The sequence below is a fragment of the Vigna radiata genome, chromosome 3 (assembly GCF_000741045.1).
Source record: "Vigna radiata var. radiata cultivar VC1973A chromosome 3, Vradiata_ver6, whole genome shotgun sequence".
Taxonomy (NCBI): domain Eukaryota; kingdom Viridiplantae; phylum Streptophyta; class Magnoliopsida; order Fabales; family Fabaceae; genus Vigna; species Vigna radiata.
In genome coordinates, this window is record NC_028353.1 from 1,538,118 (window position 1) to 1,662,616 (window position 124,499).

The window sequence follows — 124,499 nt, forward strand, 5'->3', positions numbered from 1 at the left end:
AAAAAACAATGCAGAAAGGAAGAATCCAAAACGAAACATCAAGAACACAAGAAATTCCCATAACTCAAACTCAAATTTCAATTTGAAACCCCCACAATCATAGAACAGATAAAACCCTAAATCGCAGGATCAAAAACCCCAAATTCACAATTTCAGAAACCCTAACCCCAATGTTGCAAAAGAAGAACTTCAATTCACGTTCCAATCTACAGAAAAGAAAGCAAAAGCAACCCCAGATCGCGAGCCCAAACACGTTCTCCCTTCATTGCGAAGACGTTGGAAAGCGAGATCCTCGCATCACGAAACGTTGTGGTTGAGCCCCCTTGAAACTCGTCTCTCCTTCCCTGTGAGAAAACCCCATACATAACCCAGGAAGGGGAAAGGAGAAAGAAAGGAACAAATAACGTGCCATCACGATCTACCCGGAGAATACAAAGACGCTGTCGAGTCGCGCTCTCTCCACGTTGTCATCGTCACCGCCATTTGTCCCAACACGAAAGGCAGAAGCCTTCTTCTCCTTGTAGGATGAACCAAAGTAGAGGAGAGAAAGGAAAACAGAAAAAAGAAAAAAAAAAGGTTGCATTTTGATTTCATTCAAGTAAATAAAAGAAAGTCAACTCCATGTCATTAAAACTTGATAATGTCACCTTATCATGTATAACATTTTTTAAAGTCATCCATTCAAATTAACAGCAAATCTTACATTAATCCAATTCTTTTACGTTCAGATATCTAATTAAAAGATTTTAAAATAAGAGAATCTAATTAAATACCTATATAAATAGAAATTTTCTAAATGATTAAACCTAATATCAACCATTATTTTTGAAAACCCGAAAGTTCAAATAATTCATCACGCGGAGAGTGGTTGTAGTTTGTCTATTTTGGTTGTCATAGAACTGTGGTTCATTGGTAATTAATTAGAAATAGTATATAACATATTTAATAATAAAATAATAATTATATTATTTATTTCATAACGTAAAAGATTATTTCAACTAAATAAATCAAAACAGGTAGTAAATACAATTCAAACCTAAAAGGTAACAGTTTACCTTAATTTTGACAGAAGAAAATGAAAAATCGGTGATAAATGCATGTCTTGAAATAAATATAGAATATTATAATCTGGTAATTGATGAGATAGACCGATTTCTTCCAATTTATAAAATAGTTAAATTTATAAAAGTTGTGGGTATTATTTGTTTATATATCAACACACTGTGATGTGATATTTTCCTCAAAAGGATGACGTAATAATATGACATTACCTGGTGGAGTAAAAAATTGCTAAACAATGAATCTACCTATTTTATTTATTATAAATTTAATTAAAAATTATTCTGGTGACTTTATATTAACTTTTAATTCCATGATATAAGCAACTTGTCTCCATTAGGTTGGGAACATGTTGGGAAAGTGAAAATAAATAAAAAAAACAAAAGAAAAAAGAAAAAAGAAAAAACAGAAACCATCCTTTCAAAGGAGCAGAAAGAAAGACCATTAATAATGTACCAAACATAAAAGAACCACTAATTAAAAATAATAAGTCTAGTGATCGAAAGTCTAGTAGTTTCGAGAAGTTTCATCATATTTTATTTCCATAATATTGAATAGATTTTTCTTGCCAGATGTCGTGAGAATATTTTGCCCACATCATCTTCACATTATAATAATTCTGGCACAGTTCAAGAAGAAGAACTGAGAACCACGACTTCTTATTTTTTAATTGTAAGAAAAGTAAAATGTATCCAAGAAGGTGTGGTTGCATAATATAATAATGTGTTAAAAGGGATTAAAGAAAACATGCAAGTTGGAGGTATGATTATAGGAACTGGATTTTCTGCATGGCTCACTCACTCTCTCACATTCCAAGGATATAGATAGGAGTAGACTGTTGATGTGTCACACAACAGACACATCTCACTTTTATGTTTTTCCTACCTTATTTTTTCTTAATTATATTATATTTATTATAAAATATTATATGTTAAATAAAGTATTACCTTATAATGTCTTATTGTTTTAAAGATATAAATTTAAAAAAATAAAATAATTACATTATGTAAATGATGTAAAATAAGAAAAAGTTTATTAAAAGGTTGGCATTTATGGATGGATGATAAGCAGATATTTTGCCGACAAAAGACTGATTTTTTTAGGGTGAAATTGAAAACCTAGGATTGGTTTCAAACACAAAATATCCTTGTAGGAATTTGAGTGTAACCATATTGGTTGAGAACTCTTCATTCAAAGAAAGATAAAGGAAAGAACAGAAGCTATCGTTTCAAGGTGGGAGAAAAGACACCAATAATTGATCTGCCAAAAACTAAAAATAATTAACAAGGGTTTATATGATAGAAAAATAGTAGATTCGAGAACATTGTAGAAGGTTCATTGGGTTGATTTCTGTCCACACAGAAGACCTAAAGAATATTAAAATATAACGTAAGAAGCGAGAAGCAATGCGCTCTAAACGATACAAGTTCATTTTTTTAACGGGTGACATAATAATATTATAATGAAGAAGATGATGGTGTACAATTATATATGTATATAAAATTACAGGTTGGAAATTTTAGTGGTGAAGAAGCTTCTGGAATTGTGGTCTGCAAGTATGTCTGGATCTGCATGGCTGAGTCACTCACTCACTCACCCACTCAGATCGAGGAAATTGATATGGAGTATGTGTGTGTGATTTTGGAGCCTTTATCACCCACTACTTTGCTTCTTAATAACTTCATTAATTAACTAATTCAATATTTTATTCTGTTTTCCAACTTTTAACTCTGCGAATATTTTGCTTTTACAATTTTATATATATTATCTAAACATTGTGTAACTTTCCTCTCAAACTTTCTGTTTTCTTTCTATCTGTCACACCACTTGCTTTGATCCTTGTGGAGATAATAGAAACTAATATATACAAAAGATGGCTGTATTTACATGAATTAAAAACTAAACCCTCTGAAAAATAATTTCTTTTTGTTTCTCAGCATTTAATAATATTCTTTCTATATATTTGTGTAAAATATATGCATTTTCTTGATTACATACATTGAATATTTAACGATCTAGTTTTAGCTTGATACTAAGAAAAATAGTTGGTGGGATTGTATATTTCAGAAGTTGTAAGTACATCTATACTAAAATTTTAAGTGAATTTTGTCGACATTTATAAGTTTACTTATAATTCATGTTAGATGTTAGTCTTTTGGTTCTTTTTTATTTATTTTAATTATAGAAAAAAAGTCCTTTTCATATATTATCATGGCATTTCAAGAACATATTATTTTTTTTTCCTATTATGTGTTTTTATACTTTTTATAATTTTCATTAAGTTATGCATATATTTATTGTGTTAGATGTAGAGAGAAAGGGATGAAATAGAATCCACAAATCTCTTTAATTAAAATCAAGAAAATTTATTTTATTTCTTCAAAAAACTACCTTAAAAGACATATAAAAAGGAATAAACGAAGTAATCAACTAATTGCCTATATATAATTTATATTAAAGTGAAATTAAACTTGAATTTACGGATATAACAAATTTCATTTATTAATTGTTCCATATGGATTGTTTTATAGTTTAATTTAATGTGTTAGTATTTTTAGAAGAAGTCGGAATAAATATGTTAAAGGTTTTTTGAGCATGGATAAGAGTTTTCAAAGATTTTAGTTTGAGAGTGGTTCTAGCTTGTCTGTTTTTTTGAATCGGCTAGTGGTTTCTTGGAATTTAAATGTTTACAATTTTGTAAACATATGTAGTTCCAATTTCCTTATCTTTTTTTTATGAGAAAAATCATTATGTTAATAAGTTAACAAATTTAGATTTGATTTATAAAAAATAATATAAATGATTTAATGTTTTACTTTCATGTATTCATTTAATTTTTTTATTTATAATAGCTATAGTTTGTCTATATTGATGAAGTGTAGTTTTTATTATGGATTTTGTGTGATCCACATATTACTAATGCATAAAACACATTTGACTTTGTCTAATATGTCTCAGTTTCAACAAAACCAAAACTTATAAAAAACACAGTGACATTTTTGAAATTATTAAGAGCGTTTTTGAATTATAATAAAAACTAAAGCATATACACATTTTTGTATGAGAATTGATGCCTAGAAGTTCCTATTAATTTAAAAAAAGCCATTGATATTTTTTTATTTAGTTTTTGGGTAGAGGTTTAGGCTTCAATTATTTTGGTTTCATGAATAATTGAAGCCTAAACATTTGCTTAGGGTTATTTTTCCTTAATTTTACACTCACAACAAGCATTTTATCTCTATAGAAGTTGTTTTTCTCTCTCCTCTTTTTTTTTTGCTCTTAAGCATCTTCACCAAACATTATTGATATCAAATCGCTGCCATTGCTCAATAACAAGTGAACAATAAATGAGTTTTCTTTCTTTCTCATCGAGTTTGTTTTCTTACGTTTTTCGTTGAGTTTGTGTTTTTCGTTGCGACTCCACAATGATGAAGGTGATCCATGTGGACCTTAATTTTTTACAGATTGAGACTTTTGGTTGTCCTAATTTTTGTAGATTAGAATATTTTGTTGATTTGGTATTTTCGCAAATACGAATTTTTACCGCATGAGATGAGTTTGCAAATAATGAATCTAGTGTATTTGTTTTTTGTGTAAGGAGGTGAGAATATGATAAAGAAAACAAATACCGATGAAGACGATGAAGAAAAAAAAAAGTGAATGAGGGAGAAGACTCAAAATAATAAAAACAAGGGATTAGGCTTCATAATTGAAGCAAAAAACTCATCTTTGTTTACTTGGTTTGGATATTCTCTAGGTTGTTAAAATGAATTATAATTCCAAAATAGTTATTACTAAATCTCTTCCTGACCCAATGATTAATAAACTTTTGGATATCAACATAATTGAGATGTTAAAGTTATTGATGATATCTAAGTTAACCTTATTTGGAAATTAAACCTGAATTTCTTAAACAAATATATTCCAATCTTATATTTGAAGAAAAATTAATTAGAAAGATCTCATTAAAAATAATTAATTATCTTTTACAATAAATATAAATCATTAACATCTTGAATTAACTAAAACTCATTTTATAGTTAATGTGAAATATAAATATTAATCTTTCCAAGACATTTTTTTAAAAGTTAAATATGTTTGTTATTCTTAAACTTGGATGTGAAATCATAATTCGCCCATATTTCAAATTTTAATACATATAATCTCAAACTTTATAAATAAATAAATATAATATTTTCAAGCTATTGATGTGGATTTTTTTATGTATTAAATGATGTTTGCATTTGAGTTAGAAAGTCTCACATGTAAATAAAATAATTAATGATTATATTGAATAGTAAAAATATAAATGGTGAATATTATTTTGAAATTTGGAAATGACTATAACAAAATATTGTAAAAATGCTAAAAACAATTAAAAGAGTAAAAAATTGTAATTGGTTATGTGAAGTTTAGTTATAAATAATGATTAGATTAGCACGTTTTGGTCTCATGTATGTGTTGATCAAAACGTCAACTTTTAATTATGATGACCAAACAAACCAGTGTCCTTATTTCTTAATCCAAACCTGCTAACTCCATCATAAACCAGACACCACCATCCTTCATACTAAATAACACTCTAAACCCTAAATCATCACATCTAGTCATCAACTTTCCATTAGTGTGATAGAAAAAAAAATCAAAAATAAAATAAATGCATTAAAAAAACGCATGAAAGTCACTCGCAAAAATAACGTGTGTTGATTAAATTAATCAAACCTTAATCACGCTTATAAAATAGAAAAACTATAAAAACTTGAAGAGAAAAAGAGAAAAAGAGAAAAAGAAAAACACTAAAAAGAATGAAAAAAAAGTATAAATAATGAAAATAATTATATTCAAAATACAATTTCTCAATGCAAATTATAAATATATTTCTCAAAAGATAATTTTATTTATGTTATTATAAGCACTATTGTTATCACTAGAATTTGGACAGTCTTGAGACAAATTGTTATATATATATATATATATATATATATATATATATATATATATATATATATAAATAAGAAAAATCTTCTTGCTAAGTTGTGGATATTTTTAGGAATGAACTTTGTTAATGACATCTAAATATTATATATATTCGAGAAGTCTCTATAATACAAACAAAAATCTAAAAAGAAAATATAAAATCATAATAATATAAGAGTTAAAAATAAAAGAAATTTCCTTTAGTAAAATATATATATTTATAAATCTTTGAACTTTACATGTAAGATTGAGTGACAAAAAAAACTTCCTATTCTTTATTAAAGTCCTTAAACTTCATTGTTAACATTTGTATGTTAATTAATATGCATGTTCCATAGTTTATTTTTACAATCACATCATACTATTTATTTTTAAATTGCGTGAATAAATATAAAAGAATTTACTTATTACACTAATAGGGATAAATAATAGTCAAGGGATTTTATTAAAAAAAAATTAGATATTTTTAAAGTGATATTTTTTAGAAGTAAAAATCGACATTATACAGAATCATTTATTTTGTATTTTATACCTACAAGTAAACAAATTTTTATTGTTGAGAAAATAATTTTGCCACAGAAAAGTAAGCAGTGAGGTGACATTAGATTTTTGTGTACGGACATCCTAAAGAGAGGTTTTTTGTCGGATTAAGTGGCAGAGTTAAGCTTTCCTCCCTCCACCAATCCTAAATTTATTTCTGACAACAAACAAATAGGGTTTTTGTTCATCCATCTGCTTCCGATAAATTGTTTGTGGTTTTGATGAACCACCCAAGTGGCTTCTCACATCTGTTACTATGGGATTTGTCAATGTTTGGGATCATATTTTATACAAATATCAATTTATCAAAACCGCTCTTCCAAGTCCAACATGTGAATCCCGCAGCATTAAAAAACCAGACATCCCCACTTTCTCTCTCTCTCTCTATGTAACTTCCAGAACTTTCCCACCCACTTTCTCTCTCTCTCTCTCTCATCCACTTGCTATTTCCGGAAAATGGTTAAATAAAACAAACCATATTGCTTCCAAGAAGTCTAGAATCTTCTAATTTACTTTTTATTTTTTATTTTACACTTAATCATTTCTTTTTCTCTCTCTCTCCCTACATAAACCCTCAAAACACTGCATCACCTTTCTTCCTAGATAGGTATGTGTGTGTTATGACAAACAAACATCCTATCCTGTTTTTAACTGCTCAAACGACTTTCCAAACAAGGAAACAGAGTCCTCTGCATTCTCGCTTCACAAACCAAACTCCAAACCTTCACTTTTTCTCTACTTTTCTCTCTTTTCTAATTCAAACCCCTTTCCCTGTCCTCAATTTCTGCTCCATTCGGATTACGCTGCACTATATCCACTTTATCTTTTCTTCTCCTCTGTTTCCATGTTTTCTTTTTCACTATTATTTTTCTTCTCTGTTTCATGTCAAATTCATCCATACTTTCTACATATCAACACACCTCACAAACATTAACCTGAAGCCAAGAGGGAATTGAATTAACATATCGGAACCGTACATATCGAATTTTTTTATTTTTCAAAAATGAACTATTTGTACCCTGTGAAAGAAGAGTACTTTGAATCGTCACCACCATCCTCCTCATCGTCGCCAAAGTCTCAAACGGGAGGTGATGAGTCAGCAATGGTTTTTCTTCCAAGGCCAATGGAGGGGCTTCACGAAATAGGGCCACCTCCATTTCTGACCAAGACCTATGATGCCGTGGAGGACCCTACCACTAGCCACATAGTTTCATGGAGCAGAGGTGGTGCCAGCTTTGTGGTTTGGGATCCTCACGCTTTCTCCAGAGACCTTCTCCCTCGATACTTCAAGCATAACAATTTCTCCAGCTTTGTAAGGCAACTAAACACTTACGTAAGTCTTCTGTGTACCACCATCATCTTCACTGTTTCCTTCTGGTTTTATGGGAAAGTGCAGTTTCACAAGTATTTTCATGGTGTTCTCTTTCTTATTAGAATTGTATTTCTATATTTAATGAAAACGTCTTCTAAGCCAATTAATTGACCAAATTTTTCAATCCCATTGGAAAACTGTACAAGAAATATCTATGAAACTGTATATTGAATGGATAAGTAATAGTCCAATTAAGAAACAATCTTTTTCTTTGAATGAAAGATAAGTCTATCTCTTTTTTATTTTTTATTTTGCTAGCTCTTTTGTAGTGGAGTATAATTTCACTGTTTTATCATTTTAAATTTTATTTCTTCCTTGTCACAGTGGTAAGTTTTCATAATTTTTTATTATCAAAACGGGCTACAAAATTTATTATATGTTACTGTAGTATTTAAATATTCAAAGTCACATGTTGTCTATTGGGTTTTTTCAAGATTTCTAGATCTCTCTATTCTCCTGTCTCTCTCTCATTCATTCTGCTGTGGCCTGCCGTAGTGGTACAGTTTGGCATCAAGCTCTATCAATTTGTTCATTTTCTATCATAATAATTATAGCAGTTATGGTTTCAATGTATTCAGCGTGTGTTGTACTAAATATGGGGTTAAATTTCATAGGGTTTTAGAAAGATTGATCCCGATAGGTGGGAGTTTGCAAACGAAGGATTCCTGAGAGGACACAGGCACCTTTTGGCAAACATAAGGAGAAGAAAGCAACATTCTCAGCCTTCCACTTCTCAACAAGGACAAGGGCACTGTGTTGAAGTTGGTCGTTTTGGACTTGATGAAGAGGTTGATCGTTTAAAGCGTGACAAGCAGGTGCTGATGATGGAGCTTGTGAAGCTGAGACAGCAGCAGCAGAATACGAGGTCGTACCTTGAGGAAATGGAGGAGAGGCTACGAGGGACAGAAATTAAGCAGCAGCAGATGATGTCTTTCTTGGCTAGAGCTTTGAAGAACCCCACCTTCATCCAGCAGCTACTCCAGCAGAAAGAGAAGAGGAAGGAGCTTGAAGAGGCAATGTCGAAGAAGAGGAGAAGACCAATCGAGCAAGGAGCAAGTGGGGTTGGAGAATCAAGCATTGGAAGGGAAGGAAGAAACAGCGTTAAAGTGGAGTGCCAAGTGTTTGGGGAATATGGATTTGGAGTCTCAGAGTTGGAAGTGTTGGCTTTGGAGATGCAAGGTTATGGTAGGGGAAAGAGGGAACAAGAGGAAGAGCCTGAGGCACTAGAATCACAGGAGAGGTTGGAGAAAGAACTTGATGAAGGTTTCTGGGAAGAACTGTTCAGTGAGGGTTTTGAGGGTGAATTAGATATTCCAACTTCACAAGACCCAGATGAAGAAGAAGATGTCAATGTGTTAGCCAATCGCTTTGGTTACTTAGGGTCAAGTCCTAAATGAACCACATAGGATCATGATCAGTAAACCTTGAATTTGTTCACTAGGTTCAAGTAGTGTGGGTTTTTTTATTAAGAGGAAGCACTCCTGTGAAGGGCATCATCTCATTTGGCAGGATATATGTGGAAATTGATTTACTTTTTGGTGTTTCTAACCCTCGTTATATGATCATGTGCTTTTCTAGCACTTGGTAGAACCTCAAGTTTTCTCACATTTCGATCTCTATGTTTGATTAGGTAGGTTGCAGCTGTTGCTTGGACAAGAATCTATGGTAGTGATAGCGAACGTTATTTACTCAAAGGTTCAGTTTAATGTTTTGTTTCCATTTTAAGCACTGAAACCCCCCACTTTGTAATGCACGTATAGCAACCAAGCTATGGTTTTTGCCTCTTTGTTTTGATTATATTACCTTAACGAATGTAGATTATTCAGAAGCTGTAGAATGGATACGAAGTAGCTGATCTCCAAGAATCATAACTGATTGTTGCTTTTGAACCAAGATCCAGTTGGTGGTTAACCTTGTCGGTTTGATTTTTTCCCCTTCCTATACTTTTTCATTGCGTGAGCTTCGTGGTGTGGTTAGAAAAGACCGAGGCCACCCGACAAATTTCATAATGTTACAATTAGGTCTTTCAAGATTCCATTCACGTTTAAACCTTAAAAACAAAGTAATAAACACAGATGTGGAGCTCTCACTCGTGCCACAACACGAAACGTGTCAAGAGTCTAGGGCATAATCAAATAATGGAAAGTGATAATGTTTAGCTTTATTTGATGCATTGACAAACCTTTGGATTCTTTTCATAGTGCCCTCTCTTTACTACTGCTAGGTATTCAATCACATGCCTCCAAATGTCAATTAACAGCCTTCTGATGCAACTTTTTTTAACCCTTTTTATTTTTTAGTATTGTCATTGAGAGTTATGAAAAATGCTAACATTATACTTTTTCTATATATATGTTTTTGCTATTTGTTGAGTCATCTTTCATTTCAACTACTTACAGTAAACTGACTCGGATTGTTTATTATGAATAATTGCTTATTGTAAACTTAGGATAAACCAGAAATTTAATACTTAATAACAAAATTAATGAGTTTGGAGTTTACTCGGTTTACTAGTTAAACCACAAATTTAGTTGCATCCTTAAAGAAAATATAGGAGATTATAGTTAACAATGAGTGTTATAAAGAAAATACATTATAACGATTACAAAATTAGCATACAAAAAGTTGAAATGTGAATAGAGTAGGCTTGTTAATTAACCTCCACTATTTGACTTTTAGATATAATACTTAAAAATTGTAATCTAAGCCATTCTCTCATTCATAAATATTGATGGTTAGCCATTAATTTCTAAAACGTGGGATTGTCTTCCATTAACTATACAAAAAGAATTTTGATGATGGTTATATCTGGTGAGAGTAATGGAAATATACAGTGTTAAGTAGGTTACTAAGCATAAATCTTCACATTCGTCGGACCTCCTTCAATAATTACTTACTATATATATATATATATATATATATATATATATATATATATATACACACACTAAGTGTACTTTTCATTGGCAAACAATGATCTCATGCATGTGAATCAAATTTCATTCCTTTTAAATTCCTTTCATGTATTGAAAATAAAATTAAAGGTCATACTGCGTGCACATGTTAGTAGAAGATGTATTTATGAAAGTTGATTATGTGTAAAATTATAATTGTATCCAAGATATTATATTCTTTTAAACCAGTCTCCTTTTTAGAGTTTACATTTCTCTGTTATAATATACAAATAAATGTTGACCGTGATTGCTAAGAAAATTGAATAAACATTAATTCCAAATAAATTATAGTTTTTAAAACTTTTAGTTTATTCATAGTGAAACTCTATTTTATATATAGTTTTCATGGATTTGACAGATTGGTTGGGGTGACATGTAATATGGATAAAACTGACCCGTTTGATAGGTATGAAAGTGTCTCTTAACCACTTGATTATGACAATTGTTGAACAAAAGTTAAGACGTAATTAATGTCATAATGACTACATACAACTTGTTAATGATTTGTATTAATGATCATTAAGTAAATTAATAGGTGAGATTCTTATAAACTCTAAAATTAGGGATTTATTATCTAGGTAAACTACTTTTAACTTACTCTATTGAGTTATTAAAGACCTAAAAAAAAATTCTTACTTAAACTTTGGAATGTATTATGCAGGTTACACTATTTTAAAATCGATTGACTCTTTGGAGTACGAAATAAGGAAGACATCCAACACAGACTTAATCAAACGGTAATCCTCATTCCAATTCGACATAAAAATATATAAAATTAGATCATTATATTAAAAATAAGTGTATTTATACTTACGGTTACTTTTAAAGTTTGAGACGCTTATGTAATGCGAGGTTAGGATATGTTTCATTCTTAAACTATTATGTGGTAGAGAAATTGACAAGCATTCATTTTAATGGTTACAACTGTCTTCCATTTTTTATGAAGAACATTGAGGATTTTGTGAAAAGGATTTATTTCTTTAGAATAAAGTAAACTTTAACGGATAAAATTGCAAAATTACAATCACTGAGTAAAAAAAAAAATTATTGAAATTATGATAATTGTTAAGATAATTTCATTATTTTCTTATTGATGCTATTGTGCAGCATTATCTATACTACTCATATAACTTATTTTTGAGAACTAAAATCCAGATTAATAGGCATGTTTATATTTGAAAGTTCCTGTGGCAACCTAGATTGCAAATATTGTTAGTGATAGATTTTTACCTGCGCTTTGGTTTATCAAATTTATTACATGACATATAATATTGTATATATCTCTTCACTTATTTCTCCTATAATTTCTTAAAAAATTATCAAGACTTCTCTATCTATGAGATTAGATTAGTCTTGTATATCCTTTCCATATGTAGTAGTCATATTCATGTGTATGTCATCAAGACACTTAATATCCATATATTACCCTTAATAATTAATGTAGTAACTTAATTCATAATATCAACAACTTCTTGACAAGTTTAATAAAGAATCTATACAATATTTTGGTTTATACATTAGCTAGAATGTCATTATCTTGTACTATAGCTCCGATATTCCTCCCTAACACATGCATGAGTATCCTTCCTTAAAAAAATACATGTTTTAGCACAATGAATTATATATATTATTTTAAATTTTACAGAGACTATCTTCCACGGAAGCCTATTAAATTGTCCAATCAATATTGACCTGTCGAAATACCTGTTGCTGTTAGTAGAAAGGTGCCAGTCACATATGATAGATCCTTATTTAGAGTATGTTTTAGTAGTTTTTTTTTTTTTTTTGTTTTAAATAAAATAAAATAAACTACATATCAATTAAAATTATTTTATATATAAGTTAATTCATAATTTTTTTCCATATTAATTTTAAAAATATGATTTTTAACTTAGGTTATAAATTAATTTTAGTTTATATTACTTGATTCTTTCTTTAACAAATGAGCATGAAAAAAATTATTAAAGTAAACTTTAATTACATATCTTCTCATAGTATTCTCTAATAAGGTGTCCAATAACACAATATACGTTAAACAAATTCCCATGCATTGCTATTATTAAAAATTTACATTATTAACCCGCAAAAAAATTATCACAGATGTAATGTTTAAAATATTTATTAGAAAACCAAGAAATTACTGTGTATTAAGACTTATGAGATGTCAGAGGTTTTACATTGGTTAAAAATAATGTAAGTTTACAGACTAATGGATGTGAATATTATTTTATAAACTATTTTTTTTAAAGTTGAATTAGGTTTAATATTTATTTCTTAAGATGATATTAGAGATTTGTTGTTTATTTCATTTTTATCAAATTATTTATTATGTCTAGTTTCACGGTGAAAATTAATATATATGTGAAATAGTATGACGTATATAATTGTTACAAACTAATTTTATAAAATTAAATTAGACTTAATTTTTTTTAAGGATAATAATAATTAAGATAAGTTAGTAATATAAAAAGTCACACTCTCCATGCAGTATTTATTTTATACTTTAGGTTATAAGCCTTGTTAATTTGGCAACCTCTTTTCTTTGTGATCAGCATTCTTGTTTGTTTTGTGTGGTGAAACTTGAATGCCTGGATGTTGATATTATGATCTCTCTCCATCTAAATGTTGCGCAGTAGAATTGGATCCTTTAAGAGAATAAAACTAAAAGTGTAAAGTATTGGTGATGTTCTACACTTGTGGGTGCAGAAGAGTGGATCAGAGTGATATATGTGACAGAATAATTAAAAAAATTGAGAATAAAATATGGACCATATTATAAGAACATCTGTGAATATCTGGCCATGTACTACTATGAATACCACACAATTTTATGTAGTGGTGGATTCGTTAGTACGTAGTAATGATACCGAATGGACTGGTTCACACACTTGGATACAACAGGAGGAATCACATAAAGATGCAAACATTTACCTAAGTTAGATGATATTTCATATTCATGTTTAAGATCATATGAAAGCACGTGGCTTTTCTTTTTTGATGCTACAATCTTCTTGTATGTGTTGAAGATTGCTTTTCTTGTCATTTTCGTTCTGCATTTGGATCGAACAAGTACATGCATGCCACAGACAATAGAAAAGCACATAATTTGTAAAAAAAATATCAAAAGAAAAATTATTGCTTAGTTAATGTATTTCTTTCTATTTTGAGGTCATCTCATCACAAAACAACCAAGAGAAGAGATTGGACAATTCCTTAAAATTTGATATTATGTTCGTGGTTCTAGGATTGTGATGGGTTTTTTCCAAAGGGGTCATAGAGAGAAACTAGGATTGTGTCTGGTTTGTTACTTCTTAATTATTTGTTGTTACATGGTTAACTTTTGCATCAGGAAATTTTATTTATAACGGAAATCAACGAATTATAATCAGAATGTCACACAAAAACGAAATGTAATAGTATAAAATGCAATAGAAATAATTTGAAATTTTCTATTACGTATTCCACCAATCTAGATGATTCCACTTGAAGAGAAAGGATATGGGAATGAGAATTGATTTTCATAGAAAAGATAATTGGGGAGAAATCAGCTGAGAGACAGAAAGGATATTCATACTAAGTTCATATCGCTTTCACTGAACGAAATACCTTAATTATACATTCTCCCTATGTGATCTCAAGCTTCTCCATGTGTCTTTCTTGGAGGTTCTCCTTTCACGTGTCTCCTCCATGCAATTGATTTTCCCATGTCATTCAATTCACTTGTTACAATATCCTTTTCTTTAATAGCAATCTTGTCCTCAAGGTTGAATTGAGGATAAGCTTGTTAAAATTTATCAAGGTCTTACCAAGTACCTTCATTAGGTTCAGTAGATTGTCATTACATCAACACTTGTTGTATTTCAGTAGAATTACAATTTATGACTCTTTTATCTAGCACTTTCATTGGACTTATGACAATCATTACTAATCAAAGGTAAAGGTAAGTATTGTTTAGACTGATTTCTCACAAACATTTTGAGAAATGAAATGTGAAAAACAGGATGAATTCTAGTTGTATTAATTATAAAGCTTTAATTTATAAGCAATTGTATCAATCTTTTCCACTACTTCAAATGGTTCGAAGAACCTTATGCTCAGTTTTTTATTCTTTCTAAGAGCCACAGGATTTTGTCTATATGGCTACAGTTTCTCTAATGCCAGATCACCAATTTGCAGTTTTAGCTCTCTCTTTTATTTGTCTTCGTCATTTTCCCTTTCTTTTTACCTTTGTGTGGTTTGCCTATGTTATTTTTTCTTCAATATAATTTCATCTTAAAACTTTGTTTTAACTAAGATGTTTAACATATTAATTTTTTGTTGTTTTCCATTAAAACATTATCTTCCTTCTTCATCACCCTTTATTGCTTTGTTAATGTTTTACTTATAATTTGCAAGAATACATGCTCATCCTCCTCATCACATCAGTGATAAGGAATCTCAAGTTATACGAATTTGAAGACAAATCCTCTTCAAGAAGGAGGTTATGATAAAAGACTATCTTTTAAACATGTATGAGAAGAAACTTGAGGAAAAACATTTGCAATCCAAAGAATCAATGGCAAGATCAAAGATAAAAACACATTTATTTGAATCTTATAATCTTCTAGGAAGGAGAAACTTAAAGAACATGAAGATCATGAACACAATTGAAGAATAATTTAGAAAATTAAATAAATTATAGTTTTATTTTAATTTTACATAATGTTAAATTCATTGGGCGAGTCTCTTTGTGTTCGTTGGGCGAGTCACCTCGCTAGAGGAAAGTTTGCATTTGTAATTTTTGTTTTATGTGTTTTGGACTTTGAGCTTTACTTTAGGATTTCAATGTTTTCTTAAACTTATGTGCCTATATATGTATTGCATTCTTTGAGATAAGACTTTCTTGGTTCTTGGATTAGAACTCTGATTCTTATAAAAAGTTAACATCTTTATGATAAATTTTCACTTAACTTATCAATTTGCTAGATTGTGATATGGTCATCCCTGTCTTATTTCACATTTTTGTATAATTTATTTTTATTGTATTTCTTGAAGATTCAAATTCAGAAACGATTGTACTCTTTTCTGAGTAGAATCATATCATCATGAACAAAAAGTAAAAACATGTATTTCGAAATCCTATTGTGGTTTTTGCACTTTATTAGATGGATGTGGTAGGTGGATTGTGATAGTTTTGATTTCTAATTATTCTTTTGTTGATTATTAGTGATTATTGTTATATGAATCAAAAAGTGATTGAATGTTTTGGTAATTTTTTTATTATTTTAGTGTTCACACAATTGAAAAAGTTTAGTTGTATTGGACTGACTACTAGAATAGGAAATATGGACGTTTGAAGCTCTTGACCACTAGTATCATCCTCCTTGAAGGTTCCACTTATGCATAAGTTAAAGCTCAATAGCCATCCATGCTACTTGTTTCTACACATATAAAGTCATTTGAACCATACCATGGACTTAAGAGAAAACTTAGAAAGACTTTTTCAAAGATTTCCATTCATTAAAATATGGTACATGGTAACAATTTTGCAAATTTATATTATGACAAGTCATATAACACTAATAGTAGGAAGTGCGATATTACTAATCTGAGTAAACATTTGAATGATTGTTATATGAATTCCATTAGAAATGTTGATAAAAAAGACAGAGGATATTAAATATTGGTTGACTCTTGAAATTTATTGGTAGAACACGTTTAGATTACATATTTTTTTTATTAATAATCATTTTATGATTATAACTTGTTAATTTAGATAAATGTATTATGTTTTTCTTTTACGTTTAAATTAATTTAGACAAATTAGATATATATTTTTTTTACTTAATGGAAATCTTAAATTAATATTTATAAACATGTTTTAATTAAATAAAAACGTAAAAATTACAATTTCTAATTTATTTTTTTCAAAATAATGATTCAATTGATGAGTCCAGTGGTATCCGTCCAAAAATAAATTAAATTAAATTGAATTTAGCATTAAAAAACGAATGCAGAAACTTAACTTAATTTCACCCAAACAGACATTTTTTTTTACTAGTTGGGATAATGGGTTTATAAGTTATATCCAATCCAACCTTGAACACCTTTTTTTAAAAAAAGAAACATATGAATAATAAAAAGCAACTAAAACGTGACATATTTTTTATTTATTGACAGAGAATTTCTTTTTGCACTCCATATCTTTCAAAAAAAATTATTATACAATTTGTAATATACATTTATATTTTTTATTGTATAATTTAAAATGAAAAAAGTGCACAGTGTGAAAAGGGGGTAAAGGAGTGGCACAGGGGTGAAGGGTGTTAAAGACATTTCACTAATGCTATGGGAGTGTAGAAAGATCTTCGGTTCACCAAGGCCCATAACCAAATTAAGATAAGCTTGCAATCACAAAAATTAGAAGCCACGTCTTTATTACAATTTTTACTATATGACTCTTTTTAGTTGATTTATACCAAATACATTATTTTGTTTACAAAAATTGAAGATATGTTTGGAGCTTAATATTAACCAACACAAACAAAAAGACATGTAAGGATATGCGGTAACAGTTCCCTTGAATTAATGGGCCGACATTTGTAAAGCCCATTTGGTAGCCCATCTACTTCATTACTGAGGCCAATTGGTCGTTTAACTCAATTGACTATTCTCTCAAATTAGTATGATATTTATAAAATTGACTTTGTAAGTAAGTAATTCACTTTTACTCTAAAAGCAAGTTGACTATGAGATTTAGTGTGAAGGTTTGTACAACTTTTAATCAAACCAAAATTTTGAAAATTTCAACTTATAACACAAAAGTTGCATTTTATCCCTTCTAGTAGTTTTATAACAAAATCAAGTTTTTCTTAATAGTCACTATGCATCTTTATGTTAAAATAATTCTCGTGATTAAACCAAACACACTTTAATTGTTGGTTTATTTGGTAAATGAAAGCAAAAATTGAAGCAGAGGCTCTGTGGTATCACTCAAAATATATGTAGATTATATCATATCATACTAAATATATTTGAATTTTTAAAATCTAAAATTTATGAATTTGAATTTGAAAAATATATTTAAATAAGCTTAAAATAATATAATTTATATTAGTATGAATTGAATTTGAGAAATTTAGATATTTAACGAGAGGAAGGGTAGATTGGGAAAGGTAGTTAGAAAAATTGATGATAGGGGAATCTTGAAATAGAGGAACCCGTGAATAAGGTATGGCCCGCATGGAGATCAACTATTCCTTTCCACTCATAAATTCTCTCTCTTTCTCTGCACAATATTGCAGACAACTCCAACAACACTGCATCAAAATCTAACACTCTTATTTTCTACCTCTATAACTTCATTTAGTCACAGTTACTTTCAAGATAACAAAATCTAATCAAATATTCAAATTTATAATGTATCTTTCTTCTTGCGCAGGAGGTCTCCACTGTTTTCAGTAGTTTGGTAGATACGCATATATGTGTCCAATATTACCTATCTCAATTATTAATTAAGGTGTAGTTTATATATCTATTAGATATTTAATTAAGATGAAACTCAACACTAACATTCACATCTCAATTATTAAGGGCTAACATCTTTTGAGTGACTTGACTTGGATTTGTAATTCATTTTCCAAAAACATCACATTATTTGGAAGCTTTTGCAATAGTCATGATGGAGTAATTTTCACTTACACGTCACTATGTTTTTTTCCATGCGTGTGTTGTGTTTCACTCAGCATATGTGAACTAAACCTTCATCTGGAACATCTTCTATACACAGTTTTGTAGAATTGACTATATATGTATGCCAATGTTGATGGGCTGACTTGCCTCATCAATGTAATACTAGAATTTGGTTTTTTACTTTTACTTCAATCACTCTCTTTGTAACCTAATACACAACATTTTTATTGAAAAAACAAGAGAATATATCTATGGAGGAAAACTGTTCTGTTTTTATCTGGGTAGAAGGCCTAGTTATAGAGTGATCAAAACCAGAAAGTTTCTACACAAAACGATAAAAGTTAGGCGCCCATCTCAAATTAGGATCTAAGTTGAGTAGTCAAAATATATGACCATGCTTGCTCCAGCCATCATTATCTTGAAGCCAGTATTCAGAGTTCTCAACAAATTAAATTAACTAACTAGCATGTCAATTTCTCAATTCCCTGCAAGATTTTTGGGAGAAATTAATGTAACTCAGTATACCTACCTGAAAGAGCTCATATCTCTCATTAGTCAAAAAAACAAGATAAACTAATCAGTTAGGTACATTATTCTCTATTGTAATGTCTTCTCGTTCAACATGTTTAAATTGAGTTTTCATGCATGTCAGAACATTCCAAGAAAAAGCTGAATTATACCTATGAAATTAAGTTCGTCTCTATTTTTTTATTATCAACGGAATTGTTCACAGATTTTATTATTAATAATAAAAGAGAAAAAATAGCAATTGGACACATATATAATATTAAACTTACATACCAAAAAATAGGTAAAGGAAAAAGAAAATTCATGGATAAAACTAATTAATAAATTAGTACAATAAGAAACTAAGTGTGATTGTTTATTATATCAATTTTGGTTTACATAGTTAATTTATTTATTTGGTTATTTTGATTTCAGGGTGGTATGAGGCGTGTCATCAAGATGTTGCAGGGCATGTTAAGCTGTCAACACGTCGCAGAGAACGTTGTAGTCTATGAACAAACTAATCAGACATTACAGGTTGCTCGTAGATCTGTTGAGGAGTACGATGATGCTACTACTGGTAGAAGTGCTCGTCATGTGCGTGGACGAGCATCATTTTCTTGAAGGGACAGATTCATATATGTTTATTTTTTTATGTGATGTTTAGTTATGTATATTTTATGTTTTTTTATAATAATATTAAACTGATGATTTCATTTTGCTTATTTTCATCATATGCTATTTTTTATATTGAATTTTCGTTTTTTTATGTTTATTCAAATCCTCGCATTCTATCAACTTATTCCAAAGAATAATTATAGAATAAAATTGAATTTGTTATTTTTTACATTGAATTCACATTCTATCTGGTTCTCTTATTTTTTTTTTGAAGAAAATATGACGAAGATTCAAGTATGCAAAGTCCTTTATTTCGTCCGTAAATATCTTTTAAAATACAAATAAAACAAGTATATAATTTTAGAAGAAATTAAAATAGTTTTATTTTTATTAATCTTTAGATAATTTATAATTTCAAAAAGTTAACTGATTATATATTTTAAATGTTTATAATATATTTGAAAATGTTATTTACGATATCACAACATTATGTCCTCCAAAAAGACTTCTAAAATTTGCATTACCGTTGTAGTCGGTTGTACAAAAAAAAAAACTTTACAAATGAAATATATTAAATTGGTACATAACAAACTTCATTTCAATCTTCTCCAAGATCTACATAACTTTGATTAGTTCCCATTAAGGCCATAAATGATTGCATCCTATGTATATAAAATATTGACCATGCTCGCGCCTCTGGGTAACAATGGCTTGAGGAAATGATGTCCACCATGGGTAACGGACAATCATCTTGTAATTGAACCTGGAAACTTAATATTAGTAATTGAATCATAATGGGTAATGCTTATGGTATAAATAATTAATAATTAAATTTTATTAAAAATATATCGTAAAAATAATTTTTTTTTGGAAGTAATCCTAAATTACAATACATCTAAGTTATATCTAGAAAATATTATTTTCTTAATATATCACAATCAGAAAATACACTAATATATAATAATAATATAAAATTAATATGTTACAAGTTAATATAATTTAAAACTTACAGAACCTAACTATAGATGCTGAAGAACAAAATTGTTCTAAACAAAGTGTCATAAACCAAGCCATATTTCGTATTAACAGTAAAGGAAACAGAGAAATCTATCTCACGAAACAAGGCTTTTACTTCTTCACGGGGTGCATCAAATCCATTTTTAAACTAGAGAACACACTACAGGACATAAGATCTATCTCACGAACACTAATATCATAAGAGAATTCTAAAGAGAACACTACAGGACATAAGATTTCACTCCTGAAAGGCCATGGTTCGTGTCTTGATTCCCACAGCTTTCAAATTTATATCATGTTTTAATTTCAACTTCAAACTTAAATCATAATCCATAACTTCAAACTACTAATATAGATCAAATCATGATGCATAACACATCCCAGATATATATAAATCAAATCATAATCCATAACACAGAACAATCACATAACGAACAAAATGCTGAAAAAAATAATGCATGTACAGTAAAAACGCACTTCATAGTGCGACCAAACTTAACCACAACACGAAATGCGGTTGGGTGGCGCCGCAACTCCGACATGCGGCTGCAGGAAACGCCGCAACTCGGACATGCGGCTGCAAGAAAACGCTGTTCGAAATGCGGCATGCCTTAACCGCAACTCGAAGTGCGGTTAAGCGCGAACGCCGTTCAAAATGCGGCAGGACTGAACGCAACTCGTAAATGCGTTTTTACTAACCTGTTTTGACCTTTTCTTCTTCTTCCTCGCACCACTAACCGCTACCGTTCTTCTTCCTCACACCAGCAACCACCACTCCGATCAGTCAACTTAGTAGTATGAAACAGAGAACTCAATGTTTGTGAGTGCAACGACAATGAAAACTCAATGCTTGTCTGTAAGTACAACGAAAAACCAAGAACGAAGAAGAAGGAGATGCATGTGTTAGGGTTTTTAGGGTTTATAGCACGAGACAGAGACAGGATGGTTGTTGGTAGTTGGGAGGTATTAGGGGTTAACAAATCATTAATACAATAATTATTACATTTGACTTTTATTAAAGGAAGGATAAAATGGTAATTTGGGAGGTGCAGGGAGAAAGGGGTGAGGTGCAGGGAGAAACACTCTATCTAATATTATCTCCAAAAAGACACAGGCGTCTCCAATCTCTAGAATATCTCATTATGAGCACTCAGAAAAACTCATTTGTGATAGGTGAGGCCTAAATCCATGTTCTCAAAGCTCTAATGGATTGGTGAACCATAAATTAGCAAAAGCTGAAAAACCTTCAAAAAGTGAGCAGCGAAGGAAACTGAATAACGCTGGTCATTATGAATGTAGAAGGAAACTGCAAAATTTTGTCACAATACTAAGTGAAAAATCCCATTTTGTTTGTGTCTTTCCTTTGAGGTATTCTTTTATAGCTTCTATTATCCATTTATTTGTAGCATTTGAAGCTTATTTTTGTTACTTTAGTATGTTAATAAGTTAAATTACTTAGCATATAATTCTAAAGTGGAAATTTAAGAATCCTCGGATAACTCGTCTTGTGCTTCACAAACTCAAACCTACCCCTCCGTGAAAATATATTGTTTTCATTTATTCGGTAGTGTTTGTTTTTTTGTTACCCACGTACACCACCCTATTGTAAGGAAGGTGATGTTAAATAAACTTAAATTTAACTTAGAGTTAAAAGTGTAATTTTTGGTTTGGTTATTAATTTTGTTAGTTTCGGTGAGAGGATATTTTTTGTTAGGAGTTCACAGATTCAAACTACACATTTTAAGTTGATTTGTTTTTATATTGTAGCGTAACAGTCCAACCAATCAATGACTATTTTTATTCTGATTTGATTGAGTCTGTACATCTATTTTAATAGTCTTATTCAATTAATGAAATTTGTGCGTGAGAGATTTTTAACAAAGTGGTATCAGAAAGCTCTGAGTACCGAGAGAGAAAAATAAGAGAGAGGAAAGAGTTAAACACCGTGAAAAGTGAATGCTTGATCTTTTTGTGAAAGAGATGACAAAGGTTGTCAATGATATAAGTGTGTCACAATTGACAAGAAAAACCAATTATGATAATTGGTTCCTACATATGAAGGTGTTATTGAGATCCCAAGACATTTGGGATATGGTGGAAAATGAGTACATTGAACCTAATGAAGACGAACATCAAACGGTGGTACATACAACCCTGTTCAAGAAAACACGTGCAAGAGATGGATCAACATTGTATTTTCTTTACAATGCAGTAGATGAGTCAAGATTCGAAAAAATAGCAAATGCTGCATCAACAAAGGAAGCCTGTGAGATATTGGAGGTTGTGTGTAAAGGTGACAACCGTGTTAGATAAGTCCAAATACAAGCTCTCAGAAGATTTTTTTTTGTCTCAAAAGAGGTATGCTAAAGATATATTGAAAAGGTCAAAGATGATGAAGTGCAAATATATTGATGTTTGTTTTCATTTCATCCAGGAAAAGGTAAAGGAAGGGAGTGTGGAACTTCAACACGTAGAAAGCAAAAAGTTGATATATTCACGAAGTCATTACCTATAAAATCATTTCAGGAATTAAGAAAGTTGATTGGGATGAAGGAAGAAAAAAATTTAAGTTTATAGGAGAGTTTTGTTAAATAAACTTAAATTTAAAATAGGGTTAAAAGTGTAATTTTTGGTTTGGTTTATTGATTTTGTTAGTTTCAGCCATGAGATATTTTTTGTTAGGAGTTGATAGATTCGAACTGCACGTTTTAAGTTGATTTGTTTTTAAGGTGAACCATCCATTGATTTGCACTGCACCATGAATCATAGTTATCAAAGTTGATTTTGTTGGTCATCCCTCATGATAGAAGCTGTGAAAAGTTTCTTTAGCAATCAATGTTTTGATTTAGAGTCCTTTTGTTAGTGTGCTTCCAATGAAGCAAATATTGATTTTTATTATATGAATTATTTCGGTCATGGGTTTCAACTCTTGAACTTTGTTGGGCTACAAGTTTATTATTGAAATATGACGGTGTTAGTGGAGTAGAATTGTGTTTGTGTAGAAGTTGAGAAAGGAAGAACATGAGGGATGCTTGAAAAAGATTGATTTTACTTGTTTTTGTACGCATATTTTGGTGAATAAATCAACTTTTTCATAACTTTTATCTTTTTTGTTCTTAAGTCTAGTGTGCTTTTACGTTTTCTTGTGTATTAGTTATCGTGTGCTTGTTTTACCTTTAATATAAGTGTGTGAAATAAGTTAACAGGAAGGAATGCTAATGAAGTAAACAAGTTGGAAGTCAAGGAAGCATGCATGAACAATAAAACATGGATTTTAGATGAATACTCACACTAGGTGCCACAAGAGTTGCATTCAATACTGCAAACACAATGTGTTCATTATTCATTATTCATTGTTCATTATTAACTTGACATTATTTAGTCATGGATGACTATTTCTATTTGTCATATTAGAAGTAATAAACTGAATCACTATCAAAATATTTGTTGTTTGTTGGATGTATTATATTACCTTTTATTTAATCGCTATCGGATCAACTATTAATGTGTAGTTTCATGTTTGAAATATACATAAGATGTGTATTTGAGATTTTGGATCTACTAAAATTAAGATATTAACAATATAAATGCAAATCTCACCTTGTAATTTATGAATGAAGTAATGATAAAAGACATGAAAAAAAAAGTTGATGAAAATAGATTTTTTTATTAATAAATGTAGTTATTAATATTTATACGAATGCAAATCTCACCTCATAATTTTTTCACCGTCTTTTTGGACTTTACCGCTAGATCATGTGATTCCTTTAAGCATAAGCATATTACGATGTGTGGAAGAAAGAAATAAACTAATGAGAAATGAAATGTAATCGAAATTCCTGAAGATTCGAAAAGCTTGGATAAAAGGAAGTGACATAGGATTCGAAAGGATAAATAGAAGAAGAAATCTAAAACTGGATATGCATGGTCGCAGAGGTCTAATTGCTGATGGGTGTTATTTCCTACACGCCATGGAACAAATAGTTTTTGGCATGAAATAATCATTTTAGTCCATCCTTCCATAGCTTTAGACATGGGTTTCGAATAAAGAGAGATCCAAAAGAGGTATGTAGTGTAAAAGAAAAGGGACATTTTGCAAATTCCATTTCGTTAGTGGGGTTTCTTTCCTTCACCACTTTCTGTTAAATTCCACCACCAAAATCATAATGTTAATCCGTTTTTATGCTAGATTAATTTTCTTACAACTTCATGTAACGATCATAATGTCTAGATCATTTAAAGTTGTGGGAATCATTTTTCACAACCTTTTCTGGTTATTACTCATTCTACTTTTTTTATCCAAAATATAAGTATGTGTATGTTTTTTTGAATAATCATTCCCTTCGTCTCAAGGCACTTTTGGGATTTAGGTGTCTTACTACTTTATTTATTAAGGTAACAAAACAAAAAGCCAGAAAGTACCCACTTCACAACCTTACTCAAATCAACCTTAATCAGAATAATACTCTTTATTACTTTTCCCTACACCATTTTCATCCCTTATTTAACAAGGAAAAGGTGAATTTTTCTTCTCTATCTTATTCTTAAGAAAATACAAAATTAATAGAATGCAAAAAAGTATTACTAAAGATACATGTTAAATATGGTTTTAATATCTCAATATTAACAACCACTTAATGTAGTATATGAAATATTATAGAATGTAAAATAATATAATCTGTTAATGGTCTATAATTATTTTCGATTGGTATATTTCATATAATATACTTAAAATTTGTTTTAATTTATAATCAATTTTAGTTTCTCAACTTACAAGTGAACGAATATAATTCTTTAAAACTAATTATATCATAATTTTTAACGTGTCAAATATATCACATGATATAAAAATTTCAAATATTAATATAAAGAATTATTTAACATAATTAGGTTAAAAGTAATATATTTATTAATGTTTAAAAATCAAAATATATCATAATTTTAAATAAAACAAATTTTAATTTGACATAAATAATCATAAATAAAAAGATATTTAACCATTACTTTAAAAAGAGAGTAAATTTAAATAGTGTCATGATATAAAACTTTTGCAATTGTGATTCATTCAAAATTTATATATGGTCTTCCTCTCTTTTTTTTTTTATTGTACGATGAATACCATGTATTTAAAAATGGTTTATCAGTTAACTATAATTTCAGACGAATATTAAATTAGTTGCAATGTTAACAATTCAAATTTTATAATATATTTACATGTAGGAAGATTTTGCCTAACCACCATTCTGACATGAGAGTTAGTCTTCCAACTTTATTCATGGAAAATATTTTGTGGAAGGCACAGAAAAGTAAAAACGTAAAAATGGTATTTAGAAATATTATAATTTTAACATGAAAGAGAAAAATAATAAAGAAGAAAAGAAAAGAAAATAAAAAATGAGATGGGTGAAGATACTTTCCAGTATTTGCGCTGCTGCAGTGCCACTCTCTCTCTCTCTCTCTCTCTCTCTCTCTCTCTCTCTCTCTCTCTCTCTCTCCACACTTTCCACCCAAGCTTTTGGTCAATTTTATATAAATAAAAAGTAAAATAAAAATGATTTTGGAAGTGTTTTGCATTTTGTCACCTCCCTACATAGTCTGCCACTGTCATCATCACCCTTTCTTCTCGTCTCTATTATTTACAATATCCAGACACATAATGCAACTTATATTTCTCTCTTCATCTTCTTTCCCCAAAAGAAAAGAAGAAAGATGCCAAGTCCTAATTGGGAATTGAGATTGTATTAGGAAATTAAATATCTTCTGCTTTTGATTGCATGCTGGATTCTCTTGATCAATTCCACACTTACAAAAGAGAGAGAAAAGAGAGATGTGTCTGAAATAGTTGTGCAGAGTTGCTCAGACAAGCAATCCATGGCTTAGATAGATAGCGACTTGGAAAATAACCCACCACCCTCACACCACCACCACCATCATCATGTAACCTCTCTTCACGAGATTAATTTACCACAAAGAGAATCAATTTTATATTCCTTTCTCTTTCTACATCTCTCTGCCACCTCACTACCATGCTCCCTCCTCAATAAGTTTTAACAATTTTTACACTTGTACCTCAGCTACCTTACCATCTTCTTCGTCTGTTCCCAGGTGCAAAAGTCGCTCCTTCTCCAACCAATATAGCAAATAGCTAGGATTTCGAAAACAGACAAATAAACCAAGACAAGAGAATATAACATCGTATCTCGCTTTTCTTCTTTTTCACTCTCCCACCCCGTTGGAGGTTTTCTTCAAAGGCACTATGTTCCCCACGGCTATTTCCAATTCAACTTCTTTGTCCGAGGATGCCAGTGTTTCTTCTGGTACAAAACTTCAGGAACTGGGAGGACTCACTCACGCTCTTTCTAACATTTCTCCTCAACAACAACCTCAAAAGATCAAGAAAAAGAGAAGCCTCCCTGGAAATCCAGGTACACTTCGTCATCAATTCATAATTAATTTCGAGTTCTTTCAAGCCTCTAACATGCATATCTCTACCAACGAACGACCTTGGTGTGGTGAGCAAAGACAAAAAGACTCGTTTCATAAGAAGTTGAGTTTGAATTTTTTGTCAATTTTTAAAATTGTTTGGGTTAGTGATCTGTCAATACTTGGTAAATAATTAGCATAAATTTGTTTGGAGCATATGTTTCGCTTGATCAGTTTAAATTAATATTAATTGATGGTGCGTATGTTTCAGACCCAGATGCTGAAGTGATAGCCTTATCTCCGAAGACCCTTTTGGCTACTAATAGATTTGTTTGCGAGATCTGTCACAAGGGTTTCCAGAGAGATCAGAACCTGCAGCTTCACAGGAGAGGCCATAACCTCCCCTGGAAGCTGAAGCAAAGGAACAGTAAAGAGGTAAAAAAGAAAGCTTACGTTTGCCCTGAACCTTCATGCGTTCACCACAACCCCTCCAGGGCCCTTGGGGATCTTACAGGAATCAAGAAACACTACTGCAGAAAGCATGGCGAGAAGAAGTGGAAATGTGAAAAGTGCTCAAAGATATATGCGGTTCAGTCAGATTGGAAAGCTCACTCAAAAACCTGTGGTACTAGAGAATATAGATGTGACTGTGGAACCCTTTTTTCCAGGTAATAATTATCATGCTATTATTAATCACAATACTCTATTTCGCTGACAGTTTAACACGATCATGCTTTGGTATTCATGTTTTACTTAAATCGAAACCGATCCAGTCTACCCCTTCCTTCTTTGACTTCTTAAATTTTGATGGGTTTGATTTCCATTTCCATTGTAACTTATTAGTTCACAGATTTAAAAGAAAAACATGTTTAATAATATATCAGAAGGCACATATCTTTAATAATTTATTTCCTAGTGGTACTTTGGTTTTACACGCTAAGGGTAAGCACTCACCGTGGAATATAAGAACGGCATTCACAGGTAGCATGGAAGTGGGACAACATGCTTCTATTTCAAGAGAGATTAAACCTTACTTATCTCTGAATCCTAAAACTGCCAAATGAATATGCGGCAATGGCCAAAAAAAGCACAATTCACGTATCTTCTGTTTTATCTACTGTATAGTCTGTGACTCAACAGCAATCTTGAATCTTTAATTATTTTTCAAAAAAAAAAAAAACGTGATGCATGCCCATACATGAAGGGCAAGATAATGATGATATATTACTATTTCTGCATTATTATCTCCATGGAAAAGTTTAGGTCTTTAGACTATACAAAATTTTCAGTGTGTCAGATAGTGCTCAATTGCCTTCTAGAATATGTGTAATCTCTCTTTCTCTCTTTATGTACATTTGCGCGTGTGCAAGTGGCTGCATACTCAGAAAATGATGATGGAGATTTATTTTTGTCTACTAAAAAACCAATATGAAAGACACAATTGGTGATGATTTCTGACTTCCTCCTTCTCTTAATTTTGTTTTATTGAGAATGCTGTGCATTGTTTCTCTCAATTTTCATCATTGTGAAATCTGATAAAACTGCAAAAATTATCAGACATGCCAAGTTGCTTTCTTTATCCTTGCTTCATCAGTGAGTAATATACACCCGGGAATCGGGATCGACTTCAATTCCATATTTTTGTGTCTTGCATTGCATGAAAACTAGTCTCCAAAGGCTCTAAATTATCAAAACAATATAAGCACCCCGACAAGCAATAACCATCAATACTAGGAACCAATATATACTTATAAATTATACTTTATGTCTGTATTTTTTTTTTTCTTCATGCACCAAAGCATAAGCGTGTGTAAGTCAGTATATAGTCATTTCTCTCTCCTACTTTAATTTTGACCAAATGAGGACATAGTAACTGATTTGGTCCAAAGCCTTTGACACTTCAATCCCTGTGGACTCGCTCTTCCATGCATGATATCCCACAACTTTTTTCAAACGGGACACAGTATTCCATACTCCAAAGAGCTAGTAATAGATCTCCTAAAACAAAATGTTCCCAGCATTTTTTGACTTGTTAATGTATCTCTTTCAGAAAGCCTTGTTAATGCTAACTTAAAATAGAAACTACCATTCATATTCACATTCACATTCCTCACTTTCAAATAAAATCCAAAACAATGCAATAGTTCTTCACGCCTTCCACTCACCGGTTCCTGTATTTTTCTAATGCTCTATGTTAATGCAGATAGTAACTCTAGCTCACTCTAAATTAATAAAATACTCTGATCTTGTTATTGGGTTGTGAACATAATACACATTTTCATGTTTTATGATGTGAAACCGCAGGAAGGACAGCTTCATAACTCATAGGGCATTCTGTGATGCATTGGCGGAAGAAAGTGCAAGACTATCAGCAAATCAATTAGCCGTGGCAGCCACCACCACGACAAACCCATTCCAATCCCTCTTTCTTTTCCAAACCCAACAACAGAACTTCCAAAACCACCATATGACCAGCTTCAACCAATGGGACTCGTCTCAAGAAAACCCTAACCCTAGCAACATTGCCACTTCCCTCCAAATCAAGCCAGAATCTCAAACTTTCCACAACCCCACTCTCTCTTCACTTCTCCAACACCAAGAGCAGCCACATCCCAACAAGGGCATGATAACCTCACCCTTCGGGAACCTCCACGTGCCCTCACAAGCCTCCAGCGCTACCACGTCAGCATACATGTCAGCCACTGCGTTGCTTCAAAAGGCTGCATCCGTTGGAGCCGCTGCCATGACGGGCCCAGGCCCTGCTGCTGTTGGGCCTCAGACCGCAATGGGTCACGTGACTCAGCTCGGAACAGCGAGCCAACTCGACCCTCTGGTGGTGCCGGATAGCTACATAAGAGGATTCCCCGGTCGTAGCCTCAAGAATGACCGTCTCACTAGGGACTTCCTCGGACTCACGGCAGAAGTTAACGGCGGAGTTGACGGCGCCGCGGTTGACGTTAGCACGAACGTGAAGGATATGCTGACGTTCGCAGGGGGTGTAGAGTACCACCAACCGCTCCGTCAGCATCACCACCACGCGCTTCTCAAGCCCCAACAAGCTTTCGGTTTCCTTGAGACAACCACTGCCCCCGAGACGTGGGGGAATTGTTGACACAAACAATAAAATAATTCCATGTGACGAGGGTAAAATAGGCAACACACATTGCCATAATAACCCTCACCCTTGACTCTTCAATCGTCAATCTGTTCTTGTTTTAACACCTTACATTATTTTTTCAACCTCCTTTTAGACTTCGGGACTTTAGTTTTCAGTCTGTTCTCTCAATTCAAATCAACTCAACATGCTTTAGTTCCATTTTGTCATTTTCCTGAATATTAATATATTTGGCGTTTTCATAGTTAAATTTGGTTGCATACGTAATTAAATATAAAGCCTGTTTCTGACACTTGACGAAGAAGTAGAATGAATGACGGATTCTTTTGTTGAATGAAGATTTTAACGAGAATTATGTAGTTTGTTTGATGAAGTTTAGTGGCCTGGTAATGTTACGTGGATGATACATTGGAAAAATAGTGACAAAGTGTGTGGTCTGTGTGCGTGCATGAATGTGTTGGTGGCCTGGCCCTCTTTGTCAGTATTCAACAGCCAAGATGTCACATGCAATGCAAATGCAATAAAATTACTGTTTAAGTTTTTTTGTTGTTATGCTGCCTATGTCCTATCTTTATCTCCACACTTTCATCTCTGAGTAACTCCTCCCTCTCTCTCAACATTCCAATTTTCATTTTCTTCATAATTAGTTGCATCACCATGGAATTATAATTAACTGGGAGCTGCAACTTGAATATTATCCAATCTTAATTTCTGTATAATTAAATGGTACCTACCATAATCTTCTTTATAATATAGATATAACATGTAAGCTTTCTTCTGCTTTCACTTTTATTTTCTTATTAATTTTGTCATATTTATAAACTCTTCTCTCTTTATTGATTTTATAATAAATATTGTCATATGAATAATATTTCTTTCATCTTTTCAGTACTTGTTTTATTGGCAGACCGTTGAAAATGAAACAGTGATGATGGAGAGAAGATGAGGCAGATGTGCATGTCACTTATGTCGGGATAGTACTTACGTTAGAGACTTTATGTCATTTTCTCTTCTTTACACTATGATTATCGATATGTACTCCTATTTGACTAATTGTATGTATATATAAAAGAAGATTGAATATATAATCTCAAGAATTTCAGTGACTGAAAGTGGAAGATCAAGGAATGACCAACACAGAGCACAGATTAAGATTCGTTAGGGTTATTGGGAAGCAAATATGTTTGTCGAGGTTCAACAAGCAGACATGTTTTCTGTTATTGACTTTGAGATTAACAGTGAAAACCCTGCATTTGTTATGCGAATTAACACTCTATATGTGAAATCCTGTGCGCATGCTTTGTTGACTACGATGGTGGTAGCTATAGGCTGCTAAGTAGTCCTTCAAGCTCACGAGTTAGCTCTGAGTTCTGTACCTTTCTCTCTTTCCATCTTCTTCACAAATACAATACTACAACATCTTGGTTGGAAGATATTGATTTTTATCTGAATTGTATTTTTAGTTCATTTAGATTTTTCTTTTTGGTTTTCGCTTTAATGGATTGGATTAGATATATAGTTGAAATAATAAAAGAAAAATAACATAGGAATTGATGCTTAACTTCTGGTAGGCATATGTATAACTTACAACATTGTTCATGACCCACTGTATATATATTATTAGTAAGTAAAATAATTTTGGTAAAATTGTATGTGATTTTAAATATGAATTTAATTTTGAGTGACACGTAACTATTTGCAGTGCTGGCATGGTATCACGGGGCATTGAAATTGCAGAAGGGACGTTACATGTTATGTTTTGAAGTTGGAAGTTGGATATAGAATGAGTTTGTAGCAGTGGACCACTTTTGCCTTTTATTTACTTCATTAGACTTATTCAAGAATAATTTTCTACACTACAAATACTGTGCATGGCCCCCGGAGCTCAATTTGTTTTCCATATCTCATAATATCACAACAAGTAGAAATGTAGAGTAATCGATCTCAAGTTTAGTTTTCTCATGCAACTCATTTATAATTTATAATTTCTTTAAGTTGAATTCTTTTACTAACTAAAATTCCAATAAATAATTACAACATATAAAATCATGTGTATTTTATTATCATAACATAATTTGAGAGAACAATCCCAAAAAAATATAATCATTAGATAATATTCCAAGAGATAAGGGAATTTTTGCATGTGACAATAAAGACATATTATATGTCTATCAATCTTGCTAGTTAAAAAAAAAAAATTCTAGTTATTAATTAATTTTTCTGCTCAAACAAAAAATAATATAATCTTTTCAATTTTAATTATTTTTTAATTCTATACTTATTTTTTAGTTTTGTTTTTACATTCAAAATTTTATATACATTTCATTATTTTAATTGATTTAAAACTTAATTAATTAAGTTATTTAATTTTTTTTTTTGTAAATCTTATATACGTGGTACTCCATGTTTTAAAATCCATTCAAATTTGTTTCTACCTATTATAATAACAATTAAAATATATATTCGTTCCATTTTAAAAATTTCTATATTTTATATTTTTATAATTTTCCAAATAAAAATTTCTATTTATTTTTAAAACACGTATACCTTCTTAGAATTCCACTGTCAGGGTTGAATTGCAACATGTCAATCCACAAATTATCACCTAAACTATCATTAAAATTTAAATAATTAAATACAAATATATTAAATACTGAAAAACGTCTATTTATATTTAAATACACTAAAAATAGTAAAATTCCTTTCAAATATTTTATTTACAAAAATTACAATTAATCATGTTAGTACACAACAATATTTTTTCAAAATAACTCATTATTTTGATAATTAACTTAAATTATCTTATTTTTCATTCTTATTTTCCTATACGTTTCAAAAAAACTATTTCACAAAAAAAAAAAACAAACAATTTTTTTTTTAATATCCTAGTCACAGTTTCCATTATATATACCTAATTTATATTTTTTTTCCTAAATTTTTCCCACCACTGTTTTTAAAAGAAATAAAAAAAAAAATATGAAATCACCTCATCCATCATTTTCTTAAAAAAAAAACATGAAAATCTGCCTAGAAGTTAACTTTCGGAGACTGACATGAAAAGTTTAATCACAGCACAAAATCATACTCCATTTTCGTTTGCCTGTTTCTATATGTAACAATGTTTAAGTTTAGTTGGATAAATAAAATTTGAGAGAGGGAGATAAAAAACAAAAGCAGTCTTACACTAGAAAAAAATCTGATTTCTCTCCATGCACAGTATAATGAGGGAAATAATAATTCAATGATTCTAATGGGAGAAATAAAAGCCGAAAAGGTGGCCCACTGCTGCTGGTAAATTTCCGAGTTTGAATGTAATTATGTGAAGACAATTACAGGAGGATATGGCACCAGACGGATCCCTTTCCTTTCATTCGATTTTGTTGGAAAAAGCCATCTATCTTTTTTTTTTTTCTCAATCTTATTTATATTCATATTTCTATGGCATTTTTCATTTTCTTAGGCTGTCGGAGTGGAATTTCAACCCAGTAATGATTGTGATTTGGTAGGATTTTTTTCATCCAAATGTTTGGAGCAGAATTGGCAGCAGCAGGATACTCTCCTACAGGCGCTTGTGATTATGGTTTTGAAACATTATTTGTTAATAATTTGTGGGTAATCTCTGTCTGCTGGAATCAAATAATGAAGATTGTCCAGCTTATGTTAAAAAAGTGATGCTGTTTTGGATGCCAGAGGTTCGTATCCACATCTTTTGTCTCTGTCTTACCCATCTAAGAAAACATGCTGCCCATTACGAGGAGCAGAACAACTCATGTATGTTATGCTGTTCTATCAGCGCACAATTCAATTAACATAATTATTTGAGTTTAATTAGAGTTTTGAGTTGGAGTTTCGAATTTCATTGCAAATGAAAAAAGATAGTTGAAAATCTCTCGTTACAGTTTTGTATGATTAAATCTAATTTTAAGAAAGAAAAATTCAGAAAATTCTTTACGAACTACGATATAGCTAAATTGGAAAATAGTTGGCACATATTAATTATTGGCCAAAGCATTAGTCAACCTCCAAGAATTATTTTCCTCGTTGCTTTTTCTTTAGGGAAAAAATGGAGAGTTTCGAAGAATTGGAGCCTTTTGTAAAGAGTATCGAAATAAAACCTGAATTAATTTATAAGCGTGAATGTCTATGTATCTATGTGTATCTGTGCAGAGTGTGAAGGTGGTCCATGGCGCATAGGGTGGTAATCAATTAAAAGGAAAGAAAAAAAGGAAAATAAATAAATAAAGGGAAAGATAAATGTCAACGGTTGCTCAATGGAGCTTTTGAATTGAAAGTTCTGAATCACAATTCCCAGCTATCTTTCGTGTCATTTTCTGTGCACATCCCCACATCGCAGCCTTTGATCAGCAACTCTTTGCATATGCACTTCAACATAATGCAATAATTTGCTGTGTTTTCCATGAACAACTGAGTTATCAACTTAACCTAAAACTATCAAAATTTGCTTTTCATAATTTCCCAAAGGATAACCACCTTGTCGATGGCACTTAGTTGGATGTCTAGCTTTGCCTACCTCAAAAGATTATTGAAAAAAAAGGCTTTAAAGTAACGGTTCCACGCTAGATGAATTAACCTAGAGTAACAAAAAGAATGGAAAAAGTTTGTAGTGATTAGAATTCAGTATGTTCAGTGGAAGAGAGGTAGGGAAAAAGAGCCTGGGGATTAACGAAAGCAGAAGGTTTTATGTCCATCTATCTATCCAAGCTTTTAGAAAGGATAGTTATAAGTTGCAGGGTTAAGGTACAATACATCCCATTTGCCTACTAAAAAAACTGCCTCTTTTCATATCCCTCTGCGCCACAAAGAGACAGACCAAAAGCCTCCTCTTTTTCTTCTCTCTTCTTCTTCTTGCATGTCATCTTCCACTACCAAATCTCATTCAACTATCCCTTTTCTTTTCTTATCCTAATAATTACCAATGCCATACTTTATCTTCCTTCCGATGCATATCCCATCCACTCCACAGATATGACAGAAACACAAGTTTTCATGAAATGCCACTATAAGCTATTAGTATCTCCGATCGTGATATTTTTGTCTACACCTTTACAAACTAATCTTCAAATACATCCAATCCAAAACTTCTTTTCTATTCAATTCACTTAGTAGACCAGTCATTTCTTGAGGTAGTATCATATGTATCAGTTATAGAAAATAATTCTTATCAAACTTCATACAACTGTTGTAGATAACCAGAGGAATTTCTACTTCATTGTTTTGTGAAATCACCAATCTTGATGGGTCTCACCTCTCTTTTTGATTAATTTTTTTCTACATTAGTTGAGACTGTACCTTGGAAAAACTTCTAAAGACTCGTCAAACACTCTCAATTTTCAATATTTAGAGTACTTGTCCTTTTCTAGGATCAAATAATAAATGTATAATTAATGAAACTTAATTAATATAGTTGGTAAAATATTTTATTTATATTTACTTTAGGTTTTTATCTGAATGAGTCTCGACCAATTGACTCAAATACTTTTGAGTTTCTGAATCATAGTTGTTAACCATAGACTATGATGATTAAGTGTTGTGTCATGTTGAATTGACTGAATAAGGATAAAAATACACGTTAATATAATAGTTTAATCAACATGTATTCGTCTTATAATGAATGTTACTGGTATGACCGATGAGTAATTGGTTATATATACAGTACATATTTAGAACTAGAATCAACAAGAATGGATGATTTTCAACAAATTTCAGTGAATTATAAAAAGAGCTTTAGAAAAAGTGTCAGAATGAGTGTGGTTATCATTCTTCTTAGTGTGGTTAAAGTTTATTAAAAGTACTAATTATATAACTTGAAACTTCCCACTACAAAAGGTAGATAGCCAACAATGCAGATTCTTCATAATTAACCTATTTTACTACCAGTATTTTGTCCCTCACATGAAATCAGACAAACTTTCTACAACGCTTACTCATATTTGTCCATCAAATTTGTTATCCTTGGTCTACCTCGTTTGTGGTTAAACATCAAGAATTTCAACTAAAAAAGCTCCATTTGCATTGAGGGTCCATCAGTTTGGCACAATAAACTAGTTTAGCCAAGTCTGAACATACAATTTTGTGTCTTAGCAATGAATCTTGGTATAAGAAGCAACATAGTAAAATTTCAATTTGTTTTAGTTACATTCAACTCAATGCATTAATCGGATATCGTGTATACAATTGATTTACTTTTTACAACATTGTATGCGTTAGTGATATTATTGAACTGTTAACAGTGGGGCAGACAAAGAAAAGCTTCCAATTTGCTCTTCAGAGATACCTGGTGGGCCAATTCATCCATAAAGTTCACTCCACTAAGCATCATGTATTTTACCTGAACTTTCAGCTTTGCACATTTCTTAGCATACGAAATATGTTTGATTACTCTAATAATTTTATATCGCTTAAGACTTAAGGACGAGACTGATTTAAATACATCTTTTTCTTTAAAACATTGATAATTGCATATAGAATAGTTTAAGTACACATTTTCCCTTCAATTATCTCATGTAACTTCAGTTTGGAGCACAATACTTATTAAAATTATCTTATCATACATACAGGACAAAGAAAAAAGGGATATTTTCATCCCCAAACACTTCTAAAGTCGTGTGAATATCTAATGTAAATCAACTTTGATTGGCTTTCCTTCTTTTTCCAATTTGATTAGTTTGGTTTATGCAATTTATACGTAACGGTGTATTTGGCTGAAGACTACGAAAATGTTACGATGGAATACTGCATATTCTCTCTGGTGTACGAAAGAGCAACTAAAGTCTCAATACACATGCAGAGCAACCAATGCAAAGATTCATGCCCTGAAATGATGACATGATAGAGAAAACTGAAAAAGGAAATATGCCATTGTGAAAGTATGCATTGAGGTAATTTGTCCCTCTCAGGAGAAAAGAAAAGCAACAACACGGTTCAAAATTGTCTAAATTAGCTGATACAAGAAAGCATAAACAGCTTGCTTGGTCAGAAAAACAGGCAGAATTTGAATGCAAATTGAAAAGGACGTGTATACGGAGAATGTCATAAATGGTAGGTTAGGTGTTCAAAAGGAAACATGATGAAGGACAAAATGCCAGAAGAGAAACTAAAATTAACAGAATATAAGATGACTCACACTATTATCTATCCAAAATTTTAAGATAATCAGTTTACGAATCTTTTATCTTTATATATATAATATTTTACTTTTTTATTTTTATTTAATATGAAACTTAGACTTATACTTAAATTTTCAACAATAAAGTGTATATTAAGATTTAAATTACAAATTCTTTTTACGCAGATGTGGCACATATGAGAAGCATTCTATTAGCCTCTGCCCTTACTAATTCTGCTTTATGGTTAGATAAGTTGAAATAAGAACTAGAATGACATAGCTTATTTGAACTCGTAGTAGTAGTGTCTTTGATTTCACATGGTGAAGTATCTGAATTCATTTTGCGTCCTATGAAAAAACTGATTTCAGAAAAGATGAAGATATTTGGTTATTGCACTGTTGATTTGTCACGAAAGTTCAAACTTTGATCAGACTAAAAGTAATCACAAACATAGTTTTTGCACTTATTTAGATCATGTTTTATATTTATTACATCATACAACACAGACATTCATATTAAGCAATCTTTTGTGTCATTTTATGTTAAAAATTGAGAGTATTTACCTATCATTTTCTAAAGCTTTTCTTGTTTTGGTCAGCGTCATTTTGTAAGGTTTAATGTCAGTTTTTTCTCTTAAGTTTGGTTGTAGTTTGTCATTCAATTAGTAGTTTCATAATTTTAGCTAACTATATGCATGATATATTTAAAGTATTGTCTTGGTCGTTCCATCGTAATATTTTGGTTTTTAAAAAAAAGGATGTGTTGGTGATGGTGGGTAAGAAAGAGGAAAATATTTATAATTTGTTTTTTATCACTTTTAAATAGTATTAAATCCTTTTGTGTATAAAAGAAAAATCCCTTTAATTGAGAATAAGTGGACAAAAGTAACCTAAACCATTTTTTAAGTGTAAACATTTCGACCACAAATGTAATTATGTTGTCAGGGTCACTGTGTTCAAAACTTTATTCTCTGTATTTCATTATTGTCACACATAAATTCTGAAAAGATGAATAAGTGAATTAAGAAAGAAAATATTTATAAATTATTGTTGACATTATTGTTACGCTGTTATATATTTTTTTCTTTGTTTTTTTTTTATCTCCTTATTCATCCTTATTTAATTTATAATAAATATCTAGTGAAATTAAACAAGAAAATTGACAAATTTTAAAAATTTCAATTTAAATTTGACAGATTTGTGGTAAAGTTTCATATCCCTCACAAATATTAAAGTAGGATTTGGATAAGAATGTGACAGTTATATATTATGTAAATAATTACAAAAGATTGATCACAAAAAGTATTATTTTCAGACTGAAAAAACAAAAGGAGCAGCAGTGTTTTACCAAATAAGGACAAAAAAAAGAAAGGAATAGTAATGAAACTTTTTGTTTTCACATTATACGAACTATGTGGACAAAAGAACCACACAACTTCCTATTAGATCATCTCAAACATTACAAATATTTCACTTCCTTTTTAACCAATTTTCTAATAATGGAAATAAATATACTCATCTCCCAACCCAATAAATAGACAACATTTGTACGCATTAATGCACATCAGAGATTTTTTTTTTTTTTTTAGTGGCTTCATCTTCTTTTTTCAGGATTGAATTATTTGCAGAAGATTGATCTTCAACTGCAACCTCTAGAAAATCTAGCTAAGACTTATTCTATTTTAATTATTATTTTTACTATAATTTAAATTATATAATCATCATATTAATATTATTTTTTAGTTATTTATTTATCTTAAAGTCAATGTTTTTCTGTTGCTGATGTTTAAAGAAAATGACTTTTAAGAATAGATGACTAACTAAATTCATAATAGTTAGATACAAATTTTGCTGTTTATATGGTTCGAAGTATTTATCTTTTTATCTTTATTTAAAAATGTTATAAAATATATTATGTCTACCTAAACTTTTCTTCATTTTTCAAGTTGAAAATTACATCAAAACAGCTAGTATTTTAAATAAAAATATACATTTTGCGTCAATTATTGTAATAACTAACACAAAAAATACTCATTTTATATGGGTTATATTGTTACCATCCACATAAAAATTCTGTTATATATCTTATTATTTAGATACCAGAACATTAAATATCATATAAACTATTACTTAATTTGACATAGAATATTCTCACGGTTAATATCGATTAAGAATACGACCAATGTTTAGTCTAAAGTTTCTGGGTCGAAAACTATCTTCTTAACTTTTAATGTCACTGATATTTTATTAAGTCAACCGTAAAGGGGGTTAGTGATTTTTTGTAATATTATTTATTTATTTTTAACATCATTTTTATTGTATTAAAGTTTATGGATCATAATAACTTTTATTATCTTAGATAATGTGTTCATTAATAATATTTTTTTTGACATTTTTGTTTACAAATGTCATGACTCTTGATACATCTATGTTATGGTTTTTTTATGTTTATTTGCAGAAGGTTCATATAACCTACATTATATACACTATATATAGATGTTTATTGGAATGAGTTAATCCATTATGAATTTGACTTTGTCCAATTTAATTAGATTAATTTGAGTTTCATTATGACTATAGGTCAAACTTTACCCAACTTTTATACTAATGAATTTAATATTGATAATCTGAAATCCATGCATTTATTTGTATTACAAACAAAGTGTATCTTGACTTATTAGTTTACTTAAAATCTTAAATTAATTTTTATAAAGATTGTGTAATTTTTTAATTAGGTTCATATACGAAAATTACACCATGTAAGGAAATAAAAATTCAACATCTTGATACTAATTAAATTGACCAAATCCAGTCTAACTTGCTTTTTAGTGGATTGGGTTGTATTGAGTTTAATATAAAAACATAAACAGTTTATAATCATTGTTCTTCATGATGAATGGCAACGGTGAAGTTTTGATTGGGCCGCGATAACAACATAAGGAGTTCCTAAACGAAAGGTGCAGCTACTTTCTGCACCTCCATATTATCAACTTATAGACCCATTAACTTTTATATTTCAAAATATACATTTCGTAATTAGAAATTCGAAATTCAAAATGAAAAATACAATCTAATGTAAAATTTACATTTTTGGACAGTGAAGATTCACAAGTGCGGGTCAATTCTTTCTGCAACACCATACTTCCCATGTCCACCCAATGGCAGTGGTTAAAAGACCAAACTGCCTCCTACCATCACCTCCTTGTCATCCTCGTCAGTCGGTGTCTCCTTCCTTATCACTATCCTTATATCATAGATCATAAAAAAATAAATTTATGCAAACTAAAATTTTTTCAATAAAAAGAAATCCAATTGTCAATAAAGCTTGTAGATTAGATAATTTGGAAGTAAAAAGATACTTTTATATTATGTAGTTCAGAAATTCTTTTCGTAAAAAAAAAAAAAAAAACTGGAGAATTGTATAATCAGAAAATATTTTTTTATATCAAAACTGTGGTTTCCCGATTCCACAATCTGTGAATTATCTTTTACTGACAAAGTTGAGAAATTTAATATTTACAGGATGTAAAAGGAAAATATGGGACTGTATAAGGAAACCCTCATGAGTGGTATGAACCAAAAAAAAAAAAAACGCCCAAATTATAAGTTCTCATAGACATAAAAAAAAAAGGTAGCTATTTTGGGTTTGCTCCACCAAAGTAGTTAAAATAATTAAATAAATAAATAATAGAGGAAAACGTAGAAAGAAGAAACGAGAGATAATTAGAATTCAAATTAAATAAAAAATCTAAAAATAATAATAGGTTTATATTAAAACGGAACAAGAATTGGAAAAGTAATTTGATTCTCACGTAACAATTTAAATTTCATTATACTAAATTGTTGTACAAATAAATATATCACTATAGTAAAATAATTAAAAGTAAATCATATAAACTAAAAATTGAAAAATAAATAACATTACACAAAGTTTAAAAAATAAATTGAAGTATAAAGAAGATTAAAGTTTGAAATGAATGGATAATATCATTTTTTGTCAAGCAATAAGTATTATTATTTACATTTTTATGTGCAAATAAAAAACTTATATTATATATACTTCACAATACATAAGTTACAAAAACAAAATAAAATATTTTCAATTAAATAAATACAAATAGATGATTATTACTTACCACATTATTAGACTATGAGTTATTATAAAATCTTTTTATAGATGACATTTACTTATTATAATTTTATTGGATGACATTTATAATCGTTAGACAACTTATCTTATAAAAATCTTAATACATTAATATCTATAAAATTACATGTTAGATTATTATAAGAAAATTGTTAAGTACTTGACAAAATTTATCAATAATAATAAAAATTCGTTTGTAATTTAAATTTATTGATAAATTATAAACTGACATAAGTTTGTAAATAAAATTTATAGCAAAATTTTTCAAAGTTAATGGTAATTATTGATATACAAAAATCAATACATAATTACTGAAATCAAAATTTGTCAATACACCAATAGATTTTGGTTGTCAGTAAATATTGTGATTGAGTATTTTTTTTCATATCCTCCTCTTCTTTTTTCTTTTTTCTTCTTTCTCCTTTTCTTCTTTCCTTCTCCTTTTTTACAAACATATTTATCGACCAAAAAATTTTCAATAATAAAAATTATAAATTATTGACAAATTTTACCAATGAATTTTTAAGACATACAATTACTAATAGATTTGATACAAATTGGTTAAACCCAAAAGTTAGAAGTCTCACGCTATCTTTTAGTAAAAAAATTTTATGGACAAATTTGGAACTAATAAAAATTTTATATTACCAAAAAAATTTACAAAATTTATCAACAAATATGTTATCGATGAAAATATTTCTTGGTAATACAAATTCTAATTTATTGATAGATGCTATTTGTGAATTCATTATCGACTAATATTTTTGTCGATTATCGAAATTCTATATCCACCAATAAAATTTGTTAGTAAATTTGGTTTTACCAATGACTTTATTTTCATTAGTAAAATTTTCAATCATTATGAAAATATTTGCAGCAGACTTAGAAATATCTTCTTCTAAAATTACTTTCAATAATCAACATTCAATGAAGTTTGTATAGATGTTAAAATAGACACCTTTAAATGCAATACAATCCTTCTTTATGCTCAACGAACTTACCAAGTTTTTATATGATGGTGAGAGAGGGTAACAAAATCATCCTTACATCTTCATCAAAATTGAATTAAGTCCTCAATGTGAACCTTAATTAATGTATCCCCTTTCATACATAATACAAAGAGTTGTCTCTTGAACAACTTGTAATGAAGACTTGAAAAAGACTCATAAAAGGTTGCAAGGATTGTCCAAAACAAGCTAAGTACAAGAAATTTAAGACAAGCTAAACTTCAAAAATTAGGTTTTGTGATTTGTTCTTATCTTGGTTTTGTGTAATTTGTTTCTTAGAAGGATTTGGATAAGTCTTGTTGGGAAAATATTGGTTGCGTTGGATAAGTTTATTCAAGCTAGAATAGGTGTATGTTTTTGGTTATCTTTCTTTGTCTATTTAGATAACTAACTTGTGAGGTTTATTGGCTAATGATTGGAGAATGTATTTATATAGTTCTAACGAATTTTGAAAATTTTGGGTGAAAAAAGAGGTTAAAGTTCAAAGTTATATATAATGGCGGTCACTACAAGAAAAATCACTGTTACATACGGTCAAAATTCGTATATAATAAAAAAATAGTTCCCTGCATACACTAGAGAACAACCAAACTCGAGCCACAAGTTAGCCCTAAAAATATGAAAATAGTAATTATAAAAAAACAGAAAGTTATAAACAAAATAATAAAGTCTTAATCAGTTAAAAATCACACAAAAGTCTAGTTTGAACACCGAGTCCCCGACAACGATGCCAAAAACTTGTTAAGACTTTGGCAAGCGTACCAAATCGTTCAAGTAATAAAACTGGTACAACCGGATATCGTTTCCCAAGAGACTCGTTTCATTAGACAATCATATAATTTCTAACTAACCTAGACTAAAGAATGCTTCCATAAATTGAGTTTTGGTGCAATTAAAGTAAATATGAAACATAAATGATAAAGGTGATCTTAGGTACTCAAACACTTGGAAATGGNANGATTANAAATGANATGNAATNNTATTGTTGGGGGTATGATTTCACCTACTTCACTCTTATGTATAGAAAATTACTTCATCTTCATTAATATATCAATGTCAATCTACTAATTTACTCAAACTCCAATCCCTTGGTAGAAAGAGCNTAGACTTCCTCATTAGGCTCNAATCCCTTGGAAAACCTAACAATTAATTCCGCATTAAGAAATGAGATTTTAAGACAACCAAAGGTCCTAGTTCTATCCCCAGATACTATTTGCTTTAGGTGTTTAACCCATGTCAAGATTTACCCAACATTTCCCAATATCAAGTAAACCCTAAAATCATGTCATGGGTTGCAACTTCACAACAAGCATTAAGAGAAGGAATTAAACACTAACAATCAATGAAAGAGATATATATTCATTCAAAACAAAACGCTTTACATAAGAGTTTAGTGGTTACATCAATCCCCCAACAATAATGAAACTAGCTCTCCATGAATGGAAAGCTCAAGCTTACAACAATTGTGGAAATGGAAGAAGAAAGAAGACCCAAGGATGAAGAAGGACTGTTCCCACAGCTCCTAACTCGCCTCCAAGAGCTCCAAAATGAGAGAAATATGTCTGGGTAGCAAAAGATGCTAAGCTCTTCGCGCCCCTAAGTGAAATAGGGCAAATCTGCCATGTTAGCAAAGTTGGCGCTCAAGCCCCCCAAAAATTGGGCACTCAGGCACACGACAGTCAGACTCAGGAACTGGTGCACTGGCGCTCAAGCCCCATTAGGCCAAGGGAGCTCGAGCCTGATTTCAGCAGATTTCTTGTTCTTCACTTTTGTTACTCTTCTTGCTTTTCTTGGTTTCCAATGCTTTCATTTGATGCATAGACTTTTTCCAATTCCATTAAGCACATAAAAGCAAGGATTAGTGAGCAAAATATCTCATTAAAGCTTGGGTGCAACCACTTAACAAACTAAAAGAAAACTAGGATTTACAAGGTAAAAAGTTAAGAAAGGGTTGATATTTTCTCTTAATTCATCACTGAAATCATGGTAAAATATGTTATTATCAGTTATCATCATAAGTTTCATGCATGCTTATGCTATTAAAAGACAACTAACCAATTATGATTAGAGGGATCAGTGACATAAAATATTTGTCGTATCTGATATGTCATAACAAATTGTTCAGTAATGAAAGTAGAAAGGAAAAGAAAGAACAAAACAATTTTATACAAGATTATTAATTTAATACTGAAAAATTAAATTTACACTATTGGAAGGTATGAATTTATTGGTTGTTTGATTTTAAGATATTACATTTTTTCTCTCCACATTACTTTTGAACAAGTTAATAAGTTAAGTATCACAGTAAACATATGGTAAGAAATATAATTAACTTTATATATAGTTTTTAAATGTTATTTTAGAGTATATATGGCAGCCACATATCTTTATAGGAAACTACATAAACACACCAAAAAAATTAAGCAGAAAAATTCACAAAATACAAAGAGTAGTAAATCATAAATATATTTAATAAGATATCTAAAAATGGACTTCCCATATTGTAATTCGTGATTTAAATGTGTGGTTAACCTTACTTTCATAAAGCTCAATGTATAAATAGATATATATAAATGAGTAACGCGACTCTATAGATAGAAGTAATGACCCGTTAAACTACTTAACCAAAATTAAGGGCATCAAGAAACATAACGCGATGCATAATTCACTCAAAGAACAGTGAAAAATGGGTTGGTTTTCAAAGATTTACACTGTTGCGATCTCTTTCGTTGGTTTCATAATCTGTCACGGCTTGGCTCTCTCAGTCAGTTTATATGACAAGGAATGCGTATCTGAACAAGTTCTACACGATGGTGACACTGTTTCTGGGAATTTCGTAGTCATTGACTACGATATATTTTGGAGCTCAGACCATCCAGGAATCGATTTCAGTGTAAGCTACCCACACTCTGAATCCATTTCTTAAATCATGTCTCTTGAAGACGTGTATACGCTGATGCATATTTGTTGTGGTTTCTCTCAAAATGTATCATAATATGCAGGTTACATCTCCGACAGGGAGTTTGGTGTACTCTATGAAGGGAACATCAGGGGACAAATTTCAATTCAAAGCCGCAATACATGGAATATATAAGTTTTGCTTTCAAAACCCTGCTTCAACGCCAGAAACAGTGTCTTTCTACATTCACGTTGGTCACATCCCAAATGAACACGACTTAGCCAAAGATGGTCAGTAGTACCAGCAAGTTTCATGTCATGTTGTAATAAGAAGGTTCAAATGATTCAAATATGAACAAGCATTTTACTATTAGCATGCATGGATATTATGTATATTTGTGATTCAATTTGTTTACTGAGTTTTGGTTTTGGGTTCAGAACATTTGGATCCCATTAATGTGAAGATTGCTGAGTTGCGAGAAGCACTGGAGTCTATTATAATAGAGCAGAAGTACTTGAAAGCACGTGATACTAGACATCGACACAGTAAGTTAATCTCGATTATTATAATTTCATGGTGATTCTAATTTATTCGACTAATTTGCTGCATTAATTTTGTAATTGCAGCAAATGAAAGCACCAGAAAACGTGTGGTTTTCTACACAATCTTGGAGTATATTTTGTTCGCTGCAACCAGCTTATTACAAGTGATGTACATTCGACGTCTCTTCAGCAAATCATTTGCTTACAACCGAGTATAGGTTTATATATAATGACTCACCATAGAACTCTGAATATTTTTTTTTCATTCTTTTCAATTATCTTGTAACTCTTTTATAATGTACAATTGACATCGTAATGTTATTATCAAGTTATCTACATTTCCCATACTTTGTCAAATAGGATAGTTTATTTTTTAATAAATTTACATACACTTTTTCTATAATACTCTAATTAAGTTAACTTCATATAATTTAATTTTTTTGTATAAACTACACTTGCATTTCATAAAGTTTAGTAAATAAAACCTATCTAATTTCAATAATTAAGAAAACCACAGGGCACACAAATTAAGTTCTATTTTGTTTTAAGTGACAAGGTATTATTAAAATTTTGTGGCTCTTCTGAGAATTAGATTAGTCATTATTACTGAGACGATCGATGCAACGTGCTTCTGCTTTATTACTGGAAACGTGCTTGTGGGATTAAAGATGGTTGGAATCTTTCTGTAAGGAGAAATTAAAAAAAAAAAAAATTATTATATAGCCCGTGATGATGTGTGAGATATTATAAGTTAATAATTTATTGAAAGTTGATAAAATGAGTATTAAAAAGAAAAGATGTCCTAAAATTAATTGGATTGTCCATATGTTACAGGGCTAGGAGGCAGGCTACACTAACAACTTAGCCTGAATCAGACACTACAGAACTTAGCTGTCACAAAAAATCACTAACCTTTTACAACGCATGCAAAGCCTCACTCAGAATCATCAGAGGAATACACTCTAACCAATTACCGATAAATATTCAACCATCCATATCTTGTTACATCAATGCATCTTTTCTCCTCTTCAAATATTATATGTAATACAGACAATACTACTTTTTCATATCTGTTTTTTATATACCCCGTTTCTGTATAATTGTCATAACCATTTTGTTATGTGAAATATCCTTTTTAAGTTTGATGTATAATTTATTTACATTGATGATGGTAGTGTGTTATGAGATTTATAAAGAAAGGAAGAAAAAGGAAGGGTGGTTGACCCGTGGGAGGGTAGAAAAGGAAAAGAGAAAGGAAAAGAAAGTGCGTTTGTTGTGTGTGTTGGTGTTTTTTTCTCGATGGCTGGGAACTGGGAAGTAACATTGAATTGACAAGTGAGGATTGTGCAATGCAATGAACACACCACTCAGAGAAAGAGAGAGAAAAGAAATATAAACATACGCATGGAAATTGTAAAGAAGCCCTCCTTCTTTTTCTTTTGCTCCCAAACCCAATAATTGTAGGCCCTGTCACTTTTTGTCCCTCTTGCTCTTCCTCTTCTCTCTCTCTCTCTCTCACTCTCCTTCTCTCTTTCTCTTCTCTTCACCACACACTCTCTACATCTTCAACCCTTTTTTATTTATCAATGTTACATTTTCTCAAATCCATTTCTTATCAATAAATAATGATTATTTTAAGTATATAAGTAATATCTTATAATAGTTTTTTTTTTATGTTGGTGTTATGTGTTATATCACATGGATACATAAATTGAAAGGGTGAAAGTAGAGAAAGGATCCCCTGCCATTGGCCTAGGTAGCTACTCTCTCATCTCTGACCCTATATAGCTAGCTAAGACAACTCCTCATCAATCATCATGCGTCTGCTCCTTCTTCCTTTTTAGCCTTCTTAGCTGTGTGCCTTTGAATTCCCTCTTCCTTGACTCTACTGTGCATGTATGAAGCTTCCTTTAATTCACTGTTACACAAGGTGGGATATGTCTTTATGATATTTATTAACCCTCTTCTCTTTTCATTTTCTATCTCTCTCTCACTCACTCACTCACTCACTCACTCACTCACTCACTCACTCACTCACTCTATATATTCTACCCTTGTTTTCCTTTCTCTCTTCACCCTCAAGCCCCTACTTTCAATCCTCCTTCCTGCTTACAAGTGTTTAAATGGTATCCACATACCATGCACCTTCTTCCCTTTTCTTTCTATCTAAATCTAGGTTTCCCAACCCTTTTCTTCCTCTTCCCTCCTACCCTATATATTTTGTCATCGAGTTATAGGTTGTGCTTCAAGTTAACTTCTTCTCATTCATCTAAACACTTGTCCATTTTTGTTGTGTCCACTTGCTTTTCTATGTGCAAGTGTGTGATCGCTCCTTTTAGGTGCTTGTCTATATATCTTTTTGTGGTTCCAGAAGAGTGTTGTGATGTTTCTTTTCTTCTTTTAAGCCTTCCTTACATATGCACCCGCAGAGAGTGGAGTTGAGCCGTTACATACACAACAGTTGGGATTTGAAGTTCGCAAAGGAAAAAGTGAAGCTGCCAGCATGATCTAGCTTTGGTTAGAGAGCAGACGAGTGCTAACCCTGACTAGGTCATGCTGTGACAGCCTCACTCCTTCCTGTTTGGGGACCCAGTAGATTCTTCAACGTCTGAAAGACACACAAGGATTAAAAGCAAAAGGTGAGTTTGTAGATAGACAGACTCACCATGAGAAAATCACTGTTAGCATCGTATATTCCTTTTTCTGAGTTTCTGTTCTGGCAGGCGTGCGTTATTAAATTTTCCCTTTTTCTTGCTTTGTCTTTTTCTTTTTTTTCTCCTCTTGCTATTACTTCTTTCACGCAACTGTTTCACTGTGTCCTGTGGACCTAACTTTTAATTTCAAGGCCGCAGATTGCTCCTTATCTTTACTTAATTAGGGTTCCTAGAACCCAAGGATCGCTATTGCTTGTGTCATTTAAGTCTCCATTTTATTGATTGGGAATTTCTTTACAATGGCTTCAATTTCAAAACCCTAGTTACTGGTTACTTTGATCTTAAAGTTTGTCTCTATGAGTGCTATGTGGTGCCGTAGATTCATAGTTTATGCGCAGCATATATATATATAAGACGTGTATCTTGTTGTATCCGTAATGCTTTGTTGGTTTAAGTTCTTATTCATTTAACTGCATAAAATGTTGAAATATTCTCTCTAAGATGCGCTTCAGTCCCGAAGCAGTGATGTTGATCCAGATGAACACTCTTTTTCTCAGGTTTGATTCTGTATTTACATCCAAGCATTGTTTAGCTGCTTATTTGACTGATGTTAACTACAATTTTTTAAAGCAGGTTATGAGGATTCTGGTTACTACATTTGTTATGCTCAATTTGTTTTAATAAGGTGGGATTCTACATTTGTTATCTTAATCTGCTACCTATGTCTATGTAAAACCAAGTGTTTCAAATCTGGATTAAAGTTAATTCTTGCGTTGAGCCGTTAATTCAGACTCTAAAAGAAGCCGTATCTTGAAGACATTGCGAAAGAGATAAGTAGGGGACTAGAGTATACCCTACTGTTGGCGCAACGAAAAGTATGAATGTATGTTTTGTGTGTATGCTATTTTACCTCTTCTGTTTTTGTCTTTCACGGTTTTGTGCTGTGAAATTTGCATACACGATATAAACTATAGAAGTATCAAAGGAAGTACTTGAGTCTGTCATGTATTATTTTGGTCATTTTTGTGACATTGGTCTGAATCAGAGCAGTTTTGAATTAGAAATTTTTTTATTCATTTCTAATGTAGTACTTTTATATCATCCTCTTTTGATCGGAAATCGTCATTTTTTAATATCTCAAATTGGATAATACACATTCCAGAAGAACGTCTTAATAAGCAAATGATATATATATATATATATATATATATTTATATATATGAGAGTACTTATTGAATGGAAGCATTATATCATAAACATCGTCCCTTTTGAGACAAAAAAGAAGATTTTCCAAATGTTGTTAAAGTTTTAGCAAGACGAAAACAAAAGAATTTGGATCTATATTTACGAATGTTCTTGGGTGATGAGTTAAGCCTATAGGATAACTGGGGAAGCTGTTTTCAGTAAAATACGATGACTCGGGAAGATATTAGGGCGACGGTGGCGGTGGTGGGGTTTTACAACATGACGGCACGGTGGTGCTCACAAGGTATTTTTTTCTAGGGCATGATGGAATAATGTGAATTTTCCAGAGTTAAGGTGGTAAACTCGAGTCACGTGAAGATTTAGGATTGATGAGAATGGGTGGCCTATAACTTTTTGTCTTATTCTTGCATTTCTTGTCATATTTGTCCAGGCACACCTTGTTCAATCAGTCAGCATACTTTCTACAAACAAAATCTTTTGTTTATCCAAAAGCAAAAGAAAAAAAGGTTTGAAATGTATTGCAGTAATTTTGATGGTAGTAGGTAGAACGTGCAAGGAATTCATGAACACGATGATAGGTTTGAGATTAAAAAGCTTGATTCATGGCTGAAGCTAAGTAGTAAGCTCCGTCAAATTACACCCTCCATGCAACTTGACTTATGTAAAACTATTTTAGATTAATAAAAAAAAATTATACTTTGCTATTTTATTACATAAAATGGTGTGAAAGGAAATTTGAAAAAGAAGAAAAGGAAAACCCCGTTGAGAAAAAGTTGTGTTTTCCAGTCCCTCTGGACCTGACCTAGGAAAGAAATGGAACCAAAAATGAACAATACAGGATGTCCAAATCACAACAAACTTTATCAAAATCAATACATCTTAACATGTTTGGTTTCCCAATCAGGTTCATACCTTCTCCCTTTGTTAAAAGTTGTTCCACCCCGTTTGTTTGGGAGATTAGACATGACTCCCAATGCCTATTTTTAAATTTTGATCGCGACCAAGAAGTGATTATTTTCTCCCCAAACGCTGTTTTCTGGCAAAGAAAAGTTTTTCCCTTCTCCAATTAAAATGTCTTTTGAGTCAAAATAAAACTTGAACAAACAATGCCTTGTTATAACAATGAACACTTGTTTAACAATGTAAGTGAAAATGAATCTTAAGAATGGGTGTGAGAGAAAAAGTACTCACATGAATTTTTTTTTATTTGTTTGGTTTTTCTTTTTCCTCTTTCCAACATGGCTCTGTGTTATGTTGAGATACTACATTTCTTTTGTGTTTGATTTGTAGGAAGCCATTGACATGGTCCCCCTATAAACTGAGTGGTTGTCACTTTAACTTTGGTTGATGTAAACTCTAAGAGAAGATGACTTAGAACTACTCAAAGACTTTGATGGATGGGTGGAACATGATAATATTTCAAATTCTTCTACTTTGGACCACGGCCATCTGTCCTACTTATGATAACAACATTATATTATTTTATTTTCTTAAGGACAACCATTCATTCATTTATTATTAATATCATTGCCTTTTCGGGTTCCTCAACTATCAATTTTAAATCAATACAAAACCCTTACTATTATTCTCACTCTATTCATTCATATCCTCCTTCTCCTCTCACCTTATTGTCTCTGTTTATTACAATAATAATGATATTTTGACAACATTTTTTACAATATTTTATCATGTGTCATTCTATGATTGATCTATGTTAATGTTTATGATTTATTTATTGTGAAATAATTTTGGATCAATCACATAATAGCATGTAGATGAGGTTAAAATGTTATTAAAAAAATGTTGTAAAGTATCATTATCTTTATTACAATTCTTTCATGATTTTATTTTCAAAAAAATGTTTTAAAAGGTTAAGAAAAAATATATATTTAAATTCTTCTTAATCTCATTTTTTAAAGATGTAAATATGTTTCAAAACAAAAACAAAATAATATGAATTAATAAGTGTTGAAACTAATCTACATAAATTAAACATTTTTATGATTTACAAAAGAAAATATCAGATCATGTAAAAGCTTCACCCGTGTATGGTGTTGTAAAAAAAAGAAAAAAGAAAGTGTAGTGATATTAAGTTTTTATAGTCATGTTGAGTATTCCCTGATAATAAGAAAAAGAAAACCTGTTTCTGCATTCCGATTTATTCAAATCTACTTGTACAATGTTAATTTATTGCTATTTAAACTCTCCAAATTTGAATTTGCCTTCCTGTTTTTTTTTTTAATAACATTTTTTGTGTGTCTAATTATATGTGATGGAGAATCTTGAGCGCATAATATAATATATGAGTGTTAGGGTTTTGAGTGACAAGATCTCACGCGTTTACTTACCGTTGGAGCTTTTGAGAAATTAAATCTTGAATCCAAGTATAAATTAATTACATATATTAATTGAATAGTTTTGTCAATGAGATGCATTAACATATAAAAGTAAAGGATTTGATTGCCAGTTTACTGTTGTAACCTTAGACAGAAGTAATATAAACTATTTTTGTTAGAAATCACTCTACTATTTTTTTTTATAACATTTCATATATAATCACATGCTTTTTTCCACTTCTTAATTTCTAAAGTTCAATTACATTGTTAAAGACGATGATATCGTAAGCGTATTATGAACAAAATTTTAAATCACTTTAGTCTAGTTCTTATATATATAAATTCATAGTGAAAGAGTATTTGTTGTTGTTGGTCTTTTAATTTTGAAGAACACTCAAGAAAATGAGAAGATAAGAAGGACCAATAGAGAGCAATTGAAGAGACAAAGATAATGTGGTTTGCTGAAAATGTTTTTTTGTTGGGATATTTTGGATGAAATATCATCTCTATCTTTTGTAGTATGTGGATTCTTTTCAACTACTTTTGTATACTATTTTTTCCTTGTATATGGTTGATGTATCTCAACTATATTCACATTTATAAATTCTTTTTGTTTAAAAAAAAATATCATTTTAGAACATTTTAATAAGATATTTGACTTTTGAGCTTTGATGTATTTTTGTTGATATCATTCTAAGTATATTAATCTTATTGAACAAAACATGTTTGTTCTTCATAGATTTCAATACATGAGTGCATTTAGTAAAAATCTTATCAATTACATGGAAAATTTGATAAAGTTTTGACAACTTGTTAAAAAGTTCATAGTTCTTATCGTTTGCTTTGTTGGTATCTTGTCCTTTTTTACATGTTTTGACAAACGATTTGGTAGTCTTTTATATTAGTCTAATAGAATATGAATGGTTCAGTATTGTTAGATAAACTTATATTCACAAACTCTTTCAACAAAAAAATAAATTCGATTAAGCTAGTGAATATATAAATTCTTTAATACATTTAAATAAGAATTATTTTGTGATGAGTATTACATTAATTCATTAATAAATTTTAAAAACAAAAATATCCAAAGTTTCAAACAAACACAAATATAATTTTGTATGAAAGTTAAAAGACTAAAAACATATTTAACTTTTTAAAAAAGTTATGAATATTTTATTTTTTAATATACATAAAAAATAATGTGTATTATTCTTTTCAAAATAATTACTAATTAATCATAAAATGTATTTATTAATTAATTATAAAATAACTTCATATTATACTATTCTTTGGTCGAAATGTAATTGTTTGACTATTTCGAAAATAGAGATATCACATATATAGAAAATATATTTGAAATAGCTTAATAAGTTTCAAAAAAAATTTAAAAAAAATAAAGTCTTTTAAAATATAGTGATATTTTTTAAATTATTTGCACAACTATAACTTTAGTTCTAAAATACTCTAAACCTATAGCCTATACTAGTATAGGTTTTGATTATACAAAGAATCAAAGCTTGTGTTTATAGTTAAATTTTTAGAAAAGTTACTTTCTTGTGACAACATTATGTTATTGTAGAACTTTCTCCATCGAAACTATGAAAACTCACTCTTCCTTCTCCATTGCAACTGAATAGGTCATTGTTGCTCTCCTCTCCACGTGAAGCCCTTCTCTATTACCATTGTTGGTCGTCGCAAAACATCTTGTCTTGTCTCTTCTCTTCATGAAGCATTTTGTTCTTCCCTCTTTCCAGTTTCATTCTTGGTCACCACGAATCATTCCTTGTTGCTTGGAGGTTCTTTTTCCTCTTTCTCGCATTTGTTTTGGTATGTTTAATGTTTATTTGCAATAAGGAGACATAATAATGCATTTTGGTCTTTGTCACAGGTTTGTCAAGATCATGCCTTACTTCATTAATTGTTGACACCTTGGTTCATTGTCCATACCTTCTCCTTCCATTGTTCAGACATTGTTCATTGTGCATTTTATTATTCTCTCAATTTTGTATGTACAATAATTTAAATTATTTTGTGTCACATATAGGCTTCAGTTCTTCCAAATCGAAGTCTATCTTTAAAAAATATATTTATGTTAAGAACATAAGTTTAAAGTTTCCCTTTTTTTATCTCTCTTTGATATGCTTAAGTTGTAGAATTGAAGTAAACCCTAAAAATAACCTATGTTAAATTTCTTTTCTATATTAATGTATGTCATAAAATATGTCAAAAAGTGTACTTATAATTGTTTTGTAAAAATCATGACTACATAATCTAACTTAAAAACCTACCACAAAGTGGTTGCATATTCTTTTAAATATAATTTTTTTTCATAATATAAATTGTGAAATACAAATAGTAAAATTAAATGAAATAAAATTATAATAAAAAAATTATAGAATTTTATTTTATTCAAAATATCATTTTTTTATTTCTCTTTTTTTTTTTATCATTTATCAAAAGTATAAGTAATGTTAAAATTTTAATTTATAAGCACTTTTTATAGAAATAGTTCTTGAAAAATGTAATGAAACTTTATAAACACTTAAATTGTATATAATTATATAAAAGAAATAGGAAATAAGTAAAGATACATACCAAATTATAAGAAAATAAAATAAAATTTAAATACTTACATTTTTATTTTTATTTTGTGGTTTTATAAGCAATATTTTTTTTTCAATTTATATTTTTATATATTACATGTGTGAAATATATATATATATATATATATATATATATATATATATATATATATATATATATGGATATGTATGTATATATATGGATATGTATGTATATATATGGATTTACTAATTTATGTAAGTATTTTTTCAGTTGGTATATTTAGCAACGTGTATCAAGTTTCAGTAAACAAAAAAAATTCTCATTCATAAAAAAACATACCTTAAACAAAAAGGTATTTTTATATTTTTTATTTTTAATTTAAAAGAAAAAAAATTAAAAAAAAATTAAAAAAAAAATCAGATATACTCACTTAATCGTAACCCACATTTCTCACACTCTTTCTTTCACTCACACATAACAATTCGCAAAATCACGATTTGTTATTTTTGTTTCTGTTAGCTTATTTGTTTGTTATTTTATTAACAAAATAATTGATGATATTAATTTTAATAAAAAATAAAAATTTCAGTAACTGTGTAACTCTATAAAAGTAGATTTCCTTTAAAATGTTTCACTGGGGAGAGAATGGAAAAAGCCTTTTATGCTTGCTGTAAAGGAATAAAGATTAGAAAAAGTCTCATTCACCGCGATGCTGATGAAACCCAAATATCAACTTAGATCAATCCACGGAATTGATGATTTTTTTCATACATTTGTACAGATAATTGTGTATAATGTTGATTTGATAATATAATCATGAATAACACTAAATTCAAGTTAAGCTTTGTTTTAAATGATGGATGTAATGGTATTAAAATTAGAGTGTCTGAGAGATAAAATAAAAATAAAAATTAAGAAAGTAGCTAAACTATCACAAAGAATGAAGAAAGGAGATACAATGAAATTTACTGGTGCCTAAAAAAAAACTTTACTCAAACTTAAAAGACCACTAATTTTGCCATTTGGTTCTATACTGTCCGAAAATTAGCCATTTTTTAATTGTTACTACAGCTTTAAAATGGATATTAGATGAACCTATTAAAATTATGGTGACACTCAATTTATTTTGGCTCTTTGTATGATACATCTCCGACTAAACAGAAATACAAAATTAAACTACGTTTATTAGAAAGGAAATGAACAGATGAAAAATATAATAAACAAAGATTGATACATGTCTACATCTTTTCCAACAATAGATTATTATAATGGAAATAGATTTATGAACGAAACAACAAACTATTTTTTTCCAGCACTGAAAATGACTTAGTACTCTATGAAATGGAAATAACATAAAAATACAAAAAGAAAAGAAAAGGTAATTAACAATCAAACTATGTATTTGAATAGAAAATAAGGTATCTAAGCAGTAAAAATCTTGCTATAGATGCAGAGCAATATCCAATCCAAGATTATATAATAAAATAACAGTTAAAAAATTGGTATATCTTGTTTAGCAACAATATTTGAAGACAATGCCAAACATACATATTTATTAAGCACATGAAATCTGATATGAACTTTAGAGGAGGCCTTCAATAGTGCCCCATAACAAATCCCTTTTCTTCTTTCTTCATTCTCTTGTTCGCCAGGAATTTTAGTTTAGCATGAAACTCAACATACCAAAGTCAATTTAACCAACAATCATAATATAACATATCATTAACAACCTAAGGGACAAATTAAATAGTGTGATATCAATTTTAAGTTCCCACAACCCAAATATTTTTTATATACTTTTTTGGTACAACAGAGAGAGTGTGAACTTTAATATATCATCTATATCCTAATTCCACCCACCCCAATTCACCGTTTAATAATTTCTAGACTGAATGAAGAAGATGCGAGGTAAGATTCCATAAAATTCCAAGCATCTTGCACACTATTAAATATGTGATATTTAGGTATAAGATACATAGAAATTCAAGATCCTGTATGTTTTAACCATAAAGGGTCTTGAATTTCCATACATGGTATACACGAATATCTCATATTCCAGTGTTGAAGATGCTTGGAATTTTTGGTTCCTAAAGCAAGTGACGAGGTAAAATTATAAATAATGCTTAATCTTCAAGACCGATAAATTTACCCACTTAACGTGGCTGAAGAAAGGTTTATCTGAAACTGGTATGAGCTTTGTAATCCAAGCAATTGGCCATGACACAGCTGCAATTCCAATACAAATTCCCCATTGTTCCCATGTTAGTCTCTCTGTATCAGCAAACTTCCTTAAAAGTTCCACCATCACAACTTGAAGAACAATTGTAATTCCCACAATTCCAAGAAACAAATGGTTTCTGTGAAGCCCTCGGAATACATTAAGTTTCTCCATACTTCTTGAGTTGAACTCGTTGAATACTTGGCAGAGAACAAAAGTATTAAAAATTAGAGTATCCTTTACCTCCTCTCTAACATTGAAGATTGACTTTCCGTTGAATTGTAAAACCAAGAGAACAGAAATTTGATATAAAGCTTGAGCTAAAAGGTTTCTCCACATAATACTAGTAATAAGAGGCTCAGTCCTACCCACTGGCTTTTTCTCCATTAACTCCTTTGTAGGTCTTTCTGTTGCCAGTGCCAATGCTCCTAGCGTATCCATTATCAGATTTACCCATAAAAGTTGAACTGTTGTCAGGGGAACATCTCCCGAAGAAACTGCTGCGATAAAATTTATCACTAGAGCTGCAACATTCACTGTTAGTTGAAACTGGATGAATTTTTGGATGTTGTTGTAAACACATCTTCCCCACCTTAAAACAGTGGCAACAGAACTGAAGTTGTCATCTAAGATCACAATGTCTGAACTCTCCTTGGCAACTTCAGTTCCTTGGATCCCCATAGAAAGTCCAATGTCAGCTTCTTTCAAAGCAGGTGCGTCATTTGTGCCATCTCCCGTGACTGCAACAACGTGACCTTTCTTTTTCAAGCACTGCACCATCAAATGTTTGTCCAAAGGGGATGATCTTGCCATCACGCGGATCTTCTCTACTCTCTCCATTCTCTCTTCTTCAGAATAATTCCTGAATTCCACACCCTCCACCACTTCTCCCGCGCTCACATGCCCATCAAAGTCTAGTATTCCGCATTCTGTTGCTATTGCTCTTGCAGTGAATATGTTATCACCTGTGATCATCTTGATACTAACTCCTGCATGTTTACAGGTTTCCACAGCCTTCTTGACGTCGGGTCGGCATGGATCCTTGAGGCCAACAATACCTAGCAAGGTCAAGCCATCTTTTCTAAGGATTTGGTGTGCGTTCTCCTTATCGTTATAATCAATATCTTCTGAAATCTGCATGTGAGCAAAAGCAATACATCTAAGGCTGCTAGCAGCCATGCCTTCAATTATGTTTTCAAGTTTACTCCGTTCTTCATCAAGGGACTTCTCTATGCCGTTATTGTCAATATAATTTGAACACATTGCAAGTATAATCTCTGCAGCACCTTTCCAGTGAACGTGAACTGTGTTGTTAGTCTCCTTCCTTATTGCNACGCCACTTCGTTTCTTTTCAGAGTTAAACNTTTCAACATGGAGAACTTCGTGTGTGCGNTTCAGTTCATCCATGTCCATGCCTAAATCTGACACGGCCCACAAGAGTATAGCTTTCTCTGTTGGGCTGCCAGAAATTTCGGGTTCAGATATTGATGAAGATTTATAGATACTTCCAGTTGTGTTGAGGCCAACTCCTTGTTGGAATAATTCAAGAACTTTAGGGGCCATTGCATTGGAAAATTTTTCCGCGACATTTTGCTGGCCAAGCCAAAACTTGGTGACTCTCATTTGATTCAAGGTTAAGGTACCAGTTTTATCCGTGCAAATAACTGTAGCCGATCCCATTGTTTCGCAAGCAGAAAGTTTCCTCACCATTGCATGGTCTGCCATCATTCTTTTCATGGAGTAAGCAAGAGTGAGAGTGACGGCCAATGGCAGACCCTCTGGGATTGCCACCACCACAATCGTCACTGCAGCAGCGACAATCCTCACAACCGCATTGAAAATGTCGTTTACATCAGTTTTACTCCCCTGGAACTCTGTGTTCCCATTTTTATCTTGTGTGTTTCCAGTGAAATAACGAATTAACAAGACTACAAGAACAAGAAAAGCGACTGTGAGGCCTACCTTTCCAATAGAAGAGGTTAACTTGTCAAGGCGAGCCTGTAATGGTGTCCTTTCGTTGGTGTCACGCGATATCGAGCTCATCATTTCACCCCATGCTGTGTTGGTTCCCACAGATGTCACTAGCATCTGAGCATATCCATCGACCACTTTTGCACCAGACAACAAGAAGGGGCTTCTTGAAGACTCAATTTCTACATGATCGCTCTCTCCTGTCATACTGGATTCATCCACTAGCAAAGAATGGCCACTCAAGAACAATCCATCTGCTGGAATCTGATCACCAATCTTAAGGGATGCAATATCTCCCACTACAACATCAAAGATGGATATCTGCTGTGGCCTTCCATTTCTCACTACTTCTACTTTGATGTCGTTGCTTATCTTTGACAATTTGTCAAACTGTCTCTCTTGTCTGATGTTACTGAGTGCGGTAACAACCACCACCAGAAACACTGCTACAAATATACTCCCTCCTTCATACCAGCCTTCCCCCGGACCATGTTCTTTTATGCCAAAACCAAGGGAAAGACCGGCGCAAACAAGAAGAATCAGAATAGTAGTGTCATTGAAAGCTTCCACTACAAAGCTCAGGAAAAACTTAGGCGGTGGCCTCTGGTAAGTGTTGGAACCGAATACTTGAATACGTTTGGCAACATCTTCATGGCTGCCAGTGATTCCCTTTTCTGGAATGGTTCCAAGAATGTTTGCAACACCTTCAACTCCTCCAAACTCTGTAAAGGATGACAAGTTTTTGTCCTTGACCATACTGGTAATCCTGACCTTGTCAACATCAGGAAGCAAAGGATGATGATTGGTCCCATGTTGCGGAATCAGGGACTCAATGATATCCAGAGTACTGCTGCAATTTGAAGATTGGGTTTGGAAGAGGTTAGAGTAATGACTGGTTTTGGTATTTCTCTTAGATATGACTTCTTTGGCCAAGGCAAGCATGACTCGCCTAGAATAAATTGCTGTGTAAGCAAAACGCCATCTCTTTTTGGCTATGTTGATGGTGTAATTAACAGTGGAGGTTATGTCAATGAGGAATGAGGTGCCATCATATTTAAGACTTTGGGTACTCATGGTGGATTTTGAGAGAACAGCAGAAGTTCAATAATTACTTAATCCAAAAAGATACTAGGAAAGAACTTCATTCTGAAAACTCAATGCTGGCTATCTCCTATATATAAGACATTATGCTAATATTACGTGCAAGAGGGTAGATAGAGGCAATTTCCGAGTAGCTTCCTACATAGAGGCAAAGTTGCAAAACAAACAACTGTCTTTTTTTTATAGTCCAATTTAGTCAAACTTTTAAAGGACACGCTCCGTAAATACAACATGCTTGCCGCATAAGTGAAAGTGATTTCTGAGAATACAGTAATTACTTTGCTAAGAAATACCAATTCATATTTAAAGACCACTCTTATGGTTTTGTATAAAAGAAAACAGTACAATAAAAAAATTTATGTTATTTTAAAAATCATATGACTCTTGCTTATTATTAGTTAAGGGTGTGAAACTGTTGCATATGCATTAAACTCAATGGAACTAAAAATTTACATTTTTAGTTAAGGGTGTAAAAGACTTTTGTTATGATAATTTTATACATTTTCTGGAAGCCGACATAGAGACGAGTAGTAGTGGGTAACCATAATCTCTATGGCTATTCAATTCAGATCCCAGAATAGTGGGAACACTTACTACAGTTGTTGTATAAATCATTTAAACATATTAAATATATAACCAGATAGTAACATCATGTAGTCATTGATTATTAATTTATATTATTATAATACACTAATGAAATGGTTGTTTTATAGTTGTCTTATTTTTCAAGAAAACCTGTTAAAAAAAACTCTTAAATAGTTGAAGGATCCAGAAATACTGTAGTTTGATAAAAAAGGATGAAGTAGAAGAGAAATAGAAATATGCAGTATTATTTGAGTGGAGGTAGAAGAAGCTCCGCGTGGAAGTTAATGGCCTAATTAAAGCTACCAACCAAGTTGAAGAAAGTAAAAGAAATTGAATTAAAGAAGTACCGTGCAACAAGTGGTTGTTGACTAGGTCTGAGAGAATGTGATGTACGATGATAGAATTGTCTTTTTTCGTTTTATGTTTCTAAAAAACTCCGGGTAAAACCATGCCGTCCTGGCCGGGCATGGATTTTGCGTGACCACAACTACAAAATTGCAGACTAATTTTTGGCATTATATTTTTCTTCCTAAATCACTAAGAAAATAAAAAATTGAACATTCTGTTCAGATCTTAGAAAATGTTTCTATTTTGTTTTTGCGTTTGCTTCAAGGGTATGGCGTACTATTTTATAGTCAAATATGTATGATTATTCAGTCTTGGAAATGTAAACTAGATAGCATACCACACTTCAAATTCATGAATAACAATCAAACAATTAAGATTTGCAAACATCCAAGAAGAGAGAAGAGAGGTCGTCACTTACAAAAATTCAAACAAAAAAAATACTTATGAAAAAAACAATTAAAAACTGACTTTAAATTTATCTTAATTCTATAAAATCAGTTTATAAAATAAAATTCACATACACATATATATTTTAAATTAGTTTTATTTTTAGTCCATGTTAAACTTTTAATATATCTTCTCACATTATATGAGATTAAACATTAATAAGTTACTCAATAAGGACCAAAAAAATAAAGAATTAAATGATATAGTTAATAAATACAAATCTTATTAGATTAAACATTAATAGATGGTTCAATAAAATGGGATACAATTCACCAAACAATCTCACTCGATTGAGTTTAAAAAATATTTTTTTTATACAAGTCAATTTTTAACATAACTCACCAACCCACTTATTTTTTATACTTTTTTTTTATTATTTTGAATTATATTGAGTTTAACATCTTTTTTGGAGTAAAACTTATTTAGATTTGAATTACAAAAAGTTTGTAATTCTTTTATTTAAAAGAATGCAATTAAGTGAGCTGTGAATCAACTCGTTTAACCTAACAACCTGTGGTGGATCGAGTCGGATTCAAATTTTTCTGATTTGCTAAAAAAATGAACCTAGTTGAATTGACTCACTAAGTGACCAACCTGTGATGGACCACACGAGTCAGGCTAGATAGTCCGCCTTAAGAGCACTATTCAATATCAATCTGATATGAGTGAAATGATATATTTTACAAATACAAATTTCAGTGTGATAGACTCTAAAACATCATATAAAGAACTTTAAATCCAATCAATCTTATATATTATTAGACAAGAAAAGAAGTGTTGAATTGATGAGGACGTGGGGGATGAAGATCATCAAAATATGCGGCTGGTTTCACACTCCCAATGGACCAAATGCTATTACTTCCTAAATGGTGTGTGAAACCCAGGTGCTGGGCGGCGGCAATGTCGGAAATTTAACTTCGACAACTACGACTTCAGTGTTTTCTTTTTTTTAAATAACCGTGTTAAAATATTTTTAATTATAAATCATCAACGTTACACTTTTTAAAAAATTTATCATTCATAAAGAATATATATGTCAAATAGAAAAAAGTTTAACATCACCAAACTAATTTATTGAATTATAAGTATTTAATTAAATTATTTTGAAAATTGGTTGATAAAAAAAATAACATGCATAGACATTTATACAATATTTTATACAACACGTTATTTATTGGGGATAAATCTATTTACGATGGGCAATTATAATTTTAATTTTTTACTAAATTTTTCATTCTCATTATTTTAATTAAAAACCAGTTATTTCAATTACATCTTTATTTCTTCGTAAAAAGCATTTTCCTATAAAATATATGTGTTCCGTCGTTTTCGGATTTATGCTACGTCTAGTCTTTCACTATGAATTAGATTATTTCAAAGTGAAATTTCACGCTTCATGACTAAAAAACTAAAGATATTATCATATCTTGACAAATGTGGTTAAATGAGAACAAATACATTACTAGTACATAAATTAACATCTGATATGTGATATATCAATTAGATTATCTTTTTCTCACCCACAAGTTTATCTATTTTATGACTTGCTTAATATTCTGAAATAATAAAAAAATTGCAATTGCCCGTTTCAGCCACGACACTGTTGTACTATGCAGTATAATACATTAATCCATATATGTTAAATTGTTCGATTTTTATTTTTTATTAACTTCAGATCCGACGCTTCAGAACATTGGTTTTAACTTTGAATTAATAAAACTTTATATGAAATCATGGAACACATATATCAAATATCATATCACTTTAGAATTTTGTACCAAAGCATGAACAAAATTAAATTACCTAATTATTCAGATAATTCTTTTGCATTACACAAGTAAAAATATTAATCATCACTATTTAAATTAGTATTCTTTTTTCCGCAATTAATGATTCAATTTAAATATGTTTCACTTTAAATGCATCTAAACAATGCTTGAGCATACAGATATTTGTAATTTAAAATAAGACTAATTATTATCAATTAAAATTTGTTATTTACAAAGTTTAATTGAGCTTCACTCTAAAATCACTTGAATTAAATAAAAAGATTAAAATCAAGTTATTAAAAATTAGGACTTTCAACAATATTTCAACTTTTGGTTGAAAACAAGCTGGAACCAAACATATACAATTCAATTAAATTTTAATATAAAAAAAATCCAAATCAAAAGATTATATACAATTCGATTTATTTGAATATAAAAACATAACCAACTTTTCACGTTTGGTTTGTATCAATTTGTTATTTTATTTATAATAATTTATTCTCACATGTATTTATCTTTATCTAATTCTACATAATAATCTAATATTATTTCATGACGAATAGTTTAACTTTTTATTCTACCACTATAACTATAATTAGATATATTTGTTCTATGTAATATGTGTATACTATTAGACAATTTATCTATGAGACTCTTTAATTTATGCAAAAGATTTTAGTACATTTTAGTAAAGTATACCAATTATAAAAAAGTTTCTATTAAAATAAAAACTAACCTTAAATTTAAGAATATTTTAATAATTTTAAAATTTAATTTAAAATAAAAAAATAAAAGGTGTTATTATTTTTTATTGTATAAGGTAGTTGTTTTTTAAAATAAAAAATAAAATAAAAAGTAGTTGTTTTTTAAAATAAAAAGTGAAAGATAATTGTTTTTTAAAATAAAAAATAAAGTAAAAAGTAGTTGGATGATAAATTATTACTTTTATTTATTTTATTTTAAATTAAATTTTAAAATTATTAAAATAATTGGTTTTTATTTTAATAGAGATTGTCAATTAGTAAACCCTTATATTTATAGATAATGGTAACTTTCTTTCCTCTTTTTTTTTTTATCAAAATAGAGGAATTAAAATAAAGGGGTTCTATGTTTTTACAACAAAAGATAAAGAAAGATATGTTATTTGTATAGATTGTGACATAAATATGAAATAATCTCCAGAATCTATCTCTCAAAAGTTTCACAAACCTTTTACTTAACCATAGTATTGCGTAAAATCCAAAACATAACCGAGTCTCTTTTATATTGTTCCATAAATTTCTTATTGTGTAAAGCATAACCACATTAGACACATTAGATTGTTTTCATCTCACACGTCCCTTATAAATGAGTGAAAGAATAATATTAAAATAATTAATTTCAGTTCAGGTTAGGTCAGTTTTGAACTGTCAAAGAGTACATTTTGGTTCTGGAAAAAGAAAATCCAAAATATTTCAATTTCAATTGATATTTCATTAATTTTTTGAAGCAAACTTAAAGAAACCAAAATAAAGCAATTCAAAAGCTTCCCAAATACTTTATTATCGGGATTAAAAATATGTTAATCTCATCTTGAACATAGAATTTTATAATTTCTAAGAAATCCATATATATTAAATTTAATTAGTCTTCTTTTCATATTATTTCATTTTTCTAATATTTTGTTTGGATGATGTAATTCAAATTCATTAAAAAAAATTATTTGGATAGTGTACTTCAATTATCATCAAATGTAATATATATATCAACAAAAGAAAAAGACTATTACATACCTCAATTGAAAAAATCTTGTTGGCATCCATCCAAAGATACATTGATCAGCTTTGAAAACTTGAATCTACATCGACCAATAAATAATCTCAATAATGTTAATAAAACAATTAAATTAAAAAATCATAACGAAAAGGGATAGAAGAAATAATACAAATGTGATCAACTATAAATAATGCACGGTAATGTTAACAACAACAAAAAAAAAACATGTTTAACGTCACCGAGAAAAGCACGATTAATATAAAAAATAACCTTGATCATAACGATAAAAAAATCACAATTTACTTTTAATTTAAAATAAATCATTGTTGACACAAGTAAAAGAAAAAGAATTGAGTGAATAAAATTTTAAGATATCTCGTTCCAAGTGAGCTAAAAAAATATGAATGGAATAAACATGGATTAGAAAGAAGATAAAGTGTGAAAATTTTAAATGGTTACTTTTTAAGTTAAATTTAGAATTGTTGATTAAATAAATTATTGATATAAATTTCTATAATGTTAATTTCTTTCGAAATTCTTTGGAAAAATGAATTATCCTCTGAAAATCTTCTCCAGAAAACAGAGAGTTTTAATAAAATGTATTTGTACTAGTTATGTAATGCATTATTAACTAAAAGCAAGGAACATGTTGTCCTTCTTTCCAAAGATGGGAAGAAAAAGACTTGACTAATAACTCCAACACTTTAATGCATGCTTCAGAAAAAAGAGTACCCTTACACAAAGATCTCAAGTATTTTAATGATTTTGAATATAGTTTAAGTAATTGCAGAGTGATTATTTAAAGAAGAATATTAAAGAGAGCATGACTAAGAAATAGTAATTGGTGATTGTTGACAAATAGAAAATACCTAGTAACTTGGCCACCGAAAATGTGTGGACTTTTCCCCTGTATATTAAATCACAGACTGGAGGCGGAAACTACCAGGCAATTTCTTGGAAAATGACATCTAGAATTTTATCATACTGAAGTGAACAAATAGTGGAATCTGAAAACGCAATCAACAACCAAATTCTTCCCTATACAACTTCGTAGCATCTTCCAACGTCATTCTTAATCAACTATTATATACTTTCTAAAAGCTATTAGTCAAATCATCCCCCATCATAGGCTTGCTTTTATGCCAAGCAACTTCTTCCATTGGCAACTACTTCCAACAATGGAAAAGGCGGCCATCACAAATGTAAATATTTCCTAAGTAACAGTTACAAAAGAAAAACTTCACAATCACGTGCATGACTTTTTTTCGCATCTTGTTTAGACAACGTGCTACCCATTCCGGCGCAAATAGGTAGCAATCCTACTGGAAAGGAATGTTGTGGTAAATGATGGCCGTAATCTGCAATCCACCCTAAATTACGCCCAAATTATATCCTCACTCGGTTTCCACACTTACTTGCAAGGAAAAAAAAGACAGAAGCTAAGGAACAAACTTTCGGGATTGAACTAAGTTACTAATAAATCATCTAAAATTGAATTTTTTATGTTTGCTTAGGAGCAGTTTGTATATGATTCGTGCCTCATAAGATAAAATTAAAATAACTGAATAAAAAAATCATTTTTTTAATTTAATGTAGAATATACTTCAAAAAAGACTAATGATATATATGAAAATAACCTGTCTATAAAAATAATAGAAATGGTGTACGTAAAGATCGTGGTGACAACAAACATAGTGAATTCATGATGGTAGTTATAATGTGGGTAGTGATGAGAGGGTTAGTGTTGACTGCAAGAACAAACGGTGACAAATGCGGTGATAGTATTTCTAATGGAGGTGAGTGGTATAAAAATAGAAAGAAAAATAATTCTTTCATCCAATTGCCTTCTAACCTAACTCTCATCAATATAAGAAATATATTGACTTCTAACCCAACTCTATTCGGGATAAGAAATATATTACTCTAACAACATATAATAAACATTAAGATACAAACGAATGATTATAACTAGAATTCATCCTATTATATTCCGACCAAAGATCCTTAATGTTTTTTATTTGCAATTTATTACCTTGACAGTAGGACCGACCAATTCCCCGTACCAAAGTTGTTGATTGTTTCAACAAATTATCGCAGAAATGCAACTGGGGAAATATGAGAGGTTGAAGGAGAATTGCCCCTCGTAAGTGTGATGAAAAGAATAGAATGCTAAGTGGCATGGTTGTGTTTTACAGCTTTTCCCGTCCTTTACACAGAATCATGAAATTTATTGAAGGTTTACGACTTTTAAATAAAATTGTAATTGCACTCGAATGTGTTTTAAAACGACTTTAACAGCGAGCACAACACAACACTAGTTGGCTCAACATAATACATCAGCATAGTGAAACATGTCGGTTCAGAGAAAGGAAATTCGATGGGATGTTTGGCCTCCGATGAATTTCAAACTGCAACCCTTCTCTACGATGTATTCAACAATTCATGACCTAAATTCCCTTCTTTATTTATTGAATTTTGTTTTCACATTTTATTTATTTTTTTATTATTCTCTATTAGAGTTGCGTTAGACTGTGGAATTTTTGTTGGAAAATGGAGTGGATGTGAATTCTAGATGACATTTCTTAATTTTATGAGTATCGGTTTCAATTTGCAAACAACAAATAAACAAATAAATGCATTATTTGAACACATATTGGAGACATGGTTACTTCTGGGCTGAATTTCTCAACTATACAACAAACGACATTTTCATAACTAATTACATTACACAACCAATTTTAATTTTTTTTCGTATCCCATCATTTACACCTACTACAAATTTTGTATTCATTTCTTTCACTCTTTTTCTTTCTAAACCCAAACAAACTCATTATACTTTCTTGAGGGCTTCTCCCGACACCTCAAAGCCTTCTCCCTACCCTTACAAGTTAACATTCGTGCCCTTAAATAAAAATATATAAAAAAATTAGGTAATCAGTAGTTATTGAATATTTATTGTTTACCGAAAGCAAAACATATTGCATTGATCCGTTCACTTTTATCTTTTTTATTTCATAATATCTTCCAAGTATATTTATTATGTTTTGGATGAATCAGATTATTTAAAAAACTCACTGGATATTAAAAATCCAGTTTAGAAAATTATCGGATTTAGAAATCTGGATACCGAATAAATAAAGGGAAAGAGATAAAGGAGAAGCCTTTTACTTTCTTTCTCTTTCGTTTTTTTTCCTTTTCCACTCTTCCCTCTATTTCAAAAAAAGCACAAAAAACAGAGTATAAAGGTAGCAAGGTGTACTGAGTTATACCTTTACCTTACGTTATTATATCAATAGTGATATTAGACCGCCCAGGGACAATGGCGGATGCCCAATAGAAGTCATAGCAGATAAAAATAACAATATATATCTAAAAGAATTGAAAATATATATATATATATATATATATATATATTAAAAAAAACAAAAATCATAGACTGAAATCTAAGATATCTCAACTCAAAATAATTTGATTTTTTGTGCTTGACACTGTCCTATGAGTGAAAAGAATTAGGTACAACGTTGTAGGTGGTTTAATAAAAGAACATGGTTCTGAAACTCTGTATGGAACGTTCAGAAAAACAGAACTGAATTCTGAAATTTTGAAAAAATAGAGCAATAAGAAGAACAATAATAGCCTCACTGACAATAAGAAGAGAAAAGAGACGAGGCACATCCGTAGAAATGAAGAGTAAGCAGAGAAAAAGAAAGAAAGGGAAGGAAGAATGGGAGAAAACAAAAGGAAAACCTATTATGAGGCCCCGGATTTGTTCATTGGAAAGCGGGGAGGTGTAATTTCACCGTCGCAGATATGGCAACAGGTACCTTTAGGCAATTCTTATCTAAGGCTAAAACTACAATCTTAAGGACCAATCCAAGAGGAAAATCCGAAAATAATTTGTTTAATGGCCTCTTTGGTTGCCTCAACAAACAACTGTACATAATCTCAACAATCATCATCAATAAGCAAAACTTGACAAAATCTTAATTTGATGACTCGGAAAAAAAAATATACAAAATATCAAGATATTTTTGTTTGAAAGTTTTTTGGGGTAAGAGTTACTTTCTATTGTTTGGATGCTTAAGTGGATAAAGGAGGGGAACTCTAGTATGTCCTCTTGTTTGAGCTAAGATAAAGGGAAGGAATAAGTTACAATATGAAAATTCCAATATAGTCCGTGTGTAATTTAATAAATCATTCTCAGAAAATTTTTACAAGCAAATCTATCTTGTTCTACCGAAAATGTGAATAAAACATTCTCACATATGAATTCCCTAATATGATAAAATACTTCACAAACCAAAGGCTCCATAATGTAAAGGATATTGGAAAATAACAATTTGAAATGCCCCATTTTAAAATTGCAACAAGAGAGTTGAGATGCGCTTATGGAGAACAGTCGATAGAAATAGGTCCCAGAGCCCCTAAGCATATCCAAATTTCCAACATTCACGTTTGGCAAGTGATTGCTAAACCTTTAAACTTTATTCTTGCCTTCTACAGTAGTACGCAAAGACAGGAAAAAGAAATTTGGCCCATAAACTCCAGGTTAAAAGAAGACTTCGAGACATCTATCACCAGCTGAAAAGTACCCAAGTAATTGGGGAACTCACACTCAAAACCTAACTATTGAGAGGGAGAACCAACACTTAAGTACATCAAGCATCTCATATTCAATGTGGGTACCCGAGTTCCGATCACAGCACCACTCTAAGTTAAACACCTCTACAGCTTTCACTCTACAACACTTCACTATTGCGAAATCTTTAAACTTTATTCTTGCCTTCTACAGTAGCGTGCCAGACAGACAAAAGAAGTTTGGCCCATAAAATCCAAGGTAAAAGAAGACATCTATCCAAGTGAACCCATCGTGTAAAAAGCTAGCTATTAAGGAGTGAGAACCAAACACTTAAATACTCGTTTCGTTTGAGCATTTCACACTACTCAATGTAGGCCTTGGGCATCCCATAATGCAAAGTTTCTATCCTAGCACCATCATAAGAGTCAACCTCTACAGGTTTCACTCTACAACACTTCACTCAACTCCCTCGTTGGTTAGAACCCTTCATGGGTAGCCATTTCCAAGACATCAACAATCAGCACCGACACCAAATGACAAGTACCCAAGCATTAGGGGAACCCACCCTCCAAAGCTAAATATTAAGGGGAAAAACCAAACACTTAGATACTCCACCAAGCATCTTATACTACACAATTTATGACTTAGGCACCCTAATGCCCAAGTTCTTATCACTAGCTCCCTTCCCATAACAGGAAGCATCATTGGTTTACATTCAAGAATATACCGATGACTTCTAACCCAAACCCATTTCTCCTCTGTTACTTGAGCTATTCTTTATTGGCTAAAAGGAAACACAATTTGTTTAACTTCTGAATTAAATTACCATACAGATGTAGGGAGAATGGAAAACCACAGTAAGTACTGGTGCATCAATAATTAAGAAATCTGAAATGTAATGTATCACACTTCTCATAATGTCTGAACTCTCAACCAATGACACCAGTAAAGCTAATAAAGGAAGAACATGTACTAAACTTACAAAGAAACTTGATTCCAAACTCAATCAAACATGACCTAAATATGAAGACTCGAACTATAACCTTTAATCTGCCTGGTCCGTTTAGTAGACCTCACATTGAATAAATTGTAAATATTACCTTTATTACCCTTGAACACTAGCAACCAACCAGCCATGCAATAGAAGGCAAATAAATACATATTAGAAAAGTAAGCAACACATGGAAGTCTGGCTTCCGTAGAACAAGGCAAAAAAGTACGCCAAACAAAAAAAAAAAAGAAACAACATCAGACTATAATACTTAATGGATATAATTTTCAGATTCAATTCAACTAGACTCCAGCACAACCCCTCAAATCATTTTACCTTATGATACGTTCAAATACATCAGACTACAGTAACTACAGTTATTTTTTCTGTTATCATGCCATGCAACTACACAAGTCTGAATGAACCCTTTCTAACCTACTAATATAAATGTTGTAACTTACAAATAAAAATGACAATCAGAACATAATTCAAAAGTTAGAGTCAAGCAAAACCTGGATATTTGATTCGTTAAGCTCTATGAGATGACATTTTTTATAACTTCTGCACCAAACAAAGAAGGAATAAGTTACTGCTACGACACCGGCTTTTCAAAATTATTCTTTGAAACAACAAATATTTAAAGTTATGCACAATCAACATTACGTTAATATATATTGTGTTATATATATTGTGTGCAGCATCAAAACACTCCAGTCTCCACCAACACAGCTGACATTTTTAAGCAGGCATAACATACCAATGCCAAAAAATGGTGGATATCATCTTCTGTTAATACAGTTTCTATACACATTCTGAAAACCATCCACTTCAATTATCTAAATTTTTTTATTTTTAAAAAATGCATATAGGCATACAAACAATGATGGTCCATACAAAATTTTCACATCAAAGTATAAGATTCAACAAAGAATACCCAAGTATGGTGACCCTAGATTCTTATATTTCCAATTTTCCTTGAGACTGACAGCCTAAACGTATGAATACAAAATTCCATCGTATCTCGTATACTAGACCGAACATAGCTATGCACAACACGTCCACCCAGTTCAAAGGAGAGATTTCTTGAAGGATAAAACTTAGATGTAGTGCAGGTTTTCTTCGTAGTGTTCTCTAATCAAGAGAAATTTCACCTCTGTAATCCATGTATTAAAGGTTTGTATTAAAGCCAACATAAACCAGCCATGAAATACGACATGAAATATTCCAACTCTAATTGGAGTACAGCACTAAAAGAAACCAGGGAACTATAAATAAAATTCGTCCTCTACTGACCTCTTTAACCAATAAACTTTGCATAGGAACTACTTTAGTCTACCTGACAGACCAACTGTCTAGTCCAGAGCCCAGAAGTATAAACACAAGTATCTGGGTTTCAAAACTCTTCCTCCCGTACCAGAGGACAGAATTAGTTTTCGGTGCCTTGTTCTTGTTCACCCAAAATGCATTGCACATAATCATCAAATCCCAGCAACTCGCTAGCCTTGCAATTCGTCATTCCCAAATCACCACCAATCAGACCCATTTGATTCATCAACCAAATGTTCCTCCCACTCACAGGCAACGATCCCCAACCAATCAACTTCCCAACACCCTTGGAACTCAAAACCCCTTTCGCAACCCTAATCCTCGCATCCCTAAAGGGAACCAAACACTTCTCCCTGGCGAAGCCAGCACATTTATCCTTAGCCACGGCGAAACAATCCGCCATCTCCCGCACTTCGCACTCCTCCCGTTCCTTCAGATCGTGAAGTGTGAGGCCCGCCAGAGCCTTCCACCACGTAGGCTTACAGTTCCTGGAAGCGCTCACAGCGCATCCGATCCTCGCCCCCTCCTCGCACTGCTCAACGATTTTGCGCTCACAGGCGAGGAACGAAGATGCCCACGCGCGCGAATCCCTAAAAGCGAGCACGTACGGTCCATCCGACGGCTCGACGGAGGGACCCGCCGGTAATGGCCCCCGAAGTAAGGGAACGGGGCGGTCGAATTCGATAACGGTTGAAGAAGGTGAGTAGTCGACGGCATTGTCGGGGGGCGATGCATCCATTATTGCTAGTTAGGGTTTTAGGGGCTTAGGGTTAATCGCTTGAAAACTCGAAAAGCTAATGAGTGCTTAGCAGAGAAGCGGAATTGAGAGGTGAAAGTAAATCCAGAAGAAAATTCAAAGGTCGACCAGAAAGTTCCCTGAGCAAATTCTCGACGGAGAAAAGGCCGCAACACAGTGCCGTCCGCCGCCACGCCGCTGCCCTCGTTAACCGATCTTACATTTCAAAATTTTCGTAATCATAGTCGCGTACGAGGGTATAAAATAACGGCGTCTTGCCAAGAGTAAACAATGAAATATAATTATTAGGTTTAATATGTTATTTGGTCCTACTTTTATGGGTTTGGTTCAAAATCATCCTACATTTTAAAAAAGTTCAGTAAGGTCCCATAGTTCGTTAAAAAATGTTCATTCTGATCCTTTTCGCTGACGTAGTTAAAAATTTAACGGTGCTAATGCCATTTTGGCCAAACGTGAATGAGCTGGAATGTTTTATAAATATGTGTCATTACACTGTGTAAATATTTAAATATGATGTAAGGTCATGATTTCCCTCTAGCTTTTCTTTCTTTTTATTTTCCTCACCACCTACGCCAAACCTGTGTCGTTTTCTCTTTCTCTCTCACAACCTTTCATTGACATGAATGCAGAGCTGTATATTGTAGTAGCAGCATCTGCAAAACTTGACAGTGAAAAAGAGTTACACCATTTTTTATAATACAACCCAAAGTCAAGTCCTGAACCCCTCCTTTTTCTCTGTCATTAGAAGAACAACCACAACCAGAATAAAAAGAAGAACAAGTCATCTTAAATTAAGTTTTAATAAGAATTTCATAATTTCCTTTTTTTTATGAACCAGGCATGGGAACAATCTGATGGGGATAGAATATTGGTTCGATACAAAAAACTTAGCACTTAGCAGTGGCCGGTGGCCCTAGAAATAGAGGTGTAGAAGGTAGTGGCTTTCACGGTAACGATAGAGAATCGGAGGTTGGAAATGGAATGGACAATTGGAAACCCTAATTACATCATGGTCAATTGATGAAAATACCTAAATTTAACACAAAATCAAATTAAACCCTAACCCCCAAATTAAACTCTAACCCCCAAATTCCTGACAGATCAAATTTCCCAAGCAGACGACAGTCTTTTGTTAGACTCCTCTCACCTTCGAAAACCTGAATGGAGATAATGGTCTGCTGGTCCTGGTAGGTGGTAAACACCTGGGATTTCTTTGTTGGGATAACAATGTTTTTGGGAATCAACTTTGTCATCACTCTACCAACAGTTTCAATTCCAAGGGTGAGGGAGTCACACCCTATAGAAGGATATCTTTGGTTTCTTCACCCCCTCTATGCTCAAAATGCTTCCTTGCATTACAGCACCATAGGCAGCTACTTCAACCCAAAAATGGCATAAGGTATTTTACTTTAACCTATTTTTTGTCATTTTAGTTTTTCTTAAGTATTTACACATTAAAATGACTTCACAGCACCACGTAAGCATCACAGTAAATAGGTAATTGATGTTTCGCCATGCTAGCATTTGCACCGTTAAGCTTTTAACGGCGTCAGCAAAAAGGACCAGAATGAACATTTTTTAACGAAATATGAGACCTTACTGAACTTTTTTAAAAGGTAGGATCATTTTGAACTAAATCTATAAAATTAGGGACCAAATGATGTATTAAACCTAATGTTTATAATTTACAAGATATACACTTTAAACCATAACAAAACAAAATTAAAGTCAACCAAACACAATCTTCAAAATAACACAAAATTAACTAAAAGTGAAAAATCAAAACACACTTAAAAATTGGATATTTTTCTTACACGTCACAATACTTCATACATTCTAGAATTTGACATTTCTTAATATAATCTTGTATCACGTTCCCACTACATTTGGAAAACATGTTTTCGTATATTTCTTACACGGAATGTTTATAATGTTAATGTAGTTTTCCTCCTTTTCTCTCTGAAAATTTATTGGTTTTGCTTTCTATCAAGCCGATTAAAGCAAGTTTTGGACTGTTTCCTTATCAAGATCCTTTGTTTCACTCTTTCTGTCTAAATCATTTTTACAGTTTTTTTTGCACATATGTTTTTTTACTGTAAAAGTTGGTAAGTTTAGATTCAAATTTTGAAATTTGAATCTTCGTTCAGTAGCCAATTTTTTTGTTTTACATTTAGACTGGATTGATTTGTTATAATTTACTCTTAAGGTGAACGAGGGAAAACGGATTTACGTGGATTTTCATGTTCATTTTTACATATTTATGAGCGATTAAAAATTATGATTCGTCAAATAAATATATTTTTTTCATGTATTTACACAAATTTAAATTGATTTTTGAAAAAAATGTCATATTTGACATTGAGTGTAATATCACAATAAAATGAATTCTGTATATTTTTCTTTTATTAATAATATAAATTAACAAATATTATAAATGAAAATAAAGGTATATTTCATGTCGAGATTCTGTCACAAGTAATTTTAGTTATTTTCTTGGCATGCCTAAGAGATTTTGAAGCTCATAAAATACATCATAAACAACACACAATATTTGGCCATATTGTTTCACCTTTATGGGAGCATTATATAGTCATTAAATATTGTTAGTTGATTGATGATATATTAATTTTCCTTCACAAGTATAAACTTAGTTCTCGGTACAAAAGATGTAGTCTACGAGTTTCTTTTGAAGTTTTTAGAGTGTTTAGTGCATTGAATGAGAAGTTAGGACTTTTGTTGTAGGAGAGAGAGTATTCTGGAACATTGTTTTAGGTGAGTAGTCATGCTTTATCGATCATCATGATAAGGTTTAAACACGAAGTTAGAGACGAAGATGAAATAACCATTACACAGGAAAACAATTTCCTACTGTTATAACTTTGTGGTTAGATGCATGATCACTATGAATGAGGTTGAAGAAGTAGGTACATATGAAAACCTTATCGATGAAGAAGATATATGAAAATGAGAAGTAAGCGATTCCAATGATCATACTCTCCATAACTAATTCCAATTGACTTTAATTTTATTTTTCAATTAATTTTAATTTTTTTCTACTTATAATATTTTTATCAATAAATACATTATTAATAAATATCATTTTATATTATTTTTATAGAATATTTTAATAATTTTTTCTACCTAAACTTTTACAAATTTTAATTTCAAATTTACTTTCAATCAAATTCAAATTCTATATAAAAAAAATAACACACAGTTTAGTCTCAAATTAATCAAATCTCTCTCTCAAATATTTTCTCCTTTATCAAACATACCTAAAAATTTAATAACCAAACTTACCGCTAAAATTTATGAATTGGAACATTCTTTTATATTCAATTTTATGAATCGGAACATTATTTTATATTCTGTGACAACATATAATGACTCTTTCTTTAAAAAACTAGATTATCATTTACTTATTTGTCACTAGTTATTTCTCATTAGAAAATGTTAAACTTATATTTTATGAGTTATACATACAAGCATAGAAAAAAATTTTGATTACTTATATAGTTTATATATCATTTCTTAAATTATATATTTAATTTCAGTAAATAGCAGTGTATCATCTATACTCGTTATTCTTTTTAAATCCTTATATCAAACTATAATAAATATTTGTAGTGAAACCTTTTTGGAAATATTTTTAATGATTTTTTTAGGACTTTCTTTAAAAGAATACTAAACTCTTTTCCTCTCTAATTTATTTTTATTTTAAAATTGAATTCGTATATAAATAATTAAAGATAGCCTTATGGATTATAATATAACTAAAATATATGCATCTACAAAATATATATATATATTACAAATTTCAATCATAATGTAAGCTAACGTATTTGATTAAATGGGAACATATTTAGAAATCATTTTCCAACAAAAAACATTTTGAGCATTGAGATAAAACTATTTGCATGGTATTCAGTTGTCTGTGAAGTCTTAATATAAAGAATATTGAAGCTTTGTGCCTCTTTTAAATTAATGTAAAACTGTATAAACACAATCCTTTTACAACATTACCCATTGCACAAATAAATAAATAAAAAAAAAAGTTTTTACAAATGAAATCATTTGAGCATCATAATCCTTGCAAATTCGTCAAAGCTAACTTGCCCATCCCCATCCAAATCTGCCTCTCTAATCATTTGTTCTGCCTCTTCGTCTGTCAGCCTCTCTCCCATATTCATCATCACATGCCTCAGCTGAAAAACATCACAACCAAATTAACATATCAAAGATTGAATGAATGAGCACAAATCAAAACCACGAATAAGATAACCTTTTCTTTACCTCAATGGCAGATATGTATCCGTCTTGATCTCTATCAAACACTTTGAAGGCTTCTTTCAGCTCTTCAGATAAAGTTTCCTATAAATTTATACGATCGTTAGCCTCAAAGAGCTAAATTTAATCACTGTTTATCTAATATATATATGTTTATCTATCTTACCTTCATTTTTCTACTCATAATATTCAAGAACTCCTCAAAATCTATACTTCCATTCCCATCGAGGTCCACTTCACTGATCATGTCTTGGATTTCTTCTTTTGTCGGGTTCCCTACTATTGATCGGAAAACGGCTGTCAATTCGTCCACGCTAATGAATCCTATACACCACCAGAGGGTCCAACAAGTCAAAATCCAAAACCCCTTTTAACATCAAAATGGAAAAACAAAGATGCAAAAAGAACACACCATCACAATCCTTGTCAATGAGGCAAAAGGCTTCTTGGAATTCAGCTATTTGATCATCTGTCATTGCACCTGCCATTACTTCTTATGCAGTATCAACTAACTGAGTTGGGAAAGCAACAAAAAAATCTGAATGACCAATGTGTTCTTGCACGGTTATCTTTGATTGAACTGAACCTGCATAATCATTCTTACATATATATATAGATGGGTCATGTGATGTGGCCAGTTTTTTCAAATAGTCAAAGATGCAATTCAAACTAAGAGGCTACTTTTCTTCAGCAGGGAAATTTTCAAGTCAGACTTGGTGTTTGATCTCAATTATTCATTCACAAAGTCAATGAAAATGCGACTTCAAAGTTCTTCCCCCGGTTATGTATTAGCCTACAATTTATGAGAAAGTAATAGTTTTGTCTGGCCATGGAACTGCGCATGTGTTAAACTTTATTATATTCATTAAAATAGTGTTGTCACGGAAACTTACTACAAATCAGATAGAAAAGTTTATAACTTTGCGAGGAGAATCTGATTTCAACCAAATACAAGCAATTTGTGAATACGCGTGTTGAATGTTCTATTATCTTTGACTCAGCTCCGTGATTTCCAGAAGAATAATGCCAGTCGTTTGTTGTGTTTTTTTGTGGTCTAGAATAGTTCAACCTCCTAAGTCCCTGTTATTGAATATTAATTTATCTATGACAAAAACTAATTAAAATAACTAATTTACATCATTAATAAATGGGTGTCAATAATTTATTAAATGATACTGTAAAATTTACAGCAACAATGTACCGTTTTTAAAATTATATAACTATTTAAAATGGTTACTTCATGTCGATAATGGTTGTATTTTTATATGTAAGTTATCGTATTTTAATAAATAAATTGTTATAATTCCTAACGTGTTTTCATGTGATTTTAATGGAAAAAAAAACATTTTAGTTTCTTAATCTTTACCTACTTTCATTATGAGTTTCTTAATATATTTATGATTTTTTAATATTAGGATATGTTATGTCACGTGTAATAATATAATTAGATATTGAGCGTAATACCTTGGTTACGGACGACAAACAACTATCTCAAATAAAAGGAAAAACTTCTTTTAACAATACTTTTTTAACAATTTTTTAACAATGCATACATGGCAGTTTGTTTTAAATATTTTTTAAATATAAATTCAAATAGACCAATAAAATGATGACACGTGTTCCGTTGTCAAAAGGTGTTGTCAAAATATCATTGTCCCAAATAAAAATAGATATTTGAAATTTGAAGAAATAATTCTATTGTGGCCATATAGATCCAATGTAAGAAAACAAGTCAAATTACACTTTAGAAAATGTAATACATAAATAAACTATTAAATTCCTACGATTTTATATAACAATGTTGCTTTAGTGTTTTAAACTCTCATATAAATGTACCATATTGTTCTCTACAAAAAAAAATTATTGTTTTTTAATATTTAAGAACGTTGTCAAATATAGCAACACTTTTTTATCTAAAATAAAAATTCCTTTAAATTATATTTGAAATTTCGATTAAATATACTCTAAAGTTGTTTTTTAAAAGATATGTGAAAAAAAAAACACAATTTCTTTCCACGGACATGTAATGTTGCTTGACACATTCATGGATCAATTATCCTTTTCTAACAAATCGATTAATTAATTGTGTTTTTGTTAGCTGGTTTTGAGTTCAATATTAACAATTTTATATATCTTGTATATACTTAGATATTTGTTTGATAGTATATCTTCTATTTTAACTTTATCACTCTCAAAATATATATATATATATATATATATATATATATATATATATTTAATTCTTTAGTAGAAAATTAATCATATATTTCATGAAGCTGACATGGTAACATCCTATTTTTTATCTTCTTTTTTTAAATTAAACTTAACAATTTTTACATAAACAAGGAGACAGTGAAAAATCACACTTCTTAATATACATTTTAGCTCCACCATTCACTAACACTTCCTCACTCGTGACATCTCCTAAGTTCACACCATTAAGGTGATCATTATAAAATAAAAGACAAAGCACACAAACAAACAACACAAAAGCAAAGATAAGTTAATATATTAGAAGAAACCAACTATTAAATCAATTAAGCAATCATCATACATAATTGGTTATACTAAACATGTTCTATAATACATATAACCTATTTGTAGACTCGATCATTTAGATATAGTATTGATATCGGATCCTGGTAGGTTATGCACTTGTGGTGATCTTAAGTCCTTATCGTGATTAACTTGGTTTTGTATTGTCACCACAAGGTTAATCCTTGAACGTCTCAGGTCATCAAACCTCAAGACTAAAACATTATATTACTCTCATAACATAATTCAATCGTCTCTACTTGAATATGAGAGGTTATTAGAATGTCAGAATAACCTTCCATTGGATCCCTACATCAATACTCACACTACTGAAACTATCGTCATAATATTCTCCAAGGAGTTCTAATTTTTATTAAATAAGATAATTATTCAAAAATATCAAATAAAATATCTAAAGATAATTTGTCCAAAATTATCTTTTATGATAAAGATTTATCAATTGTCAAAGTCTTTCTTGTAGAAAAAGATAAAGAAAACTACAAGGTCTAATTATTATTGTCTGTTTCCTCTTTTGAGCTAAATTTATTTACTTTTTTTTTTTATGTTTTTCTTACCTTTTTCATCCAATTATTGACTTAGATTGTTTTAGTTTTGATTATTTTATAGTTTTTTTATTTCTACATCAACATAAGCTCAACTTAAGTGTAATTGCAATAACACATATTAAAATATCCAAAGAATATTTATGTAACTAAAAAAATATTTTTGAAATGTATTTATATCTTATACTCAATAAACTAATTATAGTAGATTCTAATTAAAACAATCTTTTATAGCACAAAATTCAATTAAAAATCCAATAATAAAAGCTTATGAGGACATAAATATCCACTCATCGGTCCCTCACTTGGATAAAGGTAGATCCATCCCTACCTTGCTCAAATTACTATAAAAACGAGTTTTGACATAAGTTATTTTTTACCTTTGGTGTTAGTCCAAACTATGACGTTGTTCCGTATAAGTTGTCTTAACGTTGAAATTGAAAAAAAACATTAAAAGACGTTGATCCCCATTCCAACCGATGTCAATTGATCACCAAAGGATAAGACTTGCATCATTTAGCACAAGTTTCTGAAAATGGAAAAGAAAAAAAAAACTGACATCAGTTAATGCCATAACAAATGTCAATTGACACGTGAATAAATTAAAAATAAAAATAAAATAAAAAAATTAAAGAAAAATAAAAAAAAATTACATACGTAATACATATTTAACGAGAATAGTATATTACTAACGAAAATGACTAAATTAGATAACATTTAAAAAAATAAGAACTTAAATGAAAAAATAAAAATTTGGAAACCAAGAGTTTCTTTTTTTCGAAAATGGGACTGAAGGAATAATTAAACATATTTTTTATGTTTTAAAAATTATTTAACATGTAAATGGTTTTTTAGATTTTTTGATAATTAAAATACTTTATATAAATTAAAAAAATAAAATTTACTAAATTTGAGTTGTCTTATCTAGAAAAAACATTTAAAAAATAAATAGTTGAAAATGAAATCAATTTAAATTCAATATATTTGAAATTTATGAAATTTTATATGAAAACACAATATTTACACATAAACTTTAATGGTTTTGTTTAAAACCTATACTTGTAAAAGTTATTCCAAGTTTCTCAAATAAAAAAGGTTTCGCATGTAATAGTGTGTTTGCATGCAGCATCTAAGATCTCTAAATCGAAAACAAATGTCTTTTAGATTGTACGTTTTGAAAATTATTTTTAACTTTTAGGTTGTAAAATTCAAAAAGGGAAAAAATTGCTTTTGAAATTCTTCAATCCGGAAAATGCAACATGGAATTTTTTTTTTGTATGGGTGGCAGGGAAGAACGGCCTTGAGTTAATATGGACAGCCCAAATATTGTTCGACATAGCCCAATAAGAACGAGCTTGCTCGCACAGTGTCTCAAGCTGAGGCAGAACCTTTGCTGGTTATAGTCAGCGAGACAGAACCATCGCCTCCATTCATTCATGCCTTCAAGGTGAGTTCATTCTTCTCTCTCTCTCTCTTCCGTCTCTTCTGTGTCCGCGTAAGCAAGAACAGTTTGAGCAAGTGTAAAATTCTTAACCCTCAAAATTTTTTAGTCTCTTCCACTTTTGCCTTTCCATTTATGAATTTTCCACTCTCTGATTGGATACTCATTTCCTTCTCTCTAGCTTTAAAATGCCATTTCCTACGAATGTTCCGATTCAGTTTTTTCTAAATTGCACTTCCAGGAACTTGAGTCCAGTTACGCGTTGAAATGTATATTTAGGGTTTAGGGTTTTGTTGCATTGCATGTGAGTAAATTGATATTTCGAAGCTTAAGTTCTTAGTATATAAAATGTGTTGGTTTTTAATGGACATGTAGCCATGACTATAAACAACTGGTTAGTGAGACTATAGATTTTCATTTTTAAACTTGTTTTCAACATAGCACCTTAGAAATTCAGTGTTTAAATGTACAATGTTTGCACTCTGTTGAAGGGGATCGCTGGCATCGAATGCTGTTTATGACTCGCGCCTGGAAGATTTCTGCTGATTTCTGATTGTTTTATACCTCTACTTTACTTCTGAAGCATCTTCTGAGCCAGGTGATGGGTCTGGAAAAGAATATTTGTGTATTTCTTGATGTCTCAATTGATGCGGACCCCGTTGAAAGAATTGTTATTCAGGTAATAAGAAAATTAAGATTTTTCGTATATAGTTTTTGTTTTTGTTTTTAAGTATGTCTTATATTGCCCCAACATCTTAGGTTCGTATGAATACACTCTTTTTGAAATTAAGTTTTTTCGTATATATTTTTCTTGTTTGTAAGTATATCTTACATTGGCCTCAACATCTTAGTTTCGTATGAATAAACTCTTTTTGAAACGTGTGCAGCTTTTTGATAGTATTGTCCCAAAGACAGCCGAGAATTTTCGGGCGCTTTGTACAGGTATCTTTAAATTCAAATAGGTGTCTTTCTATGTTTTTCCATCATTCTAATTTTCTTAATAGTTTGGCTGTGCTTGTGGAGGATGCATTTTATAAATGTATTGGGTAATGTGAGACTGTGGAGCTTCTTGTTGACCAAGAAAAGTGTTGGTTTCAGTAGTGATACATACACTAGTTTGATTGGGGGTCAGGAAGTTATATGCATCCTGAATCAATACCTACCATTATTATGCTTCTCAACTTATGAGCAAGATTCTATTTTACCTATAGATCCCTGTTCCTCCCCCTTGCATGTTTGGGACCGTGAGAGGAGCCTTGAACTTAAAAATATCAGTGTGAATATGAAACGTAAGTGTCAGTTAAATTCTTATCACCCGACCCTGACTTAAATTTTTAGCTGTTCTGTTGGTTAACTCACATGAAGCAAATAATGCTAATTTGTATGAATGGTGTATACTGTATTAGGTATATTGGTAATGTCAGATTACGAGTAAAAAACAGACGATAGGCTTGTCTTAGTACTTTATTCGTTTCCTTGGTTCATAGTTGCACATAAATATTGAACGAGTAGTGCCTACTCATTTTAAGCACTCGAAGAAAGCATATTTTGTTATTACACTGTTACAATTTTACTATTGTATTTATAGAGTACAAAAGAGTAGAATACAAAAGGTCAAGGCACTTCCTTAAACCCTAACCTAAAGTTGGGTTCCCATACATAAATAATAATATAGAAACATTACATTTCAACATTCCCCCAAGCTAGAGCATGTATAAGCTCCAAGCTTGGAACATATAAATTGAATTCTAGACCCCCTTCGAGATTTTGTTAGAATGTCTGCAAGTTGTTCATTAGAGTTGATAAACTCAATAATAAGATCCTTGGACAATAACTTGAAAAAGTATCACAATAGTCAAGGTCATAAACTGAGTATATCCCTTAGCTACTAGACGAGCTTTGAGACGATCTATTGCACCAGTAGGACCAACCTTAATGGCATAGACCCATCTACAACCCATAGGCTTCTTATTAGGAGGAAGATGGACAAGTTCCCAAGTACCATTGTATTCAAGTGCTTGCATTTCATTAATCATGGCTTGTCTCTGTCCATGATGACCAAGTGCCTTATGAACATTATTAGGAACCTTAATGGTAGACAAGGATGAGACAAAGGAGAAATATGGAGGAAACAAACGACAATAACTCAAAATTATTAATAGGATATGGATTATGAGTAGATCGAATGCCTTTTTGAATGGCAATAGGCCAAGCATGATCTGAGTCAAGAGAAGACGAGAAGGATGAAGGATCCATTGTCTGGGAATCTGATGGAGGAGGATCTAAATCTCGAGGATCTTCAGGCAATGAAAGAGTGTTTTGTGTTCGACACTGATATGTGAGAAGAGGTGGTTGAACAATGTCATCTGCATTTTGAGTTGGAAAAGCAGGAGTAACCAATGGATTACATGATAGTAGAGGAAGCATCTGTTGAACAAATGAACATCCATGGAGGACAAGAAAAAAGGTGTTTTCTCAAAGCATGTGACATTAACAGACATACTATACCTTTTGGTTGAGGGAGAATAACATTTATACCCTTTCTGAAGACGAAAATATCCCAAAAAGACACACGTAATAGCCCTTTGCAAAAAGTTTAACAGGACTTGGAGAGACATTATGAACAAAACAAGTATACCCAAGTAAAAGTGGAGAGACATGGTACAGAGGATTGTTTGGAAAAATTATAGGAGTGAAGAACTTTATTTTCAAAAGAAGGCATCCTATTGTTAGAAAACAGGCAGAAAGGACTGTATCTCCCCTATGATGGGCAAGAACATTTGTATTCAACATCAAGGAATGGGCAGTTTCAATAGGATGTTTATTCTTTTTCTCTGCTATGTCATTTTGCTGTGGAGTGTGAGGACATGTTGATTGGTGTAAAATTCCTGTAAAATTCCTTGGGAATATAAGAATGAAGAAAATGTTTCAAAATAATATGCCTTAGCATTATCACTTATGAGGATTTTAATTCTCTTCCCAAATTGGTTCATAATAGCACTAAAAAAAGACATAAATATGAATACAAGTTCAGATCTCTCTTTCATTAGATAAACCTTAGTACATCGAGAGAATTCATCAATGGAGGTTACATAATAGTTAAAACCAAAGGAAGTAACACGACTTGGTCCCTAAATAACAGAGTATATAGTAGAAAAAATAGAATTACATTGTGTCTCAGACTTTTTATGATAGGGAGACGAAACATGTTTCCATAACTGACAAGACTCGCAATCAAAGACTTGAATGTGTTTAAGACTTGGAACCATCATTTTCAATTTAGACAAACTTGGGTGACCCAAACGATCATGCAAAAGATTTGGGGATGAAGTTTCAAAACAGGAAACTGAGGAAGTTGGTTTTAGGAAATAAAGTCTTCATGACTCATGTCCTTCTCCAATCATTCGTCTCTTACCATGTTCGTGTATAGTAAAAGAATTAGCAATAAAGGTTATCGAATAATTTAAGGAATGAGTCAATTGGCTCAAAGAGATTAAATTGTAAGGACAATGAGGAATATACAAAACAGAATTTAAATTTAGTGAAGGAGATAAAGAAACTTTGCTAATTCCTTGAGATGTCACTTTGGATCCATTGACAATAGTAATGAAATGAGGAATTTTCAAAGAGGAAATGGAAATGAATAAATGTTACCAGAGACATGATCTGAGGCTCCTGAGTCAAGAATCCATGGACTATGACCTTCCATAGATTGAGAGATGCATGTAGTTAACACATTTGACGTAGAAAAGGACTCGACAAGATTAGTTGATTTTTTGGACTTGTACCTCAAAAATTCTTGGTATTTTTTGTCAGAAATTCTAGATTATGAATTATCAAATTTAGACACATGAGCAACATTATTTGTAAAACCATGCAAGGAATAACATTTTTCTTGGATATGGCCATTCTCTTACAATATGAGCGTTGAGGACGCCCACTTCGACCGCCACGTCCTCCTCAATTGCTCTTACCTCCTCTTTCTCGTGGTGCTACCATTGCTAATGTTTCAATAACATCAATTGAATTCTCATCTTTTACCATTGTAGGCACCTGAAGAAGTCTAGTAACTAAGTTGTCCATTGAAGGAATTTGATCACCACCTAAAACTTGGTCACAGACATGATCAAAATCTGAGTGTAGACTTCTTAGAATTAGGACCATTAAAACTTATCGAGTTTTTTGTTGATATCTTCTAATGAATCAACCATAAAGAAATTCTTTAATTCTTCTATTGCAGCACGAGCCTTTCCTATATGGGAAACTATATCATGATCGGTTTGTTTTAGTGAGGCTACTCTTTGAGTTGCATCAAAGAGATGTACGTCATTAGCAAAAATGTCTTTTTGTTGCTTCTTTGCCAACTTGTCTAGTTGGATATAAAGTTTTGTAGTCTATGTGGGTGAGATACCTTTCACTTGTAATTTTATGGTGGTACATGTAACTGGCTGTTGATACAAATATATTCTAGCCTACTACTGTGAAAGGATGCTTAATCTATAGGCAAGATGGTGCTAAACCTTTTCTTAGAAAGCTACTGGAATATTAAAATTTGACTCTAATTTAGCATGTTTTTCATACTAATTGGTGCTTTAAAATTTGCACTCTTCTTTTGCTGTAACTCTGCTTTTGTTTGTAGGTGAGAAGGGCATTGGAGAATCAACTGGGAAACCTTTGCATTATAAGGGAACAAGCTTTCATCGTATAATTAGAGGTTTCATGGCTCAAGTAAGTTGGCTTCATGTTTACTTTATTCACGATTGTCTTGTCACATAGGGGGGACCCAGCATACGAGGCTCCCTCCTAGTGGGATTTGGGGATGATAGGTGTACATAGCCTTACCACTCCATTCCCCATAAGTGGAGAGGTTGCTTCTAGATATGAACTCACAGTCTCCAGGTCACAATGCTGTAGCTGCCTTACAGTTTCCCGAAGACTCACCTTCTATATTCATGATTGACATGAGCTAACTGATAACTGTATAGATGCTTTTATATGTTGCACGTGGATTCTATCTATGCATAAATGGAAAGTTAGCCAATTGAACATTGGAAATGCAAACTCTGTTAGTAAAATTTTGAGGTGAGGTGAGGGTACCAAAATAATGTTTTGAAGTTTGCCCTTTCTTTGTTCCTTATTTATCCAAACTTGTTTTTTAAAGTTCATTTGTTTGAAAACGTGATAATTCACCAACTTCATTTATTGTGTCTCAACAGGGTGGTGATTTTTCAAGGGGTAATGGTATGTTTTTTGTTCTGTTATTTACCTAATATGATATGTTTTTTCCCTTTTTAACCTCGTATCTTGTACAAGGAGTTTTAAGGAACAATCCTTGACTGCATTGCAGGCACTGGCGGGGAAAGTATATATGGTGGAAAATTTGCGGGTAAGTTTACCTTTTTGGAATAGGAGGGTTTTATTTAATCTACATTCAAGGATAAAAGGATAAAAAAATTCACTTTTTTTCGTTATTAATCATTTATACCACCAACTACTCTTGCCTTGCAGATGAAAATTTCAAACTAAGACATGATGGACCTGGCTTTCTTTCTATGGCTAACAGTGGCCCTAATACAAATGGATCTCAGTTTTTTATTACATTCAAGCGCCAACCACATCTTGATGGGTATACATCTTTGATTGTTTTCATAGTACTAATTTGATGTGCTTCAAAGTGCTTCAATCGTTTTTCTCACCACTGGATTACAATCTGCATTTCTTGCTCTATGCTTTGTTGAGGTATCGGTGAGGTATTTTACTAGTCTTTCACTTGTTAATGCAGGAAACATGTTGTTTTTGGAAAAGTAGTCAATGGAATGGATGTTCTGAAGAAAATTGAGCTGGCAGGAACATCTGATGGGAAACCTACCCAGATAGTTAAAATTGTTGATTGCGGTGAAGTTTCTGAAACAAAAACTCAGCGTACTGCTGAGAAGGAAAAAGGTACCTGAGATAGGGAATAGATATTGATAAATATATACTATAAACTTGTTGCTTCAATATCTTGCTAAATAATATTGCTTGTAATACATGCACTGCTTCGTGTCTTAGGGAAAATGAGAAAAACAGGAAAGCCCCTTCCTTCTGATGATAGTTCCGACTCTACTGACAAAAAGTCAAGGGGAAAAAGAAAAAAATCTTCCAAAGACACGAGGAAAAAAAGGAGAAGATATTCAACATCTGATAGTGATAGTTATTCCTCAGATTCTGAGTCAGATTCAGCTTCTGATTCTGAATCGGATTCATCTGATTCTGATTCTAGTTCCTCTAGTTATGGGAAACACCAGAAGAGGAGAAATAAGCGCAGGCATGGGAAGAAGAGGAAATTTGGACGAAAGCAGAGCAAGAAAAGCAGGCACAGTCGAAGTAGAAGATCAAAGCACAAGTCTAGGCGGTCTGATTATAGCTTCCTTTCACATGCTCCCCCACTTTTATCTCTTGTAGAAACCCTCCAGTAAGCTTTAAGTGATTTTACCTCCCTTTTTTCAGCAGTTATGATGATTCAAGTGATAGCTCTAGTGGTAGCAGCAGCAGCAGTTCTGGCAATGAGAAAACTGATCGTCGCACCTCAATTCGTAAAAGACATGTTGACAATGAAGCACAAAGAAATCAACGTAGGCTATTTATTTAATTCATATGATATGTCCTGTGCCCTCTTTTCTCTCCCTTTTTCTCTCAACAAATTCTCTATGTTGCGGTCTAAGCTTATAGCTGCCCTTGCTGCAGACACAGAAAAACAACCTTCTAGTCTTCCTCGGCAAGATCAAATTATTCCAGAGCAAACAACGGATACCAAGGTTAGAAGAACTGTGGACAAGCAATCACATGAAGAAGGTGAATTGTCTCCAGAAAATGGGGCATTTGTGAATAACGGGCATGATACTAAAGCTGAATTCAGTGAACCTGCTAAGCAAGATGCTAATTCAGATGATTCAAAGGAGAATAGGTTTTGCCTCTTGCTTTCTTAGCAGCTAATAATTATTCATGTCATGTAAATTTTGCTTCAATAAATTTCAACTCCATCCTGAGAAGTTTGCGTGACATCTTTTATCTCCAGAAGTGCAAGAACTGGGCGAAGTCCTACCAGGGATTCTGGTGAGCTAAACCAGGGACGTGCTTCGTTGCTGGCTAGTTCTGGTCAAAAATCATCTGAACCTGCGGCCCCTAAACATGGTCAGAGGTTTTCAAAAAGCCCTTCACCAAATGGCACACCTAAGCGTATTAAAAAAGGACGTGGCTTTACTGAGCGTTATGCCTTTGCCCGCAGATATCGTACTCCATCTCCTGAGCGGTCACCTCATGCATATAGGTATAGTGATAGAAATATAAGAAGAAACTTTGATAGGTATGTCTAATTGTTTACACTATTTTATTAAACCGGATTATTTAATAATGTTGGACATTGTTCTTACTTGCTTTATGTTTGCTTGAAGAAACACAAGCTACAGAAGTTATTCTGAGCGCTCTCCACCACGACGTTATCGAAGCCCACCTGGTGGCAGAAATCGTCCAAGGTTCTTCCTCACTAGATTTTGTTTGACTTTGCTATGTAGTTGGACCATTATGCTTCCCGTTCGTTGCATAATTTTAGCATTTTCTTAATTATATATTACTAGAAATGTTTAACATGTAATATAAATGTTCTCTGAATTAAACTGCATTTCTCTGTGCATGCTTATTTTGTTATGTTCAAATACAAATAAGTGTCCATTTGTTTGAAGTTTTTATTTAAAAAGTAAATTCTTTTCAATGCAGATTTTGTTGATATATTTTTTGTAAGCTACTATTTTTAATATAAGAATAATACCGTAATAGTAACTTTTTTTAGTTTTCCCTTTGTGGAAAGACAAACATAATTACTATGAAATTTGATCACTTAAATATTTTTCTTAAAAAAAAAACTCAAGCAAATGAGACTTAAATTATGGATATTGACGCCAAATCATATGCATATCACATTGTTTTTTTTTCCCTCAAAGAATAGGACAAAATAGCAAGGAAAATGCATACATGAGCTTAATTTCTTATATATGGTTTTAGATACCAAAGCAGGAGAAGTCTCAGTAGGAGCATCTCTCGCAGTCCAGTGCGTGGGCGTTTTAGAGATCGTGATCGGAGTCGGAGCCCAAGACGTAGTGTTAGTCCTGAAGCCAGGCGGCCTCCAATAAGTGACAGATTAAAATCCCGACTTGGTCCAAGAAGTGATGAACGATTGGCAGACAAAAGGGGGAGGTCAAAGTGCAATTCTAGGAGCAGTGGCTCATCTCGGTCCAGATCCCCTGATGCTACACCACCAAAACGATATGATAAAAGGACTTCCGTATCTCGTAGCAGGTCTAGGTCCAGCTCTTCTTCCGGTCAGAAGGGTTTAGTTTCTTATGGAGATGCTAGTCCTGATTCTGGAGCAAGGTGAGTATTACGCTGACTCAATCCCAACTCTTAAGTCTTAGCAGCAGGAGCGACCTTAAATTGCTGTACTTTGATTCTATTACGGGTCCCGAATGAGTTATGTTGGCCATTTTATGGCTTCTTATTTCCCATGTCCTCAGTGAAGTTCTGTTATTGATCCTGAATTCAAGGACTTAGTATTGTGCATTACCTTAAAAACGAGCATATTTTAGTTCAACAAAGGTTATCGGTGCCAAAACTTGAATGATGCGCCTTGAGTCATTCATTGTGTTCATAATATTTTTTTGTTAACATCAAATTTTTTTTCCTTGAATTTCATCCTACCCGAAATAAAGAAATGGCTATTATCATTTATTTTTTAAACCAACATATATATTTTATTTCGAAGCAATGTTCATATGAATTAATCGTACGTTCCATTAAAAAAATATATTAAGTAATAAATCATATAGAAATGTATGACCTGCTAAGCATGGGTGTAGTATATATATACCTTAGTTTTTGCCGATTGAAATCACCTTTTTCTTCATTAAATTAAACCATCAAATTCCCTTATCAAAATTCTAGTCATTCTTTTCAACTTTTGTCCAAATCTGTCATCGTAACCTTCTTAATCCTTCATAATCATGTGCTGTTTGGAGTGCAAATTATTGCGTTGCAAATGTGGGTCACGGGGTTTATTCTGTAGGTTGAGACGAGGTTGGGAACTATATGGCAGTGCTTAGATCAGTTAGATGGCAACCTCCATAGTGGTTGACTCAAAGATGTACGAATCTACGGTTTCGTCATGGCAAGTTCTCTCAAAGATGGGTTTGGTAGTTCATGGATGAGATATGGGGTAAAAGAAATTAGTGGGTTTGGGTGGTTTTTATTTTTCAGGAATAGTTGATGTTGATGTTGGTGTTTGGGTGGTCGACTTGGAGGAGGAATCGAAAGGACTGGCATGCGTAAATATATAGGTTATGACGTCATTTCTTCTAATTTCCATGAATTTTAGAGAATGACTAAATTGATTATATTTGGTTACACTTTTGGATAAACACAACATTATCAAAGTAAAACGAATAGACCTTTTTCAAGGCTTAAAATAAATAATATATCATATCTATTAAAGCAATTAAAACAAAGAACTTCTATCAAGATTGAAATATACGAGTTGATTTTAATTTTAACTTGTAAAATGTTAATTTTGATATAAAAATTCAAGAAAAAAATTATTGAAATAAGTTATGGTTTAATTAATTGTGTGACTAATTTCTATAATCTACAGACTAGAAAATAGATATATTAGTGAGTGATCCTAGTAAATTTGGTGTTTAATTTTTGTCAAAATCTCTCTAATCTCCATACCCACATTTATCGTATGGTGACGTGTTGTATTTTAAACTACCACTTGGACTATTATTTTTAATTATGACTGCTATTAATCCAGCAAGCGTATTAAAAATATGCATTTTATGGTGTTAGTTTCACTTTTGTTGACTGCATGGATTTGTTGATGATTGGTAATTTGAGAAGAAGAAATTGGAGGAAATGTAGTATTATTGTATTATTAGACAGTCTTCTCCTTGCACTGTAAGCAGATACCTCCACATCCCACGTCTTATTTCCCATACTCCTAATTACATCATTCTGATGCAACCCACTATACATTCTCTACTCAAATTCTCATCATCATCATCATCATCTCCACTAAATTCACTTTCCTACACCAAACACGCATCTCATATTTTATTACTTCTCTGTATCTTCTTACTTCAAAATCTAATATTAATTGCACATCTTTAAAAAATAATAAAAAAAAATAATCAAATATATTTTGTAAAATTGATTTTTATATGTTTTGAATATAATCGATTAAGTAGAAATGCAATCAATTATAACAAGTGCTTAAAAAAAATGCAACCTCTCGAAACAATTGATTAAGTCAAGTTATAATTGACTAAAACTGTCTTGAACTATTTTATGGTCGATGAACAAACAAACTCATTCATTACTTTTGTTAATAATAGATTATCTTATTAAATTATTTTAAAGAAAAGGTTCTATCACTTTCAAAAATATAATTTTTATATATTTTTAATTTAGAGGGCATTATTCTGAGGAAGAAAGTTTCCTAAATTTATAAAATTCCTCTGGATTTAAAATATTGTTCAAGAATCATCAAAGGAGAATGATTTTCATTGCATAATCTATTTTTTTCTTGTAATTTGAAATTGAAAAACTTTCCGTCCATGTTTGGCGTATACATTAGGTAATTAATTGCATCTCTTAAAAATTTCAATAATTCATTGTTTTTGCCTTGCTCTAGTTACATCAATATTTCTTAGTTAGATGTTTAAGAGTTTTAGTAAAATATCTAGTTTAGATTGTTTGGATAAACCGAATGTAGATTCCACAAGAATTAAACCAATATAAAATTTCCTATATGTTTTTAATTTTTTTATCCTAAAATCTAGATATTCTGTGTTCATAAATCACTTCATTAATTTTTTTTATCAATAATTTTAATTAAATTTTTCTTTAAATTTTTTTTAGAACACCACTTTTTAATTAATTTTCTTTGAATTTTCTTTTTTAGCCTTTTTGTTGGCAAAGGAATTATCCAGCAAGAAAAGTATAGCGGTTTCATAAACAACAATCACACATGGTTTTCAAAATTTTAATAAGTTATATTTTCTCTCTAAACTAAAGCATGCAATTGTATTATTATTATTATTATTATTATTATTATTATTATTATTATTATTATTATTATTTAATGACTACATATTATTATTTCAATTTATACTTTATTTAAATTAAAAAAACTTTGATGAGACGAAAATTTTGTCCAATGCTACATAGTGAAAGGACAAAAACATGATATGGTGGTTTTTTACATATTGGAAACGCAGAAGAAAGAAGATTAATTGAAAGTAGTAAAATGATGGAAATGTAATTGCAAATGATTGGTTGGAAGTGCGGTGGAGCACTTGGTTGTTTTCTTAATGAGAGAAACTATGGCTGATGAGTCCGAGCTTTGCCAGTGTGGGAGACACTCTTGTTCCATCCATGTTCACCTGAATCCCCACAACAAATCTTCAGTCAAACCACTACTTCCCATAAAAGGAAACTATTTTCATTTTCCTTTCATCTTTCCTTCCACATTCGATATAAAAATATCTTATTTTACAAATCGATTTTATGAAATTGAATTAAATTTAAAGTTCACTTCCATTCCATACCTTGTGCATTAACTGAGGCAGTTGGTTCCATGATTTTTATATGCCTTGCCTGCATGATATATGAAAATACAATGTTTATTAGTTAATTATACTTTTTGTAATGTAGATTTGACTTTTGGCAGTTCTGAAATATTTTATTTCATGGTAGACCAAAATGAATGTGGTGAATCTTGTAATGAAATAATTACATAGTTTATAGCATGGTTGCTTCAGTGCTGGATCATCACTTGATCCTGGAGGATCCTCTCCAAATATCATCTCACAACTCATGTCATCAAAATCTGCATATCAAAACAATCCATTATTATTAGCAGATGTCTCAGTGGGATTTATTATATTACAGGAATTACAGGAATCCTGTTCATTTCACCAACTAAAATTCACATTAACAGAAATGACTGTCATTAATTTATTGTTGAGTCGACCATCATTATACAATTTCAATGATTTTGGTATGAGAATCAATGAACACTACACTCATTATTACTTACTGTTATTATATGGTTTTAGATACAACTGAGGTATAAAACTTAAATTTACATTTGGATTCTATATATCTAGCAGTAAGATCGTATATATTTGGTTTAGTGTGAGTTTGGATGGATTTATTTGCAATTTTGTATCTTAGTGGTGTGTGCATGGGTCCTATATTGAAATCATGATTCTGACCCTAATACTAGTGGACTTATAGAGACCATCATCATCCTAGTTGCTTATCAAATTTATATATTTCTTTTCTTCATATCTTTCTGCAGAACTTACCAAAAACAGATAATCTTTTATATATATACACTACGCTTTCTTCATTTCTTACATCTTGCAAAGATCATGATAAACATTTTTAAAAGAAAAATCTTATATTATATACTTTAAGATAGAACTCAATTAAGTATTATGTAAGGATATTTGACTATAACTGTACTTTGGTAGCTTCAATCCCATTATAATCCTTTTCAAAATGAGTATAAGTCAAACAAAATTAAATAATACTGCAGTAATTAACTGATTAAAACTGGAAAACCTACTTACTGGGTACCATGTTGACTGACATTCCCAGAGAGTCCTTTATAAAAGTTTGAGATGGCATTTTGCAGAGATTGATACACATGCCTACACAACTTGTCTCCTCTAAAAACCTACATAAATTTTCTCTTTCAGAGAGGAATAGAGAACCAAACAAAAGTAACATCTTTTGGCTATCTTGCTCAAACAATCATAAGATCATATATATTTATATAACAAGTCTTCTTTAAATACTAATTAAAAATTGATAATTAAAACTTTATGCTGCAAATTATTGAATTTAATTGGAATGGACAATTTTCTCAGCTTTTATAGACTTCTTCTGTACTATAGTTTTTTTTTTTTCTAATAATAACATATTCATATTATTCTTTACAAATATCTTGAGACTTAAATGCTTTTAAGTGTATATCTATTTCAAGGAATAACTTAGTGTTTTCTTCTTCTTAAATTCTAAATAATATTATGGACATGATAATGAATGTTGACTTTTCATTTATGTTAATTCTTCAAAATTCATTAATTATTTCTTATCACATAAAAATGAGTTAATATTTTACATTTCCACGTGTAAATAAAGTAAAGATTAATATTTTTTGATAATGAGAACTATCAACTTTTAAAAATTATTTTAAAATGTATATTTAATATATATATTTTATTGATAAATAATATAAAAAAAAAACTTCATCCTAAAAGTATAAACGAATTAAACTAAAAATGCAACAGAAATTAATATTCAAAACTTTTAAAAGAAGAATCTAATTTGAAAGTTAGCACTGGTGAGTATTCTCCATATAATAATAATGATTTTGGTATTGAAAGAAAATGGACGGTGACGATGATAATGATGATGGGAATAGAGAATAGAATGGTGAATCATAATTAGCAGATTGTGCGTCGCCAAAAATGTGCTGAAGGTGGGTGAATTGGGGGACCATTTTTTCGTTAAAGATGAACATCATATAAAAATGAAAATAAAAACACAAAAACAAACTTTTTAAGATTAAAAAAAGAACCTAACCTGCATTTTGGGATGTAGACTACATTTTTTTCACTTCTGCCGTTGACTTTCGACTCCCTCACCTAAGAATCAGTTTTATTCATTCAAAATTATTGTTAAATCGTTGTCGGAAAGTAAAAGGATGTCCATGTACAAAATAAAGAAATGTCAACTTTTTGAATAAAAATTATTATGATCTCATTAGTATCATAAATTTACGTCTTAAAAATATAAAAAGTATTTTATAGTGAAAATAAATAAATGTTACATAACTTTATAATATGAAACACTCAAACTTGTATTATATTGATGTGTGGGAATATAGGAAATGAAAAAGTTTACTTAACAACAAATATAGATTAATTCTTTTATATGTATTCCTTCGAATTTAACATTTATATCACAATGTATCAGTATATCTTTATTCAAGCAACTGATAAACAATAATAGAAGAGAGTGATAAACTAAACATACTCTAATGTGAGTAATCGGTAAACAATAATAGAAGGGAGTGATAAACTTAATTAAAGTAATTTATAATTTTGAGTGTTTTTAATTAATATTTTATTAAAAATTAGATATATCGAGTGTTTAAAATATATTTTACTTTTGTTTTTTCATCTCTAACTCAGTTATTAATTAATCCGTTTATTCCTTCTTTAATATTTTTTAACTTGTTGATAAATTTGTTTATCTCCTTCTCCAATAGTATATTGAGCAATAAGTTGATGAAGATTAAAGATGTGAGTTGATGAACGAATTGAAAAAAAAAACAAAAATAATAAATAAATCATTCTGTTAATAGTAAAATTAAATGGTGAAATACTTAAATAAAAATAAAAATATATTAAGCATGAATAATATTAATGAAAATTTAATTAAAATTTATAAGATATTTTACAGTTAATTAAAGCATTAAAATACTGATAATAGAGAGAACGAGAAACACTTTAAACAGAAACTATTCTTAATTTTCACAATTCAACAATGATTTATTTTCTTCTTTTATAAGATGCATTTCATTTACCATTCAAGAAATTACAAAGAAAAGTTATCTTAAATCATCTCAAGTATCACCCTTTTTTCTCCCTATCTCTTTTATCCATGGATCTAAACTAAATTTCAATAATTTAAATGCTAATAGTCAAAATAGATTTATTAATTTAAATTGTTAGCTATAAATATAAAATATGACTTAGATATTTAAGATACATTTTATCGTAACTTTTTATTATGATTTACATATATTTATTTAGAATGATATATGTTTACATATATTATATTTAGACTGAAATATTATAAATTGATATTGTTAAATAACCCGAATTACCCATAATTCATCTTGAAAATACGATTTGTTATTGTGAGTTTGGATTAGTCCGTCTGTCTTAAATTTAAAATTTAGTTTAATTACTATATTTAAAATTTAGGACATATATAGTTTTGATATCATAAATTTTTTAAAAAAATTATTTTAGTTACAATTAAAATAAAACATCTAAATTTGAAAAGTAAAATATTTTCTTAAAACTATTTTTAGTCCTCCAGATTCAATTTTAAAGAAATAAAATCACATTTTAATTAAAGAGACTTAACCTTTTTAAATTTGGAGGACCAAAACACAATTTAGCTCAAATTTTAGTGACTAAAATCATAAAGAAATTTAAAATTTTAATTGAGATCAAGCTAATGATGTTGTAGTTTAGATCATATTAACAACATTCTAATCAAGATTAAAATGAAGAATAATAATCAATATTAAGTTAAGGATATCTTAGATTAAGGTGAATTTGATTAAGATTGAGTTGAAATATCTTGATCGAGTTTAAGTAAATTGTGTGTTTGTTTCGGGAAGCGGAAAGTTTGCGAGAAAAGAAATGCATTTAAAGTATGAATTTCAAGAAATAAAATAATATTAAAAATCTAAAAACCATATTCCCACTTTGAATTTTCTTTATTGTTGAAAATATTTGAAGGGAAAACACCATTCAAAAAATTAAATCTAATTACTAGAATTTTAAATTAATTTTATTTTATATTGTTAAATTAAAATGTATGATATAATAATAAAATATTTATAAATATATTTTATTATTATATAAAATAAACAATAAAAACAATTAGTATATTAAATTTATTTATTTGGTATTAATTAATAATCATTCCATTTTATTTTAGTATAATTTCATCAATTATTTTTTTATATTTTAAATAATAACTCATAATTTTAACATAATTTACAATAAAATATTTTATTAAAAATTACATTTTAAACACTACAATAAAATTATGATTTTATAATTTTATCAATCAAAATATTTTTTTAATCTATTAAACCAATCACATTACTCATAAACTTTCACAAATTTTCTTCTCATTTCTTACCATCTTTCTCTTGATCCATATTTTTCCCTTTTCCTACAAATCTACATTAATGTTAAGATATTCTAACTAGGCAAAGGTGAAAATATTTTGGTTGTGATGAAGCAAAAATTATTTTAATTGTGGTTGAGTTGAAGATATTATCGTTGAAATCAGGAAATAACTCTAAATATGAAATATATTAGAGTTGAGGTTGGGTATAAAACAATTAAATAAGATCAACCTAAAATTGAAGTTATGATAATCAAATTAAAAAAATTACTTTGATCAAGTTAAAAATACTTTGATTGAAATTGCATTAAAGATATAAGAAGAAAAATAGGTATTTTTCCCCTATTCTTCAATACTTGCTCTACACCTGTTTGTATTATGTTCCCATTGAGAAACGAGTGAGATAAAACCAGAGAAAAGTACAAACTAAAATGTCGATTGTTAAACGAGAAAAAAATAATAAATAGTCTGAATTGTTTACCTTGCAAGGTCCGACTAACCAGGCAAAGAACAAAGTGGTGAAAACGGCAAAATATTCCCGTGAGAGTTTAGATGTTGGTGGTAGCACTGTCTTTATCTACCATTCCTCGTATACAACAAACACAAAACATTCATCCTTGAAAATCACAATGCTCAACAATTCAATTAAAACCATGCCACAAAAACATAACATGAAATGAGCCATTTCTCACAAAATACCATAAATCTAATAAGCTAAACTCCACAAATGCCTTATTTCGTTGTTTAAACTTTAAAATTGAAGAAGGAAAACACGAGAGCAAGGCTCCAGAATCTTGCAACCCAAGCTTACATTATGTTACCTTTTTTTGTCAGATTCACTAAAGTTGTGGTGACAGACACAAGAGAAGAAGATCAAATGGATCAAATCAAAATTCCAATACAATGAATAACGAGTAACGAACTCACGAATGAAAGTATTGGCCTGGGGAAGGCTCTGTCCAAAGCTTGGATGATGACCTCTTGCTGCTCAATAGGGTCAAATTTGTGTTTAGCCACAGTAGCTGCTTCGACCAAGCTCTCATATCCACTCTTGTTGTTGCTGAGTCCTGCAAAAATCAAAAGCTGTAGGAAATTCTCTCCTTCAAAGAAACTACAGCAAAGTGGCAAAAGGGTATGCACCTGTGGCTTCTTGAACGCTTTTTGAAAGATGGTTTATTGCTAAACGATCAAACAAGTTATCGTTGTAGGCATTAGTTTTTCTTGTTTCTTCTGTAATGCTCTCTGAAGGTCTTCTGAGCATTGCAACGGCACAAGGGTGTTCTAGTTTACGTTTGGTGTGGTTCCAATGAGTTGAACACAGTGCTGAACTCTTGTTCAGCCTAAAACAATTTGCAACCATTTTTGAATGTTAGTGAGAGAAAAATAAGGAATGGTGGTTGTTGTTTAAGAATGTCAACAGAGGAAGAAATGAGAGGCAGATATAAGAAGAAATAGCACGTTCTCACACAGTTCCTGCTATAGATTCCGGTCTTGGCTTTTCCTTAGTATGTTAGATGCTTTCTTCTGTCGGCTTCGGATTGCATATAATTCACATAAAACATACTTTTATTTTATTACACGGCCTAAGTGTCAAAACTTACATGCCATGTTTATATAAACACTACAAAATTCACGTCATACAAATTTGAAAAGTCTTACATAGAACATACAAGAAAAATCCCTAAAATTAGTGTGGGCATAGACAGGCTTTAAAATGCTCTGAAACTCAAAGTAACTAAAAAAGATACTGGACAGACTTAGTTTTTCTAGATATTTTCCTGTTGATATTATTTAGTTTTATTTCAAATTCCTCGGATCTAGACGAGGACACTTGTACTATTGTTATTCACAGCAATTTAGGTTTAATATTGTACTCTTCGTCGACAATCATCAATAAAAAAAATATCTGTCTTTAATTTATTCTCGTAACTCAAGCAATATATACTTTTTAGCATTTTTCAATAGCATGAATTTTAGTAATCTAATAAATCAACTTAACTTAAAGTTATGGATATCGATATTTTGACAATTTTTTTTAATAATTTTTTATAATACAATATTGTTATCGTTTTATTGATCTGTTAGAATTTTTGTTTAAAAAAATATTTAAAATGAACCAATCATAAACTGTTAAGTATGTATTGTAAAAAAATTATAAAAAAAATATTATTAAAAAGACTTTTTCCTAAAATTATTACCCGCAATAGTATCTCGTTAGCAACTTCTTTGTATAAAGAAGACAGAGCAAGTAGAAAGGAAATATAGAAAAAAAAAACTGTAAATTTTAAAGTATTTGAATTAAAAAGTAAGAGAAAAAATAAGCATTTATTAAAAAGAGACATTTATTCTACATATGTATATATATTTATTGTGAAATGAAGAAGAAATAATAAAATTAGAACTTTTAATTGCGCTTACTAAAATGTCATAATGTTGTTTCTCTTTCTCACCAGAAGAATTTTTATTGTGCATCTCTCCATTATTATGATTTATCTATTTATCTGCTAGACAAAATAATGAATATGTTTTTTCTTTCCTTTCCTTAATTGTTTAAGTCGGTAAATAAAAGTAATTTATTTAACAACATAGATATAGAAGCTCCAGAGTGAATTTCCACATAAATAAAAGTTGCAATTTTCAAGTTTATTATAGGATGTAACACAATAAACTCTAAAATTCAAAAAGAATCCAAAACAAAAAACTTAGTCACAAAATCACACAGGTCTACACGGACACGGAAAATCTAACAATTAATTTAGTAGACTTACACACTTTAAACTTAGCATTATCACAATTGCAAGATTTGAATGAAATAACCTTTATTGAGCGATCATAAATTCAATCCAAATTCAGTTCAAATCTAATATTTGGATCAGATTGTTAATCTAAAATTCAATTTTTTTAAAGACAAATTCAATTACTATGATACAATACAATATATATATATATATATATATATATATATATATATATATATATATATAAATCAGTGTCACGTACCTTCCGTTTTAATATTTGGCCCTTCCAAATTCAAACAAAGCTCCCAAATTGTTGTTCTTTCAAACCAAAACAATAGTGTTTCTTCTTACACCTCTTCACATTTCTTTCTCTGTCTCTACATCTTTTTAAAATTCCAAAAATGTCCTTTGTATTTCAAAAAAAATCCGACACCCCACCTTTTTTCTTCAACGAATTCAGGAAGAAATGTACGGAGAGATCCAGGGAGAAACACTCCCAGTTCAATCGGATCCAGATTGCAATCTTTTTTAATCACATTCGAGCTGTACCCATTCATTCCCAAAAACAAACACTTGGAAGCAAAGGTGAGAACCCCTGCCAATTTAGATTGGAAATTTAATGTTCCACTTTTTAAAATCATACATAAATAAAATGGAAATCTGATGTGGAAAATCAATCTTTAATACATAGAGCACAGACCAAAAATGAAACAGTTTGATCCAAACAAATTTTTCCCCACCCTTACCAATCTAAATTACTAAACGTTAAATAAATACATCCAAATATCTTGAAAACTTCGACTTTCAAATTATTATTTACATGATTTAAGACATTTGCTTAACAATATCTGATGGTTGTTGTGAATTTTGGTTCCTCAAGCGAGTGACTAGGAGACCAATAATTTTACACACTTAACGTGGTTGAAGGGTTTATCTGAAACTGGTATGAGCTTTGTAATCCAAGCAATTGGCCATGACACAGCTGCAATTCCAATACAAATTCCCCATTGTTCCCATGTTAGTCTCTCTGTATCAGCAAACTTCCTTAAAAGTTCCACCATCACAACTTGAAGAACAATTGTAATTCCCACAATTCCAAGAAACAAATGGTTTCTGTGAAGCCCTCGGAATACATTATGTTTCTCCATACTTCTAGAGTTGAACTCGTTGAATACTTGGCAGAGAACAAAAGTATTAAAAATTAGAGTATCCTTTACCTCCTCTCTAACATTGAAGATTGACTTTCCGTTGAATTGTAAAACCAAGAGAACAGAAATTTGATATAAAGCTTGAGCTAAAAGGTTTCTCCACATAATATTAGTAATAAGAGGCTCAGTCCTACCCACTGGCTTTTTCTCCATTAACTCCTTTGTAGGTCTTTCTGTTGCCAGTGCCAATGCTCCTAGCGTACCCATTATCAGATTTACCCATAAAAGTTGACCTGTTGTCAGGGGAACATCTCTCGAAGTAACGGCTGCAATAAAATTGATCACCAGAGCTGTGACATTCACGGTTAGTTGAAACTGTATGAACTTTTGGATGTTGTTGTAAACACATCGTCCCCACCTTAAAACAGTCATAACAGAACTGAAGTTGTCATCTAAGATGACAATGTCAGAATTCTCCTTGGCAACTTCAGTTCCTTGGATCCCCATAGCAAGTCCAATGTCAGCTTCATTCAAAGCAGGTGCGTCATTTGTGCCATCTCCCGTGACTGCAACAACGTGACCTTTCTTTTTCAAGCACTGCACCATCAACAGTTTGTCGAAAGGGGATGATCTTGCCATTATGCGGATCTTCTCTACTCTCTCCATTCTCTCTTCTTCAGAATAATTCCTGAATTCCACACCCTCCACCACCTCTCCCGCGCTCACATCGCTATCAAAGTCTAATATTCCGCATTCTGCTGCTATTGCTTTTGCAGTGAATATGTTATCACCTGTGATCATCTTCACACTAACTCCTGCACGTTTACACATTTCCACAGCCTCCTTGGCGTCGGGTCGGCATGGATCCTTGAGGCCAACAATACCTAGCAAGGTCAAGCCATCTTTTCTAAGGATTTGGTGTGCTTTCTCCTTATCATTATAATCAATATCTTCTGAAATCTGCTTGTGAGCAAAAGCAATACATCTAAGGCTGCTAGCAGCCATGCCTTCAATTATATTTTCAAGTTTGCTCCGCTCTTCATCAAGGGACTTCTCTATGCCGTTATTGTCAATATAATTTGAACACATTGCAAGTATAATCTCTGCAGCACCTTTCCAGTGAACGTGAACTGTGTTGTTAGTCTCCTTCCTTATTGCNACGCCACTTCGTTTCTTTTCAGAGTTAAACNTTTCAACATGGAGAACTTCGTGTGTGCGNTTCAGTTCATCCATGTCCATGCCTAAATCTGACACGGCCCACAAGAGCATAGCTTTCTCAGTTGGGCTGCCAGAAATTTCGGGTTCAGATATTGATGAAGATTTATAGATACTTCCAGTTGTGTTGAGGCCAACTCCTTGTTGGAATAATTCAAGAACTTTAGGGGCCATTGCATTGGAAAAATTTTCCGCGACATTTTGCAGGCCAAGCCAAAACTTGGTGACTCTCATTTGATTCAAGGTTAAGGTACCAGTTTTATCCGTGCAAATAACTGTAGCCGATCCCATGGTTTCGCAAGCAGAAAGTTTCCTCACCATTGCACGGTCTGCCATCATTCTTTTGATGGAGTAAGCAAGAGTGAGAGTGACGACCAACGGCAGACCCACAGGGATTGCCACCACCACAATAGTCACTGCAGCAGCGACAATCCTCACAACCGCATTGAAAATGTCGCTTACATCAGTTTTACTCCCCTGGAACTCTGTCTTCCCTTCATTATCTTGTGTGTTTCCAGTGAAATAACGAAATAACAAGACTCTGAGAACAATAAAAGCAACTCTGAGGCCTACCCTTCCAACAGAAGAGGCTAACTTCTCAAGGCGAGCCTGTAATGGTGTCCTTTCGTTGGTGTCTCGCGATATCGAGCTCATCATTTCACCCCATGCCGTGTTGGTTCCCACAGATGTCACTAGCATCTGAGCATATCCATCCACCACTTTTGCACCAGACAACAAGAAGGGGCTTCTTGAAGACTCAATTTCTACATGATCGCTCTCACCTGTCATACTGGATTCATCCACTAGCAAAGAATGGCCTCTCAAGAACAATCCATCTGCTGGAATCTGATCACCAATCTTAAGGGATGCAATATCTCCCACTACAACATCAAAGATGGATATCCGCTGTGGCCTTCCATTTCTCACTACTTCTACTTTGATGTCGTTGCTTATCTTTGACAATTTGTCAAACTGTCTCTCTTGTCTGATGTTACTGAGTGCGGTAACAACCACCACCAGAAACACTGCTACAAATATACTCCCTCCTTCATACCAGCCTTCCCCCGGACCATGTTCTTTTATGCCAAAACCAAGGGAAAGACCGGCGCAAACAAGAAGAATCAGAATAGTAGTGTCATTGAAAGCTTCCACTACAAAGCTCAGGAAAAACTTAGGCGGTGGCCTCTGGTAAGTGTTGGAACCGAATACTTGAATACGTTTGGCAACATCTTCATGGCTGCCAGTGATTCCCTTTTCTGGAATGGTTCCAAGAATGTTTGCAACACCTTCAACTCCTCCAAACTCTGTAAAGGCTGACAAGTTTTTGTCCTTGACCATACTGGTAATCCTGACCTTGTCAACATCAGGAACCAAAGAATAACTATTGGTTCCGTGTTGCGGAATCATGGGCTCGATAATATCTAGAGTACTTGATGGAAAGACAAACGAGAACACGAGATCGAACGAGGAATCAGATACGGACTCAAGAAACTAGGGTTTGTTCGGTGGAAAACCCTGGAACACGAAGAACCCTGATCTGGACACGGAGGAATCCTAGAAAAGGGGGAAGTGTTTCGTACCAGAGGACCATTGAGACATTTCCGAGTAGCTTCCTACATATATTGATTTTTTTTTATTTATTTACAGTCCAATTTAGTCAAAATGTTATAAAAGAAGCCCTCCGCGTACCTACTTTGCTAAGAACCAATTCACATTTGAACCATTTCTTATTGCATTCACCAGTGAGCTAACAGATTTATATTTTATTTCATGAACTTGAAAATAAGCAAAATTTCAACCATTGATGATGATGTTTTACGACTTTAAATGTGTCTACTTTTTGTATAACACAAAACAGACTAAGAAACTATTCAAAAAAACACACTTGTGTTGTCATCCATATTTATGTTATCTTAAAAGTCATGACTTTGGACCTTCATTACACGGTAACCATAATCTCTATTGCTATTCATTTCATATCCTAGAATGGAACACTTACTCAATTAAATCTTAACAAAAATTAGGATTTAATTGAAAAAAATTTAAAATTAAATAATTGAAACGAAAATTATAACAAATGAATTTTGTTATCATAAACTATTACTAGCATATATAGGTCGTTAGTAATTATCAACCAATATATTCATAAATAACTATCTAAGGATAATGGTTGTCAATAATTACCAAAGAATATATCTGTCGATATATTCGTTGGTAAGTGTTAGGCAGAAACCAATACAATTTGTATTTTGTCTATCCCACATTCATATAATTATCAGACCTGCACAAAACTATAAATAATTCATATCCAGACAATCAGGCATATATTGAGATACATCAATTATACAAAATTTAAATCTAAATTTTCATATATTAATTCAATATAAGCATTTAAACATATGTCTTAATTGTGCTGAATATGTTCCCTAACCAAGACAAAGTAGTGTTTGTTAATGTTATCTTCAACTTTACATTATATTCACAACAATTTTGTTTAGTATAAATTTGAATACCCTTAACTAGAGCATTGGAGTCCTCATTACACTCACTCAATCTAGACTGATCCTTTTATCAGTTAGTTAGTTACAACCATCATTATGTATTGTGTTCTCTTATAGTAGTTTGTTACAGTTGTCACGGTTAAGTTGCAATAACTAATTCCATAAAGTTAGACGAGTTTTTGTAATCTATGTATAGTTGCTGATAAGATTAAGTGAAATTAAAGGGATGGTTGTTTATACTTTTCTTCACATGGTTAGATGTCACATTGATGGGGAAGAAGAAATTGATGCTTGTTTGGGTGAAGATATTGATGATTTGTTGGAAGAAGAAAATTTGGATTTGGAAATGTCCCTACCACATAACTCTAGTTTTGAGATTCAACATCCAATGGTTGGGATGTAAATTCAAACGAGACTAAATCAAAATCCAATGTTTGGTTTGGTTGGGTAAGTAAAAAGTTTGAAATTCAAATAGGTGGGGGCTTGGGTAAAATGAAAGATGATACCCAAAAAGATAAATCTAGGTCTAATGCTTGGGGTGCAAACAACACAGGTCATACAAACACAACATCTAATGATGGTTGTGAAGATGCACTAAAATGTGCAGCTTGTCGGGTCGCTCGCTTGCACTCATTAAGTCGCTCCACTAAAATGTGAAGCTTCATTTCTATGTACTAGTCTAATATATATGAATAGATATTGATCAATTTTTATCTATTACCCCAATATCTAAACAATAAGGTGTGACAGTTAAATAGAAACTTAGACCTTAAACACTTAAATACAAATAAAGAAGGATTGAAAATTTACCTCGATGGTTCGTGAGGCAACTAATAGTTTAGGACTTTTACACAACCACGAACTCTCCCTCGGCGAAGATGCAACAAGCACATACCTTCAACGATAACAATCCCTTGACTACTGAAAAAATCATGAAAAACGAGTTTAGATAGCAATTACAATGACTAATGTATAACTACAATATTGAAATGAAAATTGAAATGCAATGATACCAAATGCAAGACAAATCTGAAAGCTCATAGATTGATAATCCTAGAATGAACAATGTCATCATATGATGTACACCAAAATATAGAAAGATATGAAAACTAAACCTATAACCGCTATTAAAACACATGTAAGCTAGGCAATCCATTAAATCAATGTTCATACGTATATTTGGTAATTGATTGGACCTTTATTTCTATCAATTTAGTCCACAGTTAAATAATTCCAAATTTCCTTTCTCTTAAAAAAATTATAATCAGACGGATGAATGTATACTTCGATATTAAAATTATACAAAATGCAACAAATTTAATAAAATTAAATTATACTATATTTTTTTCATAACATTTTAAATACATTTTATTTATAAAAATAATAATTAGTTTAAAAAATAATTTTAATCCAAAAATAAATAATAAAATGTTTAAAAAAATGAGTTTAGACCAAGAAATAAATAGTAAAATGACATTCATATTATTACAACACAAATAATTGAAATCGCTAAAAGTACAAGTGATAGAGTCAATGTTGGTGAGGTGGAAAGGCAGGTGAGTGTAGTGTGGGTAGAGTTGTTAAAAGAAAAACTATTATCTATTTCTCTAAAACAAAATTGGGGCCCATATGCAAACAATACGCGCCGAGGAGAAAGTACTTTTTTAAATTGAGAAATACATTCACCATTTAGCCAGTATGTACATTGTTCCGTAAAATGATCGAAGTGTTAAATTAGTATATAAAACTAACATTTCGAAAGTCTTCAAAATTAAAGACTAAATATGTTATTGTGGGCATAGACAGGCTTTAAAATGCTCTGAAACTCAAAGTAACTAAAAAAGATACTGTAAAGACTAAGTTTTTTCTAGATATTTTCCTGTTATTTAGTTTTATTTCAAATTCCTCGGATCTAGATGAGGACACTTGTACTATTGTTATCCACAGCAATTTAGGTTCAATATTGTACTCTTCGTTGACAATCATCATCAATAAAAAATATCTGTCTCTGTAACTCACAAGCAATATATAGTTTTTAGCATTTTTCAATAGCATGAATTTTAGTACTCTAAAAAATCAACTTAAAATTATTACCCGCAATAGTATCTTATTAGCAACTTCTTTGTATAAAGAAGACAAAGCAGGTAGAAAGGATATATAGAAAAATATAAAATACAAAAAAGTAGGTAATTTTTTAAGTATTTGAATTAAAAAATGAGAAAAAAACGAGAATTTATTCACAATTCTTTCTTTTTTGTTTAAGATGGAAACGGCAAAGATAGACAACGTATGATCATCACATAGTTCAGTCAAACAAAAAAAAGTACAAATAAGAATTAAAATAGATCTAGAAAAGCTCCAGAGTCAATTTCGACATAAACAAAACTTGTAATTTTCAAGTTTATTATCGTAATAATAGAATAAGGATGTAACATAATCAACTCTAAAATTCAAAAGAATCCATAACCAAAATTAGCCACAAAACCAGACAGTTCTACACTGATACTGAAAATCTAACAATCAAGAAAACTTGTCACTTATTGGGCAAGATTCTTCCCCTTTATATTTTGGTGAACCGAGTCCACTAAATTGCTAGTAGTAATAGTTAATAATATTGCACGACTCTATTAAAATATAACAAGCAAAAAACCAGAGTGTTGAATGAGTAGTCAGAAAAACAAATCACTTGCTAAAGCTAAAACAAAGAACTCATTAAATCCAACAGCATTACAATTCCAGGAGTAGCACATCAACCAAGTTAAAGACAGATAGAATGATCATTTACACTCTAACATTAACATCTTGTTCTTAAGAAACAGAAAATAAAATCTAGTACCTAACTAACACACAAACTGATAGTAAATAAAGAGACAGATTCAAGGAAAAGTAAAGAGGAAATTGAGTCTCATTCTTTGGCAGCTTTGTTGATCAAGGACTTGTGGATGTGAGGGATGACACCACCACCAGCAATGGTCCCTTTGATGAGGGTGTCAAGTTCCTCATCTCCCCTGATAGCCAGCTGCAAGTGTCTGGGTGTAATCCTCTTCACCTTCAGATCCTTGCTTGCATTCCCAGCCAACTCCAGAACCTCAGCAGTCAGATATTCCAGAATTGATGCCAAGTATACTGCAGCAGTTGCCCCCACACGACCGTTGGCTTGCACCCTTTGCTTCAACTGCCTGTGGATACGCCCCACTGGAAACTACAGCCACAAAAAACAAAATCAAAATAATTCAAACCGTGTATCAAACCATCGCAACAAAATCCAGGATTTTATCACAGATCTTTGATTTAAACTTAACTGTGGGCATTATGCACCAAAAATTTCCAACAGTCCCCGAACATTTCAATTGTTATCAAAAACTACAATTTTGAAGAAAGAAACAACAAAAAAACTCAACCTTTCTTTTAGATCGTGATATAATTCTAGTCAAGTCAGGAATTTAAAGAGTAAATTCTTTTTTTTCAAGACTCAAGTTTGGGACTTTCTTATACACATAGGCCTCCTATGAACAAAAGGAACACAAATAATTAATACACTAAAAAAACTTAATTTGCATCATCTGGCACGGTTCTGAAAGAATTCCCCTCACCAATAGATAATTAAAAATAAAACAAAAAAAAAATTGCTTTGTGGTTAAGAACAGTATGTGGACAAAGAAACTTCCACAAGAGTCAGGAGAACACAAATCAGATCTAACATATACCATACATGTGACCAACGAAATCCAGTCAAAATAAGTTGCATAGATGATGTTTTCAATTGAAAACTAAGGCAATTCTGGATTGGAAAAAACAAAATCTAGAGAAAAAGAAAAATGGGTTACCTGGATCCCAGCACGGGATGAACGAGAGACAGGTCTTTTCTTATCCTTGTCTTTGTCCTTGTTGGCAGCGGTGGTTTTCCCAGCCACGAGCCCCTTCCCTCCTTTTCCCGCCATTGACACAGAGAGAAACCTAGAAAACTAAAGCAAAAGAAGGATGCTGAAATAGTGACTGTGGTTGAATGCCAAAGCTATCTTAATAAACACTTTAAATTCCTATTTCTCAAACAATAGGCGGGCCGGGCGCGCGGTCACTTTTGCGTGGGAATTTGATTTTCAAATTATTTCACTTTTTTTTATTTCCCGGGTCCACCCAATATTTTCGCTCAAGTAGGCTTATTAAAGCCCATCAACCTACCTCAGACTCATTAAAGCCTATCAACCTACCCAAGGCCCAAACTTAGGATAAGATTCTACTGGCAGTACCTCAAGTCCCAATTTGCGCATTAGAAAAAAATATCATGGCGGCCATTTGCGGTGGCAGCTTCTTAACACCGTGGTGTGCCGGTGCTATCCAAAATCAACATGCATCGCAACCTACAACATTTTTTAGAGCTCCCCACTACCACCATAGGTTGAGGAAACCACTAGTTGTGGTGGCGGTGACCCAAGGCTCCGCGGAATCAAGTAAATCAGAGGAAAAAATCCCTTCGTGGGCCAAACCAGATTCCGATGAAGCACCACCATGGGCCAGGGATGAGGCCAATAAAAACACTTCGGAGCAAGGATTTGAAATCCCATTCTTCGCCTATCTACTTGCCTCTGCCATCACAGCAATTGCTGCTGTAATTAACCAATTTCTTACCACTAATTATTAATATTTTTTTATCTGTTTCTTGATAGTGTATCTTTTGCTGTCACAGATTGGTTCCATCTTTGAATATGTGAACCAAAAACCGGTGTTTGGAGTATTAACCTCGGACAGCGTGTTTTATGCTCCCTTGCTTGGTTTTTTTGTCTTCACCGGCATTCCCTCTTCGGTAAGAATTAATTACTCTCCTCAATGTTCAGATTAAGAATTTTAATTTTAATTGATTAATTTAATTAATTTTTTTTTCTAAATTATATGTAAAAGTAAAATGTTGCTTCTTGCCCATTTATAACCTCTTAATGGTCAGGCTTTCCTTTGGTTCAAATCTGTTCAAGCTGCTAACAAGGAAGCAGAGGAACAAGACAAGAAGGATGGATATTTATAGAGGTGGATTCTGATTTGCATTCTGAGGAAAATGCACATACTGTCGTGTTAAATGTGAATATTAAATTTTATGTATGAATACAGATATTAGTATGGTAGAATGGAGCACCATTGTCATCATGTAATCAACACAATTTCTGTCAAAGTAAGAATGGTGTATGATGATGTTAAGTGAATCTTCTAGAAATGCTTGACTTTGATATCTGTATGTGAATGCTGAAAAATATGTAAAAATAATCTCTCAATGTTAATGTCAAACAAGAAGAACTGATCATCAAAATCTAATAGATGTAACTCTATTTATTTTGGTAATATATGTTGTATCTTCTTTTCATATGTTTTGGAGTCACTGATATTTTGTTGCATTGATTTAGAGAAGTAAACAAAGAAAAAAAATTGAGGAGAATGAAAATTTCAGCTGTTTGAAAACAATAGTGAAAGAAAAAAAATAAGGAGAAAATAGAAAGAGTTTTTCACTTATGACTAAAAGAAAAGTTAACCAACCAATGAAATAAGTTCTATTGGTCATTGCATTCTGCATCCATGTTCTCATGACTACCAACTAGCCCAAGGCTTACTGCATCACAGTTTTGTACATGCATTTTTTTTTTAGATAAATGATATACATTGAGAATACAATGACTATTTCAATCCCTTGTAGAAACTCTATTTAATTTATTTAGTAAGGTATTCAGAATTTTTTTATTTTTATTCTGTTTATTTAATTTATTCAGTGATCCTTTCATAATTTCATATTTATTTATTAATTATTTTGTTTATTTAATTATTATGTTTACAATTTCATTTTTATTTATTTATTGTCATGTTTATTTAATTTATTTAGTAAGTTGTTTATAACTTTTTTTTATTTAATATTTATTTAAATTATTTAAGTGAGGTGTTTATAATCTCAATTTATTTAAGTGTGTATCTGTGCATGTATGTATTAATGTATGTATGTGTATGCGTGTGGGAGGAATGTGCAGATTTATGTGTGGATGGGGTGTGGTGGTGCGTGTGTTAATGTGTTGTGTGTATGCATGTACATGCGTTAAATGTTTTTGGAATAGTTTTGTATATTATTTTGATTGGATTCAAATTGTTTAAATTAAGTAGGTGATAATAATATATATATATATATATATATATATTATAATTTAATGTTAATAATTTATTCTTACGTTTTGTAGATGTGATTTTCATATATAATGATTGTATTATGTACAGGATCATATATAAGTACTAATACAAGAAAGAAAATTGATAGAAAACAAAGATTTTATTTTTATTTATTATAAATATTTGTTTAATATTGATAAAGTTTGGATTTGTATATTGTATGGTTATAAGCTTTTTGTAAAAAAGAAAAATCCTTTTATAAGGTTAAAATTACACTTATTAATTTAAATTTTAAGATAATACACTTGTCATCTCAAATTTTAAGTTTTTATAAAAAAACAAAAATTGTGATTTGAATTAGAACTTACCAATATCAATCTTTTTTCAATAAAACTTACCTAGACAGTTAAAAAAGAACAAAAATTGTGATTTGAATTAAAATTTACCAATATAAATCTTTTTCCAATAAAACTTACCTAGATAGATACTTTGTGTTTGACAAAAAAAATTCATAAGTGTTTGTAATTATAATTTTAGTTTTTCTTTATTTAATTGATTTATTGAACTCACATTGTTTTCTAATTATCTTTTTAATACTCATCATATATGACTACAATGCTTATTACAAATATAAACAATTAATCAAGGATTTGTTGTTATGTATAAGCTCTTGAGATTCATCCATAATCTAATTGTTGTTTTTTTCTTTCAAGATTTTCCTTAGCAATTTTTCATTAAGGCTTGAAACAATCACATTGGGAGCTTTATTCAACCATGTTTTCTTGTCTCCATCACATCATCGTTGAATTGTCAATGAATTTTTCTTCTAAAACTTTAAATAGGTCTTAATGAATAAAAAGTGCATAAATTTTCAATTAGCACAATCCAAGATGATTTAAATGGTGAATTTGTCAACTGCATATTTTATAAAAACCATAATGATTGGACTTTATGTTCACGGTATCATTTTATTATGAAATAAATTCACTTCAATACTACATAAAAAAAAAATATAAACACAAATACAATGATATAAAAGAAGTTACAAATGAATGGTGAAAGCTAAATGAAGGTCTAAAGAAAAAACAAATTAACACACAAAGGTAACATAATTCTTTGAAACGTTAACGAATTTTAGTTTATGTTCACAAAAGAATTTGTCATCACAAATATTGCAACATGAAATTTTTCACTTATAATGAACTCTTACAAAACTCATTATTTACACAATGTTTGATTGAACAAAAATTCTAAGTTAACCATCGACTATGGTTACAAATTCTTATATATAGTACATAGCAACCATAATTAATTTTGGCAAAACAAAATATATGTTTGTGTGTAGGTAATAAAGAGCTAAAACTTTAGGTGGAGAATAAGGAACATCTACCTTCTAGAATTATTGTGTAATTGCTAAGGAGTTTTTACCTTTTTGTATTTGCTAAGAGGTCCTTTTCTTTTCGTATTTACGAGGAACTCCTCTTTACTTATAAAAGAAAAATATTTAAATTGAATTTGAAACATCTTTGTATGCATTTGTGGGTGTCTTTTCTTTTTAGAGTGTGTTTCTCTCTTAGTCTTATATTTAACATTGGTTCACACTATCACTAATCTTGGATTGGTCAATCCCTTGAGTGGCATTTTGTATCCTCCTTCTTCCACCTCCCTTTCTCTTCATCTTTTGTTCATTTGTTCATTATTTCATGTTATTTATGTTCTTGTTTTTTTTTTATTTTATATGTCTCATTTTATCCTATTCAGGTCTTCTCTTATTTATTTGTTTATTTAGATCATCTCTTTTCTAAAACTCTTATAAAATGAATATTCACATTTAGATAATTATGTTATTTTAATGTTTAATGAGAATCATTTTAACAAAATTTTAAACAATAAAAATATAAACACTTATCACTCTTAAAATATAAAATAAAATCACATCAATATACGGTCATTATCAATTATTTTTAATTCATACAATTAGATTAAACATATAATATTTACATAAACTTAATTAGATGATTTATACATATTCTCCCGTGAAGTGAATTTAAAAAGTCCATTAAAGGTTTTGAAATTTGCTTAGCAAATGAAGAAAACATTTTTACTCTATGAGATCCATTTTGCATATTAAAGCCGTCTATTTTTCTTATGGTGTGTTCGTATCAATAGATTTTACTGTTTATTCAGATTTGTGAAGATGGAATTACAAAATAAATCATGTTCGTTTTCGTTGATTTGGAAGCGATGCACTACGCTGATTTGCGGGATCAGTAAAAATTTTAATCTTCGCTCTTTGTACGGATTTGAAACAACTTTTGCTGAATAGTCTAATTTGCCCTCATTCAATCTTCACTGCTTCACACACCTATTCCGGTAACAAATAATAATAATAATTATTATTATTATAATTATAATATAATTTATTTTCATCTTAAAAATTAATTTTNATCTTTCTTTTTTTCTTATAATAATACTCTTTTGTAACTCTAATTTGCAGGGGAGAAATGATAGTTTTGAAAAGGTGCTTTTAGAATTTTTTTTACTTCTAAGTATTATAATTTTTTTACTAAATTATTTTACTTCTAAAAATTATAATTTTTTTAATAAATTTATTTTACTAAATTATAATTTTTTATTTTTAAAATCTTAATTTTAATTATTATTTTTAATTTTTTACTTTTTATAAACATTTTTACAATTAAATATAACATTAACAAATAACATTTTATATTACTAAGGATATTTTGGTAATCTTTAATTTCTACCCATTAAACCAATTTTTTAAATTTGTCACATCAATCAAATCTTACACTAATTTTCACAAACTTTACTTCCAGATACACTCTCAATTACCCACAAATTCACTCATAAAAACAACAACAAAATTACATTCAAATCCACTCAAATCTATTCAAACGGTAATCTTTCGAAACGGACTTCAAATCTAATTATCCCATTCACGCATTCCAACAAGTTTGGAACAAATAACACATAAATCCTAATTTTCATAACAAAATAATATTATTTAATTTTTTTCTCATCTAAACCCAATTTTATGGACAAAATTCTATTATAGCACTAACATTAGCAAATTCAATTAAACCAATACAAATTATCAATTCCAATTGTTACAATTCCATCAATAATTATATTCAAACCAACAAATAAATTACAGTCCTTTACCTGGTCAATATTTATCGTCCACGCCACAGGATGCTAAAAAAAAGGCAAAATTACTCCTAAAAATTGCAATCACCTAGAAAACATCCAAAACTAAAAATAAAATTTTGATTTTCATGTTCTCTCCAACACTTTAATTTAAACTTAGAAAAGATTAGACAACAGATTATAAATAATAACAAACTTAATGAATTAGAAATTATGTAATTGGACAAAAAAAATTAATAAAATATATAAAAGTTTATAGAGAAAAAATTCAAAGAGAATAACAAGAAACAATCTAGATAAATAATGATGTTTTCATAAATAACTAAATAAATCAAAATATATAATTTATATATTGAGGATAAAATAAAATGTTAACTCTTTTTTTAAAATATATCAGCCAAATTAAAATGGGATATTATATCTTGGGTCCCAAAGGTACAATATTATAATAATATTACATGGTAATTAAAACACATAGTAGTTATCTTAATTGCCGAAATCATTTTTATACACGATGTTGTTTTGTGAGATAAATAACTTGAAGGAAAAATAAACAATCATCTCCTTAATCTATTTCTATAAAACTAATCAATCTATTACTGAATTGTTTTGTCAAATTACACCTCACTTAATCACAGACATTTTCAAACGAAAAGACATAATAAAAATGTCACCGTACTGTAGTGGCGGAGGGTCGATCATTCAATGAATGACGACATTAATGTATTTTAAAAAAGCTAGTGTTAATTTGTGAGGCAACGTCTACGAGAAGTTTCATAAACTAAATGGAAAAGTGAGTTTGATTGATTTGATTGAAAGAAAGCATATTAATGGAAACAGAGGGCAGAGAGAAGGCGGTTTTGAGGTTAGTGGGTTGATAAAAATGAAAGGAATACTGTAGGTGTACGTATCTAAGGATTTTGTTGTCTTCATAAAGACACTACTACTACATCACTAGCTACCTAACATAATGCTGCACTTCACTAACATTTCAAATACCTCCCACTTTAAATTTCTCATGCTCTTCACCTATATACTTTATGCTTTTCACCACCTATTTTCCTTAAACTATGTTTCAAAATGTCATGATACAATTAATTCATTCATTAGGGTATGATGAATCGTGCGTGACAGTAGAAATTAGGTGGTTCAATAACAGCCTGATAACGAGTGGAATAGAAACAAAAATATTCACTTAGAACTTTCTAGGATAGGCTTTAACCATGCCTCAAATACCATATTAAAAAGTGAATTTAAGCCTAATCCATTAGAACTCGTTAGGATAGGCTTTAACCATAGCTCAAATATCATATTTAAACTTCTCATGCTCTTTACCTATACTTTATGCTTTTCACCACCTATTTTCCTTAAACTCTGCTTCAAAATGCCATGGTACAATTAATTCACTCATTAAGATGTGATGTAATCTCGTCCGTGATAGTAGAAATCGGGTGGTCCAATAACAGGTGGAATAGAAACAAAAATACTCACTTAGAACTCGCTATGATAGGCTTTAATCATGGTTCAAATACCATATTAGAAAGTGAATTTAAGCCTAACCCAACTCCACAAAATCAGCTTGTAAGGTGAAATTTGCACCTTACTTATATATTATATATTGGCCTGATTTCTAGTCGATGTGAAACTTGCAACAATCTAACCCAGCTACGATACATTATAGTGCAGCTTTTAACCGAGAACGACTTTCTTTACCGTCTATATACGTAAACAATGTCAGTGTTGTTTCAGTCACGGACCAGACAGTTTTTTCATTGTCCTATAGTTTTAAACTAATACTTACCAATATTGTTCCTGTTTGCAAGTAAAAATTAATGTACAAAAAAGAAAAATCTTCCAATGGGAAAATGCGCTTTATATGTAAATTATAGTAGGATAGCGAGGCACAGTGTAAAATACATACTTATGCTTTCTTTTAAGTAATTGAATAATGATACTTAGACAATATTTTTTGATAATATTTAAATATTATTTACATGTCATTCTATTATTGGTCCAAAATTATTTTATAATTAATAATAAATAATCATAAATATCATCATAGACCAATCACAAAATGACACATAAATAATTTTTAAATATTTCAAAAAAAATGTTGTCTAAGTAATATTCTTATTCTAAGTAATTTAAATGATTTGAAAGTATAAAAGTATCATCAATAATATAGACTAATAGATTTATTACACGATGAGTTTGTTTAGATATCATTATTATTGAATATATAAAATATGCAGAAATTTGTGATAGTATCATAGTTATATTTATTTTAAACTAATAAAAACTATATTGTAATATTTTATAATTTTAGGTTGAGAGTAATGTTATGATATTTTATATAAATTTATTTACTATCAAATATTTATAGGAATAGAGATGAGTATGTACGTGATGCTATTTTAGTTTTTAGTTTTATAAATTTTCTTGTTTTTTTTAACTACATATATTTTTATCTTCTTTTCTAGGGTTTATCATAAAATCAATTTACATTTCCAAGCTAATTTCTATTTTATTAGAACTTTTATTAGTCAAATTTAAATGATGTAGGTAAATTAAATATTTTTTATGTTTTGTATTTAAAATTTTTACTTCTTTTTAATATTTTTGTTTATTGTTTATTTTTTCGTAAGAGAATGTTTAACTCTGAATTTAAATGTTTAATAATATGAGCAATTCATTTAGTAGGTCATATAAAATTTTTATCTCTTTTATTTTTAATTTTTAATTTTTTGTTTTATTTGAACAACTCTTACTATTTTGCTAAAACAATTTTTATTATCTTTGAATAATTTGATTAATTTCAAATTTAAAAAGTTTTATCATATCTTTAAAGTATTTTCATACTATCATACCTTTAATAGTATATTTGTTTTTTTTTCGATTTCATTCAATGATGTATCAAATTATTTCTAACACACATTTAATTATTTTTTTCTTTTTAATATTTTTATTTGTTGGTTTTTTTATCTACTGTTTTTATATTTTTTATATGATTATTTTTGTTTTCTAAGTTAGATGAAAAATCTATATTAAATTTCAACTATTATTATTTTAATTTTTATTTTTTGTGTGACTTCATTTGTATTATTATTTTTATCAGTGTATAAAAAAATATATTTCACTACAATTTAAAGAATGAGATTAAAGAGATATTTAAAATATTTTTAAATTTTAATATTTTTCTCTTTTTGTAAAATTTTAAAATTTTATCAACTTTGTTTCATACAAATTTAATAAATATTTTGATTTTCATAATAATGTGACAAAATTTTCATAATAGATTTAGGTACGAGGATGATGGTAATTTAAAAAAATATATATACATATATAATACAGCAAAACTCTTCCTCACCTTATTATCATCCCTATCGTTGGATGATAGTTTTATAAAATATCGTCATTTTCTTCTGTTAAAATGACACTTATTTTTATAATCGTCATTGTGAATTTCATTTATTGTGAGTTCTTTTCATTTCTTTTTTTTGTAATGTAATTATTTTTCTCTTTCCCTACAACATTGTCCTTTTTACGTTGTTCTCATCATTAATGTCACCATTATTGTTATAGTTTTTTTCTTATTGCTTCTCTAATTTTTATCCTATTTATCATGGTCTCTTCAAAACAAGTTCTTTGCAAAGACCATGTGCTTATATAATTAATATCTTTTTTGCATTAATGCATATGTGAGAATATATTACAAAAAATAACGTGGGCGCATCTTGGGTATTTAATTACATTAAATATACATTGTTTTAACACTTTTGTATGTTAATTGATTGTATCAAAGGCTATGGAGTTTGTGCAACTTAATATATTGTTTAATTGAAACAAATGCACCTCGAGGCATTTAATTACATTAAACATGCATTACTTTAATGCTTTATATATTAAGTAATTGTATTAACATTGAACTATAGTATAATAAATAAACTAAAAGTTAAGAGTATAACTGTTATATGGTGGATGAAAACTATTGTACATGTCATAATTAGAATTAGAAAATGTTGAGATTATATAATTTACTATTTCTTATATCAATTCATCAGTAAATGAACTATTTATGATTATTATATTAATGTAAAGTTATTATATATTGAACTTACACATATATAAAATTGTTTAACTCTAAATCATTTAACTTAAAATTATAACAGATTCATAATAGTTTTTTGAGTTTTACAATAATGGATAATTTTAAATTGTGAATAAGTTTATTTTCTACTAATGGATTAATTGGTTCATTGTTTTCTAATTTATGATTTTGAATAAATTTTGGTTTAACCAAAATTTAAAAAGTCATAAAATAGAGTGCACATTAAAAAATCAACCCAAACGATAGCGATTATGATTTTTTTTTTTCTGTCATCATATCACACAATATATTATAATGTATAAGAATAAAAAATGAAAAATTTAGATGAGTGTCCCAAGGGACATTTTATTAATAAAGTAATTTAAAATTAAAACGAATTTAAAAGGTCCTTCTTTGTTTACATTACAATCATTTTTTTTTTCTAATTCACAATATCATTTTTCTTTAAATAGTATAAAAAAATGAAGCCTAAACTAGAATGTAATCAGATGTATTGGCAGATATAGGCTGATATTTAATTATAAATGAAAAAATAAATGGCATTTTAACTTTTGATTCACGTACTTTCAAAGGAAATCAGTCGTTTAACCATAAAAAAAAAAAAAAAAAGTGAATTTAATTTATCATCCAAATTTATGACAATCAAAATTCGTTGATTTAAAAGTTGAAAAAAATAATTTGATTAATTAAGAAAAAGAACAAAAATCAATTTGAAATACAAGTATAAATACTAAAAGTGTTTCTTTATTATAAATTATCATATATTATTGTAATTTAATAGGCATAAGAATATAAAATTAAACTAAAACATAAACATTTTAATTATGAGTTTAATAAGATACACTATAGGTGTAAAAGTTATGTTGCTAGTACATAAAAAAACATTTATAAAAATCAATATACCTATAACATCGATCAAATAGTAATTAAATGATATTAAAAATATCATGTCCTTTTAATTCTTTGATTATATAATTATCCTACATGAGAAATAATATATAGCATAACTTTTCTAAATTCAAATGCAAATTCTATTCTGTCATTATATCTTGTCACACTGATTTTAGATTTTACCGAGCAAGAATGAGAACATAGTGAAGTTTCACCATCTCTAGTTGCTTTTTTGATATTGCTTTTGGGTTGGTCACATGAATTATTATCGCATTAGACTAAATTCCTAACATGCATGATTTCAAGATGAAAATATATTGACTCTAATGTCAATAAAGTGGAAAAAAATACAGGTCCAAAGTTTTGCTTTTGCTGTTCTCCATAGGGAAAGAGGGAAAAAATGTTCTATATTTTGCCAAAGGCAACGACTAAAGCAAGATCATTTATTAAAGCAACAACTATAAAAATCAAACACCAATAAAATTAGTACAAATTAAAGTGACTGTCAATTCATGAAAGAAAGTTCCATTTATTTTTTAGTTTTTTAATTTAAATTATTTATTCATTTTGTTAATAAAGACTGTTATCGGTTTTTATTTTTAATATGTTTTTTATTCATAAATTTTTAATACAAACTTTTATTTTGAAAAGCCAAACATGAACCACACGCACCACCAACAAGTGGTAATCCATTTTTATTGGTCGCTCTCTTTTCGGGGGTTTGTTCAAAGTGGTCCTTCCTTTTTTAAAAAGTTCACTAAAAAGTCATACTTTTTGCAAAAATTGTGCAAGTTAGTCCTTTTTGCTAACGGCGTTAATTCTGCTAACGGCAAAACTGCCAGCTGGCAAATATTTGATGACTTCTACAAATAAAATTCGTTGTAGTTCTCATATTGGTTTAAAAATGTTTATTGTGGTCCTTGTGTTGGTTTAAAAATATTTATTGTGGTCCCCCTTTAAAAATGTTTATTGTGGGTGTTTTAGCAACATGCAACCATGCTGGAATGCTCAATCAAGCGCTCAACTACTTGGAGACAGGAAGCGGCTTCACAAATTTGTCAATGGAAAAGGCTCTTGTGAAAATTTTTGTGGTTTTCTCTAAAAGCAGTAACTAAAGTTTCTTGTGTTGCAATCCAAAACTGATGAGTTCTTTTTTCACATCTCCACACTTACTAATATAACAAGTGAAACTATACTGATAAACTTCAAATTATTGTGATTTTAGTTTCCCAAAAGGTTAGCGCATGGATTACTAGATCACACGTGAAATCTTTAACATGTATTAAACAATGTACAAATGGCTTACCTTTCTAAGATGGCATGATGATCTTGGCTCCGCAGAACATGTGAGACATCAGATTTCTTTAGTTTACTAGCATGTTTTTTTTTAGTAGAAGGGGACCACAATAAACATTTTTAAACCAACACGAGGACCACAATAAATATTTTTAAACCAATATGAGGACTACAACGAATTTTATTTGTACAAGTCATCAAATATTTGCCAGCTGGCAGTTTTGCCGTTAGCAGAATTAACGTCGTTAGCAAAAAGGACTAACTTGCACAGTTTTTGCAAAAAGTAGGACTTTAGTGAACTTTTTAAAAAAGGGAGGACCACTTTGAACAAACCCCCCGAAAAGAGGGAAAAAATAGATATTAAACCTTTTTATAATATAGGATAATTTCCTTATGAAAAAAAATAAAAATTGATACACACACAACTCTAGAGGAAGATGACTAGAAGACACCACATGGGATGTTCTAGCCTTTAATGACCTAAAATGAGTAGTATGGTACAAAAATGACAACATAACATTACTCAAATTAAAAAATGAATACAAGAGTGGGAGACACCTCTATTTATAGGCTGAAGGTGTCTCCAAATTGGGGTGTTTCCAAATTGTAGAAGCTTGACTAACTTTGAGAACAAGGTGAAAATCCTCTCCATTAGGAGAAGGACATGTGGCAAAAATCATTACCATTAAGAGGAGTACATATGGTTACTACCTAGAAGAAATCCCCTCCAATGTGAGTATGACACATGACCACTCTCAGTTTGGACAACTCGCTCATTGCTCTTGGACATCCCACTTGATTGACATTGGGCTTTAGCCTTTATTGACTTAAGTGGCCTGAAAACCCTTCGTTATTTGATTTAAAATACAAGGCCCAAAATAAAACCTATAATACTTGGCCCATAATACAAAGTCCAAATAAATCATAGACTACTTGGCCCAAAATACAAGATCCAAATATTATTCATACTCTAAAAGCTCCATGATGACCCAAGATGTCCCAAGAGAGAGAGTCTAGACTTATCTTTTACATATAACTTCAACAACCCTTGAAAGTGTTTAGTCATGACTAGGGAGCATGACATCAAAAGTTGACTTAGCTTGGTTCGAAAGTGAAGTCGATTTGGTTCTAGCCTTTAATCTGTGATCGCACAGCTTTACCGTTCGACCTAAATCAATCTTAAGTTTAGGCCAACTCGTTTTGACCTTTAGGTCAGTTCGGTTTTCCTCATCCTTCGGCTCGTCTCAATTCTTCAACCTAAGGTTACTTGTTCCAACTTGTAACCTAGATCAACTCAACTAAGGATGAGATGGATTTAACTCGACTAGAACTTTATCATCATTGGCTTGACCTAAACGTAATCTGACCAAGACCTAACTTGAAAGACCTAATTGACTTTGTCTCGGTCCAATCTTGTCTATCTCAACCTAAAATCGACTTACACGTATTGATAATTAGCATTATCATGTTTTTTTATTTCATTATTTTTATTTCTTATTGGTATTTTTATTATTATCTTTTAAAATAGTTAAGGGTTTATTATATAATCTTAGAAAATATAAGTATTTTATCTTTTATTAGTTAATTAGGTTTTATTAGATAATTTTAGAAAAGATAAGTATTTTATCTTTTATTACGTAATTAAGATTTTATTAGATAATTTTAGAAAGGTATAATTAGTCAGATAGTCTCCACTTTAATAAACATGTGTCAAGCTCATCTTCACTTTTAATAAAACTTTCAGTTAAGTCTTAACTTTTGAAAAAGTATCTCAATTAGATCTTTTTCAAAAAAAAAATATCAAATTAATAAGTAACATGTCACATGTCAATATGTGTTTGTTTTAATTTCTTTTTAATTTAACATTTTTTTTTTGTAAAAAATTGTGATGCCAAGTGTCAAGTCTTTAGTGTGACATGTGACATTGTTAATGTCACATGACAAGGTACTATTATGTGTCTGGATCAAGTGTCATTGTCTTTATTTCAATTTGGTCCTTTTATATGTTTCTTTGATTTAATTTAGTTTTAATTTTTCTCAAAATAAAACAATATTATCTTTTCCAAATTGACATAAAATTTATTATTTGTATACATATTATACTGATATTTTGATTAAAAATGATTTTTTAACCCATTATATTATTATATATTATTAATTCATGTTTTGTTAATTCATGTTTTTTTATATGTCAAATTTATTATTTGTATAAATGTTATAATATTTAAACTTAATTAAAATTCAGTGGTTAAAGTCATTATTAACACACAAAAATAGTTTAATAATATACAATAAAGTAATATGTTAAAAAGTAATTTTTAATAAAAATATTAGTATAACATTTATACAAATAATGTATTTTATCTTAATTTAGAGTGAGGGAATATGATTTCAATTTGAGAAAAATTAAGACTAAATTGAATCAAAGAGACATATATAAAGAATAAATTGAAATGAAGACAATGAAACTTAACACTTGTCATGTGACATTTACAGTGCCACATGTCATGTGGCATTTACAGTGTCACATCTCATACTAAAGATTTGACACATGACAACAAAAAAATTTACATTTTTTAAAAAGTTTTAATAAATTTAAAAAAAGAAAACATTGATTGACACGCGGGTGGTATGTCGTGAACTGTCATTAGTAAAAAAAATTTCCATAAAGGATTTAATTGAGGCACTTTTTCAAAAGTTATGACACAATTGAAACTTTTTTAAAAGTGAGAACCTACTTGATACTCGTCACCAAAGTGGAAACTATACGAGTAATTAAGCATTTTAGAAAAGATACATATTTTTATCTTTTTATTACATAATTAAATTTTTATTTAATAAATTGGAAAAGTTAAGTATTTGGTTTATAATTTTGGAGATAAGTAGAAATCAATGAAAATTAAAGAATATATAAAAAAGATAAGTTATTAACAGAGTTAGTTACTTCGAGTGCAAAAATCAAATACAAATTTTAGCTTTAGCCCAACAAGTAACGTGTTTCTGAAAATCTATAAATAGATGGCCTTACACAATTGAAATTCATTCTTGGGTGGAGACTCATTCTAGAAGTTGAAACATTCATCATTATTCTTTTTCTAGTGTTCAGAATGTATAAGAGTAACTAATTGTCTTATTTAGTGGGGATAAAAGTATCTTAACTTTCTGTGATTTCTTCATATATATATATATATATATGGGGTTTGCTAACTTGCGTACGCCTGTTTTTCAGTTGGTACATTTTAGCAATGTGTACCGGGTTTCAGTAGACAAAAATACCCTTATATCATGAATTCTAAGTTTTAAAGTTAAGGGTATTTTAATAATTTTCATTTTCAAAATTAAAAAAATAAAAAAAGAAACCCCAAATCCCTTATCCACCTCTCTCATTTCTCTCAACCTTTCTCTTTCATCTCCTTTACCTCAACATTTTCTCTGTCATCCCTACTCTAGTCCTAATTGAAAAAAATTAAAAACATTTGTCTTATTTTAATAATTTTCATTCTCAAAATTAAAAAAAAAAAATCTCAAACCCTTACTCACCTCCTTCATTCCTCTCAACCCTTTCTCCTTCCTCTCTCTCACTCAACACATTTCCTCTGTCATCTCTGCATTAGCTTTAACTAAAAAAACACTCATTATAAAATAAAATGGTTAGAGAAAAAAAATACTTACATGAATAAAAAAATTAAAGCACCTAATTTTTTCTTTATATAATTATAAATAAAATTTCAAGATTTAGAATTTTTATTGTTTGATTTTATAATTGAGAATTTTATTGTATTTTGATTTGTTTTTTTCTTTAGTGAAGGAAAACAAGTTAATGAATTTCTACCAAAAAAATTAAATGGCCACA

General features: G+C 30.6%; 11 protein-coding genes across 21 annotated transcripts; 5 read left to right on the forward strand and 6 right to left on the reverse strand.

Annotated features, from left to right (window-relative positions):
* The first annotated feature begins 7,164 nt into the window (after window positions 1-7,164).
* Window positions 7,165-10,112, forward strand: LOC106758022 (heat stress transcription factor A-7a). 2 transcript variants are annotated; one of them, XR_001375553.2, is made up of 3 exons: window positions 7,165-7,909; window positions 8,563-9,643; window positions 9,766-10,112. XR_001375553.2 is itself a non-coding variant. In XM_014640911.2 (2 exons), exons 1-2 carry the CDS (start codon window positions 7,580-7,582, stop codon window positions 9,343-9,345), a joined length of 1,113 nt encoding a protein of 370 aa, XP_014496397.1. In that variant the 5' UTR covers window positions 7,165-7,579; the 3' UTR covers window positions 9,346-9,745. The 2 variants fall into 2 exon arrangements, 1 of the variants encoding a protein (XP_014496397.1); XM_014640911.2 differs by lacking the exon at window positions 9,766-10,112 and having other exon boundaries at window positions 8,563-9,745.
* Window positions 10,113-26,310: 16,198 nt separating this feature from the next.
* Window positions 26,311-30,483, forward strand: LOC106756711 (protein indeterminate-domain 12). 2 transcript variants are annotated; one of them, XM_014639249.2, is made up of 4 exons: window positions 26,311-26,652; window positions 26,821-27,140; window positions 27,410-27,806; window positions 29,443-30,483. In XM_014639249.2, the coding sequence occupies exons 2-4, from the start codon at window positions 26,972-26,974 to the stop codon at window positions 30,248-30,250; spliced, it is 1,374 nt and encodes a 457-aa protein (XP_014494735.1). In that variant the 5' UTR covers window positions 26,311-26,652; window positions 26,821-26,971; the 3' UTR covers window positions 30,251-30,483. The 2 variants fall into 2 exon arrangements, with proteins under 2 accessions (XP_014494735.1, XP_014494734.1); XM_014639248.2 differs by having other exon boundaries at window positions 26,311-27,140.
* Window positions 30,484-45,219: 14,736 nt separating this feature from the next.
* On the forward strand, window positions 45,220-46,192 carry LOC106756865 (transmembrane emp24 domain-containing protein p24beta3-like). The gene is made up of 4 exons (XM_014639467.1): window positions 45,220-45,426; window positions 45,536-45,722; window positions 45,870-45,977; window positions 46,059-46,192. Exons 1-4 carry the CDS (start codon window positions 45,220-45,222, stop codon window positions 46,190-46,192), a joined length of 636 nt encoding a protein of 211 aa, XP_014494953.1.
* Window positions 46,193-56,496: 10,304 nt separating this feature from the next.
* On the reverse strand, window positions 56,497-61,350 carry LOC106757754 (calcium-transporting ATPase 12, plasma membrane-type). Its single transcript, XM_014640535.2, has one exon. The coding sequence runs from the start codon at window positions 59,996-59,998 to the stop codon at window positions 56,846-56,848; it is 3,153 nt and encodes a 1,050-aa protein (XP_014496021.1). The 5' UTR covers window positions 59,999-61,350; the 3' UTR covers window positions 56,497-56,845.
* Window positions 61,351-68,390: 7,040 nt separating this feature from the next.
* Window positions 68,391-72,839, reverse strand: LOC106757625. 6 transcript variants are annotated; one of them, XM_022779096.1, is made up of 3 exons: window positions 71,836-72,839; window positions 71,012-71,060; window positions 68,391-70,626 (listed from the first exon to the last, which is right to left on the reverse strand). In XM_022779096.1, the coding sequence occupies exon 1, from the start codon at window positions 72,562-72,564 to the stop codon at window positions 71,926-71,928; it is 639 nt and encodes a 212-aa protein (XP_022634817.1). In that variant the 5' UTR covers window positions 72,565-72,839; the 3' UTR covers window positions 68,391-70,626; window positions 71,012-71,060; window positions 71,836-71,925. The 6 variants fall into 6 exon arrangements, with proteins under 6 accessions (XP_022634817.1, XP_022634814.1, XP_022634818.1 ...); XM_022779093.1 differs by having other exon boundaries at window positions 68,392-70,626; window positions 71,793-72,839; XM_022779097.1 differs by lacking the exon at window positions 68,391-70,626 and having other exon boundaries at window positions 70,808-71,057.
* A 3,813-nt stretch (window positions 72,840-76,652) lies between these two features.
* LOC106757626 (calmodulin-3) lies at window positions 76,653-77,440 on the reverse strand. Its single transcript, XM_014640342.2, has 4 exons — window positions 77,282-77,440; window positions 77,036-77,193; window positions 76,876-76,953; window positions 76,653-76,787 (listed from the first exon to the last, which is right to left on the reverse strand). The coding sequence occupies exons 1-4, from the start codon at window positions 77,355-77,357 to the stop codon at window positions 76,653-76,655; spliced, it is 447 nt and encodes a 148-aa protein (XP_014495828.1). The 5' UTR covers window positions 77,358-77,440.
* A 3,843-nt stretch (window positions 77,441-81,283) lies between these two features.
* LOC106757683 (peptidyl-prolyl cis-trans isomerase CYP63) lies at window positions 81,284-90,078 on the forward strand. 4 transcript variants are annotated; one of them, XM_014640430.2, is made up of 14 exons: window positions 81,284-81,414; window positions 81,900-82,087; window positions 82,296-82,350; window positions 86,048-86,136; window positions 86,625-86,649; window positions 86,756-86,794; window positions 86,917-87,034; window positions 87,191-87,351; window positions 87,460-87,802; window positions 87,898-88,022; window positions 88,135-88,354; window positions 88,466-88,717; window positions 88,842-88,922; window positions 89,449-90,078. In XM_014640430.2, the coding sequence occupies exons 2-14, from the start codon at window positions 82,010-82,012 to the stop codon at window positions 89,819-89,821; spliced, it is 1,959 nt and encodes a 652-aa protein (XP_014495916.1). In that variant the 5' UTR covers window positions 81,284-81,414; window positions 81,900-82,009; the 3' UTR covers window positions 89,822-90,078. The 4 variants fall into 4 exon arrangements, with proteins under 4 accessions (XP_014495916.1, XP_014495915.1, XP_022634820.1 ...); XM_014640429.2 differs by having other exon boundaries at window positions 81,285-81,414; window positions 88,466-88,753; XM_022779099.1 differs by having other exon boundaries at window positions 81,285-81,414; window positions 87,901-88,022; window positions 88,466-88,753.
* Window positions 90,079-92,830: 2,752 nt separating this feature from the next.
* Window positions 92,831-98,892, reverse strand: LOC106757530 (beta-carotene isomerase D27, chloroplastic). Its single transcript, XM_014640200.2, has 8 exons — window positions 98,584-98,892; window positions 98,371-98,510; window positions 97,925-98,020; window positions 95,092-95,153; window positions 94,074-94,180; window positions 93,233-93,325; window positions 93,045-93,093; window positions 92,831-92,879 (listed from the first exon to the last, which is right to left on the reverse strand). The coding sequence occupies exons 1-7, from the start codon at window positions 98,801-98,803 to the stop codon at window positions 93,053-93,055; spliced, it is 759 nt and encodes a 252-aa protein (XP_014495686.1). The 5' UTR covers window positions 98,804-98,892; the 3' UTR covers window positions 92,831-92,879; window positions 93,045-93,052.
* Window positions 98,893-100,780: 1,888 nt separating this feature from the next.
* On the reverse strand, window positions 100,781-104,158 carry LOC106756866 (calcium-transporting ATPase 12, plasma membrane-type). The gene has a single exon (XM_022779100.1). It carries the CDS (start codon window positions 103,949-103,951, stop codon window positions 101,069-101,071), a length of 2,883 nt encoding a protein of 960 aa, XP_022634821.1. The 5' UTR covers window positions 103,952-104,158; the 3' UTR covers window positions 100,781-101,068.
* Window positions 104,159-107,711: 3,553 nt separating this feature from the next.
* Window positions 107,712-109,054, reverse strand: LOC106757054 (histone H2A variant 1). The gene is made up of 2 exons (XM_014639635.2): window positions 108,873-109,054; window positions 107,712-108,247 (listed from the first exon to the last, which is right to left on the reverse strand). The coding sequence occupies exons 1-2, from the start codon at window positions 108,984-108,986 to the stop codon at window positions 107,951-107,953; spliced, it is 411 nt and encodes a 136-aa protein (XP_014495121.1). The 5' UTR covers window positions 108,987-109,054; the 3' UTR covers window positions 107,712-107,950.
* A 188-nt stretch (window positions 109,055-109,242) lies between these two features.
* On the forward strand, window positions 109,243-110,322 carry LOC106757337. The gene is made up of 3 exons (XM_014639981.2): window positions 109,243-109,654; window positions 109,733-109,849; window positions 109,988-110,322. Exons 1-3 carry the CDS (start codon window positions 109,331-109,333, stop codon window positions 110,063-110,065), a joined length of 519 nt encoding a protein of 172 aa, XP_014495467.1. The 5' UTR covers window positions 109,243-109,330; the 3' UTR covers window positions 110,066-110,322.
* The last annotated feature ends 14,177 nt before the right edge of the window (window positions 110,323-124,499 follow it).

Bases quoted from the DNA above. Each gene is read 5' to 3' on its own strand.
- LOC106758022 (XM_014640911.2), top strand. From the start codon at position 7,580: ATGAACTATTTGTACCCTGTGAAAGAAGAGTACTTTGAATCGTCACCA. The intron at 7,910-8,562 runs GTAAGTCTTCTG...TAAATTTCATAG, and splicing joins TAAGGCAACTAAACACTTAC to GGTTTTAGAAAGATTGATCC.
- LOC106756711 (XM_014639248.2), top strand. From the start codon at position 26,972: ATGTTCCCCACGGCTATTTCCAATTCAACTTCTTTGTCCGAGGATGCC. The intron at 27,141-27,409 runs GTACACTTCGTC...CGTATGTTTCAG, and splicing joins AAGCCTCCCTGGAAATCCAG to ACCCAGATGCTGAAGTGATA. The intron at 27,807-29,442 runs GTAATAATTATC...GTGAAACCGCAG, and splicing joins TGTGGAACCCTTTTTTCCAG to GAAGGACAGCTTCATAACTC.
- LOC106756865 (XM_014639467.1), top strand. From the start codon at position 45,220: ATGGGTTGGTTTTCAAAGATTTACACTGTTGCGATCTCTTTCGTTGGT. The intron at 45,427-45,535 runs GTAAGCTACCCA...CATAATATGCAG, and splicing joins ATCCAGGAATCGATTTCAGT to GTTACATCTCCGACAGGGAG. The intron at 45,723-45,869 runs GTCAGTAGTACC...TTTTGGGTTCAG, and splicing joins ACACGACTTAGCCAAAGATG to AACATTTGGATCCCATTAAT.
- LOC106757625 (XM_022779096.1), bottom strand. From the start codon at position 72,564: ATGGATGCATCGCCCCCCGACAATGCCGTCGACTACTCACCTTCTTCA.
- LOC106757626 (XM_014640342.2), bottom strand. From the start codon at position 77,357: ATGGCAGGTGCAATGACAGATGATCAAATAGCTGAATTCCAAGAAGCC. The intron at 77,194-77,281 runs GTGTGTTCTTTT...GGTGGTGTATAG, and splicing joins CATTGACAAGGATTGTGATG to GATTCATTAGCGTGGACGAA. The intron at 76,954-77,035 runs GTAAGATAGATA...ATAAATTTATAG, and splicing joins TTATGAGTAGAAAAATGAAG to GAAACTTTATCTGAAGAGCT.
- LOC106757683 (XM_014640429.2), top strand. From the start codon at position 82,010: ATGGGTCTGGAAAAGAATATTTGTGTATTTCTTGATGTCTCAATTGAT. The intron at 86,650-86,755 runs GTATGTTTTTTG...ACTGCATTGCAG, and splicing joins TGATTTTTCAAGGGGTAATG to GCACTGGCGGGGAAAGTATA. The intron at 88,923-89,448 runs GTTCTTCCTCAC...ATATGGTTTTAG, and splicing joins GGTGGCAGAAATCGTCCAAG to ATACCAAAGCAGGAGAAGTC.
- LOC106757530 (XM_014640200.2), bottom strand. From the start codon at position 98,803: ATGGTTGCAAATTGTTTTAGGCTGAACAAGAGTTCAGCACTGTGTTCA. The intron at 98,511-98,583 runs GTGCATACCCTT...TGATTTTTGCAG, and splicing joins AAGCGTTCAAGAAGCCACAG to GACTCAGCAACAACAAGAGT. The intron at 98,021-98,370 runs GTGAGTTCGTTA...GAGGAATGGTAG, and splicing joins CCAGGCCAATACTTTCATTC to ATAAAGACAGTGCTACCACC.
- LOC106757054 (XM_014639635.2), bottom strand. From the start codon at position 108,986: ATGGCGGGAAAAGGAGGGAAGGGGCTCGTGGCTGGGAAAACCACCGCT. The intron at 108,248-108,872 runs GTAACCCATTTT...TTGTGGCTGTAG, and splicing joins CATCCCGTGCTGGGATCCAG to TTTCCAGTGGGGCGTATCCA.
- LOC106757337 (XM_014639981.2), top strand. From the start codon at position 109,331: ATGGCGGCCATTTGCGGTGGCAGCTTCTTAACACCGTGGTGTGCCGGT. The intron at 109,655-109,732 runs GTAATTAACCAA...TTGCTGTCACAG, and splicing joins CCATCACAGCAATTGCTGCT to ATTGGTTCCATCTTTGAATA. The intron at 109,850-109,987 runs GTAAGAATTAAT...CTTAATGGTCAG, and splicing joins TCACCGGCATTCCCTCTTCG to GCTTTCCTTTGGTTCAAATC.